The sequence below is a fragment of the Anomaloglossus baeobatrachus genome, chromosome 4, assembly GCF_048569485.1.
Source record: "Anomaloglossus baeobatrachus isolate aAnoBae1 chromosome 4, aAnoBae1.hap1, whole genome shotgun sequence".
NCBI lineage: Eukaryota > Metazoa > Chordata > Amphibia > Anura > Aromobatidae > Anomaloglossus > Anomaloglossus baeobatrachus.
In genome coordinates this window covers 658,070,349-658,214,527 of record NC_134356.1, presented here as the reverse complement: position 1 = coordinate 658,214,527, position 144,179 = coordinate 658,070,349, and the positions used below count along the sequence as shown (strand labels likewise).

At 50.0% G+C, this 144,179-nt stretch overlaps 1 protein-coding gene across 1 annotated transcript; it reads left to right on the top strand.

The window, feature by feature from the left end:
• The first annotated feature begins 48,007 nt into the window (after positions 1-48,007).
• Positions 48,008-88,239, top strand: LOC142302031 (beta-1,3-galactosyltransferase 1-like). The gene is made up of 2 exons (XM_075343105.1): positions 48,008-48,265; positions 86,858-88,239. The coding sequence occupies exons 1-2, from the start codon at positions 48,181-48,183 to the stop codon at positions 87,910-87,912; spliced, it is 1,140 nt and encodes a 379-aa protein (XP_075199220.1). The 5' UTR covers positions 48,008-48,180; the 3' UTR covers positions 87,913-88,239.
• Positions 88,240-144,179: the final 55,940 nt, after the last annotated feature.

Here is a 144,179-nt window from a genome sequence, read left to right as displayed (position 1 = left end):
GTTCAGTTTGGAGAGGAGTGTGGGCTGGAGCTAAGGGTAGCTCCAGCGGTAGAGTTCAAGTTGAACAGTACCAGGGTAGGAGCCCTGGTGCCACTGGCTGGGAGGCGGACGGTGGTCTCCATCAGCAGGGGACGGGAAGACGGCTCGGTGGAGCCGATGTGGACCGGGACAGGGTTGTAGCCCGCCGGTGCCGACGCGGGGAACCGACCCGGAGGCCGTAGCACAGAGGGGGTGCTCGGACCCTGAGGTCAGGACCAGAGCCAACTGGAGCTGGTTGATTGGCCGATTGAGGCCAGGACTAGTGGTCCTTTCCCACCTGAGGTCCCTCATAGAAGACAGCAGCCCACCGATTAGGGATAAGAGGTCACCGCCAGGGCCCATGGATCCCACGGGCCAGCGTCTATGGGCACGGCTCCTTAGGCCACATCCAGCCGGGAGCAGACTCCTGAGTTTCACACCAGGAAAGTCCACCTTACACAAAGCAGTGCAGGAAATGGATAGAGACCACCAGCCGAGTGGGGGACCCGAACGCAACCGGCCGAGGCACCGGCCACCATCACCTTGGTTTACCAGAGACTTGTGTGTTTTACTAACAGTGAGTAAACCAGCACCCTCTGTGGTCTCCATCCCCTGCACCGAGCCACCGGGTCCCGGGGCCACCATCCCTACCCACGGAGGGGTTAACAATTTGCTGCACAACATCTCCCCCGGGTGCCCCATAACAGCAGCGGTGGTGTCCCACCTCACCACACACCGTGGGTGGCGTCACGAACTTATTATGGCCTAGCCCGTACATCTACGTCCCCCCATTTATTCGGCGTGTCCGCGAGACCCCCGAGTCCGGAGACCCTTGAGCAACCACCCACAGAAGGCTCGGACCTGAGCAGCACCGGCTGCTGGCACGGGGGTGGCACACCCCGAAACTTGGTGTCACAAACAGGATACTTACCCATCCACTTACCTTGTAGAAGTGTGCCTCTTATTGGACAGTCAGTGGTGATCCGTTGCAAAATTTTCAGAGGTCGCCATCTTGCCACCATTTTGGGCGCGAAAACTACAGCCCAGCGTCTTCTTCCCCGAGAAAAGGGGGCGAAAGCCGAAGCTCCGCCCACTGGGAACGCGGCCGGAGAGCGAGGCCGGAAGTCGCAAAACAAAACTAACAGACCACAAAAAGAAGTGCCGGCAAAAGACCAAGGGGGGGCAGGTGAAGATTCTGCGACATGTGACCGAGCAGATAAAGGGCAGGGACTCCAGGACCATGCCGCCCTTCTTGTTCCTGGACACCATCGGAGCAACATGGCCGACCCGTCTGGCAAGCCCGGAGTGCAGGAGCCCGAGACCGGAACAGCGGCCTAGGTAGAAGCCCAGATGGAACGCATGTGCCGCCGGATCCAGGCGCAAGCGCGCTTTATCTTGGAGCGATGGACGGCTGAGATGGCGGAGCTGGCTGCAGCCTTGCGGGCTCGTGAAGTGGAGGCAACCTTGGAGGAGCAGATAAGCGACCCACGCCCCTATGTCCCTCAGGGACCGGCCGACCAAGCTAAGGGGCCCGGCCTGCCCCTGCTCGCCATGCTGCCTCCCTCACCACCTGCACCTGCCGCTGACACCCCACTCGGTCCGCTGCCACCAGCACCAGCAGCGGTGTCCGTCCCACCGGCCTGCGAGGACCGGCCAGAGGAAGCCACTAGCAGCCAGCCAGTTACCGCTCCGGCACCAACACCGGGTCCACGCAAGACCAGCGCCCGGAAGGTGCCCCGTCCAGCCTTGGACCCGACAGCGATCCCGGAAGAGGTTGCGCCCGATATGACAACGGCCCCGGCAGTCCGCCCGGCCAAAGTGGAGGCCGGAAGCCAGCACGATGCGCCTCGCTGGCCGCTCCCAGATTCCTGGCCTCGGCTGAGGTGCAGCGGGGTTGCAGCTGCCAAGCAGCAGACCAGGCCACGTCACAGCGGGGTCTCCCGTTGCCAAAGGTGCCAGTCGTAGTCGGCACGGAGGGACTCCGGCTGGGCCCAGACCCCGCGCAGGATGAACTGGAGCAGGCCGCAGACGCTCCGTACTGGGAGCGGCAGCGGCGCCAGCTGGGGAAGGAAATCGCCGCCTGGGAGAATAGGAAGGCGGAGGTCCTGTCTCGGACCTACGCGGAATAAGACAATCTAAGGAACGCCACTTTCCGGGTGAGGGGCCCGACGTATGAAGGCCAGGTCCGGCACTTTAACCCCCAAAAGGGGTGGGGCTTCATATATGACCTGGGTCTGGAGGCTGAAATATTTGTATCCCAGAGGGACGTGGCCCTCATCTGCCTGTTGGTCAACCAGACCGGGACCTGGAACCCGGAAAGCTTGTAACCTACACCTGGCACTGCGGAGAGAGGGGGTGGTTTGCTCTCGATGTCAGAAGGAGGGTGAGAATGGGCGCCCTGCTACACGTCCACACCTCTCCGCCATTTTCCGGTCCCGAATTTGATGAAGATGCAAATTAGGATGTTAGGTAGTAGTTCCTGAGTTTACCAAAAAGTTGAAGTCCCCATTGGGACCGTCTGATGTTGTCCCACAGTCCCGTTTTAAAGTTTAAAAAGACAATGGCTTAGAACTTGCAAGCCAGCCCATAAATGTTTGGGTCTTGTAAATACTCCCTGACCAACCTTCTCACCAAGCCGCAGTCTCTGGAGAGGCTGATTGGAGGACGGGCCTGCAGTAGCGTCAGCCGAGGCCCTGTCTCCAGCAAAACCGGTGACTACCCTCCGGGTCAGGGGTCCACTGGACGCGGGGGCCCTTGAAAAGGACTGCCGGGTAAGGAACTTTTTACCCGGCCTGTTTGGGCAACACCCGGACCTATCCTGGACTTGGGCAAGGGGTGCCAACCTGTGTTTTAGTGGTGGTGTGACGCCCTGGGCAAGCCAGGGGTCACAGGTCATTACACCACCACACCCTACACCCCAGTTAGGCACATCAGCTAACCCAAAAATCCTTGTTGCCTTCCTCCAGAGGCTGATGTCCACACCAGGGGGTGGGCCAGGCGGTTGGCTCCGCCCACCGAGGAGTTCACAGCTCTGGAGGCGGGAAAACCAGGCAGTTTAGCTCAGGCAGAGCTTGAGTGAGGAGTAAACAGTTGCAGATAGAGTTTGGAGTTTGAAGAGAGTCAGCTCGGGGAAGAGCTTGAGATCAGTTAGGGAAGTGAAGTGGTAGAGGAGCTTAAGAGAGAAGCTGAAGTAAGGTGCAAAGGGACAGTTTGAAAAGCCTGAAGTGAGTCCGGGTGTGTACCCCGGGCTAAGTGACAGCAAGGTCAGCAGACGGCGGTGATTGTCCGCAGAGGTGACTGCTCGGAGGTCACTGGAAGGACCGCGGACGGGTGGTGACCCGGCGGTTTGGAGCAGTGTACAAGGAGCAGTCAGCCCCAGGGCAGGGGCCTCTCGGATCCCGGCAAGGCTAGGAGTCGCCATAATTTGCCAAATCCATCAGTGAAGGGGACGACCATCTCCAAACAACCAAGTCCCGATTGAAGGCAACAGTCCAACCAGTAACGGAGAGACACCGCCACCGCCAGGGCACCAGTTTCTCAGGGCCAGCGCCTGCGGGCAAAGAGTAGGGCTCCTCCGGCCTATATCCAAGCCGGGGAGCGGGTTACCGGTGGGAACCCATCGCAACCACAACCATCATAGGTGCAGGACAAAGGGACCGTCACCGTCAACTACTGGGGAAAAGCAAGTGCAGCCGTCCGTGGGAACCGTCTTTCCAGTCGTGTGTTTTACCGAGAACTGTGTCATCGTCTCAGGCTGAGTGAGTACCACAGTGCCGCAAGGCACAGCGCTGCCCCCGCGTCCCTGCGCCCACCAGGCCCTGCATCTCCCATCTCATCCCTGGGCCCCGGGATCACCAACCCCTACCCACGGAGTGGCAACACAACAACTTGCTGCTCCACACCATCACTCCCGGGATCCCCATACAGAGCAGCGGTGGTGTCAACAAATCACCACAACCGTGGGTGGCGTCACGGACAATAAACTATATCCCAAAACCCAATCCCCTTTCACTCACGGGCGAGGAGCGCCGCTCGAGAACCCCCGGGATCCGGCCCACCGCTCGAGCCACCACTGAGCAGCAGCAGCCGGACCCGAGCAGAGGGGTGAGCGCAGTGCTGACACCCTCCTCCCCGCCCGCGACAGTGGCATCAGGGATAGGTTGTTTGGGTGGGTGAGGTGAGAAGGACCCGGTCCATCCCATCCCGGTTGTTTATATGTGCAACGTATAAGCAAAATGCCTCCCGTAAGGGAAGAAAACACAATCTACCTAAATGTAAATATGTTATTATAATTGTAAGATGTTTTACCCGTTTTATCTCCCTTTTTTCTAGTTCAATAAACGGTGGTGGTCGGACATCCCGTGGACAGTCTGTGTTTAACCAAGGGGAAGTGTGACGCCCTGGCAAAACCAAGTAGTCACAGTTAGGCCCCTGCACAACACCATTCCCTCACTAGGAAACACACAACCAATCAGAAACCCTAGTCACCCCCATTAGGGAAATATAGACACACCAGTGGGCGTGACCAGGCGGTTGGAACACGCCCACCCAGGGGTCTAGACAGCCCGGGGCGGAAAAAACAGCAGATCAGTTTAGATCAGTCTGAAGTTCAGTTTGGAGATGAGTGTGGGCTGGAGCTAAGGGTAGCTCCAGCGTTAGAGTTCAAGTTGAACGGTACCAGGGTAGCAGCCCTGGTGCCACTGGCTGGCAGGCGGACGGTGGTCTCTGTCAGCAGGGGACGGGAAGACGGCTCGGTGGAGCGGATGTGGACTGGGACAGGGTTGTAGCCCGCCGGTGCCGACGCAGGGAACCGACCCGGAGGCCGTAGCACAGAGAGGGGGGCTCAAACCCTGAGGCCAGGACTGGAGCCAACTGGAGCTGGTTGATTTGCTGATTGAGGCCAGGACTAGAGGACCTGTCCCACCCGAGGTCCCTCAGAGTAGACAGCAGCCCACTGATTAGGGATAAGAGGTCACCGCCAGGGCCCATGGATCCCACGGCCCTGCGTCTGCGGGCACGGCTCCTTAGGCCACATCCTGCCGGGAGCGGACTACTGAGTTTCACACCCGGAAAGTCCACCTTACACAAAGCAGTGCAGGTAAAGGTTAGAGACCACCAGCCGAGTGGGGGACCCGAACGCAACCGGCCGCCATCACCTTGGTTTACCAGAGACTTGTGTGTTATACTAACAGTGATTACACCAGCACCCTCTGTGGTCGCCATCCCCTGCACCGAGCCAACGAGTCCCGGGGCCACCATCCCTTCCCACGGAGGGGTTAACAATTTGCTGCACAACATCTCCCCCGGGTGCCCCATAACAGCAGCGGTGGTGTCCCACCTCACCACACACCATGGGTGGCGTCACGAACTTATTACAGCCTAGCTCATACATCTATGTCCCCCCATTTATTTGGCATGTCCGCGAGACCCCCGGGTCCGGAGACCCTCGAGTCACCACCCCCAGAAGGCTTGGACCCAAGCAGCGCCGGCTGCTGGCATGGGGGTGGCACATCTCCATATGGAAAACACGGAGGTGTGAAGATCAACAGAGATTTTAATTACTATTAGTAATGAGTAAGCACTAAAATGAGTGCTCGATACTCAAATCGAGCAGGTTGGACTATCGGACAGGCTCAACTCAAGAAACAAGTAAAATGGAAGTCAATGGAGAACGCAAGCAATTTCTGGAACCCCCACCCCCAGGAGGGCTGCCGGGGCAAGAAAATTGTTGAAATCAATGGAAACAGCACTCAAATGGAATCGGAATAGGATGGGGAAGATGCCTGGATGCATCTCTGGCTCCCACATCGCGGCTGGGAACAATGTTTTCACACTATTAAGCTATGTGCCCACGTGGTTTTTTTTATGTGTTGAGTTTTGAGTGCAGATTGCAGGTTTGTCACAAAAAACGGAAGGGAATCCTGTTGTCAGCAAAGTCAATGAGGATCCTGAAGTGTTGTGCACAAGTTGCTTTTTTGTGACTTTGCAGATTTGGTGCAGAAAATGATCTGCAGCATGGCCATTCTTTCAGCAGTTTTGCAACATATTTTCACCTATTGACTTCAAGGAATTCTGTCAAAGACACTATAAAAGTGCAGATGAAAGACGCATGCAAAAAAGCATAGAAAACGCAGCCAAAGCGCACTTTTTCTGGCTACATTTTTTTTGTCAAGAGATGTAAAAATTCCTGCAATCAGAGAGTTAGGAAGTGTTGAATGTTAAGATAACTAACATGATAAACCCCTCCTTGCCTCCAGGCATAGCATCACTGATAGCTAGCATCATTGAAGAGGGCAACACTACGGTGGCTCCCGGACCCTGGGGTGCCACACAAGCAACACCACCAACCAAATTCGATTCTCTGTCCCAGTTGCCAAGAAGGCATGTTGTTAAGTCAGCAAAACAAGAGGATCAGAGTGTGGAAATGAAAAAATAGGTGATAGACCATGGAGTCACTGACCCAACCTGGGAACGTGAAGACAGTAGTGCAGAGCGGGAGGGATCCACAGCACCACAACAGGCAGAAGGAGGCAGTGAGGTGGCCAGAGGGAGAAGGCAGGCAAATATTCCCCATAGCACTCACAGACGGCATGTTCCCAGGCCAAGGGTTGGTTGTTCCCCAGGCTGGCACTTTTTTAAAGGATGTATAGTATATGAAACGCCCACGCCGGGTCTTGCAGGGCTCGCACGGTCACCGGGCCGGTGGTATTCGGGGTCAGGCTGTGAGTTGCCTGACCCGGCTTCCGTGACCCCCGGCGAGTTTCAATAAAAAGGAAAGTCCGACCGTCAGTCCGGTGTTACAAGGGGGACGGAAGGAGGGTAACGGGGTCCCTGAGGGGGGCTTGCCATCGCTCTCCCCCAGAAAACGGTACGGGACGGGGACGGGGGATGCTTGCAGCGCCACCCGTGGTTTGCGGCTAGGTGTTCAGCCGCCGCTGCGCGGTCTCTCTCCGGGGCAGGTGTTACAGGCAGCCGGATGGAATCGCTCCCCACGGGTGGAGAGGGGGAGCCCCGGGAGGTTAATGAGACCCAGGGCAACAGTCCTCAGGGACACCGGGGGCACAGTGCGGCGGCATTACTCACAGCAGTCACGGTGTGCGGTTCCAGTTGTTCTTTATTTAAAGTCCGTTTCACATCGCACCCGGGTGCTGGTCCTCGCCGCCTGTAGCCTTTGGTCGGTCCCGGGCAGGTAGGAGGAAGGGGTGTCCGGTGAGGTGTTCTGGGGGTCTCTCCCTTTCGGTGCGTTAGTGCCGTCCCCGTGGCATAGAGCATCTTGGGAACTCGCCGCCTGTCTGTCTCTCTCATCCCCGGTAGCGGACCAACACAACCGCCACCGGGTACAACCTTCTCCAGTGAACCCCAGTCCTCAGCTCCATTCCCCTCCTCTAGGTGTTATCAGCCCTGGTCTCGTGGCATCTCCTCAACAGGAGCTGTTCTCTGGACGTCTGCACTCCCTTGCAGCCCCTGACGTTCTGCTTAAAACTTCTTTGTGCTCTGCACTAAACTCACTCCTTCAGGCCCCCCTCCCCTTGGTTGTCATGGGGACCTGCCTGTGTCCAGCCACCTGCTCATTAAGGAGACAGGATGAGTCATGGACTCAGTACAAACTTCATGCTGCAAATGCAGTTAACTCCTTCCTGCCAGTGTGATGTTAGTGTGTGTTGTGGGGACCCTTCCTCCTCCTGCCCGGGAAAAATGGGGTAACATTTAATACCCTGTAACGACCCGTTTACAGGGGCGTTACACTCCTCCAGACCAAAAACGCAACACTCCGGGGTTGCGACAACAAACAACACCGCAAAAAAAAACTTTTCATAGATAAACAAATTAACACGTCCCTTTTACCGGGACCCAATAAAGGATATGAAGAGGCAGGAGGAAAAAGAAGAAGAAAGAGAAGAAAAGCATGGAAAAAGAAACCTTTGCATATGTCAAAACATTTAAACTTTCGGGAACAGGCCTCCTTATGACGCTCCAGGTACCCCGGTTTAGGGGGGAAAACTCGGTAGTCCAAATCCCGGTACGGGCTGCGGTGCTGGGCTCACCCCTCCGGCCACCACTTGCCAAAGCTCGCACCCGGGCAGTCCATATCATCTCCCCATCTTCTCCTGGGTCTGGGGAGGCAGGGTTCCTGGCTCCTAGTAAGTGTCCAACAAAGGGGCGGGCACGGATTTTCGCGCCCCGCTGCAGCCCCACCCACGAAGGGCGGGCAAGTCCAGTCCTTGTTGGTACGCATGGCGCCCATCCCATTCTCAATGGACGCCATTGTACAGTCCAAGTCCATTTGTCGCATACCCGCAGTCGCGGGCACCAAAATAAATGTTAGACAATCCAATTCTGCAGATGGTAAAAACAAGGCACGCGTCACCCGGCGTTACCGGGTCTTGTCCGGACCCTGCTCGCAGCGCCAAGTTGAAACGCCCACGCCGGGGCTTGCAGGGCTCGCACGGTCACCGGGCCGGTGGTATTCGGGGTCAGGCTGTGAGTTGCCCGACCCGGCTTCCGTGACCCCCGGCGGGTTTCAATAAAAAGGAAAGTCCGACCGTCAGTCCGGTGTTACAAGAGGGACGGAAGGAGGGTAACGGGGTCCCTGGGGGGAGGGCTTGCCATCGCTCTCCCCCAGGAAACGGTACGGGACGGGGACGGGGGATGCTTGCAGCGCCACCCGTGGTTTGCGGCCAGGAGTTCAGCCGCCGCTGCGCGGTCTCTCTCCGGGGCAGGTGTTACGGGCAGCCGGATGGAATCGCTCCCCACGGGTGGAGCGGGGGAGCCCTGGGAGGTTAATGAGACCCAGGGCAACAGTCCTCAGGGACACCGGGGGCACAGTGCGGCGGCATTACTCACAGCAGTCACGGTGTGCGGTTCCAGTTGTTCTTTATTTAAAGTCCGTTTCACATCGCACCCGGGTGCTGGTCCTCGCCGCCTGTAGCCTTTGGTCGGTCCCGGGCAGGTAGGAGGAAGGGGTGTCCGGTGAGGTGTTCTGGGGGTCTCTCCCTTTCGGTGCGTTAGTGCCGTCCCCGTGGCATAGAGCATCTTGGGAACTCGCCCCCTGTCTGTCTCTCTCATCCCCGGTAGCGGACCAACACAACCGCCACCGGGTACAACCTTCTCCAGGGAACCCCAGTCGTCAGCTCCATTTCCCTCCTCTAGGTGTTATCAGCCCTGGTCTCGTGGCATCTCCTCAACAGGAGCTGTTCTCTGGACGTCTGCACTCCCTTGCAGCCCCTGACGTTCTGCTTAAAACTTCTTTGTGCTCTGCACTAAACTCACTTCTTCAGGCCCCCCTCTCCTTGGTTGTCATGGGAACGATGCCTGTGTCCAGCCACCTGCTCATTAAGGAGACAGGATGAGTCATGGACTCAGTACAAACTTCATGCTGCAAATGCTGTTAACTCCTTCCTGCCAGTGTGATGTTAGTGTGTGTTGTGGGGACCCTTCCTCCTCCTGCCCGGGAAAAATGGGGTAACATTTAATACCCTGTAACGACCCGTTTACAGGGGCGTTACATATAGACACCACTGCCTCCTTCCCTGTGCTATGTGCTTGGCAATCCACTGTCCAGGACGCAGGTATGGATGCCTCCTGCCCTGTAGCTATCATTGCATATTCAAAAGCACCATCAGCAACCTTGTCCAATTCCTTGTGCAACTGCAGCTTTCAGCTGTCAATATCCCAGGGCTTGGGAAGCCGCAACAAGAACCAAAGCAGGAGCCGGAGGAACATGTGCACGGCTGCAGCAGTAATTCCACTGGTGTCCCTGCCATGAAGGACACGCAAGGTAGCGCAAGGGATGTCAGCATTGTAATATCAAGAGGGTCATCATGTGGCCCTCGCTTCAGATTTTTACAGGGACATTAGGCCGTCCTCGCTCCAGATTCTTGGAGGCTTTTAAGGCTGCCTTCACTCAAAATTTTTAGAGGCTCATCAGGCTGCCCTCACTCTTAAGTTTTATAGGGTCATCAAGCAGCCATCGATCTCAATTTTTAAAGGCCTTTCTGGAGACACGGGGGTCATTGGGTGCTCTCGTCCGCTGGCCAGGCCGCCTTTAGAAAGACAGCATGGCCCAGGGCTCATCGCAACTGAACGCCCGACCTCCTTAACCGTGGGTGGAACACTACTCAGACAACACAGGGTGAGGGAATCATAATATTAAGACTGTATTGGATCCCCAAACAATTAACGGCACATAGCACATAACCAGCAAAACCACAAAATGTAACTGGCAACAGTTTCTCACCCTTCCGCTGGCTCACCAGGGATTAGAATGTCCGTGCCTCAGAGCTTCCAGGGTTACTTACTCCAAACCAGCAGCACCCCACTTTCGGCGGGCACCCACCGAGAATGGAATAACGCCAGATTTAGGAAGCTGGCTGTGGACCGCAAAGCCTGTAGTCAGGTGACTGGATTGCCCCAAGCTGGATTACTTCCTTAGATAGTCTTTGATATATCAGCTGAATCCTTGCATTCGATGCTGAAGTCCATGTAGTATTATAATCCAGGTTCGGTTATGGCTTGCCAATTGGATCCACAGGTCCTAGATTGGTAGAATGTAGCAAGAGTCTAGCCGAGCAATGGACAGTCCTCCTTCTTATAGCTTTGAGCTCTCCATTCAGACCATTGGGGTCTTCACGATTGGTGGATAAAACTGGGCTCTTATTGGCTAGATTTCAAGTAGTATACAAAATATCCAGAGACGAGGGAGAGACAGCTAAGTGACATCACATTTAGCAATTCACATAGTAATACAATGGGAGGTTTGCATAATTGATTTGTCTTGGTGTCTGACCTTCACTGGCCAAGGCAATTACATGAGTCAACAAGAACTTTAAAAGGTACTGTCACAAATAACGAGATCGCTAGCGAGATCGCAGCTGAGTCACCGTTTGGTGACGCAGTAGCGATCCCGTTAGCAATCTCGTTATGTGTGACACTTACCAGCGATCTGGCCCCTGCTGTGAGATCGCTAGTCGTTGCTGAATGGTCCAGGTCATTTTCTTCAAAGGCGACGTCCTGCTGGGAAGGACATATCGCTGTGTTTGACACTATGTGACAGGGTCACAGTGACTGCTGAGATCGTTATACAGGTCGCTACTGCGACCTGTATTGTTCCTGCATCGCTGGTAAGATCTGACTGTGTGACATCTCACCTGCGACCTCCCAGCGACTTACCTGCGATCCCTATCAGGTCGCATCGTTTTCGGGATCGCTGGTAAGTCGTTGTGTGTGACTGGGCCTTAACACTAGTGTCGCGGGCGGGGAGGAGGGTGTCAGCACACTACGCTCACCCCTTCTTGTCGGTTCCGGCGGCAGCCGCTGTTCAGTGGTGGCTCGAGCTGTGGGCCGGATCCCGGGGGTTCTTGAGCGGCGCTCCTCGCCCGTGAGTGAAAGGGGGTTTGGGTGTTGGGGTATTGTCCGTGACGCCACCCACGGTTGTGGTGATTTGTAGCACCACCGCTGCTCAATACGGGAATCCCGGGAGTGGTGATATGGAGCAGCTAGGTGTTGTGTTGCCCCTCCGTGGGTAGGGGTTGGTGATCCCGGGGCCCGGTGATGAGATGTAGGATGCAGGGCCTGGTGGGCACAGGGACGCGGGGGCAGCGCTTGCGGCACTGTGGTACTCACTCAGCCTGAGACGGTGACACAGTTCTCGGTAAACAGACGGCTGGTTGGTCAAACGGACGGCTGCACTTGCTCTCCCAGTAGGTAGCGGTGATGTCCCTTTTCCCTGCATCTAATGTTCGTGTGTTGGTAGCGATGGGTTCCCACCGGTAACCCGCTCCCCGGCTTCAAGCTGGACCGGAGGAGCTCTACTCTTTGCCCGCAGGCGCTGGCCCTCAGAAACTGGTGCCCTGGCGGTGGCGGTGTCTCTGCTTTAATGGTTGGGCTGTTGCCTTCAATCGGGACTTGGTTGTTGGGGGATCTACGTCCCCTTCACTGACGGATTTGGCAAATTATGGCGACTCCTAGCCTTGCCGGGGTCCGAGAGGCCCCTGCCCTGGTGCTGACTGTCCTTTGGTACGCTGCTCCAGACCGCCGGGCCACTACCCGTCCGCGGTCCTTCCAGGAACTTCCAAACGGTCACCACTCCAGACAATCACCACCGTTGCTGACCTTGCTGACTCCGTCCTGCACACAGCTGGACTCACTTCAAGCTTTCTTTCTGTCACCTTTCTTACTTTCCTCCTTTACCACTTTACTTCCTTAGCTAAGATTAGCTGTTTACTCCTTTCCGTCCCTAGCTTAACTGCCCACACAAGCCCTCCTGGGCTACTCTTCCACTCCTTCCACTTCCTCCTCAAAACCCTATCTGCTTGGTTTCTTCCCGCCTCCAGAGCTGTGAACTCCTCGGTGGGCGGAGCCAACCGCCTGGCCCGCCCCCTGGTGTGAACATCAGCCTCTGGAGGAAGGCAACAAGGATTTCTGTGTAGCTTTGGTGTTCCTAACTGGGATGTAGGGTGTGATGGTGCAATGACCTGTGACCCCTGGCTTGCCCAGGGCGTCACACTAGACTCTTAAAAGTCTTGTAGAAACAATGAGAGACTTATCTCCCCATTTATAAACAAGATATCATCATATCTGGCTGAATTTTAAGAAAATTAACCCATGCTAGGCACTGACAGAGTCCATGTCATCACAGTCTTCACGTCACCCTCACTCTTAATTTTTATAGGGTCATCAGGCAGCCCTGTTCTTAATTTTTAGTTGCTCATCAGGCTGCCCTTGATCTTAATTTTTAGAGGTCATCATGCGAACCTCGCTCTTAATTTTTCAGGGTATGTATGATTTCCTCCTTTATAATTTTTTTCAGGATGTATGTGAGGCCTACCTCTACAATTCTCTTACATATATAGATGTATACGCCCCAAGGATAAATGTTTTTCAATCCTTGCACTTAGTGCATAGGCTTTACCAGTAAAGGAGTCCCACTCCTTAAAAATGGCAATTTTTTTTTTCCCTGAGGTCGTCCTCCTTGACTGTCTCGTTTTGGCCATCTACCAGGAGATGTTGTAAGATTATAAATGCAAGAATAAAAATATTTGCATCGTTAACCTACCTAGGGTTTAATATAATCCACAACCTCAGATCTTCACAGCAGGAAACAGTGGTTTTACTAAAATACAGGACAGTAATTAGCCCTGAAATGGACTTTTGGTTCTAGGTTGCAAAAGCAGTACAAGTATAGAAGGACTGTAATGGAATAAACCCTGCCTATATGCCTGCTCTAATCCAAAACTATACCTCCTCCACTAGCTATCCCTACACTCAATGCAGGTAACAGTAGTTTTACTAGCATAAAGTACAGTAATTAGCCCTGATAAAGACTTTTGATTTTAGGCTGTAACAGCAGTATAATTATAGCAGGACTGTACTATAAGGCAATAAAGCCTGCCTATATGTCTCAAATCCTAAACTACCTCATCCACCAGCTATCCCTACATTGAAGGACGGTAACAGCTGTTTACTAAAATAAAGGACACTATGTAGCCCTGAGAAATACTTTTGTTTTTATATTGCAGCAGACGTATAGAAGAACTGTAAGGCAAGAAATCCTGCCTATATGCATGCTCTAATCTAAAACTATCCATCCTACACCAGATATCCCTACACTCAATGCAGGTAACAGAGGTTTTACTAAAGAAAGGACAGTATGTCACCCTGAAAAATACTTTTGGTTTTAGTTTGCAGCAGTATTAATATTGAAGGACTGTAAGGCAATAAACCCTGCCTATATGCCTGCTATAATTTAAACTCTCTCTTCTGGATCAACTCTGCCTGAACTGTAGTGTGCTGAGAATCATGCCCCACATGTTGATTGGCTGTCAAAAGCCATTTTGGACTGATATTATCAGACTGGGAAGACCCACGGTATTTGGCCTTCCCAGCCTAAAAGTAGCAGCTCTCAGCAGCAGTATTGGCACATCCATTAATTGAGCCAATTTTGGCACTTCACCATAGCTCTTGGTGCATTGGCAATTGGGTTAATAGGTTAATGGGGTTGATCTCATGTGCATAGTGTTGTATGGCATGAAGTCCAGAAGTAAGTAATGCTCATGTGTCTCTCAGTGTTGTGAGTTTAATTCCCAGGAGGCCAGACTAGAGGAGATATGTTGATTTTGTTCATACACTGCAGAGAGATGCCAGCCACGCCCATGAGGAGGAGTAGCTACAGAGTCGGCAGTGGGAGAAAGTCGGGACAATAGCACTGAATAGTAGAAGTGAGCCCTCAAATCATTACAGTCCCACTGAATTCAGGATGGTTGGGAGCTATGACATTACTGCTCGTCCAGGTCATAGAATCATGAACAGCGCAGCGTCACCCGGTGACACAGATGAGCAATAACGTTACTGATGTCACCGTTCTTCAGAAGCACCAGCCCTCCACAACACTGCGAGAGCCAGGAGTGCCTGTAGGTGTATGGACTGTCAGATTCTCTCTGGACTATGTCGGATCTAAGTGGGATTTTTTATTTTGTTTTTTTTTAACAACATGGTGAATGAGCTTATTATGTATCTTGTTTTATTATCTAGTTATTTATTTATCTATCTTTGCAGATATTTAACACATAAAAACCATTCATTTCACTGTCATGCATTTTTTTTCCCAATACATGTCCCATGTACGGTACAGACATGTACACACAGACGGCCACACCAATAGATTAAACGGATTGTCCTGCATAAAAAACGCATGTGTGAACATGGCTTCACAGACACAAAAAAATGTAGCTGTTATATACTCAAGCTACATACAGATTGCTGATACAAATGTGAGGAATATGGCATATCAATGCATGCAAGTCAATTGCCAATCATACTTTTTTCCACCCATTCTAACCTGCATCTAGAGGTCACCGTATTCCAGATAGAAATCATCTTCCTCCATTGTGGAACAAATGGTAAGGGGTGAAAGGTAATTATTAGTAAGGAAGTAGCCTGACTACACCAAGACCCTCTGGTGACAAAAGTAATTCAGCTAGGGAAGTGGATGGCAGTTTGCTAGTTTCAGAGATGCTTCAAAGGGAACCTGACAGAAAGACTGGCTCTTAGGTAAAAAGTATAAAATTGGGGAGTGCGTAGCTCCCACAAATATGGCAGGCATATCTCTGTCCTTCTGGAAAGCAAGATGCACTTAATACATATTTCCCCTTAATTGTGGGACATGCATATCAGCACATCATTAATAACCAGCTGCTGGAGGACAAACAACACATCATGTTTCCTAGCTATGGGAAGATAAAATCACAATTGGAAACAATGGGTAGCACAGTGGCTCAGTGGTTAGCACTGCAGTCTTGCAGCTCTGGGGCTCTAGACATGCAGATAGGGAGTTTAGATTGTAAGTCCCAATGGGCACAGTGTTGCTGATGTATGTAAAGCTCTGCGGAATATCTTAGCGCTATATAAAAAAATACCGATTTATTTATTTTATTATTTTACTACATGATGGTAATATATTCAACATGAGATGCTCAGAGGCAGAGATATGAGGAAAACTACAATTTCATAATTCTCTTGAACCTGAAGGCATATCCCATGTCCCGCCCTGTCATAGGTCACCAGATTGAGAGTTACATGGGTTATTAAAAACCAAAGCGGACATTTTGGAGGTGGTTCTTCTCAGGGAAGTCACGTCCAGTAAATGTGTAGGGAGTCCCAAGGAGACCATTGACTCCAAAGCACCTTCCCTATGCTGAGCCAGTGTGGTGCCCTGGACTAGCCAGGGGCCACAGGTAACAACACACACACACACCCACCCCCAGCAGTTCACAGCAGTCATCCCCAGTGAGACCTGATTTCTTCCCTCGGGTTCAGACAGACACACCAGGTGTGCAGAGTCAAGCAGATAGGCACGCCCACCGAGGAGTTTAGCTGGCCTGAGGCAAAAACCAGCTCAGACAAGTCCAGGCAGAGCAAGAGAGAGGAGGTCTGCAGAGAGGCAGACGCAGACTGGGGCCTAGGTTGGAGCCTAGGTCCCTCGTGTAGCAAGTGAGGCAGACGGTAGTGGCCGTCTGCAGGAGCCGGGAAGACAGTCTTGGTGGAACCGTAGGTAGCCGGGACAGGGTAGTAGCCCGTCCGGTACGGAACCGGGGAGCCAGCTGGAAACCGGAGTGCAGGAGGAGCGTACACGAAGGTGAAGGAAAGGACTTACACTACCAACCTGGGGTCAGGGGAAAAACACCGCAGCCGTCTGTGGGACCCGTCCATCCAGCCGTTTGTTTGACCAGAGACTCCGTGTAAATTACTGGCTGAGTGAGTACCACCGTGCCGTGCGGCACCGCGCTGCCCCCGCGACCCTGCACCTCACCAGGCCCCGTAGCCCGCCTGCCATCCCTAAAACCCTCACCGGGCCCCGGGACAACCAACCCCCCTACCCACGGAGGGGAGAAACAACATCCAAGCTGCTCCCTGTCACCGCTCCCGGGATCCTCGTCCAGAGCAGCGGTGGTGTCACAACCTCACCACAACCGTGGGTGGCGTCACGGACAATAAATCCCCAAAACCATTCCCCTTTTCACTCACGGGCGAGGAGCGCCGCTCGAGTCCCTGGATCCGGCCCACCGCTCGAGCCATCGAGCAGCAAGCAAAGCAGCAGCAGTGCCGGACCCGAGTGTGGTGAGCGCAGCGTCCCCTCCCCGCCCGCGACAACTTGGCGTCACGAACAGGATCTTACCGCTCTGCCGTCTGGTAGAGGTGCGCCTTGTGACTGCCGGAGGGGTCCGGCCGAAAATCTCGAGAAGCCGCCATTTTGGGCGCGAAAAGTCCCTGCTCGAGCGTCTTCCCGAGTAGTGGAGGCGCGAAAGCTGAAACCCCGTCCCTGTAGAGGAGGAGCCGGAAAAAGACTAAGGGGCACGGATGGCGTCCGGCCGCATGTGAACCGCGGCTGTGGAAGCAGGGACGCCAGGACTCTGCAAGTATTTGGTTCCTGGAGCACCACTGCACGAGATGTCCCGTCCGTCCGGCACTGCTGAAACCTCAGTGCCCGTGCCCGCGGCCAACGCCCCGACCGACCCGTTACCCCTGTCACCGGTAGCGGAGCTCGCAGCGTCTGTGAGGGAGGGCCCAGACCTGGGGTCCCCAGGCCTTACCTTCGTCACCGCCCTGCCACCGGTCCCAGCAGTCCACCCGGCCGCGATGGAGATGACGACGGCTCCGGCAGTCCGCCCGGCCGCAACGGCAGCGAAGTACCCGTCCTGTTAACAAATCTGGGCCCGTTCCTGGACTGGGGTCAAGGGGTGCTGCCCACTTCTTAGGGGCAGCATCAGGGCCAGGTTGTTTGGGTGGGTGACTGAAGGACCCGTTCCGTTGTTATTATTAAAAGTGTTTTATTGTTGTTGCAACGGTTGAAGTGATATGCCTCCCGTAAGGGAAGTTGTATGAAAAAAAAAAAAATGTGTTTTATTCTTTTTCAGTTTGTGAAAATAAAACCGGTGATGGACGGGCAGCCCGCGGACGGTCTGCATTTTACTAAGGGGGAATGTGGCGCCCTAGACTAGCCAGGGGCCACAGGTAACAACACACACACACCCCCACCCCCAGCAGTTCACAGCAGTCATCCCCAGTGAGACCTGATTTCTTCCCTCGGGTTCAGACAGACACACCAGGTGGGCGGAGTCAAGCAGATAGGCACGCCCACCTAGGAGTCTAGCTGGCCTGAGGCAAAAACCAGCTCAGACAAGTCCAGGCAGAGGAAGAGAGAGGAGGTCTGCAGAGAGGCAGACGCAGACTGGGGCCTAGGTTGGAGCCTAGGTCCCTCGTGTAGCCAGTGAGGCATACGGTAGTGGCCGTCTGCAGGAGCCGGGAAGACAGTCTTGGTGGAACCGTAGGTAGCCGGGACAGGGTAGTGGCCCGTCCGCTACCGAACCGGGGAGCCAGCTGGAAACCGGCGCGCAGGAGGAGCGTACACGAAGGTGAAGGAAAGGACTTACACTACCAACCTGGGGTCAGGGGAAAAACACCGCAGCCGTCTGTGGGACCCGTCCATCCAGCAGTTTGTTTGACCAGAGACTCTGTGTAAATTACTGGCTGAGTGAGTACCACCGTGCCGTGCGGCACCGCGCTGCCCCCGCGACCCTGCACCTCACCAGGCCCCGAAGCCTGCCTGCCATCCCTAACACCGTCACCGGGCCCCGGGACAACCAACCCCCCTACCCACGGAGGGGAGAAACAACATCCAAGCTGCTCCCTGTCACTGCTCCCGGGATCCCCGTCCAGAGCATTGGTGGTGTCACAACCTCACCACAACCGTGGGTGGCGTCACAGACAATAAATCCCCAAAACCATTCCCCTTTTCACTCACGGGCGAGGAGCGCCGCTCGAGTCCCCGGATCCGGCCCACCGCTTGAGCCACCGAGCAGCAAGCGAAGCAGCAGCAGTGCCGGACCCGAGCGTGGTGAGCGCAGCGTCCCCTCCCCGCCCGCGACACCAGCACCAGGCCTAATCACAAAAAAAAGTAACTGATTCATATGTACAACTGCTTTCACCTATATCTCACTTGTAACTGCATTTTTGACCATAATCTTTGTAAATTTCTCATGTATATATCGTTTTATCTAGTGTGCTCTTAAGGCGAATAAATATATAATTTAATCCTGGGTTCTTCTTTTATCTCTGTAACGCTCGCCGCAGGGATGGTACTCCGTGAAAGTGGACCCATTGGACCACAGTGAGACCCCGGACCTACTCTTACATGGGGTAGGGGACCAGGACTGTGGCAGCTGACCCTCAGGACAGGAGCGGACACAAGAGCAGACAGGACAGAGTCAAAGTGTAGACAGGGACCACCAGGGTGGCTCCAGGTAGACAACACAGGCAGCATGGACAGGCAGAGTCTCTAGCACCAGCGGGGCAGGACAAACAGGCAAAGTCACTAGCAAGGAAGATGGCATGGCCAGAATGGACAGACAGACTCTCTAGCATCAGCGGGGCAGGACAAACAGGCAAAGTCACTAGCAAGGAAGATGGCATGGCCAGGACAGACAGGCAGAGTCTATAGCACCTGCGGGGCAGGATGGACAGGCAAAGTCACAAGTATGAACAAGGCAGGACTGGCAAGCAGTAGGAATGGGCAGGACAGGATTGGAACCAGGTAACAACAGGCAGGACGGGCTGGTAGCCAGGTGTGACACCCTGGCAAAACCAGGTTGTCCCAGGAGACTGCATCCATCCTAAAGATGCAGGACTCTCTCCTCCTTGCCCTACCATCACAGCCCACACACAGATACATACACCAGCCACAAAAGCCTAGTCACCCCCCTAGGATAATAGGGACACACCAGTGGTCGGGGCCAGGCAGATGGTGACGCCCACCTAGGGGTTCTGAGGTGTCAGGCGAGGGAACAGAGACAGTGTAGTTTGGACAGTGGTACTCAGGGGTTGTAGCTCCCGGACTACCGGGCTAGTTGAGCTGACTAGGTGGCAGACGGCAGAGCAGGGCCACAGGCGACGGAGATCCGGTCGTGGGAGACCTTATGTGGACCGGGCAGGGTTGTAGCCCGCCGGTGCCGACAGCGGGGATCCGATCCGAAGGCCGTGCACAGTCGCGGTACCTGGACCCTAGGGCAAGGACTACTTCACGCACCTTTCCAATTGACCAGCGGGGACAAGATTCCAAGTCTTGTCCCACTAGCAGCCCAGATAGAGCGAGACGGAAGCCCAACGCAGGGGATAGGGCGTCTGCAAGTGCCTGTAAAGATCCCAAGGGTCAGATCTCGCAGGCCACAGCTCCCACAGCAAACATACCGGGAGTGGACTTTTCCCGTTTTATGCAGGACTAGTCAACACACAAGACAATACAAAAGTGCAGGAGGAAGGGCCCCAGTTCTGTTCACTGGTATGTGGGACCCGAGAACACCCCTCCGGAGGCTACTGGTATCCGGCACTTGATTTACTTCTTGGACTTGGTGTGACTTATTTACAAACTGTCAGTACACCGGTATCATCCGGTCCAGCCCTGCAGACTGCACCCCAGCACCCCACCAACACCTGGGCCCCGGGACTACACCTCGCCTACCCGTGGCGGGGATACCATCCTGCTGCCCCACTCCATCAGCCCCGGGCACCCCATACCAAGGCAGCGGCGGTGTCACCAACCATCACCGCAACCTACGGGTGGCGTCACTGACACAAACTCTCCCCTGTAAATACCCCCTTATTCAGTAGTGAGGACGGACGGCTGCACGAGCCCTGGTCCGGCTGCCACTCGAGTCACAGCAACGACCCCGGATCCGAGCATCCCGAGCAGCCCGTGGTGTGGTCTGTCCCCAGTCCGCAACACAGGTACAGGCAGGACAGGTGAAACAGGCAGAATGGCCTGGTAAGAAAAAAGGTTATTTTAGTTCACCCGTATATTTGCTCTCTCAGTTCCAGCGGGGTGCACGTAATATACCAGACAGGCAGGTCCGTAGGTAGAGTTGAAGAGGAGATGGAGTAGGGACTCGGCACCGATGCCAAAGGAAAAATATTTTTCAAGTATATAAAAAATAGAAACTTTATTAGATCATATTTAAAAATTCAAATATGCTAACTATGTATGACTTCATTATACAATTGTCCAGATAGGTTGCCTCTCAGTTTGTGAGTTTTCACTCAATTTTAAATGGTTTTATGATGTCTTTTTGCCACTATTTGTTAATAAAATGATTTTCATGCACTTTACCTGCTATGGTCCACTGACTAATTGTGACGTCCTGGCAAAACCAGGTAGTCACAAACACATAGGCCCCCCGCATAACACCTTCCCTCACAGGGTTACATACAGCCGACCTGAAACCCTAGTCACCCCCCAGGGAAAGGCAGGCACACCAGTGGGCGGGACCAGGCGGATGAAGAACGCCCACCTAGGGGTCTGGAGAGCCCGTGGCGGGAAAAAGCAGTAGTTGAAGTTGAGAGGTTGAAGTGGAAGGAGGTAGTTCAAGTGCAGTGAGCAGAGGCGCCGGGGTTGGAGCCCTGGTGCATTGGCTAGGAGGCAGACGGTGGTCCGTGTCTAGTAGGAGACAGGGAAATGACAGCTGGAGATCCGAGGTGGATCGGGGCAGGGTTGGTGTGGCGCCCCAGGACCTGGTCACCAGAACAGCATTGCCCCTCCAAAGGGTTAATGCTGAGCCTGGAGGTAATTGGGAGGTCTATTGGCCAGAAAGTTTAACATCCAACGCAGTTTCTCCCTCAGGCCAGCAGGGGGAGCTCTGAACCTGGAGTTCCAGGGAGCATTCCTTAAGTCTGACCTGAGGGAGGAGTTAGTGTTCAGTCTGGAGAGAGAAAGCAGAGAGAGCAGACGCAGAGTAGTGCTGTCCTGTGGACTGGGGCCTGGAGCTGGAGTAGCTTGGCCCAGTGAAGCAGGAGGAGCAGAGAGGCACAGAAGAGACTCGGACATCGGAGTCTGTGGTTGCCAGGGTGTAAAATCCTTCCCTGGTAGCCGAATCCGGAGGGCAGGAGAGCTGCAAGCACCTGGCCCAGAAGCAATCTGAACGTACAGCTGCATCCCAAGGGCCCGGTGTGGACTCCAGCAGAGAAGCATCAGAGAGGGCCTGCGCAGCCTACCACACAGAAAAAGGGACGAACCACCGGTCCCAGCAGCAAGAGGGCCATTGCCAATCCAGAGAACAGGGTCCTATAACAGTAAGGAAAGAACAGGAGTAGGCCTCATACTCATCTAGCCAAAAAGATACCTCAGTTACTTCCAGGCCGGCCGGAGCCCTCTACCACCTGTAACGGTCTCCCAGGACTAACCGTTTGCAAAGTAAAAGAGGAGAAGGTAAAGAAACTGTTGTTTGTGTCCGGTCCTTTCACCGCCTGACGGCCCTGCACTACACCTTACACCATAGACTCTCACGAGCACCAACAGTGTCCCCGGGGCACCGCTCCACCTGTGTGGAGCAGTACCACTATTGCTGCCATTCCATCACCCCGGAGGCCTCATACAGCAGCGGCGGCTTAATAGCTGCAAACCACAGGTGGCGTCACGACAAATATACACTTTAATTGACACCCACCAGGGTCACGGAGTCGGGCTCCGCCACCACTGACGACCCCCGGACTAGTCCGGCCCGGCACCGGGTGTCCCATAGCCCTGGGGTGGGCGAGTCATTGGAACCCACCGGTACTGACACCAGAGAATTGACCCGGAAACCGTGCACAGAGGGGTTACTTGGACCAGACTTGAAGCCAGGACGGAACCAACGGCCTAGCTAATTAACCAATTGAGGGCAGGATTATAGGTCCTGTCCCAACCAAAGTCCCAAAAGCAGACAACCACCCACCGAGAGGGATAGGGTATCTGCAAACACCCATTGAGATCCCACGGGTCAGCGTCAGCGGGCAGGGCTCCCAACAATAGTACCGGGAGCGGACTCCCGCGTTTCACACTGGGAATTCCACCACAACACAACACAGTGCAGAGGAAAGTGACACAGACCACCAACCCTGGTGGGGGACCAGCGTACACCTGGCCGTGGCGGCTGGCCACCAGCACCTTGGTTAATCACTGGACTTGTCTGATTTCTTTAACCGTGAGTAAGCTGAGACTCCCTGGTGTGACCAGGCGCACCGGGCCCTGCCATCACCGTCCCCTGCACCAAGTCACCGGGTCCCAGCTGCCATCCCATCACCCCAGGGGTCCCACAACAGCAGCGGTGGTGCCATAATTCAGCACACACCGTGGGTGGCGTCACAGACAGACTACGGCAAATCCTGTACAAATACGTCCCTTTTTGATTTGGAGTGTCCGCGTGACCCCCGGGTCCGGATCATCCCTTGAGCCACACTGCGGGTCCTGATCCGAGCAGCCCGGCTGCTACTGACTGGGGGCGGCACATAATCATTACAATTAATTATTGAGGGTTTATTTGGTGCCTCATATGGGCAGTTTCTTTGTTGTATGCACATGTAGGAGGTGGTCTTGTTGCCCCACTCATACTGAGTTTTATACTGTTTTATATGTATTATGTCAAATGTGTATTATATGGACTGTGCTGCTGCGGAAGAATATGGTTCTGTGACGCCCTGGACTAGTCAGGTCGTCCCAGGTAATCCCATGCACACATACCCCCTCCCTAAAAAGGTGACAGCAGCCAAACTTCAAAACCCTTGTCACCTCCCTCCAGGTTTGATGTCCACACCAGGGGGGTGGAGCCAGGCAGTTGGCTCCGCCCACCGAGGAGTACACAGGCCTGGAGGCGGGACAACAGAGCAGTTTCCCGTGGGGAGCAGAGAGAGTAGTTCTAGAGAGCAGCTTTGACAGTGGAGGAGAGAAGTCGAGTTCAAGGGCAGACCTGTGACGAGGCCTGTCAATAGTCTACTCAGGTGGCTGAGTTGGAGCACTGTCACCTCTGGCAAGGAGGCAGATGGTGGTGGCCGCCTGCAGGAGCTAGGATTACAGCTGGTGGAACCATAGGGACCGGAGTCGGGCGGTGGAACGCCGGTACCGAACCGGGGAACCGATTGGAATCCGGAGCACCAGGAGGGGTACTCAGACCCAGTACGAAGCCCAGAAACCACTACGCTAAGTCGAATCAACTGATTGAGGACTGGACTTTAGGACCTTTCCCACACAAGACCCGACTGAAGACAACAGCCGAACCTTTTAGGGTAAAGCCACCGCCAAGGCATAGAGACCCAAAGGGTCAGCGTCTGCGGGCAAACAGGGCTCTCCCGACACTCAGCAAGCCGGGGAGCGGACTACCGTTGCTTAGGCATAGAAGTCAGAACATTCACATTAAGGAGGTGCAGGAGAAAGGCGGAAACCACCAACCTGTTAAGGGAGAAGCTGCAGCCGGCTGCGGGCCCCGTTCATCATCCCGTTTGGTTTACCAGAGACTCCGGTGTGTTGTGTCATAGTGAGTACACCAGTGCCTTCGGGCTGTGCACCGCGCTGCACCGCACCGACACCCCAACACGCATCCAATCCCCCCTGCCTCAGCACCTCCCTCGGGCCCACGGGACCAACACTCCCCTACCCACGGAGGGGTGTACACCAAGCTGCGCAACACCGTCCCCGGGAGGCCTAGTCAACGGCAGCGGTGGTGTCCATCCATTCACCACAACCCGTGGGTGGCGTCACAAACTTAAAAATCCCTTACAAACCACTGCGGCCCCGGTCGTGGAACTCCCCACCAAAGTCCCCGCGTGTAGCGCCAATCCCCCCTTACGGAGCGACGTGACCCCCGGGTCCGTGAGGAGCTCGAGCCATCCACTGTATGAGCACGGATCCGAGCGGCTCGGCAGCAGGCCGAGCTCGCGGGGCGGTACACGTACCCTCCTTCTGGCGTCAGCGAACAGGATTGAACCCATCCACTTACCGGTGGAAGTGCGCCTTGAAGTTGTTGTTAGTGGCGTCCCGCTGAAAAATTGCAGAATCCGCCAACTTGTCACTATCCAGTGGCGTGAAGTTTCCCGCCCAAGCCGTCTCTCCAAGTAGAAAGGGTGCAAAAAGTGAAGCCCCGCCCCCTGAGAGCAGAGCGGTGCAGAAAGCAAGTGAAGTGCCCCGAAAAGACCAAGAGGGGGGCAGGTGAAGATCCAGCCTCATGTAACTGAGGAGATAAAGGGCAGGGACTCCAGGACTCTGCCACCCGTTGTGTTCCTGGATCCCGAGAGTGCAACATGTCTACCCCGTCCGGAGAGCCAGAGTTTCCCGAGCCCGCGCCCGGAACAGCGGCGTGGGTAGAAGCCCAGACGTCCATGATGTGCTGCCGCCTCCAAGCCCAGGTACGCTACCTTATGGAGCAATGGGCGGCCGAGATGGAGGGGATAGCCGCCGCTGTGCGGGCATGTGAAGTGGCGACAGTGTTGGAGGAAAGGGTACGCGGCCCACGCCCCTATGTCCGAGAGGGACTGGCCACTGCGGCTGAGGGACCTGGTCTGCTCCTGCCCTCCATACTGCCTCCCCCACCGCCTGTAGTGGTTGCCGCTGCCTCTCCGCCCGTCCCAGACGCTAAGGAGCCACCTGTAGCCGCAGCACGCGGAAGGCCGTGTGCTCGGCCTGAACCGACCCAGTTACCCTGGAATGTACCTGTCCCGGACAAAGACGGAGAAAGAGACGCCCCGACAGACGCCGGCCTGGGCAGTCCGCCCGGCCAAGAGAGAGGCTATTGCACCCCGGAGACTCGCCCAGCAAGGAAAGCTAGCCGCTTCCCGACCCCAGGCCTCGGCAGAGGCAGCGCAGGGTTGTTGCTGCAAGGCATTGCCTCAAGCCGCGACACAGCGGGGTTCCCCAGAGAAGGGGCAGGTTGTGGACAGCACAGGGGAGCTCCGGCTGGGCCCAACCTGTGCGCAAGAAGGGCAACGGAACGCCCCGTATTGGGAGCGGCGGCCAAACCAGTTGGGCCGAGAGATCGAGGCCTGTGAGAGGCGAAAGGCAGAAGTCCTGGCCCACACAATCCGGGAGAAGGAGAACCTAAGGAATGCTACCTTTCGGGTGCAGGGCCCGACCTTCCAAGGCCAGGTCCACCGGTTTGACCCCCAGCGTGGATGGGGGTTTATCGTTCAACAGGGCCTGGAGGCCGAAGTTTTTGTTTCCCGACGGGATGTCAACTCCCACCTCATGTTGGGTCATCCGGATCGGGATCTGGTTCCAGGAGATCTCGTGACCTACACGGCATTGCGGGGAGAGGGGCTGGTTTGCCCTCGGTGTTAAAAGGAAGGGGTGTTCCCAGTCCCCTCCCCCACCGTACAGCCCTGAGGATGCCGTCGAAGAGGAGTATGATGAAGATGCGGAGTAAAGGCAGCGGAACCCGGCTGCCAAAGTTGAACAGTCCCCGTTGGGACCATACTGCCCCGTTTTCATAAAGATACGGCTGAGGCCACCCAAAAACTATTGGGCATGTAAATAACCCCCCTAACCGGCCTTCCGGTTTCACAGTCTCCGGACGGGGCAGACAGGAGGATGGGCCTGCGGGAAACAGATGGCCGAGGCCCGTCACCATTGCAACCGGTGGCCATCCTCCGGGTCCAGGGGCTCCCTGGACATTGGGCCCCCGAGAGACAAGCAGATGTGAAACTTGCACCCATCCCGTTAAACACCACCTGGGCCCGTCACCGGACTGGGGAAAAGGGGTGCTGCCCACTTCTTAGGGACAGCATCAAGGTTCAGGTTGTTTGGGTGGGTGAGTGAAGGACCTGTTCCCGTTTCCCGTATTAATAAACATGTTACAGTTTGAAACGTTTAAGTATGTGCCTCCCGTAAGGGAAGATTAAAAAAAAAAAAATGCATAATGTTTAAATTTTTTTTATCTTTTTACAGTTACAAAATAAACCAGTGATGGACGGGCAGCCCGCGGACGGTCTGCATTAAACCAAGGGGGAATGTGATGCCCTGTACTAGTCAGGTCGTCCCAGGTAGTCCCATGCACACAAACAACCTCCCTAAAAAGGTGACAGCAGCCAAACTTCAAAACCCTTGTCACCTCCCTTCAGGTTTGATGTCCACACCAGGGGGGTGGAGCCCTTATGGGGCGACGTGACCCCCGGGTCCGTGAGGAGCTCTAGCCACCCACCGTACGAGCACGGATCCAAGCAGCTCGGCAGCGGGCCGAGCCCGCGGGGCGGTACAGTTCCCCGATGTAACAGCCGAGACGGTGTAGCGGATGCTGAAGCCTGGTAAAGTCAATTGTAAGGGTATTGTGTTGTAATAAGTTGTATATGGTAGTGTAAAGTGTAGTTTGTTATTGTGACGCCCTGGCCTATCAGGTCGTCACAGGGTATTGTGCAATCTGCCCTTCTGCATGATATCCATCTCCTCCTTGGTTACGGGTCCCTGGCCTTCGGTGTTGCTAAGAACAAGCTAATCAAGACCCTAGGAACACTCTGCACCACACCCACCAGACACACCACTGGACAGCCTGAAGGGAATAGGGCTGGCCACTAGGGGGGTTGGTAAAGGGTAGGTCAGGAGTGTCAGGAGACAGGGAGTGTTGTGTTGGAGGTGAAAGTGAGAAGAGGTTAGGAGCTGGGCTCCTCGTATACTAGGTGGCAGACATTGGTCTGGGACTGGTAGGAGCTGGAATCCCGGTCTCAGGGGATCGTGACAAGGGGCACGGAACTGCCGAGGAGGGCAGCCGGCGGCCTAGTGCCATCTCCGGGCAGGGGCCAGGGCACGACAGGGTACATGGACCCTAGGCCGGGAAGTAGCTCAAGCGTCCTGGTAATTCACCCAACGAGGACGGAGCCTTAAAGATCCGTTCTCCACCCGCTTCAAAATCGGGGTACTAGCACAACGAGGGTGATAGGACTTTCCCAATCCGGAGTCCAGAAAATCCCAAGCATGAACCCTGAGAGCAAGCTCACCCAGTTAGCCATACTGGTGAGCATGACCCGACTAGTTTTACACTACAGGGACCAATCAGTATAAAGGTGCCAAGGAAAAGGTCACAAGCTAACAAGGAACACCAAAAGGCACAGGATCCAGGCGTGCTCCCTCCCTGCTGCAGCGGTGCTCAGAACTTTGGTTTACAAGTTGTCGGTATCAGCGTTATTGGACTGAATAAGTACGCAGTGACCCTTACCTCCCTACGGTATCCTCCGCCAGCATCACCGAGCCCCGGGGCATCCCTCTTACCCACAAAGGGGTTAAACACCTGGTTGCCATCCCATCGCCACTGGGTGCTCCCAATGGCAGCGGTGGTATCCCACCTTACCACACACTGTGGGTGGCATCACGAACTTTAAACGTACAGTGCCCTGTAAATACCCCCCTTTTTGTTTCGAGTGGTTGTGTGAAGCTCCACATGTGTTGTGTCGGTGCATTACCTTCAGGGACTCCACGTGGGATGGTCTGGTCACAGGTAGGTTGTTTCCTTAGGATTTTCGTGACGCCACTCTCGGTATTGCGGTCAGGAGTCCGCCACTGCAGATTAGTGGACGCCTGGGGCTGATGTTGGATGCAGCTAGATGTAGTGGCCTCCCGAGAGTGAGGTGGGCCCCAGGGCCCTGTGTAGGTGTGTGGAGCCACAGGTCGCAGAATGACTCAGGCACAGTCCAGACAGTCTTTCAGGGTTTTTACTCACAGTAGATGGCAGAGCGAGTACCCGGGCATAGCTGGGATGAACCAGGCTGGAACCAGGAATTCCGTCAGGCTGACTGTGAGGGTGACTACCGACTCGCCTTCTCTAGCCCTGATGTTTTTGGGGGTGACTCCGACTTGAAGTCCCTACAGGGGTCACCCAGGGAAGTTGCTGCTGCCTGTTCTCCCCTCTTTTCGTCCCGTTTGCTTGTAGCCTGGACCAGGTCACTCCGGCTGCTTGCCTCTTGTGAGCTATGGGCCCTCTCATTGCTACGTGGCTGCGGACTCTGTGGTGTTGTGGTGGGGGTCTGAAGTGCCCCCTCCGGCAGGTTTGGCAGGAGAAAATTGAATAAATCTCTGCACTCGGACCTGTTACCCTTTGGGCCTGGTACCTTCCTGGCAGTCCCCTTACTCAGCCACCACTTGCCTCCAGCCTTGGGTGGTTTTCGGGTGGCACTCCCAGGTGACCATTCTCCCCGGTCGGTAGCCACTGCATGTGCGCTGTCAGATTGTGACAGACTCCAGGGTCTGCTGCATGCGTCTGCTCTCCCTGAGCTGCACTCACTAACTGGCTCACTACTCCCTCCCCACTGTGCCTACTTAAGCAACCTAGCAACCAGGCTCTCTGCCACACCCCTTGAGTGGAGATGGAGGCCACGCCCTCTCCTGGATTCCCCAGGGGTCCACCAAAGGTCCATGTGGGAGACCTGATTACTATGCGCCTGTGTAATCACACCTCGGTCAGCCTTCTGGATTACCTGTGTTGTACTGCCCCCAGCATGGGTGCAGTACTCAGTGGTGCCTGAACAGGTCAGGGGCGCCACAGTTGCATGACCCCCGGATCCGGAGAACCCCTCGAAGCACCGCGGATCCGGATCCGAGCAGTTCCGGCTGCTGACACGGGGGCGGCACATTATGTGTTATAAATGTGTTAGCAATGTGTGGTAAAGTGTATTAGGCAGATAAACTTTAGGGGAGAGCATAGGTTGTAATAGAAGTAGCAGAATGGTAGGATGTAGTATAAGGTAAAGTATAGGTATTATGTAGATAGACTTATTAATAGCTATAGCAGTAGCAGATCCTTCCTGGTTACAAAGGGAGCTGAGAGTAAAGGTGAGAGGAGCAACAAATGGCCAGAGGGTTGACTAGAAAGATGGGTTTCTAGAGAGTCAGTTCTGAAGAGGGCTTCCTGGAGTAAAGATGTGACCTTATGACTTGGGTCCATCGGGGAAACCGGAGGTATCTTCCAAGGGTTCGGGGCCTACAACTCACTTCAGGACAGGTTTAGAAAACCCCAGTGATTAAATGGACTTCCAGAGTGAGAGTTCTTTGGGTCGGGCCTAAGGAAGTCAAGTAACTAGAAGACGTTCACAGCAGTGAGTGGACCAGCACAGAGTAGAAAGTGGGAAACTGAGGTATAGGCCCGGCAGCTGGAGGACTAGGTGCCAGTCAGCATGATAGGCCAGACAGAGTACCAGAGGAAACAGTGGCAGCAGAACCGTAAAAGTGTGGCCATATTGTTCATGAAGGTGGAAGAAGTAATAAAAGGTTTACAGTTATCTTGCTAAGAGTTCTCCAGTATCCTGTGTGTATCTGCCACATCGATGATGGCAACCGGCTGTGGTGTGGTGGATGCTGCTCTGAAGAGTACAGTAAGTGTGGCGCCCTGGACTAGCCAGGTAGCCACAGACAAAACACACACACACACCTACCCCCCAGACAGTTACATTAGTCAGACAAAAACCCTTGTTGCCTCCCTCCAGGGTCTGATGTCCACACCAGGTGGGGTGGAGCCAAGCGGTTGGCGCCACCCACCGAGGAGTTCACAGGCCTGGAGGCGGGAAAAGCAGTTAGATAGAGTTTGGAGGTGAAAGTGAGAGGTCACGTACTGCGAGTGTGTAACGGGGCGCCAGGGGCGCCTCGGGGATTGTAGTCGTGGCCCCTTCTGTTAGGCTTACCCCTGGTGCCGCCGTCACTGTTGGGACGGGAGGTGACTTGGTGGGGCAGAGTGTGGTGGTGCAGACGCTGTCGTCAGTTGTACAGAGACTCTGCAGACATGGATCAATTGAACCAGCAGGCATTTTTATTACGCGCTTTTCTTCACAGAGGCACAACACACAACAAGATATCTTCACACTTTTTGGCTGAGGGGAAAAAACCTGTGCCTGACGTCTCCTCCAGTGGGGATGTGCCCGGCTAATCCGCTTCACCTGGCTCCCACTACGGCTACCCACAGACCGGACCCACACCAGTACTGCTTCACACTTGAGGTTACGCCTTCTCCTTTTCTCTCCGGCTTTCCCAGTTACCCAGCTCCCACACTCTGCCCCTTCTCTGCTTCTTCTCTCCCGTCCCGGACACAACTCCCTGCTAGTTCTAACTTTTTCCCTTCACAACTCAACTTCTCCCTCCCCTTTCTGCTGCCGGCTCCTCCTCTCCTCTGCCCTGTTTCTGTGGAGACAGCCGTCCCACCCGGCCACTAGGGGAACCCCTAAAAACAGTGCATATGAATATAAAACATTTTTATTAAACAACATTAACATTCCGGGGGGAAAACTGTACCTCTTTGTAAGGGGTCTGCCCACCCCTTACATACCTCCCCTCTTTAAGCCTAAGCCTCCCGGCAAGGCACAAACCTAAAAACACATTTATATGATAAAGTCATTGCAATAAAACTATAAATATGTCCACCTTAGGGCACACGCAAGGGGCGCACCAGTCCGGCGCCCGGAGTCCCTCCTGGGAGCTCCCGGTCTTAGCAGGTAACGTGCCCGGAGGCCTTCAGTAAGCACTCCCGGTCTTTGTAGATTTTCTGCCCAGAGGCTTTTGCAGCACTCCCGGTCTTAGACGGCAGGAACACAAAAATAGCAGAGTTTCCTTTAACCACACGGAGGAACCCCTGGCTCAGTCCAGCGTCGGGCTCCTTCCGGGCTCAGTAGCTTGAACAAATTACAACAGCAGAACTTCTTCGGCACTGAACAACGCCGGTATTTAAACATAAACAGGTCCACTTCTTCCGGTCTTGACAGTTCACTCTTGGTGATAGGCACGTTGCCATTCGGCCCGTTGAGCCTTCACGTAGTCCGACAAGGACTGTCCAGGCAACCGGCGCAGCCTCCGGAAGGGCTCATAATTGACGGTTGGCTCCGGTGTCTCAGTCTCCGGTCTTGTCTCCTCCACCCCCGACGGGGGTGACGGGGTCGCTGCACGGGACGGCTGGGGGCTGCCCATGACGATTACCGGGTGAGTAACCAGGCTCTGTTGTATAGCCAGCACCGCCGGGGTCCCCTTCTCTGGGTCAACGCTCGGTCCGGTCATGATTTCAGGTGCCACTGCCAGTGTGCTTTTCGGGTGGGAGATCACAGCTAGTACCGGTCTTTGCTGTGCACGTCGCCGGTATTGGCATTCCTCCCACTCGATTTCTTGCTGCCATTGGGCAGCCTCTTGGGTAGTGGGCATCCGGGTCACTCCTACCGCAAAGAGGCCTCGGCATCCCACCTCTCTCATGAACCGCACCTTCTCTCCCGGGTATAAAGTGTGGAGGCGTTGTGGTAGGCCCTCGGTGTTAAGGTTCACCCGGTTGTAAAAGTAGTGATCGCCGGTCTCTTCATCCTCGATGAAACCGTAGCCTTCTTTCTGGTTAAACTTCACCACAGTCCCGACGGTACACTGGCGTTCGAATTCCTCACTCCGGGGACCGGCCATCATTTCTCGGGCTATGGTCTCGGCCAGTAGTCTCTCCTGTACCGGGTCGGGTTCTGGTGATGGGGACTTCCGCCGAGTCTGGGACGATGGCTGTACTGGATCCCAGAAGAAACCCCACTCGTCCTTTTCTAGCTCCCGGGCGTATGGTTCTTCCGGGGCCGGAACGGTTACGTGGGTTGAAGATCCCACCGCGACTGGCAGGGGTATCTCCGGGCACGGGTATGGGGTTCCCAGGAGCCTGTTTCCCGACGGCAGCTGTGCGGTGTAAGTCGCTCGGACCTCGGTCGTGGTCTCTCCGGTCGCGGCGTCCCAGGTCGTAACCCAGGTAACTTTCGTGGGCCGCTCCGGTCCTCCGGGTACAGCCGGTAGGTTGAGAGGAAGTCCTTCCGCAGCTACAGCCTGCTTCGGGCGTCCCCTGCCCAGATTAGTTGCTGCTAGCGCGGCCACCACATCTTGCTGCTTTCCTGCGGTCTCCATCTTGCTTGCAGTCAGCGTCTCTGGTAATGGCGGCGGGGTCAGTGGAGGTGCTGGAGGAAGTGGAGGCGGGTCTACTTTTCCCGCTCTTGGGTATACTCCACCCCCAGTCTCCCACATCAGATCGACCCCTCCGCGGCGGTTCTTCTTTTTTTCTGGAACACCGCCCACTTCACATGTTTTTCTCAGCATCCTGGGGCCAGCACCTCCCCTCTTTGGGCGGAGTACTCCGTACTTCTTTTTCTTGACCGGCCAGCCCCAGGCTCTTCTTTTGGCGCCAATTTTTCGCGCACCCACTGTGTCCATGAAGACGACGGCCATCTTGCCGCCATCTTGTGCCCGGTCCAACGCCTCAGGCACTACTTCTTCTTCCCACCAAGGGATCGGGACTCTTCTCCAATAATCCGGATCCTGTGCCCTAGGCACCACTTGGTCTCCGTCTTCTTGGGTCGGGACCCCTTGCATACAATCCGGATCCTGCCGACTACGCCACATGCAACGGGGCGCCAGGGGCGCCTCGGGGATTGTAGTCGTGGCCCCTTCTGTTAGGCTTACCCCTGGTGCCGCCGTCACTGTTGGGACGGGAGGTGACTTGGTGGGGCAGAGTGTGGTGGTGCAGACGCCGTCGTCAGTTGTACAGAGACTCTGCAGACATGGATCAATTGAACCAGCAGGCATTTTTATTACGCGCTTTTCTTCACAGAGGCACAACACACAACAAGATGTCTTCACACTTTTTGGCTGAGGGGAAAAAACCTGTGCCTGACGTCTCCTCCAGTGGGGATGTGCCCGGCTATTCCGCTTCACCTGGCTCCCACTACGGCTACCCACAGACCGGACCCACACCAGTACTGCTTCACACTTGAGGTTACGCCTTCTCCTTTTCTCTCCGGCTTTCCCAGTTACCCAGCTCCCACACTCTGCCCCTTCTCTGCTTCTTCTCTCCCGTCCCGGACACAACTCCCTGCTAGTTCTAACTTTTTCCCTTCACAACTCAACTTCTCCCTCCTCTTTCTGCTGCCGGCTCCTCCTCTCCTCTGCCCTGTTTCTGTGGAGACAGCCGTCCCACCCGGCCACTAGGGGAACCCCTAAAAACAGTGCATATGAATATAAAACATTTTTATTAAACAACATTAACATTCCGGGGGGGAAACTGTACCTCTTTGTAAGGGGTCTGCCCACCCCTTACAAGTGTCTGGGTTGGAGCCCAGGCACTGAGAGCAAGGTTGGCAGACGGTGGTGGCCGTCTGCAGGAGTTGGTGGAACTCCGCAGAGCCGTAAGGACCGGGGATGGGTGGTGGCCCACCGGTACCGGACCGGGGAACGGAGTGAAGCTAAGCTCCCACAGGCAGGGCCATCGGACCCCGACCAGGCTTGGAGCCGCCGTCAATAGTCAAATCCGAATGTGACAGGAACCCCCGGGGTTCCCTAACAACCAAGTCCCGATTGAAAGCAACCGCTCACACCGTGAGGATATACAGCCACCGCCACCGGCTAGAAATCCAAGGGCCAGCGCCTGCGGGCAAAACGGGCTCCTCCGGTATCTATACACCGGGGAGCGGACTACTGTTGGGAAGCCATTGGAGTCAACACAGTACACAAAGGTGCAGGGAGAGACAGCCACCATCACCTGTCCGGGGAGAGGCACTGCAGCCGGCTGCGGGACCCGTCCATCTAGCCGTTTGGTTTACCGGAGACTTTGTGCATCTATTGCTGAGTGAGTACACCCGTGCCATCCGGCACTGCGCCGCGCTGTCCCTGCAACCCTGCACCTCACTGACCCTGCCTCCCCATCACACCACCGGGCCCCGGGACCACCAACCCCTACCCACGGAGGGGGAAAACAACATCCCAGCTGCTCCCTACCATCGCTCCCGGGATCCCCGTCTCCAGCAGCGGTGGTGCCCATCTTCACCACAACCCGTGGGTGGAGTCACGGACTAAATCCCCAAACAAACCACCCCCTTTTCACTCACGGGCGAGGAGCACCGCTCGAGTCCCTGGATCCGGCCCACCGCTTGAGCCACCGAGCAGCAGCAGCGCCGGACCCGAGCGTTAGCGAGCGCAGCGCCCCGCCGCCCGCGACAACTTGGCGTCACGAACAGGATAGAATTGATCTACTTACCAGTAGAAGAAGTGCGCCTTGTGATCTCCGCCGACGGTGTCCGGCCGAAAAATTTGAAGCGCCGCCATCTTTGGCACGAAGATTTCCCACTCGAGCATCTTCCCCGAGCAGGGAAGGCGCGAAAGCGAAGCCCCGCCCCCAACAAGTGGAAGTGCTAAAGAGAACCAAGGGGGGACGGGAAAAAGATGTCTGCACCCGACGGAGCCGTTGGAGGAGCGGCGGTCGCAGCCGCGGCGGCATGTAACTAGCGCTGCAGCATGCAGGAACGCCAGGACTCTGCTGAAACACGTTCCTGGATCCAGCCGCAAGATGTGCCAGGAGCTCCAGACCCAAGTCCACTTCATGATGGCGGAGTGGACGTCGGAGGAGAAGGGCCTGGTCGCAACCGTGCGGGCATCTGGAGTGGAGGTGGTCATAGAGGAGAGGGTAAGCGACCCATGCCCCTCTGTCCCCGAAGGAACGGCCGCTGCGTTTGAGGGGCCCGGCCTGCTGTCATCCACTGCGCCACCTTCCTCACTGCCCACGCCCGCGGTCACTGCCCTGACCGACCTGTTACCCGTCACCGGTAGCGGAGCCCGCAGCATCTGTGGGAGAAGGCCCGGACCCTACCATTATCACCGCCCTGGCACCCGTCCCGGCTTTCATCCTGGCTGCAACGGAGGCGATCCTCGATCAGACGCCAGCACCGCATGTCACGCTGACCGTTCCCAGACACCCAGCCTCGGCCGAGGCACCGCGAGGATGTAGCTGCCAAGCGGCAGAGCAGGCCATGTCACAGCGGGGCCCCTCCCTTCTGAAGGTGCCGGTCGTAGCCGGTACGGAGGGACTCCGGCTGGGCCCATCCCCCACACCAACTGACCCGGAGCGGCAGCAACGGCAGCTGTGCCATAAGACTGCTGCTTGGAGAAAAAGGATGCTGATGCGGTAGCGGTTCCCGGCTACCTTGCTGTCGGTCCCCGTCGGGACCCTGTTGATGTTCCAGTTGGCCCTCAAGATTAAAGAGTCCGGTCGGAGGAGCAGTCGTACCCGCACCGCCGGCAACTGAAAATGGAGTCCTGTGGGACAGTGTCACCCCTGAGTGAGGGTGGCATTGGGGGCTCGTGCTGTCCGGTGGTGGACTGTGGGAAAGCTGCAGGAGGAAGCTGTACCGGAGTCAGGTGTTGTGGATAGTCCCTGGGACCCAACTGACAGTCCCCGTTGGGACCCAACAGCAAGTCTCCGTTGGGACCCTACCGTTTTGTTTGTGGTAGCCTGTTGGCTATGAAGAGCACCGTCCCCGTTGGGACCACTGTTGCCCCGTTCCCTGTTGCGTGAGTGGCCGCTAAGAAACATGGCCGAGAACTAGCAGGCCTCCCACGAACTTCTGGGCCTGTAAATAATGCTGTGGGATGGATGCCGTTGCCGCCTCCGGAGAGGAAGATTGGAGGAAGGGCCCGCAGCAGAGCAGGCTGGGGCCCGGCCACCACCAGGACCGGTAGCCATCCTCCGGGGGTCAGGGGTCCCCCTTGGACGTGGGGTCCCCTGAAGTGACAGTCGGGTGCGAGTTACCGTACCCGTTCCCGCTCGGGCACCCTGAACCTGGACTGGGGTAAAGGGGTGCTGCCCACTTCTTAGGGGCAGCATCAGGGCTAGGTTGCTTGGGTGGGAGAGCGGAAGACATCCGTCCGTCAGTATTAAAAATGTATATGTGTTGTAACGTTTAAGAAGACCTAACATATGCTTATGTTTTACCGTTTTCCCATGTTATTTATCTTTTTCAGTTTGAAAAATAAAACCGGCGATCGACGGGCAGCCCGTGGACGGTCTGCATTTTACCAAGGGGGAATGTGGTGCCCTTGATTAGCCAGGTAGCCACAGACAAAACACACACACACTCCCACCCCCCAGACAGTTACATTAGTCAGAAAAAAAACCCTTGTTGCCTCCCTCCAGGGTCTGATGTTCACACCAGGTGGGGTGGAGCTAGGTGGTTGGCCCCACCCACCGAGGAGTTCACAGGCCTGAAGCGGGAAAAGCAGTTAGATAGAGTTTGGAGGTGAAAGTGAGAGGTCACATACTGCGAGTGTCTGGGTTGGAGCCCAGGCCCTGGAGCAAGGTTGGCAGACGGTGGTGGCCGTCTGCAGGAGTTGGTGGAACTCCGCAGAGCCGTAAGGACCGGGGCTGGGCGGTGGCCCACCGGTACCGGACCGGGGAACGGAGTGAAGCTAAGCACACGCAGGTAGGGCCATCGGAGCCCGACCAGGCTTGGAGCCGCCGTCAATAGTCAAATCCGAATGTGACAGGAACCCCCGGGGTTCCCTAACAACCAAGTCCCGATTGAAAGCAGCCGCTCACACCGTGAGGATATACAGCCACCGCCACCGGCTAGAAATCCAAGGGCCAGCGCCTGCGGGCAACCCGTGGGTGGCGTCACAGACTAAATCCCAAAACAAACCACCCCCTTTTCACTCACGGGCGAGGAGCGCCGCTCGAGTCCCCGGATCCGGCCCACCGTTCGAGCCACCGAGCAGGAGCGCGGGACCAGAGCGTTAGCGAGCGCAGTGCCCCGCCGCCCGTGACATAAGTGTCGCACACCACACCCAAAGCAGTCTACAAGCACTGGATCTCTCTGGCAAAAAGTGTGGTGCCCTCACAGCCCGGCATCTGCACCTTCCTTCACACAGATAATGTTGCAGCAGTCTTGAATAATAAAACACTGCACCAGTGATGCTGGAAGGTAAGAGATTTGTAGTCTCCCGTCCAACCACTGGGTACCACTGGCCTGGACCAGGGTCACGTAAATGGATCCGTATGTGGAGTCAGGAAGGAATTTTTTTCCCCATTGGAACTTGTTTGCCACATTGTTTTTTGGGTTTTTTTTGCCTTCCTCTGGATCAACATGTTAGGCTACGGGTTGAACTAGATGGACTGAGGCGGGCTTTGCACACTACGACATCGCAGGTGCGATGTCGGTGGGGTCAAATTCAAAATTACGTACTTCCGGCATCGCATGCGACATCGTAGTGTGTAAAGGCTGATGATACGATTAACGAGCGCAAAATCCATGATTACGCTGATGCGACGGTCCGATGTTGTTCCTCGTTCCTGCGGCAGCACACATCGCTGTGTGTGAAGTCGCAGTGTGACGCCCTGGACAAGCCAGGAGTCCCAGGTAATGACATCACCACACCCTACACCCCGGTTAGGTACATCAAAGCTAGACCCAAAAACCCTTGTTGCCTTCCTCCAGGGGCTGATGTCCACACCAGGGGGTGGAGCCAGGCGGTTGGTCTCCACCCACCAAGGAGTTCACAGTCCTGGAGGAGGGGAAAACAGGCAGTTAGAGTTTGGAGGAGGAAGTGAGAGGAGTTAAGCTAGGGAAGTGAAAGTGGAAGGAAGCAAAGTGGCAAGAGAGCAACTGACTGAGAGCGTCCGGGTGTGTGCCCTGGACAGAGACAGCAAGGTTAGCAGACGGCGGTGACCATCTGCAGGAGTGGCCTATCGGAGTTGCCGTAAGGACCGTGGACGGGCGGTGGCCCGGCGGTACCGGACCGGTACACAAGGAGAAGCCAGCACCATTGGCAGGGGCCTTTCGGATCCCGGCAAGGCTTGGAGTCGCCGTGAATTTGCCAAATCCGTCAGTGAAGGGGACCTCCGGGTTTCCAAACAACTAAGTCCCGATTGAAGGCAACCGCTCAACCGTATGAGAGAGACACCGCCACCGCCAAGGCACCAGTTTCTCAGGGCCAGCGCCTGCGGGCAAAGAGGGGCTCCTCCGGCCCATATCCAAGCCGGGGAGCGGGTTACCGGTGGGAACCCATCGGAACCAACAGAAGTACTAGGTGCAGGGAAAGAGACAGTCACCGTTAACTACCGGGGAAAAGCAACAGCAGCCGTCCGTGGGAGCCGTCTTTCCAGCCGTGTGTTTTACCGAGAACTGTGTCATCGTCTCAGGCTGAGTGAGTACCACCGTGCCGTGCGGCACAGCGCTGCCCCCGCGACCCTGCACCTCGCCAGGCCCCGTAGCCCACCTGCACCAACCATCCCTACCCTCATCACCGGGCCCCGGGACAACCAACCCCCTACCCACGGAGGGGAGACATAACAACCAAGCTGCTCCCAGTCACCGTTCCCGGGATCCCCGTCTAGAGCAGCGATGGTGTCCCCATTATCACCACAGCCGTGGGTGGCGTCACAGACAATAAATCCCCAATACCAAACCCCTTTTCACTCACGGGCGAGGAGCGCCGCTCGAGTCCCCGGGATCCGGCACACCGCTCGAGCCACCACCGAGCAGCTGCAGCAGCAAGCCGGACCCGAGCAGTGGGAGAGCGCAGCGTCCCCTCCTCCGCCCGCGACAGCAGGAGCGAGGAACATCTCCTACCGGCGTCACTGCGGCTTCCGTAGGATATGCGGAAGGAAGGAGGTGGGCGGGATGTTTACATCCCGCTCATCTCCGCCCCTCCGCTCCTATTGGCCGCCTGCCGTGTGACGTCGCAGTGACGCCATACGACCCGCCCCCTTAATAAGGAGGCGGGTCGCCGGCCAGAGCAATGGTCGCAGGACAGGTGAGTCCATGTGAAGCTGCCGTAGCGATAATGTTCGCTACGGCAGTTATCACAAGGATATCGCCGCTGCGACGGGGGCGGGGACTATCGCGCTTGGCATCGCAGCATCGGCCTGCGATGTCGCAGCGTGCAAAGTGCCCCTTAGAGTGTCCCTTCAACCTTAAAAACTATATGATACTATGATATGATCCGCTCATCTCTAGTCTCAACCATCCTGGATACAGAGAACAGTCCTGGATTTAGGCCCACACCCTCCAGTCCTAGCGTCTTCTGAAAGTCCATCACTGCTATGTGGGTGTGGCTTGGCGTGTGGTTAGTGGTGTGGCTACGGGTGTGGTATAAATGTGCTATGCAAGCGCCGCAAGCTTTGTCTCTGTTTATATCAAACGTTGGCAGCTAGGGTCCAGGGATTGTACACAGTAATGCCACAGCATTAGACTAATTAAAGCAAACAAAATGCACAAAAAATGCAATGATATAAATGTGCACAAAGTAACTCATGGAAATATTTAACAGGAAATGTGAGAAAGGATCCAGCTGTCTCCAAGGATTAAATAAAACTTAGACTTTTATTTCATCTTGTTAAAATATGTATCCAAATAGGTATTATGGCACACGTTTGATTACACTGACAGATGGCAGATATATAACACACAACGCGTTTCGTCGGGACACCTTCAGGTCTTAGTCATAATAACTACTGCTATACATACAGTCATATGAAAAAGTTTAAGCACCCCTATTAATGTTAACCTTTTTTCTTTATAACAATTTGGGTTTTTGCTACAGCTATTTCAGTTTCATATATCTAATAACTGATGGCCTGAGTAATATTTCTGAATTGAAATGAGGTTTATTGTACTAACAGAAAATGTGCAATCCGCATTTAAACAAATTTGACCGGTGCAAAAGTATGGGCACCCTTATCAATTTCTTGATTTGAACACTCCTAACTACTTTTTACTGACTTACTAAAGCACTAAATTGGTTTTGTAACCTCATTGAGCTTTGATCTTCATAGGCAGGTGTATCCAATCATGAGAAAAGGTATTTAAGGTGGCCACTTGCAAGTTGTTCCCCTATGAAGCGTGGCATCATGGGCTCCTCAAAACAACTCTGAAATGATCTGAAAACAAAGATTATTCAACATAATTGTTCAGGGGAAGGTACAAAAAGTTGTCTCAGAGATTTAAACTGTCAGTTTCCACTGTGAGGAACATAGTAAGGAAATGGAAGAACACAGGTACAGTTCTTGTTAAGCCCAGAAGTGGCAGGCCAAGAAAAATATCAGAAAGGCAGAGAAGAAAAATGGTGAGAACAGTCAAGCACAATCCACAGACCACCTCCAAAGACCTGCAGCATCATCTTGCTGCAGATGGTGTCAATGTGCATCGGTCAACAGTACAGTGCATGTTGCACAAGGAGAAGCTGTATGGGACAGTGATGCGAAAGAAGCCTTTTCTGCAAGCACGCCGCAAACAGAGTCGCCTGAGGTATGCAAAAGCACATTTGGACAAACCAGTTACATTTTGGAAGAAGGTCCTGTGGACTGATAAAATAAAGATTGAGTTGTTTGGTCATACAAAAAGGCGTTATGCATGGAGGCAAAACAACACGGCATTCCAAGAAAAGCACTTGCTACCCACAGTAGAATTTGGTGGAGGTTCCATCATGCTTTGGGGCTGTGTGGCCAATGCCGGCACCGGGAATCTTGTTAAAGTTGAGGGTCGCATGGATTCAACTCAGTATAAGTAGATTCTTGACAATAATGTGCAAAAATCAGTGATGAAGTTGAAGTTACGCAGGGGATGGATATTTCAGCAAGACAATGGTCCAAAACACCGCTCTGTGTGTCTCAATGTTCTGGAATGGCCATCCCAGTCCCCAGACCTGAATATCATTGAATATCTGTGGGATGATGTGAAGCGGCTGTCCATGCTCGGCAACCATCAAACTTAACTGAACTGGAATTGTTTTGTAAACAGGAATGGTCAAATATACCTTCATCCAGGATCCAGGAACTCGTTAAAAGCTACAGGAAGCGACTAGAGGCTGTTATTTTTGCAAAAGGAGGATCTACAAAATATTAATGTCACTTTTATGTTGAGGTGCCCATACTTTTGCGCCGGTCAAATTTTGTTTAAATGCGGATTGCACATTTTCTGTTAGTACAATAAACCTCATTTCAATCCAGAAATATTACTCAGTTCATCAGTTATTAGATATATGAAATGGAAATAGCTGCTGCAAAAACCCAAATTGTTATAAAGAAAAAAGGTTAACATTAATAGGGGTGTCCAAACTTTTTCATATGACTGTATTTCCCTCAGCACCCAGCTTTCCCATATCAGAGCATGGGGAAGCTGGGTGCTGAGAGAAGATGTATAGCAGAGCATGGGAAAGCTGGGTGCTGAGGGAAAGAGCCTTTTTTCCCTCGTTCCCATCCCATGCTTGTATCTTTGTCCCCCCTTGTATATAGTTCTCCAAATACTATAATGGCACCCACATAGCCTTCCATATAGTATAAAGGGTCCCACATAACCCTTCATATATTAGAATGTACTTCCATAGTCCTCCATGTATTATAATGCATTTCCCATAGTTCTCCATGTATTATAATACACCCCATAGTCCTCCATATATTATACTGCACCACATAGTCCTCCATATATTATAATGCAGCCCCATAATCCTCTATGTATAAAGTAGCCCTCATAGCCCTCCAATTATAATGAATTTCCATGTATTATAATTCACCCCATAGTACTCCATATATTATACTGCACCACATAGTCCTCCATGTTTTATAATGCACCCCCATAGTCCATGTATAAGGTAGGCTCCATAGTCCTCCATATATTACAATGTAGCCCCCAGAGTCCTACATGTATTATAACGCAACCCCATAAAATTTCATATTTTATTATGCTGCCCCATACTCCTCCATGTATAATGCACCCCTATATTCCATGTATAAGGTGTCCTTGATATTGTATAATGCATCCGCATAGACCTCCATGTATAATGCAGCCACATAGACCTCCATGTATAATACAGCCCCATAGACCTCCATGTATAATACACTCCTATAGTCCATGTATAAGGTGTATTTCATGTTTATTATGCAGCCCCCCAGACCTCCATGTATAATAATGTAGCTAGCCTCCCCAGGCCTCCATGTATAATATATCAGCCAGCCTCTCCAGGCCTCCATGTATAATAATGCAGCCAGCCTCCCCATGCCTCCATCTATAATTCAGCCAGCCTCCCAAGGCCTCCATGTATAATATATCAGCCAGCCTCTCCAGGCCTCCATGTATAATAATGCAGCCAGCCTCCCCATGCCTCCATCTATAATTCAGCCAGCCTCCCAAGGCCTCTATGTATAATATAGCAGCCAGCCTCTCCAGGCCTCCATGTATAATAATTCAGCCAGCCCCCCATGCCTCTATGTATAATATAGCAGCTAGCCTCCCCAGGCCTCCATTTATAATAAAGCAGCCAGCCTCTCCAGGCCTCCATGTGTAATATATCAGCCAGCCTCTCCAGGCCTCCATGTATAATAATGTAGCCAGCCTCCCCAGGCCTCCATATATAATAATGCAGCCAGCCTCCCCAAGCCTCCATGTATAATATAGCAGCTAGCCTCTCCACCAGGCCTCTATGTATAATTATGCAGCTAGCCTCCCCAGGCCTACATCTATAATAATGCAACCAGCCTCCCCATGCCGCCATGTATAATATAGCAGCCAGCCTCCCCTGTCCTCCATGTATAATAATGCAGCCAGCCTCCCCATGTCGCCATGTATAATATAGCAGCTAGCCTCCCCAGGCCCCCATGTATAATAAAGCAGCCAGCCTCCCCTGGCCTTCATGTATAATAATGCACCCAGCCTCCCCAGGCCTCAAAGTATAATAATGCAGCTAGCCTCCCTAGGCCTCCATGTATAATAAAGCAGCCAGCCTCTCCAGGCCTTCATGTATAATAATGCAGCTAGCCTCTCCAGGCCTCCATCTATAATAATGCACCCAGCCTCCCCAGGCCTCAAAGTATAATAATGAAGCTAGCCTCCCTAGGCCTCCATGTATAATAAAGCAGCCAGCCTCTCCAGGCCTTCATGTATAATATAGCAGCTAGCCTCTCCAGGCCTCCATGTATAATATAGCAGCCAGCCTCCCCAGGCCCCCATGTATAATAAAGCAGCCAGCCTCCCCAGGCCTCCAAGTATAATAATGCAGCTAGCCTCCTCAGGCCTCCAAGTATAATAAAGCAGCCAGCCTCTCCAGGCCTCCATGTATAATATAGCAGCCAGCCTCTCCAGGTCTCCATGTATAATAATGCACCCAGCCTCTCCAGGCCTCCATCTATAATAATGCAGCCAGCCTCGCAAGGCCTCTTATGTGTAATATAGTAGTCAGCCTCCACAGGCCTCCATGTATAATATAGCAGTCAGCCTCTCCAGGCCTCCATGTATAATATAGTAGCTAGCCTCTCCAGGCCTCCATGTATAATAATGCACCCAACCTCTCCAGGCCTCCATGTACAGCATAATGCAGCCCCCCAGGCCTCTGGCACCACGTACTCACTAATTTATGTTAAAAAAAAACAACAAGTACTCACCTCTCTCTTCCACCGCTGCTCTGTCCTCACGTCTCCTCGTTTCACCCCTGCTGTCCTCACCGCGCTCCTCTTCCACCACTACGGCTTGTCCTCATCTCACCTCTGTCCTCCATTCCCCCGGTGCTCTGGTCGGCGTCCTCCCGTCCTGCGCTCTGTGCACTCAGCACAGCAGTCGCACAGGAGTGACGTCACCGCGCAAGCACAGAGGGAGAATGATGATACATAGAGTGGCGCCGGATGCTCTATGCATCATTATTACTGTGCGTGGTGATGGGGGAGGGGGCCCAGGTGCCACCGCCGCTGACATCGGGCAGGTGGACCCGGTGTCGGCAGCGGTAGCGGGTCATATAGTGGCCGCGTGGTCTGTTACAGATCAGCGCAGCTTCTCTCTCACTGACAGGAGTTGGCTGCTGATCTGCCGGGCGGCCGCGGGCCCCTAACCTCCCGGGCCCGGTCGCACTGGCGACCCCTGCGACCACGGTAGTTACGCCCCTGCTTGCCATCCCAAACATGTTTTAAAAAACATTCCTGTTGAGGAACTAATTCGTACCAAGGGGAATAGTTCTTGTCCATTGACATACAAAAAAGAAGCTTATAGGGTTAAAGAAAGACTCAGAGCACGGGTGTTACGGGGGAACCGGCAGATTAGGACCAGGAGGTATATATCCCAATCGCCAGTCGGGGCCCACCGTGCTCCAGATGGCAATGGAGCTGCTGGCACCCTGTGGGTTAGGTGGAGACTGTAGGACTGATGACTCATAACCCAGGAGACCTGGGAACCGGTCATGTGTGTAGAGACACGTCAGACCGGACGACAACCCAGTTAGCGTTTCGGTGGAATTGGCGCAACCCCGACCACGTGTGCAGGGAACACGTCAGGCCGGATGGTAACCAGGTAGCGTTGACCGAGAAGACCGCTGCGACAGCGGCCTGTCGGCCACGTGTGTCAGACACGGCAGGCCGAGCGGTCACTACATTTCTGGTCACTACACGAAGGGCCACGTGTGTAGAGGACACGTGAGGCCAAGGGATCACCCCAGTAGCGTTGACTGGGAAGCCAAGGAGGATAATAGGTTCACACACCCAATCCAGGAACATCCTGTTAACTCCACAAGGGTCCTGGGGTATGCTGTCCATGTGCGTAGGAGGCACAACCGGACAGGTGACGCAGCAGGTATGCTGTCCGTGTGCGTAGGAGGCACAACTGGACAGGTGACGCAGCAGCCGCAGCCCAGTTAACGCCACTGGACTACTATGCACAACAGGAATGGTAGCAAGGAAGCACGGCGCCTCACCCTCATGTGCTGAGCCACGAATCTTGGCGTGACAAGCACCGCTCGCCTAGCCCTACCTACCGCTTCCAACAAGGCTTATGCCACCATGAATTCTAAGTGAAGACTGTGCGCCTCCATGTTGTCTCCAGCCATTTTTATAACCTGGGTCCGCCCCAAACCCAGGGTGGAACCACCAAGGTCCAATAGCAGAGTGCCATGTCATCAGTGACGTCACCAGCGATCTATCCAGAACCGCCACGTCATTGATGACCTCAGGGCAGCCACGCCCCAAACACTTCACCAGTCATCGTCTGACGACCAATGGTGAGGTGCCAGATCATAGGGTCGGGCATCTGCGAGCCAGTCCGGAGTGGCCACGTCATCAGGACACCTGACATCCTTTGCCCTATCAGGGCCTGCCACCTCACGGATATGCTCAGTGTGGTCCTTACCGGACCTAGCCTCTGATGCACTAAGTGCCTGAGCATGCTCAGTAGCCTGAACAACAGACTCAGAAATCAGACTATCTGCCTGAGCATGCTCAGTAGGCACATCCCAGAACTTAGACACAGCACGAAGTCCAAGTACCTGTGCAAAGAGGCTGTTAGGTTTAATTGCTCACTAGGCAAAACAACGGGCTTAGACTCTGGCTGGGGTAAATCAGCGCACACATGCGCACTAGCCGCCTCTCCACACTTAGACCTGGTGGAAGGAGCAGCCAACTGGACGACCCGAGGCACGGCCAAGAACGGCAGCCGGCGCCTTAGCGCAAAAGGAACTGCAGCCGGCCTCCTGCGGCTATGGCGCCGCCGGTTCGTAACAACGGGATTATCCTAAATGGGTGTTAGGCCTAAGACACACGGCATGAAAATCAGTGTGAGTGGAATGCGATAAAACATCGCATTCCACTCGAACCAATATTATTTTATGTGCCAGCACCCATGAGCGATTATTTTCTCAGCCCTAATCAGACCGAGAAAACAGGCTCAGCATGCTGCGGGTGCAATGTGTTCCTGATTTCTCTTGCCCCCATTCAAGTCTATGGGGCGAGAAGAAAATCCCTCCTCAGGGCTGGCCCTCCCCTCCTCAGTGCCGGCCCACCCCTCCTCAGTGTCAGCCCTCCCCTCCTCAGTGCCGGCATGCCCCCTGCAGCTGTGATCCGATCACATGATCGGACCACAGTTGCAGTGACACTCGCATGACACTCGGCTCCCGCTGTGCTGCCAGCGTGAGCCAAGTGTCATGCGAGGATCGCGGTAGTCCCCCGTGTGGCCCCGGCCTTAGACAGAGCCGAACATATAGTGTAGGGATTGGACAGAGCAGATCTCCTTAAAGATAAGGTTAAACAAATTGACAAAAGTAATTCCTTTATTACCTTTTCCACACAATATAGTGACCAGTTTAGTATAATTAACAATATTTTGAAGAAATACCTTCCTTTGTTGAACCAAGATACAAGATTGTGAAAAATTCTGAGCAGGAATCAAGTCAGATTTGTAGCAAGAAAAGACCCCACCTAGCAAAACATTCTATCTCTGAGTGCGTTTTTTTTCTACACAACCCGTAAGGTCTGGCACATGGTTAGAGCTCAAAGATTTTTTTAAGTGCAGAGCCGCTAGATGCAAATGTTGCAATTTTGCTTGTAAAGCAGAACTTTTACATCTATATACAATGGCAGCACTTTTAACATCAACACTTTATAAATTGTAGCACTGACAATGTGGTATACCTGATAGTATGTGAACAATGTCATATTCAATATGTGGGCTGCATATATGCAATGTCATATTCAATATGTGGGCTGCATATATGCAATGTCATATTCAATATGTGGGCTGCATATATGCAATGTCATATTCAATATGTGGGCTGCACATATGCAATGTCATATTCAATATGTGGGCTGCATATATGCAATGTCATATTCAATATGTGGGCTGCACATACAGTTAGGTCCAGAAATATTTGGACAGTGACACAATTTTCGCGAGTTGGGCTCTGCATGCCACCACATTGGATTTGAAATGAAACCTCTACAACAGAATTCAAGTGCAGATTGTAACGTTTAATTTGAAGGTTTGAACAAATATATCTGATAGAAATTGTAGGAATTGTACACATTTCTTTACAAACACTCCACATTTTAGGAGGTCAAAAGTAATTGGACAAATAAACCAAACCCAAACAAAATATTTTTATTTTCAATATTTTGTTGCAAATCCTTTGGAGGCAATCACTGCCTTAAGTCTGGAACCCATGGACATCACCAAACGCTGGGTTTCCTCCTTCTTAATGCTTTGCCAGGCCTTTACAGCCGCAGCCTTCAGGTCTTGCTTGTTTGTGGGTCTTTCTGTCTTAAGTCTGGATTTGAGTCAATTCCTTTTTTCTCAGAATGTACCCGACTGTTGATTTTGCTACTCCAAGCATGTCTGCTATCTTTGGATGTGAAAACTCTCATATTGCAGCTGGGAGTGTGCACTTTCAGCCCATATTATATATATAATTGTATTTCTGAACAAATATATGAGCTAATATATGAGCTAATATAACAAAACTTGTGTCACTGTCCAAATATTTCTGGACCTAACTGTATGCAATGTCATATTCAATATGTGGGCTGCAATAAAGAAACGTATTTGGAAACATATGTCAGATTTGACTAGTACTCATACTGTTTGTATCTCTGCAATATCTAAGCATTTTGCCACAGTTCACATGGGCGATTTAACAACATTTAAATTCACTGGCATAGAAAAAGTTTTTAGACCAGAACGAGGAGAAGACTATAGGAGAAAACTATTAATTCATGAGAGCAGATGGATTTTTATGCTGGACACTCGCGCTCTTAAGGGGCTTAATAACAGACTTGTGATTGCATACTCAGAGTTTTTCTTAATATTTAACTGCTATGAAATGATCTATACATGAGTTTGGACTATTTATTCAGAGAGGCGAAGTTTATGGGATGTTATATATTTTTTAAAGTTGAGATAAGCTTTTCTATACATGGAATATCAATACATGTAATTGTTTTTCTAGAACTTTGTATTGTATTTTTGGATGGATAGCTTTTGTAATAGAACATGGCTAGATGGGCACCTTATGGTATTTTTAGGTTTTTTTATTCTGTGATTTTGCCTGAGCAGAGTATACTCCCCTATTTAATTAATTGAGAACAAGTGGGAACAAGTTTTCTGCTCATGGTTAACGCTTATAAATATCCTCTTTAGTGTTATTATCACTACGACTTGAAGAAGGTGTCGCGACGAAATGCGTTGTGTGCTATACATCTGCCATCTGTCAGTGTGATCAAGCCGAGGCCGTAATACCTACTTGAATACATATTTTAACAAGATGATATAAAAGTGTAAGTTTTATTTAATCCTTGGAGTCTGAGCTGGATCCTTCTTCACATTTCCTGTTTCATGTTACCGTACGGCTGGCTGCCGAGAACCGTGCTGGGACCCAGGATATTCGTTTGGAGGACTCACACAGGCTTGTGCTGCAGCGGTAAGCAATTTTTTCTCTTTTCTCATGGAAATATTGTCTCAGACAAATTAACATTTTATTAATATATTATATTAAAATACATGCATTAAAATTGTGGATGGCCAGCAGATACAGGAGATACAACAGGAGGTCACACGAGACTTTCTCCAATAGAATATTGCAGATACAGAAAGAATTCCACAAAGGAAATATATGAGGTAAAAAGGTTTTACATCCCAGTCCTCCGTCAGTGGATATATATATATATATATATATATATATATATATATATATACATACTGTATATATGTATACATCTATATATATATATAATTGCCTTATTCTGTCTGTCTGTCTTGCTCCAAAATTGTGTCACCGTGACAGTGTCGTTACAGTGACAACTGTCGGATTGGCCGCTGGGCTCGGCCTGGCCCCACCCCCCACGGATTGGCTGCTCGCCTCGGCCTGGCCCCGCCACCCGCATGGATTAGCCGCCCGCCCCGGCCCTCCGCACGCATCGCCCGCTTCAGCGTACATCGGCTCCCAGTACACATGTGCAGGGAGCCGGCATACACTGACGCCTCGCCCGCTCGCCCCCGCCACACATTGGCACACTCGGCCCCGCCCCCGGCGGACATAACCTTGCGATGCTGGGATCGTGACGGAGCCGGTGTACACTGGTAACCATGATACACATCGCGTAACTATAGGAAGCGCTTCCCTTAGTTACCCGATGTGTATCATGGTTACCAGCGTACACCGGCTCCCGGTACACATGTGCAGGGAGCCGTCATACGCTGATGCCTCGCCCGCTCAGCCCCGCCCCCGGAACACGTTGCCACGCTCCGACCCGCCCCCGGCGGCCCCAGCATGGGGGATAGAGCACGATGGGGGGTGCGCAGCATGGGGGATGGAGCACGATGGGGGGTGTGCAGCATGGGAGATGGAGCACGATGGGGGGGTGCGCAGCATGGGGGATGGAGCATGATGGGGGGTGTGCAGCATGTCGGATGGAGCATGATGGGGGGTGCGCAGCATGTCAGATGGAGCACGATGGGGGGTGCGCAGCATGTCGGATGGAGCACGATGGGGGGTGCGCAGTATGGGGGTTGGAGTACAATAGGGGGTGCGCAGCATGGGGGATGGAGCACGATGGGGGGTGCACAGCATGGGGCATGAAGCACGATGGGGGGTGCGCAGCATGGGGGATGGAGCACGATGGGGGGTGCGTAGCATGGGGGATGGAACACGATGGGAGGTGCGCAGCATGGGGGATGGAGCACAATGAGGGGTGCGCAGCATGGAGGATGGAGCACGATGGGGGGTGTGCAGCATGGGGGATGGAGCATGATGGGGGTGCGTAGCATGGGGGATGGAGCACGATGGGGGGTGCACAGCATGTCGGATGGAGCACAATGGGGGGTGCGCAGCATGTCGGATGGAGCACGATGGGGGGTGCGCAGCATGGGGGATGGAGCATGATAGGGGGTGCGCAGCATGGGGGTTGGAGTACAATAGTGGGTGCGCAGCATGGGGGTTGGAGTACAATAGTGGGTGCGCAGCATGGGGGATGGAGCACGACGGGGGGTGCACATGTGCAGGGAGCCGTCATACGCTGATGCCTCGCCCGCTCAGCCCCGCCCCCGGAACACGTTGCCACGCTCCGACCCGCCCCCGGCGGCCCCAGCATGGGGGATAGAGCACGATGGGGGGTGCGCAGCATGGGGGATGGAGCACGATGGGGGGTGTGCAGCATGGGAGATGGAGCACGATGGGGGGGTGCGCAGCATGGGGGATGGAGCATGATGGGGGGTGTGCAGCATGTCGGATGGAGCATGATGGGGGGTGCGCAGCATGTCAGATGGAGCACGATGGGGGGTGCGCAGCATGTCGGATGGAGCACGATGGGGGGTGCGCAGTATGAGGGTTGGAGTACAATAGGGGGTGCGCAGCATGGGGGATGGAGCACGATGGGGGGTGCACAGCATGGGGCATGAAGCACGATGGGGGGTGCGCAGCATGGGGGATGGAGCAGGATGGGGGGTGTGCAGCATGGGGGATGGAGCATGATGGGGGTGCGTAGCATGGGGGATGGAGCACGATGGGGGGTGCACAGCATGTCGGATGGAGCACAATGGGGGGTGCGCAGCATGTCGGATGGAGCACGATGGGGGGTGCGCAGCATGGGGGATGGAGCATGATAGGGGGTGCGCAGCATGGGGGTTGGAGTACAATAGTGGGTGCGCAGCATGGGGGTTGGAGTACAATAGTGGGTGCGCAGCATGGGGGATGGAGCACGACGGGGGGTGCGCAGCATGGGGGATGGAGCACGATGGGGGGTGCGCAGCATGGGGGATGGAGCATGATGGGGGGTGCGCTGCATGGGGGATGGAACACGATGGGAGGTGCGCAGCATGGGGGATGGAGCACAATGAGGGGTGCGCAGCATGGGGGATGGAGCACGATGAGGGGTGCGCAGCATGGAGGATGGAGCACGATGGGGGGTGCGCAGCATGGGGGATGGAGCACGATGGGGGGTGCGTAGCATGGGGGATGGAGCACGATGGGGGGTGCGCAGCATGTCGGATGGAGCACAATGGGGGGTGCGCAGCATGTCGGATGGAGCACGATGGGGGTTGCGCAGCATGGGGGATGGAGCATGATAGGGGGTGCGCAGCATGGGGGTTGGAGTACAATAGGGGGTGCGCAGCATGGGGGATGGAGCACGATGGGGGGTGCGCAGCATGGGGGATGGAGCACGATGGGGGGTGCGCAGCATGGGGGATGGAGCACGATGGGGGGTGCGCAGCATGGGGGATGGAACACGATGAGGGGTGCGCAGCATGGGGGATGGAGCACGATGAGGGGTGCGCAGCATGGGGGAAGGAGCACGATGGGGGGTGCGCAGCATGGGGGATGGAGCACGATGGGGGTGCACACCTCCCCCCAAAACACACACACACCGCCACACGCGCACCGCACAACACACCACACACACACTGGGAACCACAAACACCGCCCTACACAGACACCCACACACACACAAACAACGCTGCACACACACAACACCCAACACACAAACACAGCGGCATACATAAATATACGCACATACCGCGCAACACACACACTGCACAAAACATACCTCCCCCCAAAACACACACACACGTACTCCACACCCACACAAACCGCGCAACACACACATCACCACACACACAGAACGCTGCAGACACACAGCGCTCCACAAACAACGCAACACACACAACGCAACACACAAACAACACCGCTCTCACACACCCCCCACCCAGACAACACCCAGAACATTTACAGCGCCCTACACAAACACTTGGTAACTACACACAACATCTATATATATATATATATATATATATATATATATAACAAAAATCATACATTAACTACACAATACGTAAATTCTAGAATACACGATGCGTTAGAATCGGGCCACCTTCTAGTGTATATATATATATATATATACAGTATATATACACACAGGTACACATGAGCAAGTGCTGGTGTCCCAGACAGCCAGGGGGTCTACTCCTTGTCAGCAGGAGCAGCTCGGTCACTTTTTTTCCTGTGGCCCGGGCAGATTTCTGGGGACTGCAGACAGTGCTCTGGCCGGCAGCCTCACTTTGCTGGCACTTTAAACTGTCCGAGCACGAGATCGCAGCGTCCATTGCTGCAGGCCAGGGTTCATCGCAATGTGCTCCTGTTCCACAGATGAAGCAGAGCGGCTGCCAGCTCCCAGCGTCCTCCGGTGGTGCTGTGGCGTCCCTGACCTAGTCAGGCACCACTGAGTACTGCACTCATGCTGGGGGCAGTGCAATACAGGTAATCCAGAAGGCTGACCGAGGTGTGACTACACAGGCGCATAGTAATCAGGTCTCCCACATGTACCTTTGGGAGGACTCCTGAGAGATTCCAGGAGGGGGTGTGGCCTCCATGTCCACTCAAGGGGTGTGGTGGTGAGCCTGGTTGCTAGACGGCATAGGCAGGCACAGTGAGAAAAGAGGAAGAGAAGGAGGAACAAGCAGTCTGAAGCAGAGGAGAGAGGAGTGAGGAGTTGGGAAGTGGAGCTCAGAGAGAGCAGACGTGCAGAACCCACGAGTGAGCCAGTTTTAGTGTGCAGCTCAGGGAGAGCAGACATGAGGAGCAGACCCTGGAGTTGCTGCAAGCTAACAGCATCCGCGCAGTGACTACAGACGGGGAAGATCAGTCACCCAGTAGTGCCAACCGAAATCCACCCAAGGCTAAAGAGAGAGCAAACAGGTGGCAGAGTAAGGGGACTGCTGGGGAGGTACCAGGCCCGCAAAGGGTAACAGGTCCCGGTGCAGAGATAGATTCATCTTTCTTCTGTCAAACCTGCCTGAGGGGCACTTCAGACCCTCAAGACAACACCACAGAGTCCGCAGCCACGTAGCAAAGAGAGGGCCCATAGTTCACAGGAGGCAAGCAGCCGGAGTGACCTGGTCCAGGCTACAAGCAAACGGGCCGAAACGAGGGGAGCAGCAACTTCCCTGGGTGACCCCCGTAGGGACTGCAAGTCGGGGTCATCACAAACAACAGAAGGGCTAGAGAAGGCGAGTCAGTAGCCACCCTCACAAGTCAGCCTGAAGGACGCCTGGTTCCAGCCTGGTTCATCCCAGCTACGCCCGGGTTACTCACCCTGCCACCATCAGTGAGTAAAATCCCTGAAAGACTGTTTGGACTGTGCCTGAGTCATTCTGCGCCTTGTGGTTCCACACACCTACACAGGGTCCTGGGGCTTGCCTCACTCTCGGGAGGCCACTATAACTGACTGCACCTACCATCAGCCCCAGGAATCCCTTAATCTGCAGGAGGCACGGGAGGAATCTTGTACGCGATTGTGGGAAGAGAAGATAAGAGAGGAGTAGAGAAGGAGATCTTGTGAGAATGTGAGGTTGCGTGCATGTAGGTACCGGGAGACTAGGTCACAGATGTAAGGAGGAGACAGGTTGTGGATGGCTTTGTATGTCATGGTTAATGTTTTGAACTGGAGTCGTTGGGCGATGGGAAGCCAGTGAAGGGATTGGCAGAGTGGCGAGGCTGGGGAATAGCGGGGGGAGAGGTGGATTAAGCGGGCCACAGAGTTTAGGATAGATTGGAAGGGGTGCAAGAGTGTTGGAAGGGAGGCCAGAGAGCAGGAGGTTGCAGTAGTCGAGGCGGGAGATGATCAGGGCATGCACTAGTGTTTTTGCTGCTTCTTGGTTAAGGAAAGCACGGATCTGGGAGATATTTTTGAGTTGTAGTCTGCATGAGGTGAAGAGGGCTTGGATGTGTGGCTTTAAGGATAGAGCAGAGTCGAGGGTTACTCCAAGGCAACGAGCTTGTGAGACTGTATGTGACCCCTTTGGTACCCGACCCTAGCCCAACCCTTGTATGTATGTGGTTGTGTATGGTGAAACCGGCACCGATCCTCCCCGGATCCATGATCAGTACTACACCCCTGTTGGAGTGCAGTACCATGTGGCGACCAGAGCCTCAGGGGCGCCACAACACCACCCCTCTTAGAGCATTGGTGTGACGCGTCGTGGTGAAAAACACGTTGGCCGATGGCGACACTGACACTTTATGGGGTGGTCTTTCAGGGCGGCGTCACATGCCAAAAGTCCTTTTAGCTCCGATGCACTCTCCCTCCAGCACACATGCGGTCAGAAGAATAGGTGCAGGAGCGCCCAGGACCAACAACCACAAGGTACTATTCTCCCCTTCCCTACCTGTACAGTATATCACCATTGCTTTACATATATTAACTAGGGGGAAATGAATATTGATATTTCATGAGTCACAACACCTCCTTTACCCCATATACAGAGGACTCAACATGGGTGACGTTCTACACAGGAGGTACTATACCAAATTGCTAGTCTTACCATACCATTATACTACCATTGTTCTCTATGTATCCTATTTATACAATACCTTACAACAGCTACAGCTCCTCCTTTCCTCCAGGTATATAGAGGACCCTGTGCCCATCATAAGTATATATGAGGTAAATATCATGACCCCCACCATACGGGCATCTGTCTACACTGCACATTTAACTTAACAACATGTCTCTTTTACAGAACATATGTACCGCCCCGCACTCGGCTGCTGCCGAGCCGCTCGGATCCGAGCTCGTTGGTGGGTGGCTCGATCGCCTCCGGACCCGGGGTCACTTCGCTCTGAAAGGGGATACTGGTGCTTTTGGTGGGGGTTAGGTAGGTGCACAGCCAGAGCCGTGCTTGAGTTCGTGACGCCACCCACGGGATGTGGTGAAGGTAGACACCACTGCTGCAGTTACGTGGCACCCGGGGGAGATGGTAGTGCAGCAAGATGTTAACCCGTCCATGGGCAGGGATGGTGGCCCCGGGGCCTGTTGGGGATATCTGGGCAGTGCAGGGCGGTGCGCGGCCGGATGGCACTGTTGTGCTCACTGTTATTGACACACACAAGTCTCTTGTAAACCAAGTTGATGGTGGTCGGTGCCTGCAGCCGGCTGCGTCTGGTCCCCCACCCGGTTCGGTGGTCTTGGCCTTTCTCCTGCACCATGTTGTGTATTTGGGCTGCCTGCGCTTCAGTGACGGGAGTCCGCTCCCCGGCTTTGTGAATGTCGGGAGAGCCATTTTGCCCGCAGACGCTGGCCCGTGGGATCTCTCTGCCTGTGCGGTGGCTTTCTATCCCCCTCAGTGGGCTGTTGTCTTCAGTCGGGACTTGGATGGGAAAAGACCTATAGTCCAGACCGCAATCAGTTAATTAACTCAGTCCAGTTGATTCTGGACCTCGTTTCAGGGTCTGAGTACTCCCCTGTGTGCTCCGGTTTCCAAGTCGGTTCCCCGGGTCGGTACCGGCGGGCCACTACCCTGTCCCGGTCCACCACGGTTCCGCCGAGCCGTCTTCCCGGCTCCTGCAGGCTAAGGCCACCGTTTGCCTCCTAGCCAAAGGTGCCCGGGCTCCAACCCGGAACCTGTCAGACTGCTGCAGACCTGGGAACAGGCCTGCTTCCACACTGACTACTAACTACTCAACTACTCCTCAACTGACTGTTTCCTGCCTCAGGCCCTCTGAACTCTTCGGTGGGCGTGGCCAACCGCCTGGCTCGCCCCCTGGTGTGTTCATCAAGCACTGAGGGAGGTGACTAGGTTTTAATGGTTGGCTGATGACACCTTTTTGGGGGACAGGTGTAGTGCGGGGTTCTATCTGTGACTACCTAGCTAGTCCAGGGCGTCACACATACACCGGTATACATACCCTTATTCTATACAAATTTCTAATATAACCAGGTACATTCCTATTTTTACACCAGTGAGCATCTTCTTCCTCTTCTTTTCAGCTTGCTATCTTCCCCTCACCCCATTCTGTCTCCTATATTTTAATTTATCCTCCTTTTCCTCTATGTGACCCTAGTGAATTAGTATTATTTGACTAATGCATATCCACCTATTAAAGAGTATCCTTGCCTATTGTTTATTGCCTATTAATAACATCGCTCATGCTTCTGCTAATTTTCAAAGCATGTTTTATCATGTACTATTTTTTTTCAGACGGTTTGGCGTCTCCATTTAATTATTATGTTGTCTTTGTAATTAGTTGATTATCTGTGCCATGTCTGTAAATATGTAACACATCATGTTGGATATAGATTTCTTTTTGTGTTTTGTATATATACAGAGATACTGTTAGGCCTAAGACACACACCATGAAAATCGGAGCGAGTGGAATGTGATAAAACATCGCATTCCACTCGGACCAATATTAGCCTATGTGCCATCACCCATGAGCGATTATTTTCTCAGCCCTAATCGGACCGAGAAAACAATCGCAGCATGCTGCGGGTGTAATGTGATCGTTGTTTCTCTCGCACCCATTCAAGTCTATGGGGCGAGAGAAACATCGCACTGCACTCGCATTACACCGCTGTACTGCGAGTACAGGGCGAGAATGGCAATAGTCGGCTACGGAGGAGAGAGGGAGATAAATCTCTCCCTCCACTCCGCAGTGCCGCCCCTCCTCAGTACCGGCCCGCCCCCCGCAGCTGAGGTCCGATCGCATCATCGGACCGCACTCGCAGTGACACTCGCATGACGTGCTGGCAGCGTGTGCCGAGTGTCATGCGAGGATCGCAGTAGATCTCTGTGTGGCCCCGGCTTTAGGAAGACCTTCACGGGTCAAAACATCAACTATATTGCATTTCCCATTGCACTTGTCCTCGCCTGTGTGATTCTCCACTTTGTACAATAAATTTCACTGTTTTGACCCAAACCTTTGAGAGTGTGGTGAAACTTTATAACAAGTCTTCATGGACACATACAGTTAGGTCCAGAAATATTTGGACAGTGACACAAGTTTTGTTATTTTAGCTGTTTACAAAAACATGTTCATAAATACAATTATATATATAATATGGGCTGAAAGTGCACACTCCCAGCTGCAATATGAGAGTTTTCACATCCAAATCGGAGAAAGGGTTTAGGAATCATAGCTCTGTAATGCATAGCCTCCTCTTTTTCAAGGGACCAAAAGTAATTGGACAATGGACTCTAAGGGCTGCAATTAACTCTGAAGGCGTCTCCCTCGTTAACCTGTAATCAATGAAGTAGTTAAAAGGTCTGGGGTTGATTTCAGGTGTGTGGTTTTGCATTTGGAAGCTGTTGCTGTGACCAGACAACATGCGGTCTGAGGAACTCTCAATTGAGGTGAAGCAGAACATCCTGAGGCTGAAAAAAAAGAAAAAATCCATCAGAGAGATAGCAGACATGCTTGGAGTAGCAAAATCAACAGTCGGGTACATTCTGAGAAAAAAGGAATTGACTGGTAAGCTTGGGAACTCAAAAAGGCCTGGGCGTCCACGGATGACAACAGTGGTGGATGATCGCCGCATACTTTCTTTGGTGAAGAAGAACCCGTTCACAATATCAACTGAAGTCCAGAACACTCTCAGTGAAGTAGGTGTATCTGTCTCTAAGTCAACAGTAAAGAGAAGACTCCATGAAAGTAAATACAAAGGGTTCACATCTAGATGCAAACCATTCATCAATTCCAAAAATAGACAGGCCAGAGTTAAATTTGCTGAAAAACACCTCATGAAGCCAGCTCAGTTCTGGAAATGTATTCTATGGACAGATGAGACAAAGATCAACCTGTACCAGAATGATGGGAAGAAAAAAGTTTGGAGAAGAAAGGGAACGGCACATGATCCAAGGCACACCACATCCTCTGTAAAACATGGTGGAGGCAACGTGATGGCATGGGCATGCATGGCTTTCAATGGCACTGGGTCACATGTGTTTATTGATGACATAACAGCAGACAAGAGTAGCCGGATGAATTCTGAAATGTACCGGGATATACTTTCATCCCAGATTCAGCCAAATGCCGCAAAGTTGATCGGACGGCGCTTCATAGTACAGATGGACAATGACCCCAAGCATACAGCCAAAGCTACCCAGGAGTTCATGAGTGCAAAAAAGTGGAACATTCTGCAATGGCCAAGTCAATCACCAGATCTTAACCCAATTGAGCATGCATTTCACTTGCTCAAATCCAGACTTAAGACGGAAAGACCCACAAACAAGCAAGACCTGAAGGCTGCGGCTGTAAAGGCCTGGCAAAGCATTAAGAAGGAGGAAACCCAGCGTTTGGTGATGTCCATGGGTTCCAGACTTAAGGCAGTGATTGCCTCCAAAGGATTCGCAACAAAATATTGAAAATAAAAATATTTTGTTTGGGTTTGGTTTATTTGTCCAATTACTTTTGACCTCCTAAAATGTGGAGTGTTTGTAAAGAAATGTGTACAATTCCTACAATTTCTATCAGATATTTTTATTCAAACCTTCAAATTAAACGTTACAATCTGCACTTGAATTCTGTTGTAGAGGTTTCATTTCAAATCCATTGTGGTGGCATGCAGAGCCCAACTCGCGAAAATTGTGTCACTGTCCAAATATTTCTGGACCTAACTGTATTTCAAGTTAACCTTGAAAGCAGTAATGGATATGGAAATCGGTGACCAAATTCTGTCCTTCTGCCAGGTGTGCCATATTCTTTATCCAGAATAACCAGTTAATATAATAGTTCACAGAAGCTGTACTTACCATAAACCTTTCAGGAGTATGGCTCAGAAGTGCAATTTACTAAATTAAATCTACCCAACCTATTGTTATTGTCCTAGATATGTCTGGCTGTTGTTATGCTAGTGGGTGTGGTAAGTGACTACCTAACTCTTTAAAAGAGCCACTGGGCTGCAGGTAGCCAACACATACAGGGGTGCGAAATACAGGTTTGGACTGAAAGTATCACACCGTACAGCTGGAACAGACTGGATGGCTGATACAACCTGGATGGCTGGCACAGACACGTCGGCTGGAACAGACTGGTGCACTGGACAGGTACTGGTTCAGGATCTTGGGTTCGAGTTCATAGGACAGGCTCTGGTTTCTAGACCACAGGTTTGGGTACACAGGATGAGTACTTGACAACAGGGATCTGACAACTAGCAACCTTACCGGTAAGCTGAAATTAGACATTGCTCAGGCACCTCCCTAAGGAGGAGGATGTCTTAATACCCTAACTACCACCAATACACATAAATGGCGGTCATTTAGGGGCCTTATTCCTTTACTGAAATTCCCAAGGGTAACAGCTGTATATGACATCTGACACCGGCAAAAATAAGCTCCAACCGGTTTGGGTTGATTAACCCCTTAAATACTGCTGTCATTTGTGACAGTGCTTTTTAAATGGTTAAAGGGAATCTATCACCAGGTTTTTGCTACTTCATCTGAGAGCCCCATAACGTAGGCAAAGAGATTCTGAAAGTTACCACGTCTATCTTACTGTGTGCAGTTGTTCAGACTTTATCTCAGAATTGAGCTTAGCAGAGCTGTGAGCTGTCTCTGTCCACATCAAGCTCTCAATACAGATTGTGCATTGAGTTTGAGGTGTCAATCACAGCAGGGGGCATGCCCATCTGCTCTGCACATGCAGAGGAGTTACATCAATGTTATTCACAGAGCAATAACCCTTTAGTATGAGTTAACAATAGCTTGCACACAAATACGAGAAGTACAGATGTTTTTACTTTTTTAACCCTCGCAGCATGCTGTCCTCAGCTTACATTGCAAAATCCTGGTCACAGATTCCCTTCAAAAGGGGGCTAAACGACCACCTTTGGCAGGATCTCCTCCCTCCCTGGAATGGTAATTGTGGGTGATGATTGTTTTCCTGGTGCAATAGAGTCATCTGATGACCCCAAAGTATGGTGGCCTGCAACATCCAGCTATAAGCAGGGTCTCACAGGGTTTTACAGGCACAGTGAGTGAATTATTAACAGGTCTCATGAACTGATGTACATGACTACAGCAGTGCATGAGATCAGTGATCAAAGTAAAAAATATTCATGTCTCACAGAGTGACTAAGTGAAAAAATAAAAACAATTACCGTAGATGAAATGTGTAAAAAAAATAGTTAAAAAAAAGCTCACAAAAATTACGAAAACCCATTTGGCCACTAAAAACACTGCATTTGAGTTAATACAAAAATAAACAAACAAAAAAGTACACAATTTTTTTTATATCTTCCATATCTGGAAGGACATGATCTATAAAGCTGTCACATTATTACTACCGTAAGGTTAAGAAATAATGAAAAAAACAAAAATGTCGCTTTTTCATCTTTCTGACACAAAAAGTTGAATAAAAAGTGATCAAAGAGTCATACATAAAAAAATGGCAGAAATGAAAATGCCAAAAGGTACACCCAAAATACAAGCCCTAACATCGATCATTCAGAAATTAAAAAAAAAAATGCAGTGCAAAAGCAAATATATTTTTGTCAAAAATTGTTTTTAGTGTATAAAAGCAGCCTAATTTTTTATTTTTCACATCTAAATGTTGAGTTTCCTGAATCACCTGTAGTTTAAAAATGATCTGTAAGCCACCAGATGAACTCCTTGATTGGTCTAGTTTTCAAAATGGGGTCACTTGTGGGGGTTTTCTGATGCTTTATAAGGTCAGGTATTTTAAAAATGCAACATGGCATCTGCAATCTATTCCAATGGTGCGCCAAAATGTATCTAGAGCTCCTTCCCTTCCAAGCCCTGCAACGTGCCCAAACAGCAGTTTTTCCCCACAGCATCTTCAAGAAAAAAAAATTAAATTCCCAATGTGATGATCTAATGTTATCACTTTCAGTGTAGTCCCTGTGGGTTAAAAAAATGTTCACAATAGCCCTGGATAAAATACTTGACAGGTGTAGTTTCCAAAATGGGGTCACTTGAGGATTTTTTCTGCTGTTTAGGCATGTTAGGGACCCTGCAAATGTGATATGGTGCCAGCAATCTATTTCAGCCAAATTTTCCAAAATTCAAATATTGTTCCTTCTGTTCCGAGCCCTCCCATTTGTCCAAACAGAAGTTTTTGACTACATGTGGGGTATTACAGCATTCAAAAGAAAGTGGGTAACAAACTGTAGGGTCCACTTTTTCTGTTATTGTGTCGCCCACCTGTAGCGGTCGCCTCAGGGACGTCACTCCACCTTCTGGGATGCCACAGGGACTCCACTTGATTACCACTGGCAACAGGTATGTCAGGTTTATTTACATGGGAGTTGTGACGCCACTCACAGTTTGCGGTCAGGGTTATGGGTGGTCCGCCACTGCAGGTTTAACGAGCGTCTGGGGCTGATGGAGTCTGCAGGCTGGTGGTGTGGCCTCCCGTGAGTGAGGCTGGCCCCAGGGGCTCGTGTGTGTAGAACAACAGGTCACAGAATAACTCAGTCGCAGTCCAGAAAGTCTTTCAACTTGTTTACTCACTTTCAGATGTTTTTGTGAGGTAACCTGGGCGACACTGAGATAAACCAGGAGGAACCAGGTATCCTTTAGGCCGGTATAAGGGTAACCATTAACTCGCCTTCCTAGCACTTCTTGTTTCGGATAACCCCTGACTTGAAGTACCGTGGGATTCATCCAGGGAAGTCGCTACTGCCTTTTCTCCCCTTTTTGGCCCGTTTGCTGGCAGCGTGGACCAAGAAAGATGGCCCCAGGCTCGATCCTCCTTATGGGCCCCCTCGTTGCTGCTGATGCTCAGACTCTAGATGGTTTGTTAGACTAAAGAAATCCATACAAACAAGGAAATGGGGTGGGTCATGCACAATCACCACACCACTTCAGAGCTACTCTTAGAGCACATCAAAACCAGGAGAACAGAGTAAATTAGCTTCAAAAATATCAAATAGTTTATTGACAAATTAATAAACATGCAAAGTCAGATTAGATAAAACGGGCACAAGAGGAAAAGATGATATAAAAGGCAATAACACCTGGGGGCTGCACGACCGTCACTAGGGGGAAATCAAATCTCCATCCACCAGGCCATATGTATCCAACAAGGCAAAAAAAGGCCCAAGTGGGCTCATTTATCAAAGGCACAGCCAAAAATGTTTTTGATAGATACCCTGGCCAAAAAGTGGAGAATAAACAACAGGCAAGCAGTAGTCATACTAAGGGAACACCTGCATCGGGCGGCCCCTATTATATAGATAGACCCATAAGGGTTCAGTATAGAAAAAAAAATTACCTGGACAAGCCAAATGCATGTGGACCTAGACCACAAGTACCGCAAACCTGTAAGGAGGGGTGGAAATACCAAAGGACGTGCAGCCAACCAGGGGTGACAGGGAGGGTGAGCCCCCTGTACAGACTCCAACGTACGTTTCACGATGGTGAAGTGTTCGCTTCGTCAGGGAGTGGGTACGTAGCACAGAGGGGCTACTATAAATAGCCCTAAACACAGCTGGGGCGCCGCACTGATAAATCTCGGCGCGTGCGCACATCGCGCCATACAGACCCGGGGCCTCCCATCGGCCGTCACGATCCAGCGCATGCGCGGGAGCTGGGACGCGTCTCCATAGCTCCCGCGCATGCGCACCGATCGGTCAAAGACGGCTGCGGCAGGCAGAGTCGGCGGCGAGAAATACGCAAGCGCACATCAGTGCGGGACAGAGCTCAAAAGAACCAGGGACACAAGCTGTGGTAATACCATGAGTCATAAATAGATACAGAAAGTCGTAGTGAAGTAACAAGACAGCTGCATAATCCGGTTCCAGGGATCCGTGTGTAGGTGGAGAATTGAGATATGTCGCAAAAGATCATATTTAGAGACCCAGCTGGGAAATCTGTGCTAAATAGAAATAGAGGAAAACACAATAAGAGAAAATGTTAAAACGCGAATAGCAGAAAAAAACATAAACATTGGGCCAAAAGAATAATAGGCCACAGTATTAAGTATATAAAAAGCAGTAAAAAACCCCTAAAAAAAGGGGGGGCAGACCCAAAGTGGTGTCAAAGAAAAGAGGCAAAGCTCAAGGCCTCATTGAGGCCGGATGGGGCGACTGTTCCAAGAGTCATCATCCATCTAGTCTCACGCTGGGCCAGCTTCCGCTTGATGTTGCCACCACGAATGCCACTATGAATAACTTCAATGCCGCGAACCAATAGAGATTTGGGATCACAACCATGGTGTGATTTAAAATGGCGCGGCAACGTCTTCAAAGTGGCAAGATCATCCACTGCCCGAGACGCCGCAATGTCTCGCACATGTTCCCTTACGCGGATGCGGAGCTCACGGGATGTCAACCCAATGTAAATTAGTGAGCACCCGCATACCGCGTAATAGATCACATTGGATGTACCACAAGAGATGTAGTCTCTGATGTGAAACTCACGCTTCCCATCAGCAGATGTAAACACAAAACTGCGCGAGACGTTGCGGCAAGCCAGGCAGTGGCCACAAGGGAAGCAACCAACTCGGGGTTGGGTAGAGCCAAGAAAACCAGACGGAGGCGGAACATAATGGCTCTAGACAAGCTTATCCCTTAGATTTAAAGACCTTCTAGCAGTCATCAGGGGATAATCAAATAGTGAGTCCCTGAAAGCAGGATCAGTCCTCAGGATGGGCCAGTGTCGATTAAGGATGGCCCTCATATGCTGCCATTCACTATTATAGGTGGTAATAAATCTCACACTGGAACAATCCTGAGGAGGTTTTTGTCTAGAAAGAAGGAGCTGGGAACGAGAGGTGTTCTTAGCCCTGAGGTACCCACGTTTTATACTGCGATTGCTATAACCCCTCTCACGGAAGCGGGACATCAGATCAGCGGCCTGCTCCTCGAACTTGGCATCCGAGGAGCAGATCCTCCTCATCCTCAGGAACTGTCCGGTAGGGACAGAGCGAATTGTGGATGCGTGATGGGCAGACGAGGCATGAATCAGTGCATTGACAGATGTTGACTTACGAAATACATCAGTTTGGATCAAATTTCTATCACCAACATCAATAAGTATATCTAAAAAATCAATGCACTTGGTGTTATATTTGTAAGTCAATTTGATGTTAAAAGAATTCATGCCAAGTCTGCCCATAAATAGGTCCAGCTGCTCCACCGTACCCCTCCAAAAAAACAACAAATCATCAATATACCTAAGCCAGCACTGCACATGGGACACGGCCACGTCACCCTCGTCGCCAAAAATCATTCTCTCCCAGAAGCCCAGGAAGAGATTAGCATACGAGGGCGCACAGGCCGCGCCCATCGCAGTGCCGTGCTTCTGTAGGTAAAAAGAGTTCTTAAAAGTAAAAAAATTATGGGTAAGGATAAAGTGGAGCAGCTGGAGTATCAAATCACACATCTCACTGTCCCGAACGGAGGTCCCGAGGAAGAAGCGGACTGCCGCCAATCCGTCCTCATGGCGGATGCAGGTATATAGCGATTCAACATCCGCCGTGACTATTAACATGTCCGCTTCCATAAAGATGCCGTCAATCCTATTAAGCACGTCCGTTGTGTCCTTGAGGTAGGAGGGAAGTGTCTCGACCAGGGGTTTCAGATAATAGTCAATAAATTTACACACCGGGTCGCACATTCCCTCCAAACCAGACACAATCGGACGGCCCGGCGGATTGACGGCATCTTTATGAATCTTGGGGAGCAGATAAAACGTGGGCACCTTGGGAAATTTGACCAAAAGTCCTTCCAGAACCTTCTTAGTAATAAGACCGCTGTCAAAAGCCTGCTCAAGGATCAACAGAAGGTCTCTGGAAAAGGAATTAATGGGATTGAAATCAAGCTTTTTGTAAGTATCCTTGTCCCTCAGCTGGCGGAAGGCCTCTTTCTCATATTTTGTAATGGGCCAGATTACAATGTTTCCCCCCTTGTCAGCAGGTTTAAAAAGTACGTCCCTCCATTCTTCCAATTGTTTGAGGGCCGACCTCTGTTGACAAGTAAGGTTATCATTATGCCGTCTAGATGACAAGTGCGTAAATTCATCTACAACCAATTTGGTAAAAATATCAACAGAGGGACACAATGGCAAGGGGGGAAACTTAACTGACCTAGGCATGATACAAGATGGAAACCTACCAATACTGTCAGGGGGTTGTTGTTCGGATTGGAGCTCCTCCAGAATTGCTAGAGCCTCTCTCTCTGCCCGACTATCCAGGTCGAAAGTTGGCACGTCACGACTGTGAAGTTTTTTTAAAACCAACTTACGGGAAAACAAAAATAAGTCCTTCATAGCTGTAAAAAAATCAAAAGAATTAGTCGGGGAGAAAGAGAGGCCCATGGAGAGGACCTCAACCTGAGCCTCTGACAGTGTATGTGTAGAAAGATTAATTACTTGTAATGCCCTGCTAACCTTTTTGGATGTTTTGTGTGGGGCATGCATGGAGGACTTCAATCTTGTTATCACGCCAGATGGTATTGGGTCAGGTGTTGTATTTAAATTAGAACGCCCAGAGGATCCACCCTCGTCAGCGGAGAGATCAGATGCTATAGAAGTTGAACGAGAACGTGATCCAGACTTTGATCGATATTTAGATCGAGATCTAAAAGAGGGTTGCTGCCATCTATAGACCTGATTAAGTTGCTGGTCACGTACATCTCTTTGAAACTTTTTGAGTTTGAATGATTGTAACTCCTTCTCCAACTTACCAAGTTCTGCATCAATATCATTATTAAATTTAGCTAATGCTTCTGCAGTTAGTTTTGACCTGATAAGTTGGAGAAGTTGCTCCATTTCCTTTTCCATCTCATTAATAGATGAGGAGTTATATTCACTGAGAAGTTGCAAATGGCCCCTCGAGCAAGCACTAGACAGCTCCTCCCACTTGGCTCTAAAAGAGTCACTCTCAACAGGAAAAGAGGGGAACACTTGTATTCAAAGACCCCTTGGGATTAGATGTTTCGATATATATTTATCCAGGAACGCCCTGTTCCACCACGTCTTAGTTCTACGTCTTAATAGTTCCCTATATCGGGAAACCGCCTCTCTTGTATCAACATCACCGGAGGCCTCGTCACTAGAGATGAGCGAACCGGTCCCGGTTCGGCTCGAGGTCGGCTCGCCGAACGGGGGTCCCGTTCGAGTTCGGTTCGTCGAACGTTCGACGAACCGAACTCGAACGTATAGGCTAGAATGGGAGGCAATCACAAACACATAAAAATGCATGATAAATGTACACAAACAGTTAATAAACATTGCCATAACACTTACCGGTCCTCGCGATCCCTTCTGCACTCTGTCTCCTGCCGCTATTCCATCCGATGATCGCTGAATCCTCCCGTGACCGGCACTGCCAGCAGAGATGCAGGACCTGTCGTGATGTCAGAATAGCCATGTGACCAGTCACGTGGCTATTATCTCATTGGCTACAGACTGGTCACATGACTATGACACGTCATGTAGGACCTGCGAGTGCATCTCTCCGGTACACGGTGCACATATGTGTATCGCCGTGTACCGGCGACATGCTCTAGCACACGGTCGACTCCCCGTTCCGTTAGGGACCGGCTGTCACAGCCGGTCATTAACGGAGATCACCGTTGCCATAGCAATGCAGTTAGCGGTGATGTCACCGCTAACCGCGGCTCCGAGAGCACCGTTGCTATGGTAACGCGTCTGTCAGCGTTACCGCTGTTACCGCTGACAGCCAGCACTGATCACTCACGGAGTGAAGGCTGCACGATTGTAGTGAGCATTGTAGTGAGGATGGAGGTTCCCCAGCCCCAAGTGATGAGCTGGTGAACCTTATCCTCACTACAATCGTCACTACTACTACACTAGTGAGGATTGTAGTGAGCATTGTAGTGAGGATGGAGGTTCCCCAGCCCCAAGTGATGAGCTGGTGAATCTCATCCTCACTACAATCGTCACTACTACTACACTAGTGAGGATTGTAGTGAGCATTGTAGTGAGGATGGAGGTTCCCCAGCCCCAAGTGATGAGCTGGTGAATCTCATCCTCACTACAATCGTCACTACTACTACACTAGAAAGAAAGAAGACAGAAGAGCAGGATCGTGGAGGGCTGACAGGGGGTAATAAAGATGGAGTCTCTAATGTGTCTGTGTATTTATTTCTATTAAAGTATTTTTTCTCTGTGTGGTGTTTTTTTTAACCCTTTATTGGAGATTCTTAATGGCCGGGTCAAATGTGCCTGACATTAAGAATCTCTGGCTTAATACTGGCTAGTAAAACAAAGCCAGTATTAACTCATGATTACCCAACAAGCCACCCGGCTCCAGGGCTGTTGGAAGAGTTGGATACAGCGCCAGATGATGGCGCTTCTATGAGAGCGCCATTTTCTGGGGCGGCTGCGGACTGAAATCCGCAGTAGAGGGGCCCAGAAACCTCGGGCTAACCTGTGCTGCGGATTCCAATCCCCAGCTGCCTAGTTGTACCCGGCTGGACACAAAAATGGGGCGAAGCCCACGTCATTTGTTTTTTAATTATTTCATGAAATAAGTGAAATAATTAAAAAAAAACGGGCTTCCCTATATTTTTGGTTCCCAGCCGGGTACAAATAGGCAACTGGGGGTTGGAGGCAGCCCGTGGCTGCCTGCTGTACCTGGCTAGCATACAAAAATATGGCGAAGCTCACGTCCTTTTTTTTGTAGTTTTTTGGCAAAAAAAATAAAAAATGCTTCCCTGGATTTTCCATTGCCAGTGAAGGTAACACCAAGCAGTGGGGGTTAGCCGCCAGTAGCTGCTTGGATTACCCTTAGCTAACAATACAAAAAATGCAGCGGGAGCCCATATATATTTTTTTTAATTATTTATTTAAATAACTAAAAATAAAATGGGCTTCCCTGTATTTTGATTGCTAGACATCACAGTGCTGTAAAAATAAATCTTTAAAAAAATGACGTAGCGCTCCGCGGTATTTTTGATTCTCAGCGCAGATAAAGCAGACAGCTATGGGTTGCCACCCCCATCTGCCTGCCGTTACCTTGGTTGGCAATCAAAATACAGGGAAGCCCATTAATTTTTTCTATTTAAAAAATGGTTAAAAAAAAAAATGACGTTGGGTCCCCCCATTTTTGATAGCCAGCTAGGGTAAAGCAGACGGCTGTAGCCTGAAAACCACAGCTGGCAGCTTTACCGTGGTTGGGGATCCAATGTGGAGGTCCCCTCAGGCTCTTTTTTATAATTATTTTATAAATATTAATAATTACACAATAAAAGTAGGGTCCCCCCCAAATTGGATCACCAGCCAAGGTAAAGCGGACAGCTGTGGTCTGGTATTCTCAGGGTGGGAAGGTCCATAGTTATTGGGCCTTCACAGCCTAAAAATAGCAGGCCGCAGGCACCCCAGACGTGGCGCATCCACTAGATGCGCCAATCCTGGCGCTTCACCCCAGCTCATCCCGTGCCCTGGTGCAGTGGAAAACGGGGTAATAAATCGGGTTGATACTAGCTGTAAAGTCACCTGAGATCAAGCCCAGCAGTTTGTGATGTCATGGCATCTATTAGATTCCCAACATCATAAACTGTCAGTACTAACAAAAAAAAAAAAAATCGACAAAAGAAATTTATTTGAAAAAACAGTCCCCAAAACATTTCCTCTTTCACCAATTTATTGTAAGAAAAAAAATAAAGTGGTCCCACGACGACTCTGGACCGTCTAGAATATGGGGGGGAGACACTCAGGGAACGTATCCCCCATTTTCTAGGAGTGCGGACCCTTCATGTGAGGAGTGTGGGTGCAATGAATCTGCACTCACTCTCCCCGGGTCCACAGCAGCAGAGTCCATGTCGTAATGGTTGCTACCAAAGGTGCAATGCCCTGCTCATGAGGTAAGGGCATGCCTAATCAGGAGAACTACTGTAGAGGAAGCTCTGCTCACTGGTATATAGGTGCTCAGAGGTAATAATAGATAAAATTAGTGAGTAACCTCGGCACTCTAAATCTCCCAGACTAAGTCAGTAAGTCACAACGGATAGTAATGCAAAATCACTCTTTATTGGTCCGTATTAAGAAAAAAAATTTTTTCATAAGCATATATGTTTTTGTCCAAAACAAGTTACAAATGACGTTTCAGCCTGAGCCTTCGTCAGATTGGACTTATCTGCATGTAATCATGAAAAATGACAATAATCAGTATCACATAAGAGTGCGAGAACAATAACATAAACTCGAACAATGTAGAGGTACAATTGGGATGCAGCAAAAAAATTGCAACACAGCAAGAAATGAAACACATGATACAAATGTCATAATACAGTACAAGGACAATATAGTAATGACAAATATGGGGTCAGAGTAGACTTAGACAGCTCTGGTACGAAAGAGATGTCAATCATAAAGTAACATGTGCAGTAGGTGTAGAGCTACAGTATGCATGGCAGAGCTAATGGGTAGACCGACCATAGAAAAAGAACGGAGAAAAAGTGGAGAAAAAGTGGAGAAAAAAATGGAGAAAAAGTGGAGAAAAAAATGGAGAAAAAGTGGAGAAAAAGTGGAGAATAAGTGGAGAATAAGTTGAGAAAAAGTGGAGAAAAAGTGGAGAAAAAGTGGAGAATAAGTGGAGAAAAAGTGGAGAAAAAGTGGAGAAAAAGTGGAGAAAAAGTGGAGAAAAAGTGGAGAAAAAGTGGAGTAAAAATGGAGAAAAAGTGGAGAAAAAGTGGAGTAAAAATGGAGAAAAAGTGGAGAAAAAGTGGAGAATAAGTGGAGAATAAGTGGAGAAAAAGTGGAGAAAAAGTGGAGAAAAAGTGGAGAAAAAGTGGAGAAAAAATGGAGAAAAAGTGGAGAATAAGTGGAGAAAAAAGTGGAGAAAAAAGTGGAGAAAAAATGGAGAAAAAGTGGAGAAAAAGTGGAGAATAAGTGGAGAAAAAGTGGAGAATAAGTGGAGGAAAAAAAGGAGAAAAAGTGGAGAAAAAGTGGAGAAAAAGTGGAGAAAAAGTGGAGAAAAAAGTGGAGAAAAAAGTGGAGAATAAGTGGAGAAAAAGTGGAGAAAAAGTGGATAAAAAGTGGATAAAAAGTGGATAAAAACTGGAGAATAAGTGGAGAAAAAGTGGAAAATAAGTGGAGAAAAAGTGGAGAAAAAGTGGAGAAAAAGTGGAGAAAAAGTGGAGAATAAGTGGAGAATAAGTGGAGAATAAGTGGAGAAAAAAATGGAGAAAAAGTGGAGAAAAAGTGGAGAAAAAAATGGAGAAAAAGTGGAGAAAAAGTGGAGTAAAAATGGAGAAAAAGTGGAGAAAAAAGTGGAGAAAAAGTGGAGAAAAAAATGGAGAAAAAGTGGAGAAAAAGTGGAGAAAAAGTGGAGAAAAAGTGGAGAAAAAGTGGAGAAAAAGTGGAGTAAAAATGGAGAAAAAGTGGAGAAAAAGTGGAGAAAAAAATGTAGAAAAAGTGGAGAAAAAAATGGGGAAAAAGTGGAGAAAAAATGGAGAAAAAATGGAGAAAAAGTGGAGAAAAAGTGGAGAAAAAGTGGAGAAAAAATGGAGAAAAAGTGGAGAAAAAGTGGAGAAAAAGTAGAGAAAAAGTAGAGAAAAAAATGGAGAAAAAGTGGAGAAAAAGTGGAGTAAAAATGGAGAAAAAGTGGAGAAAAAATGGAGAAAAAAATGTAGAAAAAGTGGAGAAAAAAATGGAGAAAAAGTGGAGAAAAAATGGAGAAAAAGTGGAGAAAAAGTAGAGAAAAAAATGGAGAAAAAGTGGAGAAAAAGTGGAGTAAAAATGGAGAAAAAGTGGAGAAAAAATTGAGAAAAAAATGGATAAAAAGTGGAGAAAAAGTGGAGAAAAAGTGGAGAAAAAAATGGAGAAAAAGTGGAGAAAAAGTGGAGAAAAAGTGGAGAAAAAGTGGAGAAAAAAATGGAGAAAAAGTGGAGAAAAAGTGGAGAAAATGTGGAGAAAAAAATGGAGAAAAAGTGGAGAAAAAGTGGAGAAAAAGTAGAGAAAAAAATGGAGAAAAAGTGGAGAAAAAGTGGAGTAAAAATGGAGAAAAAGTGGAGAAAAAATGGAGAAAAAAATGGAGAAAAAGTGGAGAAAAAGTGGAGAAAAAGTGGAGAAAAAGTGGAGAAAAAATGGATAAAAAGTGGAGAAAAAGTGAAGAAAAAGTGGAGAAAAAATGGAGAAAAAAAGGAGAAAAAAAATGTAGAAAAAGTGGAGAAAAAGTGGAGAAAAAAATGGAGAAAAAGTGGAGAAAAAGTGGAGCACCCTTTGGTGCCTTTCATGTGGCACTAAGGGGTGCTTAGCTTTGTATTTAGCCAAAAAAATGAAAAAAAAAATGACGTAGGGTTCCCCCTAGTTTTGTAGCCAGCTAGGGTAAAGCAGACGGCTGCAGCCTGCAGACCACAGCTGGCAACCTCACCTTGGCTGGTAATCCAAAACTGAGGGCACCCCACGCTGTTATTTTAAATTAAATAAATAATTAAAAAAAAAAACACGTAGGGGTCCCCCAAAATTGGATCACCAGCCAAGGTAAAGCAGACAGCTGGGGCCTGATATTCTCAGACTAGGGAGGTCCATGGTTATTGGACTCTCCCCAGCCTAAAAATAGCAGGCCGCAGCCGCCCCAGAAGTGGCGCATCCATTAGATGCGCCAATCCTGGTGCTTCGCCCCAGCTCATCCCGCGCCCTGGTGCGGTGGCAAACGGGGTAATATATGGGGTTAATACCAGGTGTGTAATGTCACCTGGCATCAAGCCCTGGGGTTGGTGAGGTCAGGCGTCTATCAGATACCCGACATCACCAACCCAGTCAGTAATAAAAAAAATAGACGACAAACACATTTTTATTTGAAAAAACACTCCCCAAAACATTCCCTCTTTAACCAATTTATTAGAATGAAAAACAAATCCAGGTCTGGTGTAATCCAAGGGGTTGCCATGACGATCCACACTGTCCCAGTCAATGAAGAGCAGGATGTTCCCCATTGGCTGGGAGAGCAATGCAGTGACCTGAGCTAACATCAATGGGTCAGCCCAGGTCACTGCAGGGCATGACAAGTGCTGCTGTCAGCGAGGTACATTACCTGCGCTGATCTCCAGCACACTGACAGCACCTGTCACTAAGTTCAATGACCGCCGCCTTCACACCAAGTATCGCGAGAGGCCCGTGACGTCACCGCTAGTCAGTCTCGGGTCGGAAGCGAGAGAAGGTGATGTGACAAGCGGCGGCCATGGAGGACAGTGACAGTGCTGAGGTCGGGATGGCGGGACTTCATCACCGCAGGCAGGGCCGGCTCCAGGTTTTTGTGGGCCCCGGGCGGAAGAGTCTCAGTGGGTCCCATACACACGCAGACACACACACATACACAGATACATACACGTACATATACATATTTAAAGACAAACTCACAAAAATACATATAAACAGACAAATCTATACAGTCATATACACTGACATACATAGATACACATCATACATGCATACATACAGAGACACACACTGCTATGCTGCATACATACATACAGACACACACATACTGCTCTGCATGCATACATACATATAGACAGACACACACACACTGCTCTGCTACATACATACATATAGACAGACACACACATACTGCTCTGCTGCATACATACAGACACACACACACACTGCTCTGCTGCATACATACATACAGACAGACACGCATACTGCTCTGCTGCATACATACATACAGACACACACACACACTGCTCTGCTGCATACATACATACAGACACGCATACTGCTCTGCTGCATACATACATGCATACATACATACAGACAGACACGCATACTGCTCTTCTGCATACATACATACATACATACAGACAGACAGACACGCATACTGCTCTGCATGCATACATACAGACACGCATACTGCTCTGCTGCATACATACATGCATACATACAGACACGCATACTGCTCTGCTGCATACATACATGCATACATACAGACACGCATACTGCTCTGCTGCATACATACATGCATACATACAGACACGCATACTGCTCTGCTGCATACATACATGCATACATACAGACACGCATACTGCTCTGCTGCATATATACATACATACATACAGACACGCATACTGCTCTGCTGCATATATACATACATACAGACATGCATACTGCTCTGCTGCATATATACATACAGACACATATACTGCTCTGCTGCATACATACATGCATACATACAGACACGCATACTGCTCTGCTGCATATATACATACATACATACAGACACGCATACTGCTCTGCTGCATACATACATGCATACATACAGACAGACACGCATATTGCTCTGCTGCATACATACATACATACATACAGACACGCACACTGCTCTGCTGCATATATACATACATACACGCATACTGCTCTGCTGCATATATACATACATACATACAGACACGCATACTGCTCTGCTGCATATATACATACATACAGACACACATACTGCTCTGCTGCATATATACATACATACATACACGTATACTGCTCTGCTGCATACATACATGCATACATACAGACAGACACGCATATTGCTCTGCTGCATATATATATACAGACAGACACGCATACTACTCTGCTACATATATACATACATACAGACACGTATACTGCTCTGCTGCATACATACATGCATACATACATACAGACACGCATATTGCTCTGCTACATATATACATACAGACACGCATACTGCTCTGCTGCATATATACATACATACATACAGACATGCATACTGCTCTGCTGCATATATACATACATACATACAGACACGCATACTGCTCTGCTGCATATATACATACATACAGACATGAAAAAAAACAAGGAGAAAATTGTAGAAAAAATACCCTGACTATAAATAAATAAATTGCAAGTGCTTAATAAACAGGGTACTTAGTATATACATTTTTGCAAAAAGGTAAGAAGCTGTCTCACCTCGTCACGGTGTACCCATCTGAGACAGTCCCTAACCTACTAAAGTTAAAAACATATTCTGTACCTGACTAGTGTCATGTCAAAACTTCAATATGGATGGTAAAGTGGTTAGCTGGGTCCCAGATTAAATACACAGCAAAAAGTGAGAAGCAGGTGATTGTTCAGCCTCAGTATCAGGAGGGCTGCACCCCCAACTTGCATTAAAGCAAGATAACAGACAAAAAAAAAACCCAAAAAACTGAGCTGTGACAAATGTTCAATAAACATGCAACATTACAAGCATGTGAATTGCAGCCTCAAGACTAGAAAAAAACCTGATACTGAGGCTGAACAATCACCTGCTTCTCACTTTTTGCTGTGTATTTAATCTGGGACCCAGCTAACCACTTTACCATCCATATTGAAGTTTTGACATGACACTAGTCAGGTACAGAATATGTTTTTAACTTTAGTAGGTTAGGGACTGTCTCAGATGGGTACACCGTGACGAGGTGAGACAGCTTCTTACCTTTTTGCAAAAATGTATATACTAAGTACCCTGTTTATTAAGCACTTGCAATTTATTTATTTATAGTCAGGGTATTTTTTCTACAATTTTCTCCTTGGTTTTTTTCTAGTCTTGAGGCTGCAATTCACATGCTTGTAATGTTGCATGTTTATTGAACATTTGTCACAGCTCAGTTTTTTGGGTTTTTTTTTATACATACAGACATGCATACTGCTCTGCTGCATATATACATACATACATACAGACACATATACTGCTCTGCTGCATACATACATGCATACATACACGCATACTGCTCTGCTGCATATATACATGCATACATACAGACACGCATACTGCTCTGCTGCATACATACATGCATACATACAGACAGACACGCATATTGCTCTGCTGCATACATACATACATACATACAGACACGCACACTGCTCTGCTGCATATATACATACATACATACATACACGCATACTGCTCTGCTGCATATATACATACATACATACAGACACGCATACTGCTCTGCTGCATATATACATACATACAGACACGCATACTGCTCTGCTGCATATATACATACATACAGACACGCATACTGCTCTGCTGCATATATACATACATACATACAGACATGCATACTGCTCTGCTGCATATATACATACATACATACAGACACGCATACTGCTCTGCTGCATACATACATACATATAGACACGCATACTGCTCTGCTGCATATATACATACATACATACAGACACGCATACTGCTCTGCTGCATATATACATACATACAGACACGTATACTGCTCTGCTGCATACATACATGCATACATACAGACAGACACGCATATTGCTCTGCTGCATATATATATACAGACAGACACGCATACTACTCTGCTACATATATACATACATACAGACACGTATACTGCTCTGCTGCATACATACATGCATACATACATACAGACACACATACTGCTCTGCTGCATATATATATACATACATACAGACATGCATACTACTTTGCTACATATATACATACATACATACAGACACGCATACTGCTCTGCTGCATATATACATACATACAGACACGCATACTGCTCTGCTGCATATATACATACATACAGACACGCATACTGCTCTGCTGCATATATACATACATACATACAGACATGCATACTGCTCTGCTGCATATATACATACATACATACAGACACGCATACTGCTCTGCTGCATATATACATACATACAGACACGCATACTGCTCTGCTGCATATATACATACATACAGACACGCATACTGCTCTGCTGCATATATACATACATACAGACACGCATACTGCTCTGCTGCATATATACATACATACATACAGACACGCATACTGCTCTGCTGCATATATACATACATACATACAGACACGCATACAGCTCTGCTGCATATATACATACATACATACAGACACGCATACTGCTCTGCTGCATATATACATACATACATACAGACACGTATACTACTCTGCTGCATACATACATGCATACATACAGACACGCATACTACTCTGCTGCATATATACATACATACAGACACGCATACTGCTCTGCTGCATATATACATGCATACATACAGACAGACACGCATATTGCTCTGCTGCATATATATATACAGACAGACACGCATACTACTCTGCTACATATATACATACATACAGACACGTATACTGCTCTGCTGCATACATACATGCATACATACATACAGACACGCATATTGCTCTGCTGCATATATACATACATACAGACACGCATACTACTTTGCTACATATATACATACATACATAGACACGCATACTGCTCTGCTGCATATATACATACATACAGACACGTATACTGCTCTGCTGCATATATACATACATACAGACACGCATACTACTTTGCTACATATATACATACATACATAGACACGCATACTGCTCTGCTGCATATATACATACATACAGACACGCATACTGCTCTGCTGCATATATACATACATACAGACACGCATACTGCTCTGCTGCATATATACATACATACAGACACGCATACTGCTCTGCTGCATATATACATACATACAGACACGCATACTGCTCTGCTGCATATATACATACATACATACAGACACGCATACTGCTCTGCTGCATACATACATATAGACACGCATACTGCTCTGCTGCATATATACATACATACAGACACGCATACTGCTCTGCTGCATACATACATACATATAGACACGCATACTGCTCTGCTGCATATATACATACTTACAGACACGCATACTGCTCTGCTGCATATATACATACATACATACATACAGACACGCATACTGCTCTGCTGCATATATACATACATACATACAGACACGTATACTGCTCTGCTGCATATATACATACATACATATAGACACGCATACTGCTCTGCTGCATACATACATACATATAGACACGCATACTGCTCTGCTGCATACATACATACATATAGACACGCATACTGCTCTGCTGCATGCATACATACAAACAGACACGCATACTGCTCTGCTGCATATATACATACATACATACAGACACGCATACTGCTCTGCTGCATATATACATACATACATATAGACACGCATACTGCTCTGCTGCATACATACATACATATAGACACGCATACTGCTCTGCTGCATACATACATACATATAGACACGCATACTGCTCTGCTGCATATATACATACATACATACAGACATGCATACTACTTTGCTGCATATATACATACATACAGACACGCATACTGCTCTGCTGCATATATACATACATATAGACACGCATACTGCTCTGCTGCATGCATACATACAAACACACACCTTGCTCTGCGGGGCCCACACACGCGGCTCCGGGGGCCACACACACGGCTCTGCGGGGCCCACACACGCACGGGGGGACAGGGAGGGGCGGGGAGGGAGTGATGTCCCACATACTGATCAGGTCACGGTGCAGATGGGGCCCACACAGCGCCGGAGGGAAGCGATGTGCTGGGGGTCGCTGGCTGGCACTGTGACTCCTTCATCTGTGCGACCGAGCAGGACGCCGGGCGGTAGCTCCGCCCACAGATGATGCTCAATGCAGGAGAACACAGTGGCCTTAAAGGGCCGGCAGGCACAGTTTCCAGTGCCAAGGACTGCTGCCCCCGGGCGACCGCAGGTAAGCCGAGCGGGACCATGTGTGTGTGTGTGTGTGTGTGTGTGTGTGTGTGTGTATGTATGTATGTGTACATGCTGCGGGCAGGAGGGGGCGGAGCGAGCTGAGCGGGAAAGTGTGGGCTTCCTGCACGTAACTAAGATAAACATCGGGTTACTAACCAAAGCGTTTTGCTTGGATACCCGATGTTTATCTTGGTTACCAGCTTCTGGCAGGCTGCCAGCGATGGCTCCTGCACACTCTAGCTGTAAAAAGCCCTGCTTTTTGCTGCTAGAACCGTTCTCGAACGTATCTAGAACTATCGAGCTTTTGCAAAAAGCTCGAGTTCTAGTTCGATCTCGAACAGCCCCCAAAATCACTCGAGCCCCGAACTGGAGAACCTCGAACCACGAACCGCGCTCAACTCTACTCGTCACCCATATTGCCAGTCGCTTCAAGTGCCATATTCAATTGAGAGAGCCAAGCATCATCGCGGGCCCTGAAATCCATAATGATAAGGACAGAAACTGTGGAAACCACAGAAAATATGATTAGACTAAAGAAATCCATACAAACAAGGAAATGGGGTGGGTCATGCACAATCACCACACCACTTCAGAGCTACTCTTAGAGCACATCAAAACCAGGAGAACAGAGTAAATTAGCTTCAAAAATATCAAATAGTTTATTGACAAATTAATAAACATGCAAAGTCAGATTAGATAAAACAGGCACAAGAGGAAAAGATGATATAAAAGGCAATAACACCTGGGGGCTGCACGACCGTCACTAGGGGGAAATCAAATCTCCATCCACCAGGCCATATGTATCCAACAAGGCAAAAAAAGGCCCAAGTGGGCACATTTATCAAAGGCACAGCCAAAAATTTTTTTGATAGATACCCTGGCCAAAAAGTGGAGAATAAACAACAGGCAAGCAGTAGTCAAGTTGGTTGGTGTGGGACTTGCGGTCCCCCCCACCGTCAGGTTTAGCAAATCAGTAAATGGATGTCTACTCTAGGGCCCTGTTCCCCATGCGTGCCTAGTCACCAGAATTCTCCGTACATGACCAGCTGACTTCCTCAGCGTCTTTCTGTCCAACTTGCTGGTGACCATTCTCCCCCGCCAACGGCTACTACACATGCAGGGTCTGACTAGCGTGTCAGCGCGCGTCTCTCCTTCTCCTTTCTGCACCTTCTGCTCTCAGACTAACTCCTACTACTTTCCTTATAGCCACTGCCACCTTAGCTTCCAGCCCCTCCCCTGCACCCCTAGATGAGATGTGGAGGAACAACCCCTCTTGGGTCTGCCCAAGGGTCCCCTCTAAGGTGTGGGAGACCTAGTTGCTGTTTCTGTGCATACACACCCTATTCCAGCCTTTGGATTTACCTGGAAGCACTGTCCCAGCATGGGTGCAGTACTCTGTGGTGCCTGACCAGGTCAGGGGCGCCACATTATCTCTTGCAAAAGCAAAAAATGTGAGGCTAAAGCCACATTTTTCATGAAAAAAAATTAAAATTATCAATACAACAACATAATGTTATCAAGTTCTGTAAAATACCTGTGGGTTCAAAATCTCACTATGTCCCTGGATAAACTCCATGATTGGTGTAGTTTCAAAAAAATGGGATCACCAGGGGGTTTCTGCTGTTTAGATACCTTAGAAGCCCTGCAGATGCTACGTGGTACCCGCAATTAATGATAAGCGAGTTTCGAAATACTAGGAATCGCGATACTCGTAACAAGTACTGACTAATACTCACGAATTCATTCCGAATAGTGTGTAATGCAAGTCAATGGGGAAAACTCACAAAGTAACAAGTAACCCGAATTCCGCACTATTTGCTACTCGCACAAATAGTATGGCATTGGGGTTACTCATTACATTGTGAGTATTCCTCATTGACTTGCATTGCACACACTATTTAGAATGCATATGCAAGTATTAGACAGTACTCGTTACAAGTATCGCAAATCCGAGTATTTCGAAGCTCGCTCATCATTACCAGCAATCTATGTCAGCCAAATTATCTTCCAAAATTCAAATGGTGCTCCTTCCCTTTCAAGCCTGTGGTTTCTGACCACATATGTGTTATCAGTGCGCTCAGAAGAAACTAGGTAACATATTGTGCAAACAATGCAACATTTTATAGGTAAAGTAAAAAATTATTTTCATTCCACTTTCCATTAATTCCTGTGTAGCACCTGAAAGGTTAAAAACGTTCCTGACAGCAGTTCTGAAGTGTGGCGCCCCTGAGGCTTCAGTCGCCACAGAGGTACTGCACCTCATCCAGAGGTATGGTATTCCATCCTGGGTAAGAGGAGGTTATCCATCGGTTCACACAAAACACAACACTCTCACTCAGCAACACCTCATCAGACATGGCAAGGGCATGTTAAACCTGAAGCTAGGCTGGGGGGTGGAGTCTTAAGAGTGGGTATACACTGTAGTGGATTGTGGAGAAAGTCAGGGAGTTGGAAGGAGCGGTGGAGGAGGAAAGACCTGTGAGCTGGAGCTGGCATAGCTCAATTAAGGTGCAAGACAGAAGGAGTCCTAGAGACTACGGGAAGTACAACACCCTCCCGTGGCCTTGTTTCACATACAATCTTCACTTGGAAGGACTTGGCCGCAAATCGAGGACTGGTCCCTAGGCTAGAGGAGAAGAACCTACGTAGTCCACTAGTAAAACCAGAGGCTGAGGTGACTGCAAGCACAGAGGCCACATACACATACAAATTCGCTGGAAGGTGACCCCAAAGGACCAAGGGAGAGAGCTTCACGTCACCCAAAAAAACGGGCACCGACCCAGGCCTCTGTGTGTGAGGGCACAAAGCAGGAAGGAGAAGCAAGCGCAGGAAGACGACTAGGGAAGGTACACATAAGAAAGGTGCACCGAACTCGACCTCCGAACTACCCAGGATTGGCTGGAGCCGTTCACAGTGGAACCCCGCACTCCAAAGGCGGTCACTGACATGTTTTGTTACCTTGGAACCTGCTACAGTAAGTAAACATCTTGAGACTGCATCCCTGTGTCCAGAGCCACCATCATGGCAATACTACTGAGACTCCTGTACTGGGCCCGGTCAGCAGCAGGCAGGAGGGGGGGCCTGGACATGCTGACAGGCCCCTCCCCATTCATTCCTCTGCTCACCGGGCCCCAGGGGCAGGGAGCGTTGACAGTACATTTCGCAGGGCGGGCTGGTCGTGCAGTGAGCAGGAGGTGGGGCCCGGACACGCTGACAGCCAGGACCCCTCCCCTTTCATTTCTCTGCTCACTGGGCCCCATGGGCACGGGGCGGGGACGTTGCACTGACAGCACCTGCAGTCGCACAGGGGCCCCAAGCGGGAGCAGGCCCCTAGAGCCTGAAAACGTGTTAACCCCTTAGCGACCTATGACGTAACCCCTTAGCGACCTATGACGTACTGGGTACGTCATGGCTCCCTAGCACTTAAGGACGCATGACATACCCAGTACGTCATGGCGAGATCGCGGCCCCGGAGGCTGCGATCGCTGCAAATATCTTAGATTGAGGGAGGAGGGGCCCTCTGTCTGACCTCAGGAGGGGTGGTGTCTCCTCCCCGGACCTAAGGAGGCTGTGATTGGCTGACGAACGCCGCTCAACCAATCACAGCCACTGTAATATTTCAGCCATTGAAAATGGCTGAAACATTAAAATCCAGCCATGTTCAGTGCAGCTGTAGCACCGATCATTGGCTGGAGCTGGGTGACCTCAGTTTCACCCGCCCCAGCTCTGATTGGAGAGACCGGCCTTGTGACCGATCTGTCCAATCATTGTGGATCTGGGGCCGGTGACCGCTCCCTCAGCTTCACTCCGGCGTCTGTGGAAGGTGAAGGGAGCGATCGGTGAGTTTAAAGACACTGTCTCCTTTCAAACGCTGCCATTGCCCCAGCCCTCACCCATCAGCCGCCGGCTGCAGCAGTCACTGCCCCTGATCCAGAGGAACTGAACTCATCTGCTGCGTCCCCTCCATCTGCCACCGCCTCCCCCATCAGCCACTACCCCCTCCCCCATCTGCTTCCCCTTCTCCCACCTCTCACCTTCCTCCATCTGCTGTGATCTCCCCACCTGCTATGATCCCCCCCACCTGCGGTGATCCCTCCCACCTGCTGTGATCCCCCCACCATCCATCCGTCTCTCTGTCTATCCGTCCCTCTGTCTATCCGTCCCTCTGTCTATCCGTCCCTCTGTCCATCCGTCCCTCTGTCCATCCGTCCCTCTGTCCATCCGTCCCTCTGGCTATCCGTCCCTCTGTCCATCTGTCCCTCTGGCTATCCGTCTCTCATCTATCTGTAGCACCCACAGGGCAGGGGTTAAATATTACTCATCGCCGGGCCGGTGATGTCGGGTCAGGGGGATGTCAAAGGCAGGTGGCCCCGAGGTGTACAATAAAAGGGGATTTGGATGATGGTGGGGAATGATGAGAATGATAGTCTTGTGACGCCACCTGTGGTACGTGGCCAGGGATTAGCCGCCGCTGCTATCGCTGTCCTCCGGGGCAGATGGTGTTGCAGCAAGAATGGTTCTGCTCCCCACAGGTGGAGCGGGGCCCCGGGGAGGATGATGAGGAGAGTAGTGGCCGTTGGCGCTGAAGCGCGGGGCGATGGCAATCAAAAGGCTGAATCAGCTGCTGTGGTTCCAGCCGTGATGGGCCCCAGCCGATCCCAGATCCGTTGGAGGTTACAACCGGTACGGTGGTCGATGGGCTCTTCCTTCTTGCGCCTTTAAAGATGGATCCCCGTGGCCTGAAGCTGCTTGGGGACCCCGGTTTGTGTAGTGTTAGCTCCTGTCCTATGTGTAGGTGACGCGGGGCCGCTGTGGGGCTTGACTGTAATCATGACTCCGGACCCTATGTGGCACTGTGCTCCGGGATCTCGTGGTGGTCAGAGGGACATCCAGTCCCCCTGTCCTGCAGATTTTGGTGATACAACGTGAATTCTGTTCCACCCTAATGCTCTGCACCCTGAATCGCACCGGTCCCGCTCCTGTTCTCTCCTGCTGGAGAACACCCTAACTGTTGTGTAAGCTCCTAACTCCCCCTGATGGCTGCTCCTCCCCCGGTTCCCTGTCACTAGTGGGTGGATGTGTGATGCCCTGAACTAGCCAGGTAGTCACAAACATACCAACATACACACCCCCCACCCTAGACAGTAACAACAGTCAATCAAAACCCTTGTTGCCTCCCTCCAGGGTCTGATGTCCTCACCAGGTGGGGCTGAGCCAGGCGGTTGGCCCCACCCACCGAGGAGTTCACAGGCCTGGAGGCGGGAAAAGTGTCAGTTTAGTCTTGGAGGTGAAAGGAAGAGGACACGAACTGCAAGTGTCTGGGTCGGAGCCCAGGCACTGACAGTAAGGTTGGCAGACGGTGGTGGCCGTCTGCAGGAGTTAGCGGAACTCTGCAGAGCCGTAGGACCAGGGTTGGGTGTTGGCCCGCCGGTACCGAACCGGGGAGCGGAGTGAAGCTAAGTGTGGCGCCCTGGACAAGCCAGGGGCCACAGAGCACAACACCCTACACACCCCACACTCCCAGCAGGCACACCGAAGTCAGACAAAAACCCTTGTTGCCTTCCTCCAGGGGCTGATCATCACACCAGGGGGTGGGCCAGGCGGTTGGTCCCGCCCACCGAGGAGTTCACAGTCCTGGAGGCGGGAAAAGAGTTCAGTTTAGTTTGAGAGGAGTTGAGGAGTGGAGAGAGATTAGATTTGGAAGTGAAAGTGGTAGGAGGAAAGTGGTAAAGGAGCAACTGACTGACAGCGTCCGGGTGTGTGGCCCGGGCGAGACAGCAAGGTTGGCAGACGGTGGTGACCGTCTGCAGGAGTGGCCTATCGGAGTTACCGTGAGGACCGTGGACGGGCGGTGGCCCGGCGGTACCGGACCGGTACACGAAGAGAAGTCAGCACCATCTGGCAGGGGCTTGCGGACCCCGGCAAGGCTAGGAGTTGCCGTGAATTTGCCGAATCCGTTAGTGAAGGGGACCTCCTGGGTCTCCAAACAGCCAAGTCCCGACAGAAGGCGACAGTCCAACCAGAATAGGGAAACACCACCACCGCCAAGGCAACAGTTTCTCAGGGCCAGAGCCTGCGGGCAAGAATAGGGCTCCTCCAGCCCACATCCAAGCTGGGGAGCGGGTTACCGGTGGGGACCCATCGAACCAACAACCGTACACAGGTGCAGGGAAAGGCAGTCACCATCAACCTGCAGGGAGTAACAACACCGCAGCCGTCTGTGGGACCCGTCCATCCAGCCGAGTGTTTTACCGAGAACTGTGTCTTCATCATTGGGCTGAGTACCACCGTGCCGTGCGGCACAGCGCTGCCCCTGCGACCCTGCACCTCTCCAGGCCCCGTAACCCGCCTGCCATCCACCCCTACCCCATCACCGGGCCCCGGGACCACCAGCCCCCTACCCACGGAGGGGAGAAATAACATCAAAGCTGCTCCCTGTCACCGCTCCCGGGATCCCCATCCAGAGCAGCGGTGGTGTCACCAATATCACCACAACCGTGGGTGGCGTCACGGACAATATCAAATCCCCACAATCAATCCCACCCTTTTCACTCACGGGCGAGGAGCGCCGCTCGAGTCCCCGGGATCCGGCCCACCGCTCGAGCCACCGCCGAGCAGCAGCAGCCGGACCCGAGCAGTGGGAGAGCGCAGCGTCCCCTCCTCCGCCCGCGACACTAAGCACACACAGGCAGGGCCATCGGACCCCGACCAGGCTTGGAGCCGCCGTCAATAGTCAAATCCGAGTGTGACAGGAACCCCAGGGGTTTTCCAACAACCAAGTCCCGACAGAAGGCAACCGCTCACACCGTGAGGATATACAGCCACCGCCACAGGCTAGAGATCCAAGGGCCAGCGCCTGCGGGCAAAACGGGCTCCTACGGCACCTATACGCCAGGGAGCGGACTACCAGTGGGCAACCACAGGAGTCAGAACATTCTAAAAGGTGCAGGGAAAGACAGCCACCATCAGCCATCCGGGGAGTGCACAACAACAACACTGCAGCCGGCTGCGGGACCCGTCCATCCGGCTGTTTTGGTTTATCAGAGACTCTGTCAGTGATTGTCTGAGTGAGTACACTAGTGCCGTCCGGCACCGCGCCGCGCAGTCCCTGCACCCCAGCCATCCAGCCTCCCCGTTACACCACCGGGCCCCGGGATCACCAACCCCCTACCCACGGAGGGGACAACATCCCACCTGCTCCCTACCATCTCTCCCGGGATCCCCGTCACCAGCAGCGGTGGTGTCATCATCACCACGTCCCGTGGGTGGCGTCACGAACAATCTCCCTAACCAAACTATCCCTTTTCACTGACGGGTGAGGAGCACTGCTCAAGTCCCCGGGTCCGGCCCACCGCTCGAGCCACCGAGCAGCAGCAGCAGAAGCCCCGGACCCGAGCGTGGCGAGCGCGTCCCCTCCGCCCGCGACAGATGCCCCCCATGTTTGGTGACTACCTTAAGACCCGACCCTAGCCTGGTCCCCAATGGGGAGGGCAACCTGGTTGTGTATATGAGTTTGTGTTGTGGAACTGGCACCGACCTCCTCTGGATCCAGGATGAGTACTGCACCTTAAGTGAGGTGCAGTCCCTGTGGTGACTGAAGCCTCAGGGGCGCCACATATCCATCTATCTATCTATGATTCTATCTATCTAGCCATCTATGTATGATTCTATGTATCTGCTGAAAGAGCCTTAAAGTGAATCTGTCAGCAGGTTTTTGCTCCCCCATATGAGAGCAGCATAAAGTAGAAACAGATATCCTGATTCCAGCGATGTGTCAATTACTGGGCTGTTTGTTTTCATTGTGATAAAATCAATGTTTTCTCTTCTGCAGATCTAGCAGTTATACAGAGCTCATGAATATGCTGGACTACCTGCAGCATGACGAGTAGCCCTGTAATGATAATCTCCTGCTGATTAACCAGTGATGTTATCAAAACTATACTAGGCAGCCCAATAAGTGACAATTGCTGGAATCAGGATCTCTTCGCCTATGTTATTCTGCGCTCAGATTAGGTGTTAAAAACCTGGTGACAGATTCCCTTTGAAGGGGTTGTTAGGTCTAAATCCACAAGTCTGCATTATCACAATTTGGTTTCAATTACTTTAAAAACTGTATGTGACACATTCCCTTAAAGAAAAAAAATAGATATACCAAAAATAAATATAGACCAAAGAAGTTAGATTTAAAAAGAAAAAAAAAAAGTTAGAGTAAAGTAGGGTCCTGTCAAAAGAGTCCACCTTGTCGTGGTAACAGGCCTAAAAAAATCTTTTGGCCAAAACAAAATCTGATGGCTACTTGTGTGACACGGTGTTCAGTGTAAAGGGTTAATGTGTGATTGGTGAGGTTTTAGTGCAGAAGTGAAGTTTTCTAAGAGTGGCGGTGAGACTGTGGAAGATTCGCGGAGCTGGGGCGGAGGCGGGGCTGGGGCGAGGTGAAGCTGGGGTGGAGGTGGGGCTGGGGCGGAGCCTCAAGGGAGCCCCGAACTTTTGCCAGTATGGGGCCCTGAAATTCCTAGTGGCAGCCCTGCCTGTGTCACTCAGTTATTCACCTGGGCCTCCTGCCCTGCAACCCCTGCCATTGCCTACTACTACTCCCATCCGCCCTGGGACCCAGGTCTACCTGTGGAGAGTTATACCAACCAAACTGTGTCACCATCTGCCCCAGAGGTCCCCATCCTGCAACGGCGACACCTAATTTGCCGCATACCACAGGTGGTGTCACGAATAAACTGTTATCATCCCCTTCCTATTTCCTAAATGACAACGCCGGGGTCACGGAGCCGGGACTCATCACTGCGGCGTCCCACGAGCTGAACCGCAGCCCCGGTGCGGGCGTGTCAGAAGCATTTCTGGGGTGTAGTTTTTAAAATGGTATCACTTTTGGGGAGTTTCCAATATATTGGCACCTCAAATTGCATTCAAATCGGAATAAGACCCTAAAAGAAGAAAAAAGGTTTTGTAAATTTCTTGAAACAATATTGTTGTTAAACTTTTATCCATTCTCGCATCCTAACAAAATAAAATGATGTCCGATACAGATGTAAAGTAGACATGTGGGAAATGTTATGTATTAATTATTTTGTGTGACTTAACTCTTTTATTTAAGGGTGTAAAAATTGAAAGTTTGAAAACTGTCACAAAGAAACAGTCACAGAAACACTGGGATTTGTTGACGTATTCCAGATTTATTACCATAATGTGACACTGGTCAGATTTTCAAAAATTTGCCTGTTTATGAAAGTCAAAATTGGGGTTAAGAACCCAGTGCCTTAGAGCCACAGGTTGGAGGCACTTCCGGAAAAAAAGTGTTGCTTCTTTAAGCGATGAGGAGTGCACAAGTGCCCTAAGCGCGCTCCCAAGACACCTGTGCGGTGTGCCCTGTCCCAAGGAGCAGGAAGCTGTGGCAGGAGGAAAGTAAACAACAGCGCAGCTGGGATGGGAACCACATCGGTGTCCATGCCGGTAGAAGGGTTAGAGAGTTTGCCTGAGGTACAGCTGACATGGCAAAAAAAAACAGGCTAAGGCTCGTATAGAGTTTGAAATTGACGAACCTTTATCGAACAAGTTTGCTCATCTCTAGTTAGGAATGTAAATAATGTAGACCGTTATGATCAAAGTTTTATATACTTTGTGTTGATTTTTTTACATTTTTTCTCTTTTGTACAGACACTTTGGTGAGGTCCTATTCTTCGGAGGACAAAATGAAAAGACAAATCTTCTTCCGGAAACGTTTTTTCTCATGTTTCTTGATCTTCATATTCTTGTTCTGGTATTTCTTCAACTACGAAAGCCCAATAAAAATAATCAACAAGCTTACTGAAGATTCTGTAAAATTAAAGGACAGAAATATAACTGTGAATAATATGACTTACCCGGTGGTCACGCACCCCCTGGCTCTTCGGTACCCATTTCCATACAAGTTCCTCATTAACGAGCCTGACAAGTGCAAGAACCGGAAGCCTTTCCTTGTTATAATGGTGCTTGTTCGATGTCAGGACTTGGAGACTAGACGTACAATACGAGAAACCTGGGGTAATGAAAGTATTTATGATGTTGAGGTGGTCAAGGTTTTTCTGGTGGGTCTACCTCAGATTGCTCCTGAGAAAACCAGGCATGTGTTGGAAGAGGAAAGTGCAACCTTTGGCGACATCATACAACAAGACTTCATAGACACCTATTACAATTTGACTCTAAAATCCTTAATGGGTATGGAGTGGGTGACCAAATTCTGTCCTACTGCCAGCTATGCCTTGAAGGTAGACAGTGACATGTTTCTTAATGTAGACTACCTGATTCATAATGTTCTTTATCCAGACGTACCCATTCGTACAAATTACTTTACTGGAGCCATAGTTAAGGGATTTAGACCTGTGAGGTACAAGGCTTCTAAGTGGTATGTACCTATAGAAATTTATCCAAATGATACCTACCCAACCTATTGCTCTGGTGCTGGATATGTTTTTTCACTTGACATGGCAAAAAAAATATATGATGTTGCCCAAAAGATTTGGGTCATCCCCATGGAAGATGCTTTCATGGGAATTTGCTTGTATAAACTCCACATTCCAATTAGTGAATCCCCTAAAGGTGCATTTATCACCTACAGGCTTAATTATGATCACTGCAAATTTAGGAAAGTTGTCAGGGTGCAGGATTATTCTGGAAAAGAACTCCGAAATGTATGGGCCGACTTTCAAGCTAAGAAGTCTCAGAGTTGCTAAGAAAATAGGAACATATAGAATTTCTGTAAAAATCCAGTATTTTGACTACTAAAAGTCATGTTGATAGTAAAATTAAGACCCTGAGTTCAACAGATTTCACTGAAATATATCTTATTTTCATGGTGCCTCTCCACTTTTGGACAGCACAGTTCTTGAGATCATTGCTGATCACATTTATCTCTTTAGTGACCCACTCCTCTAAGCTTTATTGTCCGATGGTCTTTCATACACTCTTGACGGGCACTCTAGACAATGTCCTGAAACTTTCCATAAGTGTTTAATTAACTAACTAGTCTGAAAGAAGGAAAAGAAGAGGAGAGCACTCACCTGGCTGCTGTACACAAAAAGTCTGTTTATTTCAGCTTCAGGTAAAATATAAAAACAGCGGGGGGAGGGGCAAAAGCATGGCACAGCAGACGACGGCCGTTTCGTGCTTAACAAGCACTTCAACAGGTCTACAGATTAAGCTTGTTAAGCACGAAACGGCCGTCGTCTTCTGTGCCGTGCTTTTCCCCCTCCCCCCCCTTGCTGTTTTTATATTTTACCTGATGCTGAAATAAACAGACTTTTTGTATACAGCAGCCCGGTGAGTGCCATCCTCTTCTTTTGCTTCTTATGGATGGGACCTATGCTTGGAAGAAGCACCAGTGCCCGGAGCAGAGCTGTTACTATGCCTGAGTGAGCTGTACTGGACTTTGAGGGGAAAGGTGAATTTGCTTGGAGGTCGGTCGGGGAGCTGATTGGTGCCCGGTGTTCCTTTTCTTGGATTCTTCTAACTTCTAGTCTGGTTTAACACACACTCTGAATCCAGTTTGCAATAAAAACATTAGGAAGTGACTCAACTTAAAAGAAAATAAATCGAAAAAGGAGTTGAGAATTAGTCAGAAATGCATTTCGAAGATTTTATTGCATCCCTCTGAACAGCAGAAATGCTAATCTCATGTGAGTGGCAACGCTCTGCTAGGACTCACAGGAAGTGTCACGATAGTGACAGGGGTTATCAGTAGTCCCCAAGCTGTCATGGCAACCCATTGGCCCCTATGATAGCGTCACTGGGCCACTGATGGCGGCAGAAAATTGTATGATCCCCTCCAGAGAGCATTAGATGGCGCTGTCAGAACTTGAAAGCATAATCTAAGGAGTTAACAGACATGGGTGGATCAGAGATCCACATTCACCTGTTAGCCGCACAAGTCTGCTGTTCAGATCACCCGACACGTGCAGGGAATAATGTGGGCTCACCTTCTGAGCCCACATTAAAATGACAGACATGACTCAGAATGTTTAGGTATATGGTTAACTAACCCCTTAGCAACCACGGGTGGTAATATTAAGTCCTAGTGGTTATAGTGTTAATAGTGTTAATCCCCGCGGGCTGCTGCAAGCAGCCTGTGGTTATCAGTGCACATGTCAGCTGATTTGTACAGCTGATATGTGTGACTGCCAAGCATGAGTGGAATCGCGTTCCACCCGTGCCTTTTAACCCCTTAAATGACGCCATCAATATGTGACAGCGCCATTATATTCGCGATCGAGCTAAAACTTTACTTACCGGCCGATACTCAAAGTCACATGGCGTGATCTCGTGGATCCGGTGATTGTCATGATAGCACAGGGTTATATGATGACTCCTGTGCTCACATGACTCAGGACCTGTAAAAAATAGCTACTGGCTGCTACAAGAGATGATCATTTCTCCCGGTCTGAGCGGTTCTGCTCTGATCAGGAGAAATGAATGAGCAATCAGACTGCTGATCCATATATTCCCTTAGGGGAACTAGTAAAATAAAACAAAAAAGTTTAAAGAAAAGTTTTAAAAAATTAAAAAAACCTAAAAGTTCAAATCAACCCCTTTTCGCCCCATTGAAAATTAAAGGGTTAAAAAAATAAAAATATGCACACATTTGGTATTGCCACGCTCAAAAATGCCTGATTAAAATATATAATCAATTAATCTGATCGGTAAGCGGCGTAGCAACAAAAAAATTCCAAATGCAAAAATTCCGTTTTTTGGTCACCACAAATTTTGCGCAAAATGCAATAACAGGCGATCAAAACGTAGCATCTGTGCAAAAATGGAAAACGTTAAAAACGTCAGCTTTAAAAATGTGTTGTCGCTGAACAATAGATCCCGAAAAATGAAAACGCTACGTATTGCGGAATATGGTGCAAAACATACTCCACTTTTTTCGGACAAACTTCTGATTTTTTTAACCCCTTAGATAACAGTAAACCTATACATGTTTGGTGTCTACAAACTCACTCCAACCTCAGGCATCATACCCACACATCAGTTTTATCATATAGTGAACACAGTGAATAAAATATCTCAAAAACAATAGTGCAACTGCACTTTGTAATTTTTCCGCATTTGGAATTTTTTTGCCATTTTCCAGTACACTCCATGGTAAAACTCATTTCATTTAAAAGTACAGCTCGTTCTGCAATAAACGAGCTCTCCCGTTACCATATTGACTGAAAAATAAAAAAGTTACGTCTATCAAAAAAAGAATGGCGGAAAAAAAGACGGAAAGTGCAAAATTGGCCGGTCGAGAAGGGGTTAATACTTAGGAGACTTGAAACTGCAGTCGTCCAAGTGCCTTTGCTATACAGAGTAGTGTATCAGCCATGGGCCGACATTCACAGGAGAATAGTGATGACGGGCTTGGGGGTCTTCAGTGGACCCCCAGCTGCCATGACTAGATATGAGCAAACCCGAGAATGTTCAATTGGGCAGCTGCAGCCAGACCATACCTTCACTGGTTCAGACTTGGAAGTCACTGGTTGGCAGTTTGAGTTTCCATCCACATACAGCCAGCCAGCCATAAGCAGAATACTTCTGGGGGAGGGTGGACAGGGTGTTACATTTTTTTTTTTTTTTGGTTGGACACTGCATCATGCTGTTGTTACCCCCAGTGTGAGCCATTCAAACACTGCAAGCGGCTCGCACCGAGCTAACTAGTAAGCGTACTTGAGCACAGTAATGCTCGCGCCAGTGCTCATCATACGTAAAGCACCTGAACTCCAAGCCCAAACTCTGTTTTTGTATTTTTAAAGCCGGTGTTCAGCCCGAAAACTGATCACCAAAAATTGGGTTCGCTCATTTCTAGTCATGACAACCAATCAGTGCCCCGATATCACGTGATGGTTGGGATCAACGACATGCTTCCTGTCTGCGAGTGTTAAATATCGCTGTCAGTAATTGGCAGCAGCATTTAACAGGTTAACAAGGCATGGGTGTATCTGGGATCCATCTGCGGCTGTTAGAGGCACTTGATGGCTGATTAGATTAATCATCAAGAGAGGGGAAAGATGTGTGCTCGGCTTGTGAGCCTACATCAAAGGCCAGAGTCACACTTGTGTATGAATCGGCGAGTCTCGCAACGGCATTACCCAGCACGGCCGCACACCCTCGGACAGGAGCGGGTCAGCTGCATAGAAATACATGCAGCCGACTCGCTCCTGTCCGAGAGTGTGCGGCCGTGTTGGGTGATGCCGATGCGAGACTCGCCGAGTCATACGCAAGTGTGACTCTGGCCAAAGGCAGGGACACGGTCAATGATGTCAATACACATTATTGGTTGTGAAGGGGTTAATTCAAAATGTTCTGTGAAATATAGTCAATGAAAAATGTAAAAACGAACTTTATAAAAATATGAAAAGAAAAAGCTCAAATCACCCCCCACATTGAAATTAAAACACTAAAAAAAAACAATCAAAAACACATTTTGGATCACCAGGCTCAGCAATGTCCTACCTATCAAAATATAAAATCAATTAATCAGGCGATCAAAATATCACATCTACCCAAAAAATGGTATAATTAAAAACGTTACCTTAAGAAGAAAAAAATAAGCCGTCACTGAACCCCAGATCCCGAAAAATGAGAACGCAATGGGTCTCACAATATGGAGACGAAAGTGCAATTGTTATCTTTTATGTTTTCACCATTTAGATGACAGTAAAACTATACATGTTTGGTATCAACGAATTTGTACTGCCCTGGGGAAACATAATGCCAGGTCAGATTTACCATATATAGTGAACATGAGAAATAAAAAGCCCAAAAACAATTGTGAAATTGCACTTTTCTTGCAATTTTACCGCACTTGGATTTTTTTTCCCCCCATTTTCCAGTACAGTATGGGTCATAATGAATAGTGTCATTTAAAAGTACAACTCGTCCTGCAAAAAAACAAGCCCTCCTATGGCTCTATTAATGAAAAATAAAGGTTTTGGCTGTTTGAAGAAGGGGAGGAAAAAAATGAAAAATCGCCAGGTTGTAAACGTCCGTGTCTCCAGTACGCGTTTGGTCTGTTTCTCACGTACTGGAGACACGGGCACACGTAGACCCATTAAAATTAATGGGTCTGCACTCACGTGCGTGTTCTGCCATGGACCATGTGTACGTGTGGAGCATACGTGTGTCCGTGTGCTCCACATGTAGACATGTCCGTTTTTGTTCAGCATCACAGGTGTCACACGGACTGCACACGGACCGCATGGATGTGATCCATGTGACACGCACCGGAGAAAACACACGTGCCTGTGAAATAAAAAGAATTTCTATACTCACCTTCTCCAGTCCTGCTGTCTCTGCCGCTGCTGTCACTTGCTTCCGACCCCGGCTCATTATGCTCTTTGCATATTCACTCCACTGCAGCCGGAAGCAGCAGCAGCGGGGAGTCGTCAGGACCAGAGACTGAAGATCAGCACCACGGACAGCGACACCTGGGACAGGTGAGCAGAAAGTTCCCGTTCTCCGTGTGTTATCACGGATAACATACGGAGAACACACGTGTGCCACAAACACGGCACACAGAGGGCAATACGCACCTTTCACACGTCCGTGAAAAACGTGCATGATTTTCACAGATGTGCGAAGGAGGCCTAATACAGTAAAAAGTAAAAGGTAAAAAAAAGGTTTAAAATATATATATAAAAAAAAAAAGAAAAAAAAGAAACTTTGAATCCCCTCCCTTTTACCCCATTTATTAAAAATAAAACACTTTAACAAGAAAAAAGTACATCAGAAATATCTAATCTTTCAAAAAGAAATAATTATTTTGATCGGTAAATGGTGTAACAAAAAAAAAATCAAAATGCAAAAATTATTTATTTTGGTCGCTGCAACATTGCAATAGAATGGAATTAGAGGAGATGAAAACATCGTATCTACCCAAAAATAGTGTCAGTAAAAACATCAGCTCAGGGCACAAAAAATATCACACAGCCCCGCTCCCTGAAAAATGAGAATGTTACGGTTCTCGGAAATGGTGACAAAAGTGGAAAAAAAACCTGTTAAATAAAAAGCATATACAGTGGTACCTCGCTTAACGAGTAACCCACTTAACGAGAATTTCTCTTAACAAGCAAAGCTTTCTGTAAATTTGTAACCCGCTTTACGAGAAAGCTTTGCTGTACGAGCGAAATCCTCACCGCACACACTTCCAGTTTCGTCCATCCACCGCGCTCTAACCCGCACTTGCAGTCCACACAAACACACACAAACACACGCAAACACACACGCGCACACACACACATACAGTATTATGCTCACCTTACCTTCCGTTCCACCGCCAGTCTCATGGTTCCTGTAGTTCCCGGGTACATCGCGACGTGCTCGCGGCGAGCTACAAGACCCAGGAGGCCGGCGGTGGAACGGAAGTTAAGGTGAGCATATAATATGTATACCTTCCGTTTCATCACCGGTCTCCTGGGTCCTGTAGTGCGCCACTCCGCTCCGCTCCATTCCAGGCATCTGCATCCATAGCGACGAAGCAGGAACTTCCTGGTTCCTGTCACCGCTACTCAAAGGCAGCGCGCTGCGCGCTGGCCAATCAGAGGCAAGCGGCTCTGCCTTTGACGTCAGCGCTCTGGCAGGAAGTTCCTCCCTCGTCGTTATGGTAACCCTATACACGGCCCGCACTGGAGAACAGCAAGTCCCAGGAGACCGGCGATGGAACGGAAGGTAAGGTGAGCATATAATATGTGCGTTTGCGTGCGTGCTTGTGTGTTTATGTGTCGCGGGCGGGGAGGGGACGCTGCGCTCACCACGCTCGGGTCCGGCGCTGCTGCTACTGCTGCTCGGTGGCTCGAGCGGTGGGCCGGATCCGGGGACTCGAGCGGCGCTCCTTGCCCGTGAGTGAAAGGGGAATAGTTTTTGGGGTTTGGGAAGTTGGTCCGTGACGCCACCCACGGTTTGTGGTGAGGTTGGGGACACCAACGCTGCTCTGGACGGGGATCCCGGGAGCGATGACAGAGAGCAGCCGAGATGTTTCTCTCCGTTCCGTGGGTAGGGGATTTTGGTGGTCCCAGGGCCCGGTGATGGTGACTGAAAGGTGGATGGCGGGGTTTGGCGAGGTGCAGGGTCGTGGGGGCAGCGCGGTGCCAGACGGCACGGTGGTACTCACTCAGCCAATAACGTAGACGGAGTCTCTGGTAAAACAAACGGCTGGATGGACGGGTCCCGCAGCCGGCTGCGGTGGTCACTCCCGATAGGTTGGCGGTGACTGTCTCTCCCTGCAACTGTGATGTGTTTTCGGCTCCAATGGCTTCCCACCGGTAACCCGCTCCCCAGCGGTGTATTTGCCAGAGGAGCCCCCTTTTGCCCGCAGACTCTGGCCCTGGGAACTCTAGCTGTGGCGGTAGCTGTATTTCCCTTCACGGTTGAGCGGTTGCCTTCAGTCGGGTCTTTGCTGCTGGGAAACCCCGGAGATTCCCATCGCTGACGGATTTGACCGGTTTAACGGCGACTCCAAGCCTGGTCGGGGTTCGTAGGCCCTGCCGAATGGTGCTGGCTTCTCTTCGCTCCCCAGTTCGGTACCGGCGGGCCATCGCCCGTCCCCGGTCCTTACGGTTATGCGCCAATCGGCCTCTCCTGCAGACGGTCACCACCGTCTGCCAACCTTGCTCTTGGGTGCCCGGGCCACGTACCCGGACATGGTCAGTCTGCTCTTGCTCCTCAGCTACCACTTCACTCAACTCCCTCCACTCCACTTCAAAACTACTCTCTCCCTGACTTCCTTTCCTGCCTCCAGGACTGTGAACTCCTCAGTGGGTGGGGCCAACCGCCTGGCTCCACCCCACCTGGTGTGGACATCAGCCCCTGGAGGGAGGCATCAAGGATTTGCGTGTGTGACTGATGTGCCTAACCGGGGTGTGGGGTGTGTTGTTCCAGTACCTGTGACGTCCTGGCTTGTCCAGGGCGCCACATGTGCGTGTGTGGAATGACAGAATAGGGGACCAGGATGGGACATTTAACTAGTTGTGGAACGAATTGTCAGCATTGCAATGATTTCCTATGGGAAATCTTGCTCTGCTGAACGAGTAACTTGGTCAATAAGCACAGTCCCAGAACGGATAGTTCTCGTTAAGCAAGGTTCCACTGTATATACAGTATATATATATACATATATATATATATATATATATATATATATATACATATATATATATATATATATATATAAATATATATATATGGGTCAGAGTAAATGGTGTCATTCAAAAGTACAACTCGTCCCGCAAAAAAACAAGTTCTCATGGCTATATTGACGGAAAAATAAAAGTTTTGGCTCTTGGAAGAAAGGGAGGAAAAAACCGAGTGATTCATCAGACTCAGCTGGGCTAGAGAGTTGATTATAGAAGGTCCCTCAATAAGTGACATTTTATTCTTTCAATACTTTAGACTTTATTTATATTCTTTTATATTGGGTTTTTATCGTTTTTTTTTTTCCATATGCTTTGTATTTATGTGTCTTCTATTTAATATAAAGTGGCTTTGATTACTAGTCCTTTGAACTTAATTTTCAATTGTTATTGCAAACTCAAATATTAAACTCTTTGCGGACAATTCTTTACGAGTCGGAATATACTTTTAGTTTTTTGCTTTTTTTAATTTAGGTAAATTTTCACATTGAAAATATGCTGGATAGACTTTTAAGCTGTTAAAGTAATAGGAACATTATTATAGAAACTAAAAATAAATTGAAGAAGAAAATAAATGTGACGAGAACTGTTAATAATGAAGAGATTATTTTCTGAATGCAATTTATACATATGTGGTGACTTAGCTTGGTAGTGTGTGTATATATTTTTATATATGTATATATATATATATGTTACTTGTTTGTATATGATCCTCCTGAATTGTAAAGCGCTGCAGAATATGTTGGCGCTATAGAAATAAAGATTATATATATATATACATATATATATATATATATATATATATATATATATATATACAGTATATATATATATATATATATATTTAAATGATATATATCTTTTAGTTATTTAATTACTTTTTGAATTACTATTTTATTTGCATAAGTTCACAATGATGGAACTTTCAAAGTAATTTATATGCAAATCTAAAAATAAGAAGCGCTGATAGTGTAACACCAGATGGACAAGTGCAGTATATAGGAAATATACACTCACCTAATTTGGTTGTGAGAGTCACAACCACTGATAAGCATGAGATAATGGCCCCACGTGGATGAGCATTCAAAATAGAGTAGAGAAGGGGTTACCGTAGCGCATTAGCCAAATGAAACTGTAGGGATGTTGATGAATAATAACTTTCTTTTATTTCATCGGTCTACGCATTTCGAGGTCGAAACCTCTTCCTCAGGACCAGTACATCAACAAAACCCCTTTTTGTTGAGAAAGAGGTTTCGACCTCGAAACGCGTAGACCGATGAAATAAAATAAAGTTATTATTCACTAACATCCCTACAGTTTCATTTGGCTGATGCGTGGCGTTAACCCCTTCTCTACTCCATTTTGAAAGTAATTTATATAGTAGCAATTCTGCCACGCAGACAAATAATGCTTTAAGTCCTGAGTTGAACTTACCAAAGCAAGGACTAAAATATAACCTTTAATTTATTACTTTAAAACCATTCAATAAAGTGCAGTGCAAAATATTGCAAAAAACCCCACAAAAATATGTATACACAATCAGCATAGATCTCACCTGATTCTTCACCACGAGCAGACCAAACACCACCGTAAAGATGCGATTACAGGTGGATTAAAGGGTTAACTAGATGAGGTCCAGGATGAATCACATATATTCCTAAACCCCTGTTGTCCTGCAACGCGTTCCACTGGCCATTTAGCACATCGGAACATTGCGGTGTGCATCTATACATACCTGCCACTGCTGGGTGTATGTATTTAATCTCCCCTGATGAACTCTCAGGATATACCTTGAGAGAGAAACGCGTTGGGAGGGCTCCTTATAACTAAGGTAGCTTATAATACTACCTTATTTAGGCCAGGCTCTAACAAGTAACAATACCAATAACTGTGTTTGCTGTCGAGCCCCAGGCGGTTGCTTTCGACCTTACAAAGGGCAGCACCAAACACATTTTTTGTACACATTTATGGAATCCCAAAGGTGTCGGCCACGTATTTTCAGATTAATTAAATTTTGGACGAAGCAAACTAGGAGACAAAAAAATCAGATAAAGTGGGAGGTTGTTTTGTAGAAAATAAACATCCATCACATATAATTTCACCAAGAACCAGGTCACTTCGCAACATAGGTATATAGTTATTCATAATGTGCTTTATTTGAGGAAATTCTTTACTAAAGGTAGTCACAAAAATAGGCTTTTTCAATTTTTGTCTTCCACGATTTTTATGAATTACTATCCACAATACATTTTGCTCGCTCTAAAGCCCATTTTCTGTAGCCGTGTATAGTCAGTCTATTACATATCTCCAATTTCTCCCTCCTAATTCGATTTTTCTCTGTACAATTTCTCTTTGCTTTCATAGTTTCTCCCACTGGGACATGTTTTGAGTGATATAAATCTGCCCTCCAGATTGTATCGCCTGCTGAGGGTTTCCGATATGTATGAGTTTTAACTTTCATGACGTCAAAATTGTAACGCCTGCCTGGAACCACAGGCTCAGACTGGCTGTAACGGACAGGCTAGGGGAAAGCCGCTCACAAAGCAGAACCCCCAGAACCTGAAACCCTTTAACCTCTATACAGGGTTTTGGAATTACACAGGGCCCCGGAGATCACTACCTGTAATAGGCTGCAGTCTAATGAGAGTAGTAGTCCGGCAGGTTCAAACCAGGAAATGCAGAACAGGGACAAAATCAGGCAGGCAAGGACGTAATCAGAAAACAAAGTAGAGGTCAAATCTGGATAGGGCAGCGAAGTACCAATATGGCAGGCAGGAGAGTAGTCAGAGAGCAGGCCGGGGTCAAAGCAGGAATCAAATAATCAGAGCAGGAATAAAGTCTATAACTGGCATTGGACAGCAGCCAGAAGAGGGGATTAAAAGGGTGTGGTGTCTTCCCACTGGCTGTAGCTGAATTGTGGCAACCTCAGCTGCAAGACACACACCACCTACACTCAGCCAGTGGTACTGTAGGCACCAGGAAAACCCACCCTAGTGGATGAGCGGAGCCTGCGCCCACCATAGCCACCGGCACTGACTCCTCCCCCATCACCAGCACAGTCCATAGCAGGAGTATGGCGGCGCCTGGTGACTGAAGCAGAAGTCGCAGGAGCGGACTCTGGTGAGGACGTGACAAAAATCCACTGAAATAACCACATTGAGGAAACATAACTTTGTATGATCAAAGCCATAAGTGAAAAACAAATTACAAGGATTACAGTTAAAAAAAAATCCATAAGAGGTGGTATACTAGACACATCAGATTGCCAAACTATAAGGATATCGTCCATGTATCTGGTATACCACCTCAGGGAGCGCAAATAGGGATTCAAATCAGAAAAAAAATAAAACCATCCTCCCACCACGCAACAAAAAAATTTGCAAAAGAAGGGGGAAACTTAGCCCAAATTGAAGATTCATGGCATTGGGAAAAAAACGGGTTTTCAAACATAAAAAAATTATGTTTGAGGAGATAATCCAAGGATAGAATAATAAAATATCACAATTCTTCACTATAAGTGGTGTATTTAATTAACATATCTGTTATAGCCTGGAGACCTAGATGATGTGGGATGCAAGTATAAAAAGACTCTATGTCACAAGTGACAAAGGTATACCTATCATCCCACACAATCTGGTCTACAGAAGCCTGCAGGTGACATACATCTTTTAAATACCAGGGACATTTGACAACCACAGGTTGTAGCAGGGAATCGACCCACTTGCAGAGATGTTCCTTGAGTGAGCTGATCCCAGCCACAATAAGCCTTAGGCCATGTGCCCATGAGAGAAAGTACCTGCGGACCTTTCTTCAGGTATTTTCGCATGTTCCCCCCGGAATCTGCAGCTATCCATTGATGCGGTATTTCTGCAGAATTGTTGCTGTAAACCTGCGGATTACGTGCAGAATTCCTGCGGATTTCCTGCCATGTATCTCCATAGTGGAAAGGTGGGAATTCCGAAGATAATTCTGCATGAATATTTGACATGCAGTTACGTGCGGCTGCGGGAAATCCGCTGCATTTTCCACAGCCGTAAATACCGCAGCATTGATACAGCACTCCCCATGTCCCATAGCATAACATGTGTTACGCTCACCGGGGAGCGGCGAGCGTCCGGAGGTGGACCCACTGGACCATGCACCGGACTCCCCTGAGAAGACGACCAACAGCGAACCCCTGTACAGGGATTGTGCGGCGCCTCCCCAGAAGGCCTAAATACACGGCAGCCAGGAACCTGTGGTAGGAGTCTCTGTACGACCAGGCGTAGCTCGGGTACGATGTCTACAGCAGGAAGAACACGGGTGTGGTACCGGAGATGTTCACTGCGGGTATGGCTGGTGACGTCCACTGCGGGTATGGCTGGTGACGTCCACTGCGGGTATGGCCGGTGACGTCCACTGTGGGTATGGCCGTTGACGTCCACTGCGGGTATGGCTGGTGACGTCCACTGCGGGTATGGCTGGTGACGTCCACTGCGGGTATGGCTGGTGACGTCCACTGCGGGTATGGCTGGTGACGTCCACTGCGGGTATGGCCGGAAGGTACAGACGGCACTACGGTGAGCTAGAGTATTAGTAACGGGCAGATAACAAAGGTAACAGAAGTACAAAGGGGCCTGAACACTAGCAGAGCTCAAGTAGAAGCATTGCTCGGGCGCCTGCTGCCGGGGGAGGTGAACCTAAATACCTATTAGGTAACAAGTGACCTCTGAGGTCACTTCCAGAAAACGGGGCATACCACTTTAAGAAAGGGGGCGTGGCCTCACGCGCAGCCAAGAGTCACTTACTGCAATTCTGTGTGAGGAAGGGAGACAGGAAGAGGCTGCAGCAGGCCTGGGAGTGGGAGCAGCGTCTGCAGAGCCATGGGACCGGTAAGAGGAAGGCCTTCGCTGCCTGGGACTGGGACCAGGAGTGCACGTGGGAGCCATGCTGGGACTGGGCAGATGTGAGGGAGCGCTCCCCCCCGGGGTCTGGTGGGACCAGGCGTTACAACATGGGGAGTGTCTCTACTTGTGCAAACCTGGAAAATCTAGAAAATCTGCAGGTTTTCCGCGGCAAATTAGGCAGGTATTTTTTCCTGTGGGCACATGGCCTAAGGGGGAGGAAATTTATTGTTATGAAGCTTTGGTAAAGATTGAAAAATTGGAGTTATAGAATTTTCAATCAAAATATAATCATATTCTTTCTTTGACAATACATTTAGCGATATCCCAACATCCAAAATTTCCTGAAGGTCTTTCTTAAATTTACTAGTGGGGTTTTCAGGCAGTTTCCTAAAAACAGAATGATGATTCGATAATTCAAAACTTAGTGAAACATATAGCGATCTATTCATAAGGACCATGCCCACCCCCCTTTATCAATAGTATGTTTAATATCGAAATAAGGGTCTACATTTCTGTTACTGGCATGTTTCATGATATCCAATCTACCTCAAGATCGATTAGGAGTCTTAATAATATAAATCCAAAAACAAATACTCCCACATCATGAACAAAACTATTTTTTTCTTTATTACATAATACTCATAAAAAAACATTAAAATCAATAGGGGATATGGAAATTAATACAAAAAAAAAAACACCAGGGCAGTAAATATAAACAATTGTTATCACATGCTAATAAATTAACGGGATTATACATGGCATGTAAAATTGTACAAAAACTTACCGTACCGAAACGTACCGAAACACCGTGTCTGCAAATTGGGATTCTGATCTGGCTTATATATCCTGAGTCATATTGCAAAGGATTGTCAAAAATCCACTTGTGACTTTTAGGATCGCTACTTCCAATAGGTGGCGCTGTGCTAGAGTTTGTCTCCTTTACTGGAGAGACAATTTGAATATTTCCCAGAGGGGCATTGCAGCTATAAGTCCCCTTACCTGGCAGCCAGACTGGCTTGCAAAGTCTCCTTAAGGAGAATAGTGTTCCCCCGTGGAATTTTAGGGGCATTGCAGCTATAAGTCCCCTTACCTGGCAGCCAGACTGGCTTGCAAAGTCTCCTTAAGGAGAATAGTGTTCCCCCGTGGTCCCCACATAGCTTTCTCATGAGCCAGATCAGACACCCCCATACTTTGCACTGACGAGGGGCAAGCACCCCGAAACACCGTGTCTGCAAATTGGGATTCTGATCTGGCTTATATATCCTGAGTCATATTGCAAAGGATTGTCAAAAATCCACTTGTGACTTTTAGGATCGCTACTTCCAATAGGTGGCGCTGTGCTAGAGTTTGTCTCCTTTACTGGAGAGACAATTTGAATATTTCCCAGAGGGGCATTGCAGCTATAAGTCCCCTTACCTGGCAGCCAGACTGGCTTGCAAAGTCTCCTTAAGGAGAATAGTGTTCCCCCGTGGAATTTTAGGGGCATTGCAGCTATAAGTCCCCTTACCTGGCAGCCAGACTGGCTTGCAAAGTCTCCTTAAGGAGAATAGTGTTCCCCCGTGGTCCCCACATAGCTTTCTCATGAGCCAGATCAGACACCCCCATACTTTGCACTGACGAGGGGCAAGCACCCCGAAACACCGTGTCTGCAAATTGGGATTCTGATCTGGCTTATATATCCTGAGTCATATTGCAAAGGATTGTCAAAAATCCACTTGTGACTTTTAGGATCGCTACTTCCAATAGGTGGCGCTGTGCTAGAGTTTGTCTCCTTTACTGGAGAGACAATTTGAATATTTCCCAGAGGGGCATTGCAGCTATAAGTCCCCTTACCTGGCAGCCAGACTGGCTTGCAAAGTCTCCTTAAGGAGAATAGTGTTCCCCCGTGGAATTTTAGGGGCATTGCAGCTATAAGTCCCCTTACCTGGCAGCCAGACTGGCTTGCAAAGTCTCCTTAAGGAGAATAGTGTTCCCCCGTGGTCCCCACATAGCTTTCTCATGAGCCAGATCAGACACCCCCATACTTTGCACTGACGAGGGGCAAGCACCCCGAAACACCGTGTCTGCAAATTGGGATTCTGATCTGGCTTATATATCCTGAGTCATATTGCAAAGGATTGTCAAAAATCCACTTGTGACTTTTAGGATCGCTACTTCCAATAGGTGGCGCTGTGCTAGAGTTTGTCTCCTTTACTGGAGAGACAATTTGAATATTTCCCAGAGGGGCATTGCAGCTATAAGTCCCCTTACCTGGCAGCCAGACTGGCTTGCAAAGTCTCCTTAAGGAGAATAGTGTTCCCCCGTGGAATTTTAGGGGCATTGCAGCTATAAGTCCCCTTACCTGGCAGCCAGACTGGCTTGCAAAGTCTCCTTAAGGAGAATAGTGTTCCCCCGTGGTCCCCACATAGCTTTCTCATGAGCCAGATCAGACACCCCCATACTTTGCACTGACGAGGGGCAAGCACCCCGAAACACCGTGTCTGCAAATTGGGATTCTGATCTGGCTTATATATCCTGAGTCATATTGCAAAGGATTGTCAAAAATCCACTTGTGACTTTTAGGATCGCTACTTCCAATAGGTGGCGCTGTGCTAGAGTTTGTCTCCTTTACTGGAGAGACAATTTGAATATTTCCCAGAGGGGCATTGCAGCTATAAGTCCCCTTACCTGGCAGCCAGACTGGCTTGCAAAGTCTCCTTAAGGAGAATAGTGTTCCCCCGTGGAATTTTAGGGGCATTGCAGCTATAAGTCCCCTTACCTGGCAGCCAGACTGGCTTGCAAAGTCTCCTTAAGGAGAATAGTGTTCCCCCGTGGTCCCCACATAGCTTTCTCATGAGCCAGATCAGACACCCCCATACTTTGCACTGACGAGGGGCAAGCACCCCGAAACACCGTGTCTGCAAATTGGGATTCTGATCTGGCTTATATATCCTGAGTCATATTGCAAAGGATTGTCAAAAATCCACTTGTGACTTTTAGGATCGCTACTTCCAATAGGTGGCGCTGTGCTAGAGTTTGTCTCCTTTACTGGAGAGACAATTTGAATATTTCCCAGAGGGGCATTGCAGCTATAAGTCCCCTTACCTGGCAGCCAGACTGGCTTGCAAAGTCTCCTTAAGGAGAATAGTGTTCCCCCGTGGAATTTTAGGGGCATTGCAGCTATAAGTCCCCTTACCTGGCAGCCAGACTGGCTTGCAAAGTCTCCTTAAGGAGAATAGTGTTCCCCCGTGGTCCCCACATAGCTTTCTCATGAGCCAGATCAGACACCCCCATACTTTGCACTGACGAGGGGCAAGCACCCCGAAACACCGTGTCTGCAAATTGGGATTCTGATCTGGCTTATATATCCTGAGTCATATTGCAAAGGATTGTCAAAAATCCACTTGTGACTTTTAGGATCGCTACTTCCAATAGGTGGCGCTGTGCTAGAGTTTGTCTCCTTTACTGGAGAGACAATTTGAATATTTCCCAGAGGGGCATTGCAGCTATAAGTCCACTTACCTGGCAGCCAGACTGGCTTGCAAAGTCTCCTTAAGGAGAATAGTGTTCCCCCGTGGAATTTTAGGGGCATTGCAGCTATAAGTCCCCTTACCTGGCAGCCAGACTGGCTTGCAAAGTCTCCTTAAGGAGAATAGTGTTCCCCCGTGGTCCCCACATAGCTTTCTCATGAGCCAGATCAGACACCCCCATACTTTGCACTGACGAGGGGCAAGCACCCCGAAACACCGTGTCTGCAAATTGGGATTCTGATCTGGCTTATATATCCTGAGTCATATTGCAAAGGATTGTCAAAAATCCACTTGTGACTTTTAGGATCGCTACTTCCAATAGGTGGCGCTGTGCTAGAGTTTGTCTCCTTTACTGGAGAGACAATTTGAATATTTCCCAGAGGGGCATTGCAGCTATAAGTCCCCTTACCTGGCAGCCAGACTGGCTTGCAAAGTCTCCTTAAGGAGAATAGTGTTCCCCCGTGGAATTTTAGGGGCATTGCAGCTATAAGTCCCCTTACCTGGCAGCCAGACTGGCTTGCAAAGTCTCCTTAAGGAGAATAGTGTTCCCCCGTGGTCCCCACATAGCTTTCTCATGAGCCAGATCAGACACCCCCATACTTTGCACTGACGAGGGGCAAGCACCCCGAAACACCGTGTCTGCAAATTGGGATTCTGATCTGGCTTATATATCCTGAGTCATATTGCAAAGGATTGTCAAAAATCCACTTGTGACTTTTAGGATCGCTACTTCCAATAGGTGGCGCTGTGCTAGAGTTTGTCTCCTTTACTGGAGAGACAATTTGAATATTTCCCAGAGGGGCATTGCAGCTATAAGTCCCCTTACCTGGCAGCCAGACTGGCTTGCAAAGTCTCCTTAAGGAGAATAGTGTTCCCCCGTGGAATTTTAGGGGCATTGCAGCTATAAGTCCCCTTACCTGGCAGCCAGACTGGCTTGCAAAGTCTCCTTAAGGAGAATAGTGTTCCCCCGTGGTCCCCACATAGCTTTCTCATGAGCCAGATCAGACACCCCCATACTTTGCACTGACGAGGGGCAAGCACCCCGAAACACCGTGTCTGCAAATTGGGATTCTGATCTGGCTTATATATCCTGAGTCATATTGCAAAGGATTGTCAAAAATCCACTTGTGACTTTTAGGATCGCTACTTCCAATAGGTGGCGCTGTGCTAGAGTTTGTCTCCTTTACTGGAGAGACAATTTGAATATTTCCCAGAGGGGCATTGCAGCTATAAGTCCCCTTACCTGGCAGCCAGACTGGCTTGCAAAGTCTCCTTAAGGAGAATAGTGTTCCCCCGTGGAATTTTAGGGGCATTGCAGCTATAAGTCCCCTTACCTGGCAGCCAGACTGGCTTGCAAAGTCTCCTTAAGGAGAATAGTGTTCCCCCGTGGTCCCCACATAGCTTTCTCATGAGCCAGATCAGACACCCCCATACTTTGCACTGACGAGGGGCAAGCACCCCGAAACACCGTGTCTGCAAATTGGGATTCTGATCTGGCTTATATATCCTGAGTCATATTGCAAAGGATTGTCAAAAATCCACTTGTGACTTTTAGGATCGCTACTTCCAATAGGTGGCGCTGTGCTAGAGTTTGTCTCCTTTACTGGAGAGACAATTTGAATATTTCCCAGAGGGGCATTGCAGCTATAAGTCCCCTTACCTGGCAGCCAGACTGGCTTGCAAAGTCTCCTTAAGGAGAATAGTGTTCCCCCGTGGAATTTTAGGGGCATTGCAGCTATAAGTCCCCTTACCTGGCAGCCAGACTGGCTTGCAAAGTCTCCTTAAGGAGAATAGTGTTCCCCCGTGGTCCCCACATAGCTTTCTCATGAGCCAGATCAGACACCCCCATACTTTGCACTGACGAGGGGCAAGCACCCCGAAACACCGTGTCTGCAAATTGGGATTCTGATCTGGCTTATATATCCTGAGTCATATTGCAAAGGATTGTCAAAAATCCACTTGTGACTTTTAGGATCGCTACTTCCAATAGGTGGCGCTGTGCTAGAGTTTGTCTCCTTTACTGGAGAGACAATTTGAATATTTCCCAGAGGGGCATTGCAGCTATAAGTCCCCTTACCTGGCAGCCAGACTGGCTTGCAAAGTCTCCTTAAGGAGAATAGTGTTCCCCCGTGGAATTTTAGGGGCATTGCAGCTATAAGTCCCCTTACCTGGCAGCCAGACTGGCTTGCAAAGTCTCCTTAAGGAGAATAGTGTTCCCCCGTGGTCCCCACATAGCTTTCTCATGAGCCAGATCAGACACCCCCATACTTTGCACTGACGAGGGGCAAGCACCCCGAAACACCGTGTCTGCAAATTGGGATTCTGATCTGGCTTATATATCCTGAGTCATATTGCAAAGGATTGTCAAAAATCCACTTGTGACTTTTAGGATCGCTACTTCCAATAGGTGGCGCTGTGCTAGAGTTTGTCTCCTTTACTGGAGAGACAATTTGAATATTTCCCAGAGGGGCATTGCAGCTATAAGTCCCCTTACCTGGCAGCCAGACTGGCTTGCAAAGTCTCCTTAAGGAGAATAGTGTTCCCCCGTGGAATTTTAGGGGCATTGCAGCTATAAGTCCCCTTACCTGGCAGCCAGACTGGCTTGCAAAGTCTCCTTAAGGAGAATAGTGTTCCCCCGTGGTCCCCACATAGCTTTCTCATGAGCCAGATCAGACACCCCCATACTTTGCACTGACGAGGGGCAAGCACCCCGAAACACCGTGTCTGCAAATTGGGATTCTGATCTGGCTTATATATCCTGAGTCATATTGCAAAGGATTGTCAAAAATCCACTTGTGACTTTTAGGATCGCTACTTCCAATAGGTGGCGCTGTGCTAGAGTTTGTCTCCTTTACTGGAGAGACAATTTGAATATTTCCCAGAGGGGCATTGCAGCTATAAGTCCCCTTACCTGGCAGCCAGACTGGCTTGCAAAGTCTCCTTAAGGAGAATAGTGTTCCCCCGTGGAATTTTAGGGGCATTGCAGCTATAAGTCCCCTTACCTGGCAGCCAGACTGGCTTGCAAAGTCTCCTTAAGGAGAATAGTGTTCCCCCGTGGTCCCCACATAGCTTTCTCATGAGCCAGATCAGACACCCCCATACTTTGCACTGACGAGGGGCAAGCACCCCGAAACACCGTGTCTGCAAATTGGGATTCTGATCTGGCTTATATATCCTGAGTCATATTGCAAAGGATTGTCAAAAATCCACTTGTGACTTTTAGGATCGCTACTTCCAATAGGTGGCGCTGTGCTAGAGTTTGTCTCCTTTACTGGAGAGACAATTTGAATATTTCCCAGAGGGGCATTGCAGCTATAAGTCCCCTTACCTGGCAGCCAGACTGGCTTGCAAAGTCTCCTTAAGGAGAATAGTGTTCCCCCGTGGAATTTTAGGGGCATTGCAGCTATAAGTCCCCTTACCTGGCAGCCAGACTGGCTTGCAAAGTCTCCTTAAGGAGAATAGTGTTCCCCCGTGGTCCCCACATAGCTTTCTCATGAGCCAGATCAGACACCCCCATACTTTGCACTGACGAGGGGCAAGCACCCCGAAACACCGTGTCTGCAAATTGGGATTCTGATCTGGCTTATATATCCTGAGTCATATTGCAAAGGATTGTCAAAAATCCACTTGTGACTTTTAGGATCGCTACTTCCAATAGGTGGCGCTGTGCTAGAGTTTGTCTCCTTTACTGGAGAGACAATTTGAATATTTCCCAGAGGGGCATTGCAGCTATAAGTCCCCTTACCTGGCAGCCAGACTGGCTTGCAAAGTCTCCTTAAGGAGAATAGTGTTCCCCCGTGGAATTTTAGGGGCATTGCAGCTATAAGTCCCCTTACCTGGCAGCCAGACTGGCTTGCAAAGTCTCCTTAAGGAGAATAGTGTTCCCCCGTGGTCCCCACATAGCTTTCTCATGAGCCAGATCAGACACCCCCATACTTTGCACTGACGAGGGGCAAGCACCCCGAAACACCGTGTCTGCAAATTGGGATTCTGATCTGGCTTATATATCCTGAGTCATATTGCAAAGGATTGTCAAAAATCCACTTGTGACTTTTAGGATCGCTACTTCCAATAGGTGGCGCTGTGCTAGAGTTTGTCTCCTTTACTGGAGAGACAATTTACAAAAACTTAGCAAGAGATATATGGTTGGGTTGGTCTCCTAATGAAACAATATAAATATGCCTATTTCACAATACAATCAATTCTGTCAAAGAATGCATATAAAAATATATATTGATTCATATAGAAAATACACCAATAAAAATTCAATAAGTATATGTCTTAAATAGTATCAATATAAATAATCATATAAAAAAATTGTGAATGCAATAAATTATATCACTTTAAATAAAATTAGTGTATATCTAATAAATATCATGTAGTACAAAAGAAAACCTAAAACACAATGTAAGCTAAAAGGAGTAAATTATACTATATAATTATATTATATTATAATTGCACCTAATTTATCAATATGTTCTAGGGATTTTTTTAGGGTGCTACTTTTACTGCTCTGAATTTTTGTGAATTTTTTTCACATACAAATTTCCATTTACTCCTTTTAGCTTACATTGGGTTTTAGGTTTTCTTTTGTACTACACAATATTTATTAGATTTACACTAATTTTATTTAAAGTGATATAAGTTATTGCATTCACAATTTTTTTATATGATTATTTATATTGATACTATTTAAGACATATCCTTATTGAATTTTTATTGGTGTATTTTCTATATGAATCAATATATATTTTTATATGCATTCTTTGACAGAATTGATTGTATTATGAAATACGCATATTTATATTGTTTCATTAGGAGACCAACCCAACCATATTAAAGATCTCTTGCTACGTTTTTGTACAAATTTTACATGCCACGTATAAGTCCGTTAATTTATTAGCATGTAATAACAATTGTTTATATTTACTGCCCTGGTGTCTTTTTTTGTATCAATTTCCATATCCTCTATTGATTTTAATGTTTTTTTGTGAGTATTATATAATAAAGAAAAAATTTGTTTTATTCATGATGTGAAGTCTTTGTCTTTGGATTTATGTTTCATGATATAAAGATTTTAATTCTACCTGGACCAGTTCTTGGAAACGATCCAACACAGGAACTCGCAACTGCACCGGATGGAAAAATGGATTACGAGTAACAAAATTAACAGCATTATTAACAACATTGTCATTCTGACTAGATTCAATGTGTAACTGTTGTAAATCCTTGTACGCAACGAGTTCATTTGCAGGTGCAAGACATTCTCCTGGTGGCTTAACAAGTGGATCGTTCAATTCCTGTTGTTCAGACGCACTATGCGAAAAATGTCTTTTAATAGTCAAGGAACAGGCAAATCTATTAGTATCCAAAATCTGAAAAAAACTAAGTGAAAGTTAGGGGCAAAACCCAAGCTCTTTGACAGACAATTTTGTTGTTTATGACCCCACAATAAATGAGGATAGATTGACAATATTTAAAATCTCCAATTTCTCTTGGACTGTCGCAGGTTTCTTCTTAGGGCAATTTTGTCCATTTTTTTGCACCATAGAGTTATTTGAGTTATTTGAATTATTTTAATTTTTGCCTCTACTAAGTTGTTGTTTGTAATATTGGCAGATAACGATAGTTGGGTCCTCCTTTGAGGTCTCAAAAAAGGTTCAGGCTAGGCAACCCTTCCTGCGAACGGCAGACCCGTGACCACTGCTGTCCACAGCCAGAGTTGTGGCTGATGATGCAGTGCTCCTCATGATTGCATCACTACATGTTTGTATGGGAATTGCCAATGTAACCTCCTGGACTTCCTCCTCCCCCTCCTCCCCATTGCTGAGCTACTCAGCTGCATGCCTCTGGGTTCACACCAAGTGGTATCTACAACTTCATCACAGTACATGACATTACAGTAGGCATGCGCTTCAGATATCTGAGTCTCATCATCATCACCTCCATCCCCAGGGGTTAACGTAAGTTGACGATGGTCGAGAACCTGCTCAGACCCCACTTCATGGGGGTCCAACGGACAAAGATTTTGAACATCGGTGCAGATGCTTTCCTCCTCTTGAGTCTGGGAATCATTGGAGCAGGGATAGAATGTGTGTACAGCTTTGCAAACTCGCACATGTGTGGTTCCCCACAGTCAGGTTGCCAGTTGGAGATTTGTGACATGGTCGGAAAACAAGTGTAATTGGGGTGGCACCTCTGAGGAATGAACTGTGTGTGATGTTGAGATGCAGGAAGAGGAGGAGAGGCCACTTGATGCAGTGCTTGCCATCCACTCTAGTACATGATGTTTATCAGCCTCTTTTGGAAGTTGAAATGATGTGTGGCTGCCAAAGAAATATAATGAAGTAGGCTGTCCAGTATCGGAAGTTGTGCTAATTTTTCTTGGGATAGGATGATCCAGTATTTGCTTGCTAGAGCTAACAGAACTTCCCACACATACACCTACAACACCCCGCCTATTCACTCTTACACCACAACCTCGATGTGATTTATCACTCATGGTTGATGTACCTTTCCCCTTTCAAAAAGATGTTCAACAACCAATAGCCACACATGTCAGACACCTGAAACAAAAGAAATTATTTCCAGCCTGAGTTGGCAATATTGTGAAGGCACTAAAAAGTACCAATAACTACAAATTTGGTTGAGTGCAGAATTTTGAGCAAGCAATGAAAAGTGCCAAGAACTTTTTAGCTAGTTCACTAGCAAATTTACAACATGCAGTACTAACTAACAATACCTAGAAATGTGTTTCACTGGCTAATTGGGAGCATGCCGTAATACGTAGAAATAACTAAAAATGGTATCACTGGCTAATTGGGAGCATGCCGTAGTACGTAGCAATACCTAGAAATTTGTTTCACTGGCCAATCGGGAGTAGAGATGAGCAAATCTCTCAAGGTTCGGTTCGCTGAGCTCAACCAAACAAACGGTACGTTCGCTGAACCGTTTGTCGAACCGAATCCGAATTCTTATCAAACCTTACCGGACCCCATTGGATTGAATGGGAGGCCAAACATAAGGCAGTGAAAACACTTCTGCGGGGGTCAAAAAACTTTCAAAAGAGCAGAAATACATTTTAAAGTGCAGTACCACTTCTTTTGCATAGCCATTAGCTTTCTAGACTATTGACATAAGAAATATAGAGGGGGATGAGAACAGGTGTAGGACTAGTGCTCTCATACCCCTGCCAGTACAGACAAGACACAACTTTGAGACCCATCTTGGAGTCTCGATATTTAAAAATCTTTTAGGCAGACAGCAGTACAATAGCATCAATTGCCCACTCCCCATATTGTCTTTGCACAGCAGGAAGGTATGCTCCATGGAACAGACAGAGTGTGGCCCAGCATTTCAATTTTAAAAAGTGAGCACACAGAAACCGTGCCTTCTGCAGCATCGCATGCAGGACATAATAGTGCCCTACAAATTTTTGTAGAACCAGGTTAATCCATGCAGTGTATATGTGATGTCGCCCAGGCATAGTGCTGCCACTAGGTTTGAACCATTGTCGCACATGGCCTTCCATGGCTCCAGGTTCAGTGGAGACAGCCATTTATCAAACTGAGCCTGGATAGTGTTCCACAACTTTGCAGCTGTGTCACTGCATTTTCTGATGCATATTAATTTAAGGACTGCCTAATTGCATTGACTCACACACAGGATGTGGCCTGCCATTTACATTTTAAAATTCAACAGATGCATGAGTGGTAGCTGTAGGCCTCTTGCTCCCGGAAGACTGGCAGTATAGACAAAAGCCAACTCGGAAACTCTACCTAGAGTCTCCACATATCCAAACACAGAGAACTGTGGAAAGAAAGCGCAAAATAGGGTCTTATCTGAGAAATACGTGGGGTAATTAAAGAAATTCACTCACCCCGTAAGTTGTGAGAGTCACAACCACTGAGCAGGCAATAAACACGGCCAACGGCAGCAGCACCCAAAACGGCTGATAACAGAGAATGGTGAAGTAGGGCTTGCAAGGCTGCGCCAAATGACCACTCTGAATATGGAGAGTTAATGTTCCTTTATTTCATCTTTAGGTCGACGCGTTTCCGGAGTCTCAGCTCCCTTCCTCAGGACACACAGGACAAAAGTACATCAACTAAGTTGATGTACTTTTGTCCTGTGTGTCCTGAGGAAGGGAGCTGAGACTCCGGAAACGCGTCGACCTAAAGATGAAATAAAGGAACATTAACTCTCCATATTCAGAGTGGTCATTTGGCGCAGCCTTGCAAGCCCTACTTCACCATTCTCTGTTCACATATCCAAACATTAAGGTCAGGCAACAGGAAAAGTGGCAACAATTGTCACACACTACAAATAGACCAACAAAGCAACATGGCTCTGTGGAACCGGCCCTGGAACAAGGACTGAACCAGCATTTCTACCTTCACCAGACTACAGCAAGATGACAGGCATAGGCCTCTTCCTCCCAAACCACTGGCACTACAGAAAAAATGCAAACATGGCTCCAGGTTAAGTGGAGACAGTAATTTATCAAACTTTGTATGAAAAATGTAATTCCAGCTCACCTGTCACCCAATGCTGCAGAATCTCAGGGATGCACGAAGTCCGCTGCTAAGTCCAAACCAGCCTGTAGTGAACAGCGAGGAAGAAAGGGAGTTGGACCCAGCACCGATTCCAAAAATAGGATAAAAAATTACTTTTCTTTATTGGTACATTATAAAAATTCTCATATGAAGACCGTGGATGTCAGTACATAGGTAAGCTTAACGCGTTTCGGACTTCATAATAATAAAAACAAAACAGAGTCCTTATGATTAAGGACTCTCTTTTGTTTTTATTATTATGAAGTCCGAAACGCGTTAAGCTTACCTATGTACTGACATCCATGGTCTTCATATGAGAATTTTGTATAATGTACCAATAAATAAAAGTAATTTTTTATCCTATTTTTGGAATCGGTGCTGGGTCCAATTCCCTTTCTTCCTCACTGTTCATTTATCAAACTTGGCCTGGATAGTGCTCCACAATTTTGCAGCTGTATTACTGCTTTTTCTGATGCATATTAATTTAAGCACTGCCTAATTGCGTTGACTGAGGATCAGATAATATCTGGGGGCTATTCAGAGATATCCCATCACCCTGTTAGAATTAGCATATGTATTCTACAATTGATTTACTTTGACTTGGAGGACCTGTGGTGAGGTCATACCCATGTGACCAGAAGGGGCATGGCCTCAGCCAACAAAGACGATACAAGGAAGCAACATTTTTCTGTTAGCTGAGGCCTTTACTTTCTTGGATTTCAAATCCTATACATCCGAGGTGACCACTAATGGTATATATAGAATCAGCCTGATAGTGCCAGTATAGCACTGGCTTTAGGTTACAGTGCCTACAAGTAGTATTCAACCCCCTGCAGATTTAGCAGGTTTGATAAGATGCAAATAAGTTAGAGCCTGCAAACTTCAAACAACAGCAGGATTTATTAACAGATGCATAAATCTTACAAACCAACAAGTTATGTTGCTCAGTTAAATTTTAATACATTTTCAACATAAAAGTGTGGGTCAATTATTATTCAACACCTAGGTTTAATATTTTGTGGAATAACCCTTGTTTGCAATTACAGCTATTAATCGTCTTTTATAAGACCTGATCAGGCCGGCACAGGTCTCTGGAGTTAGCTTGGCCCACTCCTCCATGCAGATCTTCTCCAAGTTATCTAGGTTCTTTGGGTGTCTCATGTGGACTTTAATCTTGAGCTCCTTCCACAAGTTTTCAATTGGGTTAAGGTCAGGAGACTGACTAGGCCACTGCAACACCTTGATTTTTTCCCTCTTGAACCAGGCCTTGGTTTTCTTGGCTGTGTGCTTTGGGTCGTTGTCTTGTTGGAAGATGAAATGACGACCCATCTTAAGATCCTTGATGGAGGAGCGGAGGTTCTTGGCCAAAATCTCCAGGTAGGCCGTGATATCCATCTTCCCATGGATGCGGACCAGATGGCCAGGCCCCTTGGCTGAGAAACAGCCCCACAGTATGATGCTGCCACCACCATGCTTGACTGTAGGGATGGTATTCTTGGGGTCGTATGCAGTGCCATCCAGTCTCCAAACGTCACGTGTGTGGTTGGCACCAAAGATCTCGATCTTGGTCTCATCAGACCAGAGAACCTTGAACCAGTCTGTCTCAGAGTCCTCCAAGTGATCATGAGCAAACTGTAGAAGAGCCTTGACATGACGCTTTGAAAGTAAAGGTACCTTACGGGCTCGTCTGGAACGGAGACCATTGCGGTGGAGTACGTTACTTATGGTATTGACTGAAACCAATGTCCCCACTGCCATGAGATCTTCCCGGAGCTCCTTCCTTGTTGTCCTTGGGTTAGCCTCGACTCTTCAGACAAGCCTGGCCTCGGCACGAGTGGAAACTTTCAAAGGCTGTCCAGGCCGTGGAAGGCTAACAGTAGTTCCATAAGCCTTCCACTTCCGGATTATGCTCCCAACAGTGGAGACAGGTAGGCCCAACTCTTTGGAAAGGGTTTTGTACCCCTTGCCAGCCTTGTGACCCTCCACGATCTTGTCTCTGATGGCCTTGGAATGCTCCTTTGTCTTTCCCATGTTGACCAAGTATGAGTGCTGTTCACAAGTTTGGGGAGGGTCTTAATTAGTCAGAAAAGGCTGGAAAAAGAGATAATTAATCCAAACCTGTGAAGCTCATTGTTCTTTGTGCCTGAAATACTTCTTAATACTTTAGGAGAACCAAACAGAATTCTGGTGGTTTCAAGGGTTGAATAATAAATGACCCTCTGAATAAACTTTTCACAATTTAAAAAAAAAAAAAAAAAAAAGAAATAACATTCTTTTTTGCTGCAGTGCATTTCACACTTCCAGGCTGATCTACAGTCCAAATGTCACAATGCCCAGTTAATTCCGAATGTGTAAACCTGCTAAATCTGCAGGGGGTTGAATACTACTTGTAGGCACTGTATATTCGAAAATCCTAGTGATTGGTTCCCTTTTACAAAAACATAACTTTTGTTTGAACCAATCAAAATCTGTTTAGTAGCCTCCACACCTTGTTCCTGAGGGATCCTGGTGTAGAGGATCTCATCATCAACAGAAGCTAAGGAAAAACCTTTTTGCCATGAAATAGTTTTTATTGATTGCAAAAAAATCGCCTCTGTCCTTTAAATGTGAAGGACCATCTAAAAGAAAAGAACGCATCAAATAATCTACATATTTGGTAAGTGGCTCCGTCAGCGCAACAATACCTGCCATGACAGGGCAGCCAGGTGGAGCAATTACCGACTTGTGAACTTTGGGAATATGATACCAATATGGAATTCAGGTAAGAGCTTTTCTGATTTCTTTTTGTTCAAGAATCCTAACTTCACATATTTCCGTAACAATGATTGTACTTTACTCTTTCGTTTCATAGTTGGGTCTGATGGTAAGGGAATATACGTTGTGAGGTCCGATAACTGTCTGAAAGCCTCCTTCATATAGAAACACTTAGAAAGTAAAACAACGTTACCCCCTTTATCGGCTTTACGCACTATAGTATCACCCCATGATTGTATTCATTTCAAAGCTTTTCATTCATTTGAGGGAATATTCTGTTTAGCCTTCGGATATAATGCTGCATGTATATCACTAACCACCCGATCATAGAATAGATCAATACCAGTGGGCATATTCGGGGCATATACGAAGATTTTACTCCCCCTGTAAAAGGTGCAACAGAATCACAAACAGATCTATCACTTAAAGGGAACCAATCATCAGGATTTTCGTATATAAGCTAAAGCCAGTGCTATACTGGCACTATCAGGCTGATTCTATACATGCCTGTAATGGTCAGCTTGGATGTTTAGGTTTTGAAACCCAATAAAGTAAAGTTTCTAAAATCGGCGGCTTCTCGAGTGACAGCAGCTGAGGATCAGATAATATCTGGGGGAGTATTCATAGTTATCCCCTCCCCCTGTTAGAATTAGCATAAGTATGATACAAACAATTCACTTTTTGCTTTGCAGGACCTGTGTGAGGTCATAGCCATGTGAGCAGAAGGGGCGGGGCCTCAGCCAACAAACCTGATACCATGAAGCAACATTTTTCTGTTTGCTGAGGTCCCGCCCCTTCTGGTCACATGGTTATGACCTCACACAGGTCCTGCAAGGGAAAAAGTGAATTGTTTGTATAATACTTATGCTAATTCTAACAGAGGGAGGGAATACTATGAATACCCCCAGAAATGATCTGCTCCTCAGCTGCTGTCACTCAAGAAGCTGCTGATTTTGTAAACTTTACTTTCTTGGATTTCAAAACCTATACATTCGAGCTGACCACAGGTATGTAGAGAATCAGCCTTATAGTGCAAGTATAGCACTGGCTTTAGCTTATATACAAAAAACTTGGTGACTGGTGCGCTTTAATACTGAAGATTCCTGCTCAGCAATGTGATAAAAGTGAGCCTACATTGTTATCTGCAAAAACACCAATTTATTAGAATCATTGCCATTGTCATTAGCAACCACTTTTCCTTTGAATTCATATTACCACTGAAAGCTTTACACAAATGCATCTTACGTGTAGCCGTGCCCACGATCAGTGTTTGCAGCATTTTCGATACACCGTGTTTTCGCTGCGTTGTACAGTACAGGCACAGTGGATGGATTTCAAGAAATCCCATGCCCACTGTGCTTATTTTTTCCGCAGCAAAAACTGACCTGCGGTGTGGCTTTCCAGACCGCAGCATGTCATTTGTTTGCTGCTGAGTCGAATGTGTCCTACATAGGGAGAACACAAGCGAGAGACCGCAGCGCACGGAACCCTGATCATGGGTACGAGCAGCTGCTGTCTCCTGTGTCCTCCTGCGGAGAAGACTCACGGCCCCACAGGTCAGGACTTGCTGTGCCTAGGACGCAGAGAGTCCTGATCGTGGGCACATACTCTTAAATAGATCAATTCTAATGTCCACGAAACTAAAGTCCTCAGCCAGACAAAAATGAAGTCCCTTGGAGAACACGTAGGTCATATCATCATTTAGTACATGAGTAGACAGGTTAATCACTGAGTTATCTGATGCAATGACTGCACCTAAATCCTCCATAAAACCTGTTTGCGCTTCCTTCCTCTGTTTGTCCTCCCACCTCTCTTGGTGCTTTTTCTAAAGGGGCAGGATAAGAAGACAATATTCCAGAAGTGCCAGGAGTAGGATTCCCATTAGGCTCCTCTGAAAGGCTTGGATATATTATAGTTTCTCCTGCGATTGTCAGTGTAGGAATTCGGACTCCAATTGAATATATGGCACGACTCACAATCTCACTTATCTCTGAGGAACTTATATTTTTTCCCTCAAATTTCCATTGGGAGTCATTTAACAACACCTGTTAGAGTACAGATAACTCCAACACAAACACAGTGAGTTATAGTTTAATTTTTTTTATATTGAAAAATTCTAAAAACAATTCAATTTTTTTTTTTTTTTTAAATAATGTATAGTGGTGCTTCAATGCGGAAGAACAGAATTACAGTCTATAATTTAGTATAAATAGTAGTATAAATACACAAGCACAAGTTGTTAGACATAAAAATTATATGAATGTCAAAATATTTTTGCTAAAAATGTATATGGTCAGTATTAGACCTATGTTATACAAATAGCAATAAGTAGTGAAACAACATTTTTTTTTTAGTGATCTAGCATACATAATAGCAATCTACCCACCTGCAATTAAATAGACACATAGTCTATTTGAAATGTACGTCGGGGTGGTGGGACAATAAAGTGACATTACAGCAGGTAAATAACTAAGCAAGCACAGGAGCACTTTATCACCAATGTACACTTTGTTCTTAGGAACGTTTCTTTATGAATTTCACTTTACCACTCTGATCTAGATTGCGAGTTTATCTCAGTAACCAATATACCATAGGACTCTGTGTCTATTTCATTGCACGTGGGTAGATTGCTATTATGTATGCTAGATCAGTTAAAGAAAAAATTCTTGGTTTCACTACTTTTTGCTATTTGTAAATATAGGTCTAAAGGGTGCTTTACATGCTGCGACATCACTAACGTTACATCGTCAGGGTCACGCCGTTAGCGACATCGCAGGGCGTGACACCAAGGAACGACGATCAACGAGCTCAAAAACGTGAAAAATCGTTTCTCGTTGACACGTCGCTCCTTTTCAAAATATCGTTGCTGCTACAGATACGATGTTGTTCGTCGTTCCTGCGACAGCACACATCGCTATGTGTGACACCGTGAGAACGATTGACATCTCCTTACCTGCCTCCACCGGCAATGAGGAAGGAAGGAGGTGGGCAGCATGTTCCGGCCGCTCATCTCCTCCCCTCCTCTGCTATTGAATGTCTGCTGTGTGACGTCGCTGTGACGCCGCATGAACCGCCTCCTTAGAAAGGAGGCGGATCGCCGGCCAGAGCGACGTCGCAGGGAAGGTAAGTCCGTGTGACGGGTGTTAGTGATGTTGTGCGCCACGGGCAGCGATTTGCCCGTGTCGCACAACCGACGGGGCGGGTACACTCGCTAGCGATATCGGTACCGATATCGCAACGTGTAAAGTACCCTTAACACTGACCACATACATTTTTAAGAAAAAATATTTTTATATTCATATAACTTTTATGACTAACAACTTGTGCTTATGTATTGAATATTAAGTGATAAAAATATAAAATAATAATAATTATAATTTAGTTTGGCCATTTGATTAGGCTCGCTACAGCAATCAGGAAATCTCATTTGATCCCTTGGGAAATTTAATTGGCCATTCCTGTGCTAACTAGAGATGAGCGAACCGGTCGCGGTTCGGCTCGAGTTCGGTTCGCCGAACGGAGGTCTCGTTCGAGTTCGGTTCGGCGAACGTTCGACGAACCACTCGAACCGCATAGGAAACAATGGCAGGCAATCACAAACACATAAAAACACCTAGAAAACACCCTCAAAGGTGTCCAAAAGGTGACAAACAACTCACAACACAACACAAACACATGGGAAAGTGACAAGGACATATACTCATGCAAAAACAAAAGAGCTGGACAAGGAAAAAGAGAAGGAGACACAGATATAGGCATGGCACGCCCTTCTAAAATCATGTAAAACACCGCAAGGTTACTCCAAGCGGAGTCTCCCTTTTTTCCAAAAATTGGGCCACACACACACCCCCCCCTTTCAGTGGCAGCAGTTGTGCCCCAGTTGTACACTTCAAAGCTAGATTTGCATCAAGCACATTCAAAAATACGCCATACTTAACCGTCCCCAGCATGACCCCGGGGTAGGTAGCAAAGTCTTTCCTGATCCCAGCGCTGTGCATCTTGGATCATTTTTAAAAACAATGTAAGCAAGGGTTACTCCAAGCGGAGTCTCCCTTTTTTCCAAAAATTGGGCCCCACACACACCACCCCTTCAGTGGCAGCAGTTGTGCCCCCGTTGTACACTTCACAGCTAGATTTGCATCAAGCATATTCAAAATCCACAAGCATTTACTCTCCCCAGGATTACACAGGGGTAGTAAATTCCTTGTGGATCCATGACTTGTTCATTTTGATGAACGTCAGTCTGTCCACATTGTCACTGGACAGACGCGTGCGCTTATCTGTCAGCACACACCCAGCAGCACTGAAGACACGTTCTGAGACAACGCTGGCAGCTGGACACGACAAAATCTCCAAGGCGTAAGTTGAGAGCTCTGGCCATTTTTCTAGATTTGAAGCCCAAAATGAGCAAGGCTCCATTTGCAAAGTCATGGCATCGATGTTCATTTGGAGATACTCCTGTATCATCCTCTCCAGCCGTTGACTATGTGTCAGACTTGATGTCTCTGGTGGCCTTGCAAAGGAGGGTCTAAAAAAATTATGAAAAGATTCAATAAAATTGCTGTTACCAGCACCAGATACGGTCCTACTGGTACGGGTAGACTGTTGAAGATGACGAGACCGTCCCATGTTTGTCAAGTTACAACTGGGAGATTCACTCCCTGCACCTGCACGGTTGTTTGGTGGAAAAGCTGAGCTAAGATCGAGTAACAGCTTCTGCTGATACTCCTGCATACGTCCGTCCCTTTCTATGGCTGGAATTATGTCACAAAATTTGGACTTGTACCAGGGATCGAATAGTGTGGCAAGCCAGTAGTCATCATCACTTCTAATTTTGACAATACGAGGGTCATGTTGGAGGTAGTGCAGCAAGAAGGCACTCATGTGTCTTGCACAGCCATGCGGACCAAGTCCACGCTGTGTTTGTGGCATAGAGGTGCTAACCGTTCTTTCTTCCTCTGACATCTCCCCCCAACCTCTTTCAACTGAAATTTGACCAAGGTCTCCCTCATCCGCTGAGTCTTCCATGTCCATGGACAGTTCGTCCTCCATTTCTTCATGTTCTCCTGCACCTTCCTCAACATTTCGCCTGCTACCATGCGCCCTTGTTGATCCCTGTCCCCCATGGTCCCATGCCTGCCGCGTTGGTGATAATGAACGTCTGGACCTTGGTGATGTTGTTGTGTCTTGCGCATATGAATCCTCCTGTAGTTCCTCCCCTTCCTGTTGTCCCACCCCCTGACTCCGAATAGTGTTTAGCGTGTGCTCCAGCATGTAAATGACTGGAATTGTCATGCTGATAATGGCATTGTCAGCGCTAAACATGTTCGTCGCCATGTCGAAACTGTGCAGAAGGGTGCATAGGTCCTTGATCTGAGACCACTCCATCAGGATGATCTGCCCCACCTCTGCATCTCGTTGGCCCAGGCTATACGTCATGACGTATTGCACCAGGGGTCGGCGGTGCTGCCACAGTCGCTGTAACATGTGGAGAGTCGAATTCCAGCGTGTCACCACATCGCATTTCAAGCGATGAACCGGCAGGCCGAAAGACGTCTGGAGCGATGCAAGTCGCTCAGCAGCGGTGGTTGAACGACGGAAGTGAGCAGACAGTTTTCGTGCCCTGTTCAGAAGGCCATCTAGGCCGGGATAGTGTGTTAAAAATTGCTGGACAACAAGGTTCAACACGTGAGCCATAAAAGACACGTGTGTCACCTTGGCCAGGCAAAGGGCCGCACCCAGGTTTGCAGCATTGTCGCATACGGCCTTACCAGGCTGCAGGTTGAGTGGAGACAACCATTTATTAAACTCAGTCTCCAGAGCTGCCCACAACTCAGCCGCTGTGTGACTCCTATTTCCAAGACATGTCAAGCTAAAGACCGCCTGATGCCGTTGCGCTCTGCTGCCAGCATAGTAATGAGGGGTGCGTGATTCCTTCTGCGCAGTGAGAACGCTGGTGGCCTGACCAGGCAGGCTTGGGGTGGAGGTGGAGGACCCAGATGAGGTGGAGGAGGCAGAAGCAGTGGCAGAACTTAGACAGACTGAGGATTGACACACAAGTCGTGGGGACGGCAAGACTTCTGCAGCAGACCCTTCACCATCTATCACCATAGTTACCCAGTGCCCAGTCAGCGACATGTAACGTCCCTGTCCATGCTTACTGGTCCAAGTATCGGTGTTGAAATGCACCCGTTCACACACAGAGTTTCTCAAGGAAGCAGTGATGTTGTGTGCGACATGCTGGTGTAGCGCGGGCACACCTTTCTTAGAGAAGTAGTGGCGACTGGGCATCTGGTACTGGGGCACAACGACAGACATAAGGTCTCTAAACTCCTGTGTGTCCACCAGGCGGAAAGGCAGCATTTCGGTAGCCAAGAGCTTACAGAGGGATAAAGTCAACCTCTTAGCTTTGTCATGGGTCGCAGGAAATGGCCTTTTACTTGTCCACATCTGAGGGACAGAGATCTGGCTGCTGTGTGTAGACGGTGTTGAGTAGGGTGTCCCTGGAAAAATGCAGGTTTGTGAGGAAAGTTCAGGCGTAGACATGATGTTGCCTTCATCCAACGTTGGTGCTATCGATGTCTGAAAGAGCTGTACACACGCACTTGTTTCCCCTTCCAAACCAACTGACGACCTACCAAGCAAACTGCCTGTTGTGGTTACAGTGGTGGAAGTTGTGCGTGGAACACCAGGTGTGACAGCTGTCCCCACAGTCCTAGAAGATGAAGAGCGCGCGGATGCACTGGAAGGGGCAGGCGGTGGATGGTTCGCTCCGCTAGGCCGCATTGCAGCACGGTGAGCTTCCCACTGGGACATATGATATTTATTCATGTGACGATTCATGGAAGAAGTTGTCAAACTGCTGAGGTTTTGCCCTCTACTAACAGAATCACGACAAATTTTACAGATCACATAATTTGGGCGATCTTTTGCTATGTCAAAAAAGGACCAGGCTAGGCAAGGCTTAGAGGGCATGCGACCTGCTGAGCCCCCCTGACTAGTGCTCAGAGGCAGAGTGGTGGCTGAGGATGCAGTTGTAGACGTGCTACCAGTACTCCGACTCTCTCCAGGAAGGCACAAGGTAACTTCGTCGTCAGTTGCATCCTCCTCCACCGTCTCTGTTGACCTCCTCGAGGGCCTGACTGTGGGTTGACAGTAGGTGGGATCTAGAACTTCCTCATCAATTGTTGTGTTTGCACTCCCCTCACCCTCAGACCGAGCCTCTTCTTGCCCTGACCGAATATTTAAGTTGTCATCCCAATCTGGTATCTGCGTCTCATCGTCATCAGTATGTTCCTCATTGTCTATTACAACAGGTGTTTCAGTTTGTGAATAAGGGTCAACTTTATGCTCAGAAACTTGGTCATCACGGCCTGAATCTGAGTCACAAAGGTTCTGGGCATCACTGCAGACAATTTCCTGGTCTGTACTCACTGTAGCTTGGGAGCAGACCTCTGATTCCCAGGCTATAGTGTGACTGAACAGCTCTGCAGACTCAGCCATCTCAGTTCCACCATACTGTGCAGGGCGGATGGAGACTTCAGAGCTGGGAGAAAGCAAGTGTGATTGGGATGACAACTCAGAGGACTGGTGTTTATTGGATGCGGTAGTTGAGGTGGAGGAGAGGGCACTTGTTGGACCACTTGAGATCCATTCAAGCATTTTCCTTTTTTGGCCATCATCTACCTTTGTTCCAGTTGTTCGTGTCCGTAAAAAAAGGAGCACATCGGATTGTCCACGGTAAGTAGTAGACATCTTACTTTTGCTGGAAAATGGTCTATCTTCAGCAGATGTTAATGGAGCTTTGCCACCTTCCCCACGGACAAACCCTTTTTTTCCTTTTCCAACACGCCTCTTCCCCTTTCCACCAGCATCTGTCATTTTGCCACTCATTTTGATTGCGACAAGATTGTGCACTTAAAATGTGGTAGTAAAAATTGAGAGGTGGTGTAGATTGCAGCGGTGGTCTAGCTTTATTAACAGCAGAATAAACAACAATAACTATCCCTGACAATGCAACTACGGCCCTTAAACTGGCAGCATAAATTGCTAGTATAATGGCTTAGTAACAATGAGTTTGAGTGTGCAATGCAGAGGTGCTGCACATAGGTTTGCACCAGTGGGACACTAATGGAAGTCCAACAGCCACTTTTAGGATGCCACTAAGTTTACTCAGTGTTTGCTAGTATAATGGCTTAGTAACAATGAGTTTGAGTGTGCAATGGAGAGATGCTGCACATAGGTTTGCACCAGTGGGACACTAATGGAAGTCCAACAGACACTTTTAGGATGCCACTAAGTTTACTCAGTGTTTGCTAGTATAATGGCTTAGTAACAATGAGTTTGAGTGTGCAAAGGGCAGGAGGGTACAGTGGCAGGGTTGTGGGTCTGGGTAGAGGAAAGGAAGCCTCCCTTTCTATCCCTCCTAATGGAGAAATGCAGCGAGGAAATCCCTGACCTTAGCTACACAGACGCTGTCATCTTGTGTAGCTGTTAAAATCTGTTTCCACGGACCTGACTGTCACCTATGGCTCTGACCCTGCCGGTATTAGCCCTTACAAGGACTAATAGAAACTTCTATCCCTATTCTGTATAGCGCTGTGTATAGAGCGTACACAGCAGTATCGGAGACAGGAGCTACGCCAGCGGTGACTGACACCAAGACGCAGAAGGCAGATAATGGCGTGCTGGAGGAAAATGTCCGTTTTTATAATGCATGGGCATGTGACATGGACATCCTATCACACATGCCGTTGCTTCTCTGGCTAAAAGTCCACTTAGCTGTGTGTGTGTCTGGGATTGGCTGACATGCTGGCCCGCCCCACTACACGCGCGCGCTTAGGGAAGGAAGACAAGGAAAAAAAAAAAAAATGGCAGTCGCCAATATCCAAACAGCAGTGATCTGAATGCGCTGTTCCTGCACACTATACACTGAAATGTCATAATAGTGTGAGTCACAGAGTGACTTACACTATTACAGTGGAAAGCCAGCTAGGAATTAGCTTGTCTTTTTGCTGCTAGAACCGTTCTCGAACGTATCTAGAACTATCGAGCTTTAGCAAAAAGCTCGAGTTCTAGTTCGATCTAGAACAGCCCCCAAAATCACTCGAGCCACGAACTGGAGAACCTCGAACCGCGAACCGCGCTCAACTCTAGTGCTAACCTCATTGGATTATTGGATTGTTTTCGTGTGACAGAATTAGGTTCCTTCTTTAAACAAGTCAGACATGATTCTAATTCTTGTAATTGTAAATATGCAAAAATGTTCATAAATTAGGCACATAATGGTGGAGAATGATTCACGGTTGGGTCCCACCCAGAACCTGCTTTTTTCCTCTTTAATTGCTATTCTGGCATCATAGTTACCAGCATATAAAACTGTTTGGCCTGAACCCAACAAAGGCAAAAGACACACCAGAGAAGGTATAATAGTAAATTGCCAATGAAATACCTACTAAAAATAAAAGAAGCTACAGTATATGAAAAAGAGGATCAATTTTATATTTCCTCTAATCCAAAGGTATTTCCACTTATTTGGATCTTGGACTGCGGGATGTGTAATCTCTATTGGATTATATTTTGAGAAACCTGCTGTCTTATGTTGTATTGTATTATCTCCTACAATTATCCCCTAAAATTGTGAAACACAGAGTTTTGCACAGACAGTCATGGCGGCATTGGGCTTTGTTCAGATTGCAGATTCTGATAACCCGCCTGATGGCTTCTCTAGTGTCTGGGATCAACATAGGCAGACTCTGGCGTCGACCTGCTGTGGGCTGACTCATAGGCAGATGTCACGCTTCCCGGTCCCCGTGCCCCGTTCTCCGGTCCCCGTGGCCCGCTCCCCGCTTCCCGGCAGCGTCTCCGACTCACCACTCCGGTCCCGGTCTCCTCTTCCTCGCCTGCGCCCTCCATGCGTCCAGCTCCCCGCTCCCGGCGCTCCTCAGCGACGTGGGACACCCTGCCGGGCACCCCTGCTTCCTCTGCACTGCTCCCTGGACTGGCTTCTGGCACACGGGCCTCGCGCATGCGCATTAGGGCGCGCGCGCGGTCATTGACCCTTTCTTAAAGGGCCAGCACCTTCAAACAGGAAATTGCATAGACAGGTACAGGGTATATTAGGATTCTCCTTCCTGGTGGGCGGGGCCTGTTCTACGTGTTTAGTAAGCTAGGAGTTCAGGTCCCCGTGTTGGTTTACGCTGTATTAACCCTGTCTGTCTCGCAGAGCCTGTCCTGCCACGCCAGCCGCTCCGAACCACGTCCGTGCCAGTACCCTGACGGTGACTTCGGCGGATGTTCCACCACCTCTGCAGCTCTGCCAGTCTCCAGTCCCTGGCTCCGTTGGGTGACCCGTCCCATCGCTCAGCAGGTTCCGGATCCCGCCTGGCCCTTCAACCCGGCCTTGGACCCTGAGCCTCGTCACCCGGACTACCGTCCAGAACTCCGTGTGCTCAGCAACATCCACCTTTCCAGCTCCCCTACGGACTGTCTGGCTACCAATAGTGCTTCGGCTGCCGTGCATCAAGACCCTCTGGCGGGGTGACCGGCCTGGCTGCCTCCTCAGGGGAAACTGGTGTACGGTCCAGAGTTTCCACCACCCAGACGTAACAGCTAGAACAGGCCATGGATCCCGCCGAAGCACTAGCGGCCTTGCAGCAGGAACTCGTACGCCAGCGCGAGACCCAGACACGCATGCTGACCTTCATGTCTTCTGTGAATACCCGCCTGAACACGCTACAAGCAATGGCCACGTCCTTGGCATCTCAGGTTTCCACTGTACAATCCACGGCCGCAGCTCCCTTGTCAGCCTCCTCGGATGCTTCCAAACTTCGTTTGGCCTCACCACCCCGGTACGCCGGAGATCCCAAGACCTGCAGGGGATTCATAAATCAATGCTCCCTCCATTTCAAGCTGCTGCCACACCTTTTTGCCTCTGACCAAGCCAAGGTCGCGTTCATGATGTCCCATCTAGAGGGAGAGGCACTGGCCTGGATGAACCCCTTGTGGGAGAAGGAGGATCCAGTAACCACCGACATCCAGGAATTCCTGCAGGCTTTTCGTAGCACCTTTGACGAGCCCGGACACGCCTCCGCGTCTGCCTCATCCCTCCTCCGGCTACGTCAGGGGACTCTGACGGTGGGCCAATATGCTATTCGTTTTCGCACCTTGGCCTCGGAACTAGGGTGGAACAATGAGGCCCTAACCGCCGCCTTCTGGGAGGGACTCTCGGGTCGTATTAAAGATGAGCTGGTTGGTCGTGACGTGCCTTCCACCCTGGATGCCCTGATTGCTCTAGCGACTCGAGTGGATCTTCGCTTCCAGGAACGATCCAAAGAGGTGTCCCGCGAGAGGCGTCCGATAAGGCACTCCTCCCCACCACAGAAGTCCATCGCTCCCCAGTTGGCGTCACCTGGCGCGTTTACCTACGAGCCCATGCAGATTGACCGCCTGAGGCAGTCTGAGCAACGCAGAGCAGAACGACTAGCAAAGGGTCTCTGCTTCTACTGCGGTGATGGCACACACCTGCTACGCTCTTGTCCCGAGAAGCCGGGAAACTCCAAAGCCTAGGCTTGGTAGGAGAGGCCACCCTAGGTGCTGGGACGCTCTCAGACTCCATTACATGGACTATTCAAGTCACTACAGAAGAGACCCGGTTCACGGCAGAGGCGTATCTCGATTCCGGAGCAGCAGGCAACTTCATCCAGCAGGCCACGGTGGATAAGTACCAGGTGCCTGTCCTCCAACTAGAAAAACCGCTGGTGATCGCCTCTGTAGATGGGAGACCCCTCTCTGACACCGTCTCACTGATCACCAAGCCTGTGGAAGTACGGATCGGTGCTCTGCACACCGAGAAGATCACCTTCTACGTCCTCCCGCGCATGTCTCATCAGATCCTGCTGGGACTCCCATGGTTACGGGCACACGAACCGTCGGTCAGCTGGAGTACAGGTGAAATTACCCGATGGGGCTCCTCGTGTCATGAGAGATGTCTGAAATCCATACAGCCCATCCAACGACCTCCGGTTCCAGAGTCTCTACCAGGACTGCCTTCTGCCTACTGGTCCTTCTCGGACGTCTTTGATAAAAAGGAGTCAGAGGTACTACCGCCTCATCGTCCCTACGACTGTGCCATCGATTTAATGCCAGGAACTACGCCTCCTAGAGGAAGGATCTACCCCTTGTCCCCTGCTGAAACACGGGCCATGTCTGCCTATATCACCGAGAGCCTGGCTAAGGGGTTCATTCGGAGATCTTCGTCCCCTGCCGGAGCAGAGTTTTTCTTCGTCAAAAAGAAGGAAGGTGATCTGCGCCCTTGCATTGACTACCGGGGATTAAACCAGATCACCGTAAAAAACAAATACCCTCTGCCACTTATCCCCGAACTATTCGATCGGCTCCGAGGAGCTCGTGTGTTCACCAAGTTGGACCTCCGTGGGGCCTATAACCTGGTTCGCATTCGCTCTGGAGACGAATGGAAGACCGCATTCAACACTCGGGATGGGCACTACGAGTATTGTGTCATGCCCTTTGGTCTGTGTAATGCTCCGGCAGTCTTCCAAGAACTGGTGAACGACGTGTTCAGAGATCTCCTCTATGTCTGTGTCGTGGTATATCTGGATGACATCCTGGTCTTCTCTCCGGACCTACAGACCCACAGAGAGAACGTGCAGCTAGTTCTCCAGAGGCTTAGAGAGAACCGTCTGTACGCCAAGTACGAGAAGTGCGTCTTTGAAAAGTCGTCTCTTCCCTTCCTGGGTTATGTAATCTCGGACACTGGCCTGCAGATGGACCCAGAGAAAGTGTCTGCCATCATCAACTGGCCTCCTCCTTCCGGACTGAAGGCTATCCAACGCTTTCTCGGCTTTGCGAACTATTATCGCCAATTCATCCCGCACTTCTCTGCCTTGACTGCGCCTCTCTCTGCCTTGACTAAGAAAGGAGCTAATCCTAAGGACTGGCCACCGGCGGCCGATGCCGCGTTCTGCTCCTTGAAACAGGCATTTGCTTCTTCCCAGGTTCTCCATCGCCCTGAATTGAACCGACAGTTCACCTTAGAGGTGGATGCCTCCTCCTCAGGAGCCGGGGCAGTGTTGATGCAGAACTCCTCCTCCGGAAAGATGGTCACTTGTGGATTCTTCTCCAAGAGCTTCTCGGCACCCGAACGCAACTACACCATCGGGGATCGGGAGCTACTGGCTGTTAAGCTGGCCTTGGAGGAATGGCGCTACCTCTTGGAGGGAGCAGTATACCCTGTGATCATATACACGGACCACAAGAATCTGGAGTACCTGCGGTCAGCCCAAAGACTGATCCCGCGACAAGCCCGCTGGTCCTTGTTTTTTGCTCGATTTGATTTCCAGCTCCATTTTCGGCCTGCGGATAAGAACGTGCGGGCAGACGCTTTGTCCAGGTCCTTTGTGCCCGTGGAGTTGGAGGAGGAGACGTTCCAGCCCATCATCAACCCCAGTAAAGTCATTCCGGTGACTCCTGTCGCTCTAACTCAGATACCCCCTGGGAAAACCTATGTCTCAGATACTGACAGACAGAGAGTCCTGCACTGGGGCCATGCCTCGAAGATCGCCGGCCATGCTGGTCAGAAGAAGACTTGGAGTTCGATTGTCCGTCACTACTGGTGGCCGTCCCTCCATAAAGACGTCGCAACCTTCGTCTCAGCCTGTCCATCCTGTGCCCGGAACAAGACACCCAAGCACCTGCCATATGGACGTCTTCTGCCTCTGCCCATTCCTTCCGTTCCGTGGCAACATATTGCAATGGACTTCATTACGGACTTACCCTTATCCTCCGGACACACGGTCATATGGGTTGTGGTGGATCGCTTCTCCAAGATGGCTCACTTTGTTCCCATGGCCGGGCTGCCCTCTGCCCAGGAGCTAGCTGACTCCTTCATACAGCACATATTCCGATTGCATGGCTTCCCGCACACATTGTGTCCGACAGAGGAACTCAGTTTACCTCGCGCTTCTGGAGGGCTCTCTGCAAACGTCTGGGAGTATCCTTGGACTTTTCTTCGGCCTACCATCCTCAGTCGAATGGCCAAGTGGAACGGGTCAATCAGATCCTGACCTCCTTCCTGCGCCATTACGTCAACATCCATCATGACGATTGGTCCACGCTCCTACCTTGGGCTGAATTCTCCCACAACCAACACATCAGCGAGTCCACCTCCAACTCTCCCTTCCAGGTCGTTTACGGACTTCGGCCTTCTGTCCCGTTGCCAGTATCCTCGGCTTCCGATGTCCCCGCGGCAGATGCTCTGGTTCGGGACTTCTCAGCTATATGGAGCTCTGTCAAGACTTCCCTAGAGCGTGCTTCTTTGCGGATGAAGAGACATGCGGACAAGAAGCGCCTGGATCCCCCGTGTTTCTCCCCAGGTGATCTGGTCTGGCTTGCATGCAGATATGTCCGATTGAAGTTGCCTTCGTACAAGTTGGGTCCTCGTTACATCGGGCCGTTTAAAGTCATCAGGAAGATTAATGCTGTCTCCTACAAGCTGCAGCTCCCGGCCACGATGCGGATACCCAACTCCTTCCATGTCTCCTTGCTCAAGCCTGTCGTCCTCGGTCCCTTCTCCGCTGCTGCCAGTCCTGCTCCTCCTATCGCTGACGATGACATCTATGCGGTAAGGGATATCGTGGCCATGAAGACCGTGAGAGGCCGGCAATACTTCCTGGTGGACTGGGCGGGTTATGGTCCCGAGGATAGGTCCTGGGAGCCTCGGGAGAATGTTGGCACTTCTCTGATTCGTGCCTTCCTGTCCCAATTGCGGGGAGGGGGGCGTGGGGGAGGGGGTACTGTCACGCTTCCCGGTCCCCGTGCCCCGTTCTCTGGTCCCCGTGGCCCGCTCCCCGCTTCCCGGCAGCGTCTCCGACTCACCACTCCGGTCCCGGTCTCCTCTTCCTCGCCTGCGCCCTCCATGCGTCCAGCTGCTCCCGGCGCTCCTCAGCGACGTGGGACACCCTGCGGGGCACCCCTGCTTCCTCTGCACCGCTCCCTGGACTGGCTTCTGGCACACGGGCCTCGCGCATGCGCATTAGGGCGCGCAGTCATTGACCCTTTCTTAAAGGGCCAGCACCTTCAAACAGGAAATTGCATAGACAGGTACAGGGTATATTAGGATTCTCCTTCCTGGTGGGCGGGGCCTGTTCTACGTGTTTAGTAAGCTAGGAGTTCAGGTCCCCGTGTTGGTTTACCCTGTATTAACCCTGTCTGTCTCGCAGAGCCTGTCCTGCCACGCCAGCCGCTCCGAACCACGTCCGTGCCAGTACCCTGACGGTGACTTCGGCGGATGTTCCACCACCTCTGCAGCTCCGCCAGTCTCCAGTCCCTGGCTCCGTTGGGTGACCCGTCCCATCGCTCAGCAGGTTCCGGATCCCACCTGGCCCTTCAACCCGGCCTTGGACCCTGAGCCTCGTCACCCAGACTACCGTCCAGAACTCCGTGTGCTCAGCAACATCCACCTTTCCAGCTCCCCTACGGACTGTCTGGCTACCAATAGTGCTTCAGCTGCCGTGCATCAAGACCCTCTGGCGGGGTGACCGGCCTGGCTGCCTCCTCAGGGGAAACCGGTGTACGGTCCAGAGTTTCCACCACCCAGACGTAACAGCAGACTAGCAAGAGTTAATCTCTGCTAGTCTGCTTGCTTCTCTAATCATATGTTGTTTGGAGACCTATCATATCTGCTCCCCTCCTATTTATGCTGGTGGAATCCTTCTACCCATGGCAGCTATAGTTTACTCTATATTCGTCTGTGAGGTGTGGTGTCCCAGACTCTCTAGCAAAAGTTGTTCTTAAGTTGTGCTTATTGCTTAGAGCAGTTGTGAAGTTTACCTCTGTTGTTTTATACCTGAATCTCCTTCTCCTCCTGAATCTCTTATTGTCTTTATCTTTGTATGTGTGGGTTGTGTGACAGAGTTTTGTTTTTTCCCTTGTCTGTCTTTATCTGTGGTTTCTACACACTCCTGACGCATCTCGCCCTGGGGGAAGGGGAAATTAGATCAGGACTGGCCAGAAGCAGGGCCAGAAAGGAGACTCCAGTAACTCCACCATTAGGAGTATCCCTGAGGTTAGGGAGTAGGACAGCATAGGACCACCTAAGGGACAGCTTAGGAGCCCCGGTTCCCCGCTATCCCAAAGCCATTGGGACAAACTGAAGAACTTTAAAAACATTAAATATACTTCCATGCCCATTTTTTTTTTTTCAAAAACCTCAAGGGTTCTTTGCTTTAACTCCTCCTTTTTTATCCTACTTTGTATCATATTACAATTAAAACTTACAAATATATAAATAAAGTCTTTGGTTACAAGACAACTAGCTGCAGCAGGAGCCTCTCCCTACTGCCATGTGTGCAGTAAGACAAAACATTGCTGTGTCCTGCAGCTTTTGCCAAGAGGATGTGGTTTCATTTTCCCAATAGGGGAAGATGGGGCTGATTAACACCTTTATTTGTCTAATGCTGGTTATTGGCATGCAGTGTATTTATGCTGTTCTCCTATAATAAGTGTGGAATATTTATTAATATTTATTACATTTTTGAAGTTTTACAGTTAGAGTAATCACACTATGAATTGTTCTAGCACGATAGATTATAATGGCAGACACTATATCAATATTTATACAAAGACTTGGAGGCTTTTCTCACAAAAAACTGCATTGTGGGTTACAAATAATCCAGCAATAGTTAACATATAACTGGTCAAGAAAGGTTGAATTTGGTGGACCTATCTCTTATTTTTAGACAATGTATGTATGCTTGCTAACAATCCTGATTTTGCTTGGAAAATTCCATGAATTGGAACACAATGGATGGGATTTAATAAACCATACCTCAAAGCAGACATTATGAATGCATGTCTGGGTGTTCCTTTTGGGGCACCCCATGGGGCCGGGGTTTTACTCATCGCCAGGCCGAGGGTCAGTGATGTCATGGATGGCCCTGCTCGGTTCTGTGGACCCGAGGTGTCCAATAAAAAGGGAGTGGATGGAGGATGGAGATGATGGAGATGGGATGAGGATGGGTGACGATGCAGGGGTTGAGGATCTTGGGAGTAATAGTTGTCTCGTGACGCCACCTGTGGAGTGCGGCCAGGGATTAGCCGCTGCGGGTGCTGTCCTCTGGGGTGGCTGGTGTCGCTGCTTGGATGGTTCAGCTTCCCACAGGTGAAGCCAGGCCCCAGGGGAGACTGATGGTGGTGGTAGTAGCCGTTGTCGCCGGCAAAGAAGGGCGGACACAGTAGTTGCAGTTCAAGGTCTTTACTCAATGTCCGTTGGTTGCCCGGAGGTGCCGGTTTCTGCAGTGATGGGCCCCAGCCGATCCCGGATAAGTTAGAGGTAGCCACCGGTATTTGAAAGTGTCCTTTCTCAAGGGTTGCCCCTGTAGAAGTGAGGAACCCAGGCTGAGCTCCCTGTTCCAAGCCTCAGGCTCCATGAAGAAGAAAGAAAGAAAGAAAGAAGGGGTGTCGTGTTGCCAGAACTGTAGTCTCGACTTGACTGAAGATTGTGTAAAGGTTGCTCCTACTTCTAACCCAAGTGGTACCCGCGACCCAGGTGGTTGTCCTAGTGACCGGGAAAGTCCCTTGCCTTGTGATGGCCACCCCCCAGCCTACCTTAGTCCAGCCCACAGTGAGAAGGTACCTAAGCTGTATGTAAAGTGAAATGTGGAAACACCTGTGATTAACTCCCTCCTAAGCCGAGATAAATACTTCAAGTTAAATGAGATGCAGTACCCTGTGGCGACCAGAGTCTCAGGGGTGCCACATTCCCCCATGGCAAATCGCAGCACTCTTGGGCTGCAATAAAATAACATTGGTATACCGCATTTTTTGTTATGCAATAAAACAGTTAAACAATCTTCCCTTTATGGGAGGCATTTTCAATCAAACATTTCAAATGTTAAACAATTACCGATCAGCAGTGTTCAAATGCTACAAAAGAAAATATCAACATTTGCATATGAAAACATTTACTCTTTCTTGGCTGGTGGTGGTGCCAGAGGGCTGGTCCCAGCCCTCTGGCTCTGGATACTCAAAGGACATCCTTGGGCAAAGTGTCCAGCCTGCTTACAACAGCGAAAAACTGGTATTAGGATGTCCATGGCGTCAGGAGCGGGTATATCCTTGGGAGCAGCTCAGGAGAACCCTTCCGTGAAAACTCTCTTCAGAGGCTGGATCGCAATTACCTCAGTCTTTCCTCCATCGCGGGACTCCAGGTGTTGATATTGCCAACATTGGACTCCCCAGGGACCCAGGTGGGTCATAGGGGGTCACGGGGAAGTCCGGTTGGGGGGCATACTTTGGTCAGATCAGAGTCCGTCCCCACCGACACTCAGTATGGGTGCTTCCTCTGAGCACCACAGTGCCCACTCCTCTACCGAAGTACAAGGCCTGGGGTCCACCATCTCTGGTGTCACGGGTGCGGTGCCGGGATCATCCTGGTCTTCTGTCTTCATCGACAGGATCTTTCCTTCCGGTTCCACCTGGTTGGTAGCACTCGCCTCCAGCAGAGGGGCCTCTATTCGTGGGCTTTTCGGGGTGCCGCCCACGAAAGCACGCCCCCTTTTCTTCCAGCGCAGAATGGTCAATGGCGACTGTCCTTTGTAAAAAATACGGTTTAACACAGTTCTGTACAAATAATTATGCATTTTATGTCCTCTGTGCAAGTGCACGACCTTACAATTATCCATATTAAATGTCAATTGCCATTTCTCAGCTCAAACCTTCAGTTTACAAAACTCCAACTGTAATATTAAATTATCCTCGTCTGTATTGATTACCTTGCAGAGTTTAGTATCATCCGCAAATAATAAAATTCTACTCTGTATGCCCCTTACAAGGTCATTAAATATTTTTTTAAAAAGAAGGTCCACTACCAACCCCTGTGGTACCCCACTTGTTGTGAATTTCAGTTATGCTTTTGCTGCTGTGAGACTCCCTCTTGTGGCCAGGAATGGTTTGGACAGAGACCAGGTGTGTTGAGCAATGGGCATTTCCATTGCTAACTCTCTGCCTATTTAAACCCTGGTCTGCTAGCAGGCTATGCCAGATGTCAGTTGTTCTGTGTTCACCAGCCTGCTTCATCCTGCTCCAGACCACATCTACCCCAGATAAGTGCTTGGCTCTTTATTTGTTGTTTGGTTCTTTTTGCTCTTATCTGAGTTTGTCATTTGCTGTGGTTGTTTTCAGTTTATTTGCATGCAGGGATCTTCCCTCTCAGTTGCTTTGCTGGGAAGCTCCCTGCAGCTATGTTTGGAGTATTGCTCCTATAAGTCCATGTGTTTGTTGCTTCTTGTATTTGTAATGGTTCCTGCCTTCTGTTCATTGGTATGACAAGAGCGCCTGGTATAGGACCGAGTTCAGATCTAGTGATCTGAGGGCTTTTTGTACTATCAGGTTTTTGGAATTTTGTAGGCTTTTTCTCTGGCTAACATCAGTCTCTTTCCTATCTTGTCCTATTTAGTCAGTAGGGCCTCACCTTTTGCTAATCCTATCATCTATCTGTGTATTGTGTTTTCCTATATCACCGCAGTCTTTGAATGTGGGGGGCTTGCTATTCTTTATCTATTTTCTGAGGCAGAGAGTTATTCATCTTTCCTTCCTTTAGGATAGCTAGTTCTCCGGCTGGGTTCGCGGTGCACAGGATGTTAGTTCACCCCTCGGCTACTTCTAGTGTTGATGGTTAGTAAGGAGATGGCGGCCAGATTAGTTGCCAATGCTCTTGTCACCTTTTACCAATGATTTATGGTGGTCTTCCATGGTTCCGGATCATAACACCCACTGTTAACTGTGACGCAGTCAGAATGCATTCTATTAATAACCACCCATTTGTTTCCTATCACTGAGCCAACTCTTAACCCATTTATACGTATTTTCCCCTATTCCCATTATTCTCACTTTATGTTCCAACCCTTTGTGTGGCACTGTATCAAACGCCATATACAGAACATCCACTGAATTTCCTTGGTCCAGTCTGGAACTTACCTCATCATAGAAGCTAATCAGATTAGTTTGACAGGACCGATCCCTCGTAGAGCCATGTTGATACTGGGTCATGAGGATATTTTTCTTGAGATACTCTAGTATAGCACATTTTACGAACCCATCAAGGATTTTACCAACAGTAGAGGTTAAATTTATTCTCCCATAATTTCCAGGTTCAGATTTTTTCCACTTTTTGAATATTATCATTACATTTGCTATGTGCCATAACTCTGCATTAGTCCATGTTAATATGGAATCTGTGAAGATTAAATATAATGGTCTATCACCGTACTTAATTCCTGCATTACGCGGGCTGTATGTGTGGCGCCCTTGATCTGGTCAGGCGCCACTGAGTACTGCACCCATGCTGGGTCAGTACAATACAGGTAATCCCGAAGGCTGACTAGGGTGTGGACACACAGACACTTAGTAACCAGGAACACACACACAGCTTAGAGGGGACCCCTGAGCAGACTCAGGGAAGGGCGGAGCCCTCGCATCCCAGCTAGTGGTGGGTGGTGGGACTGGAGACAGGGAGTTGTGCAGTGGCAACCAAAGGAGAAGCAGTGGAGCAGCCGCGTCTGAAGGGTAGAGTGGAGGAGCAGGACCCTGTCAGACCCTGCACCTGTAGTGGCTGCTGGCGGGGGAGAGTGGCTACCCAGGGTGCCACCTGAAAACCACCTAGGCAGTAGCAAGAGGTGGCTGAGTGGGGACTACCGGTAGACCTAGTCCGCACGGGGAAACAGGTCCCCAGATCAGGAACCCATCTACTCGGCCTGCTAAACCTGCTGGTGAGGGTGCTGCATGTACCTCACCAAACCACACAGAACCCGCAGCATCAACAGCAACGAGGGGGCCCAAAAGGAGGATTTAGCCTGGAGCCATCTTATCCTTGGTCCACACTGCCAGCAAACGGGCCAGAAAGGGGAAAACAGCAGTTGCGACTTCCCTGGGTGATCCTTGCAATACTACAAGTAAGGAGTCACCGCAAACAAGAAAGGCTAGGAAGGCGAGTCAGCAGTCACCCCTACATCAGCCGAAGGGATACCTGGTTCCACCTGTTTCATCATATCATCGCCCGGGTTGACTCACAGCTACCATCTGAAAGTGAGTAAAAGCCCTGAAAGACATTGCTGTTTGTGTGTGAGTTCTTCTGCGACCTGTGGTTCTACACACTTACAGTGGGCCCTGGGCCAGCCTCACTTTCGGAAGGCCACAACAACTGACTGCATCTACCATCAGCCCCAGGCGTTCCCTAAACTGCAGTGGTGGTCACCTCCTGACCGCAATTACCGAGAGAGGCGTCACGATTCCCATTGAAGTTAACCTGACCTACCGGTGGCAAGAAGATTCCTATCACGTGAAGTCTCTGAAGACCCGGAGACGACCTGAAGGTTGTGGGGCAACACATATGCCATCCGGGCCTGGGGATTTGTGGCACCCCAGTGGTCCGGTTGCAAAAGCAACATTGCCCTCCTCACAGGGGGTGATGCTATGCCTGGAGGCAATAGGGGGGTCTCCCATGCTAGGCACACTAGCACTCAACACTTCCTACTCCAGTCCAGAAGGGGGAGCTCGAGAACCCGCTTTGAGGGGAGCTTTCCTAGGCATTCTGGCCTGGAGGAGAAGTTAGGAACACAGACACACACGAAAGTGAATCTAAGAGGGTAGAACAAGTCAGGAGTGGAGAGTAGACGGTCGCTGAGAAGAGAGCTGTAGCCATAGCTCCCTAAGGGACCAACGAATAGAACCAGACATCGGAGTCCAAGGCTGCGTGGGTACTAAAGTCCCTGTAGCAGAATCCGAAGGGCAGGAGTCTGCAGGTCTTCTGGCCCACAGAGTGCCCGGAGCACAGCAGCATATTAGAGCCAGGAGCCATGGTAGAAGAAGTGGCACCAGTAAAGGACTCGTGCTGCCTGCTATACAGGAGAGAACCAGAAACAACATAAGGAATAGGGTCTCAGTGTAGTTTCAAACCACAGGGACCCACAAATTACAGCGCAAGCAGGAAAGCCTACAACCCCACCTGGCTAGGTGGATCCACTCAATTGCTTCCAGGCTGACCGGACCTCCGTTACCTGCTAGACCAGTCTCCCGGGCCTGTACCATCAACTACCAAGTAACAGGTAAAGGAAACTACGGCCCCTGTGTTGTCCAGTTATTACCGGCCTCCTCATTTCTACACACCAACATTAAGTCCCTTCATCAATCACCTACTACTACCCCCATCTGCCCTCAGGCGCAGCTCTACCTGTGGAGAGCTACAGCAACCAAGCTGTGTCACCATCTGCCCCAGAAGTCCCCATCCAGCAGCGGTGGCACCTAAATTGCTGCATACCACAGGTGGCGTCACGGACTACCGTCCCCATCATCATCCTTACTTGTACTGACACTGCCAGGGTCACGGAACCAAACCTTGCTACTGCAGCGTCTCAGAAACAGAACTGCGGCCTGGTAACGAGTAACCCCCTCGGGAGCTCTTCCACTGGAACTAGGCTAGGGCAGGTGCTGGGATGGCCATCACGAGGTATGGGACCTCTTGCCCACTAGTTCAGGAACCCGGGAGGTGGGGCACCAACAGGGGAGTTAGAAGCCATCTCACACAGTAGTCAGTCAGCTCCAGGTGTAGCAAGCACCAGGTCACACTCAGGAGGAGATGAACAAAGACACAGACGGTTCGGGGCCCATGGTCTGGAGCTGGAAGCTTGACCCGGGTTGTTAGGAAAGAAGGGGGATCCCAGGGTTCATGAGGAGCGCAGAAGGTACCCGTGACCCGTTCCACAGGCCAGGAGCTGGGGTGGAGGGAAACCTTCGAAAGGTGACGCATAGAAGTGTGGCGCCCTGGACTAGCCAGGTCGTCACAGGTACTACAACACGACACCCCCACCCCGAGATAGGCACATCAGCCAGACACAAAATCCTTGTTGCCTCCCTCCAGGGGCTGATGTCCACACCAGGTGGGGTGGAGCCAGGCGGTTGGCCCCACCCACTGAGGAGTTCACAGTCCTGGAGGCGGGAAAAGGAAGTCAGACAGAGATCAGTTAGGGAAGTGGAAGAGTGGGGAGTAAAGTGGTAGTAGAGGAGCAAACTGACTGTGTCCGGGTACGTGGCCCGGGCACCCAGAGCAAGGTTGGCAGACGGTGATGGGGATGGGCGGTGGCCCGCCGGTACCGAACCGAGGAGCGAAGTGAAGCCAGCACAAACCGGCAGGGCCTGCGGACCCCGACCAGGCTTTGAGTCGCCGTTAAATAGGTCAAATCCGTCAGTCACCGGAACCCCAGGGGTTTCCTAACAGCCAGACCCGAGCGTGGTGAGCGCAGCGCCCCGCCGCCCGCGACAACTTGGCGTCACGAACAGGATCTTACCGTTCTACCGGCTGGTAGAAGTGCGCCTTGTGTCCCGCCGGCGGTGTCCGGCCGAAAAATTTCAAAATCCGCCATCTTGGGCACGAAGATTTTCCCGCTCGAGCGTCTTCTCGAGCAGTGGAGGCGCGAAAGCCGAAGCCCCGCCCCTGAAGAGGAGGTGCTGAGAAAAGACCAAGGGGGGGTGGATGGCGGCCCGCGCCCGACACCACAGCGTGGGTGGAGGTCCGGACCGTTCAGCTGAGCAGCCGCCTGCAGGTCCGAATGCACCTCCTCCTGGAGGAGTGGGAGGCCAACATGGCGGATGTGGTGGCGGCCATACGGAGACGCGAGGTAGAGGAAGTCTTGGAGGAGCGGGTAAGCGACCCACGCCCCTGTGTTCCTGCAGGATCGGTCGTCGCGGCTGAGGGGCCCGGTCTGCGCCCGGTCACCCTGCTGCCTCCCCGGCTACCCGTGTTGGCTGCTGCCGCCCCGCCACATGACCGCTACCTGCACAACCGGTAGCGGAACCTTGCCCGTCCGCCCAAGCGGACCAACCTGCAGCTGAAGTCCACAGACGCCCCGAACCGCTTCCCTGGAAGTACCCGAAGGCATCCTCCGTCTGCGAAGACTTACCGGTGGCGCCGGAAGTGACCGTGCCCAGTCCCGTCCCGGTGATCCGTCCTGTGCAGGAGGAGGCGGAGGTCAAGCGGGAGAGGACCCCTGTACCCATTCCCCACGCCTCGGCTGAGGCTGCGCCGGGTCGTTGCTGCAAGGCAGCGCCCCAGGCCATGTCACCGCGGGATCTTCCACCGAGGGCGTCAGTAGTGGGCAGTGTAGTGTAAGTCCCGCGGAGCCCGACCCGCGCGCAGGGGCAAGCAGCAGCCCCTTATTGGGACAGGGAACTCACCCCGCTGGGCCTAGAGATTGCGGAGAGGGAGAGGCGGAAGGCTGAGTTGATAGCCCGCACAATCCAAGAAAAGGAGAACCTCCGCAGAGCCACCTTCCGGGTATGGGGCCCGATCCACGAGAGGCAAGTAAGAAGATTTGACATCCGCCGGGGGTATGGATTTATTTTCGAGCCGGGCCTGGAGGCCGAGGTGTTTGTGGCCCGCTGGGACGTTAATGCCCATTTGCCAGAAGGCCACCCGGGCCGTAACTTGATCCCAGGCGATCTCGTAACGTACACGCGGCACTGTGAAGAGAGGGGCTGGTTTGCTCTGGATGCCAAGTTGAGAGGAGGCCAGGAGGCCCAAGAACCGGCCCAGTCCCCTTCTCCAGCCTGCGGTGTAGACCTGAAGTAAGGCAGCGGTCTCTCCGTTGAACCCGTTGGGACCACCAGTACCGTTACCTGTTAAATGAAAGTAATCAACCGAAGTTTTTATGAACTGAAGAAAAGAATGAAGGACCGCACTCCATCCACTGTGCAGGAATAGGATTTATTTAAACGTGCAGGGTAAAAAGCCGGGGACGCACTGTAGGCTGGCTCCCAAGCAACGTTTAAATAAATCCTATTCCTGCACAGTGGATGGAGTGCGGTCCTTCATTCTTTTCTTCAGATCATCGACACTTGGACTTTGTTTCTCTGGACGAGCACCCCCACCCAGGATATGGTAATTGACAGCCCTCCATGAGCACACATGCGTTACTACAAGGTGATATGCGGTGGTGCTGGATCACTTCTATTTTGTCAACCGAAGTTTTTACCTGATTGGCACTGTGATTGATGCGGCCGTTGCCGGCAAGTAGTCCCCGTAGGGACCCTTTGAACCGTTGCATAAGAAACTGCTTATGGACATGCCTGAGAACTTGCAGGGCACCCACAAACTGGTGGAAATGTAAATATGTTGGGCATGTTTCCGTTGCTGCCTCCAGAGAGGCTGACTTGGAGGATGGGCCTGGAGGAAAGTGATGGCCCAGGCCCGCCACTACCGCAACCGGTGGGGTCAGGGGTCCCCCATGGACGTGGGGTCCCCTGAAGTGACAGTTGGGTGCGAGACACCGTACCCGTTCCCGCTCGGGCAGCCTGGATCTGGACTGGGGTCAAGGGGTGCTGCCCACTTCTTAGGGGCAGCATCAGGGCCAGGTTGTTTGGGTGGGGGAGCGGAAGCCAACCGTTATTGATAAAAATGTGTTTGTAACGTTAAAGTACCGTGCCTCCCGTTAAGGGAAGATTTATAAATATGCTTTGTTGAATGTTTTCACATGTTTTTATATCTTTTACAGTTGAAAAATAAAACTGGTGATGGACGGGCAGCCTGCGGACGGTCTGCATCTGCATGTGGCGTCCTGGACTAGCCAGGTCGTCACAGGTACTACAACATGACACCCCCACCCCGAGATAGGCACATCAGCCAGACACAAAATCCTTGTTGCCTCCCTCCAGGGGCTGATGTCCACACCAGGTGGGGTGGAGCCAGGCGGTTGGCCCCACCCACTGAGATGTTCACAGTCCTGGAGGCGGGAAAAGGAAGTCAGACAGAGATCAGTTAGGGAAGTGGAAGAGTGAGGAGTAAAGTGGTAGTAGAGGAGCAAACTGACTGTGTCCTGGTACGTGGCCCGGGCACCCAGAGCAAGGTTGGCAGACGGTGATGGCCGTCTGCAGGAGAGGCAGATCAACGCGGAACCGTAGGACCGGGGACGGGCGGTGGCCCGCCGGTACCGAACCGAGGAGCGAAGTGAAACCAGCACAAACCGGCAGGGCCTGCGGACCCCAACCAGGCTTGGAGTCGCCGTTAAATAGGTCAAATCCGTCAGTCACCGGAACCCCAGGTGGTGGCACCCGTGGTCCCGTGTCGTGGGGGGGGGGGGGGTTGAGAGGGAGGAGAGGCACACTTCTGTCTATTTAAATACACGGCGGGCGCCAGGCATAGTGAGCTGATTAACCCCGGAAGTTCCAGCGCATGCACTTCCGGGGTCAGAGGCTCGCGGGCGCGCCAATCAGCTCACTGCCCCGTGCTGCAGCGTCCAATGCTGCAGATGACACATGCCGCGGAGGAGGACGCGACTGAAGCTGGAGCCAGCCAGAAAAGGATAATCACCAGAACAGTGCAGCGGGCACTGGAGCAGGTATGCGCCAAGGCAGAGCCTAGAATGTATGGCCACCTTACAGGTTAGTTGATGATCGTTGCAATGCCTCTTTTTGTCCACTATAATCATGCAAGGGGAGGCTGGGGGGAGAGAGGCTGAGGCTGGGGAGAGAGAGAGGCTGGGGGGGAGGCTGGGGAGAGAGAAAGGCTGGGGGGAGGCTGGGAAGAGAGAGAGGCTGGGGGGAGGCTGGGAAGAGAGAGAGGCTGGGGGAGGCTGGGAAGAGAAAGAGGCTGGGGAGGCTGGGAAGAGAGAGAGGCTGGGGGAGGCTGGGAAGAGAGAGAGGCTGGGGGAGGCTGGGAAGAAAGAGAGGCGGAGGCTGGGAAGAGAGAGAGGCTGGGGGAGGCTGGGAAGAGAGAGAGGCTGGGGGAGGCTGGGAAGAGAGAGAGGCTGAGGCTGGGAAAAGAGAGAGGCTGAGGCTGGGGGGAGGCTGGGAAGAGAGAGAGGCTGAGGCTGGGAAGAGAGAGAGGCTGAGGCTGGGGGGAGGCTGGGAAGAGAGAGAGGCTGAGGCTGGGAAGAGAGAGAGTCTGAGGCTGGGGGGAGGCTGGGAAGAGAGAGGCTGAGGCTGGGAAGAGAGAGAGGCTGAGGCTGGGGGGGGAGGCTGGGAAAAGAGAGAGGCTGAGGCTGGGAAGAGAGAGAGGCTGAGGCTGGGGGGAGGCTGGGAAGAGAGAGAGGCTGAGGCTGGGAAGAGAGAGAGGCTGAGGCTGGGAAGAGAGAGAGGCTGAGGCTGGGGGGGGAGGCTGGGAAGAGAGAGAGGCTGGGGGAGGCTGGGAAGAGAGAGAGGCTGGGGGAGGCTGGGAAGAGAGAGAGGCTGAGGCTGGGAAGAGAGAGAGGCTGAGGCTGGGGGGAGGCTGGGAAGAGAGAGAGGCTGAGGCTGGGAAGAGAGAGAGGCTGAGGCTGGGGGAGGCTGGGAAGAGAGAGAGGCTGAGGCTGGGAAGAGAGAGAGGCTGAGGCTGGGGGGAGGCTGGGAAGAGAGAGAGGCTGAGGCTGGGAAGAGAGAGAGGCTGAGGCTGGGGGGAGGCTGGGAAGAGAGAGAGGCTGAGGCTGGGAAGAGAGAGAGTCTGAGGCTGGGGGGAGGCTGGGAAGAGAGAGGCTGAGGCTGGGAAGAGAGAGAGGCTGAGGCTGGGGGGGGAGGCTGGGAAAAGAGAGAGGCTGAGGCTGGGAAGAGAGAGAGGCTGAGGCTGGGGGGAGGCTGGGAAGAGAGAGAGGCTGAGGCTGGGAAGAGAGAGAGGCTGAGGCTGGGAAGAGAGAGAGGCTGAGGCTGGGGGGGGAGGCTGGGAAGAGAGAGAGGCTGAGGCTGGGGGGAGGCTGGGAAGAGAGAGGCTGAGGCTGGGAAGAGAGAGAGACTGAGGCTGGGGGGGAGGCTGGGAAGAGAGAGAGGCTGAGGCTGGGAAGAGAGAGAGGCTGAGGCTGGGGGGGAGGCTGGGAAGAGAGAGAGGCTGAGGCTGGGGGGGAGGCTGGGAAGAGAGAGAGGCTGAGGCTGGGGGGGAGGCTGATGCTGGGGTCAGAGAGGCTGATGCTGGGGTCAGAGAGGCTGATGCTGGGGGAGGCTGGGGTCAGAGAGGCTGGTGCCGGGGTCAGAGAGGCTGGTGCCGGGGTCAGAGAGGCTGGTGCCGGGGGAGGCTGGGAGGAGAGAGGCTGGTGCTGGGGTCAGAGAGGCTGGTGCTGGGGTCAGAGAGGCTGGTGCTGGGGGAGGCTGGGGGAGAGAGGCTGATGCTGGGGAGGCTGGGGGAGAGAGAGGCTGATGCTGGGGGAGGCTGGGGGAGAGAGAGGCTGATCCTGGGGGAGGCGGGGGGAGAGAGGCTGCTGCTGGGGGAATGGGAGAGAGGGGCCAATGCTAGAGACAAGGGTTGAGGGATAGTGCAATGACAAAATCGATGGGGGGGAGTGTAAGGACTCAGAATAAGAGGGGGGCAGCATTGGGAGCTCATTATGGAGAAGGGGCAGCATGTGTGTGCTCAGTATGGAGTGGAGCAATGTAGGGGAGTCAATATCAAGAGTGGGGTAGTGTGTGTGTTTGTGTGTGTGGGCGGGGGGTCTCAGCATAAGTGCTAGTGTGGTGGTCTTAGTATGATGAGTGGGGCAGCATGGAGGTGTCATTATGGAAAAGAGTAAGGCAGCATTAGGAGCTCATGGAGAGGGGCAGTATGCATGGGACACTGTGAGGAGGGGGCAGCATGAATGGGACACTGTGAGGAGGAGGCAGCATGCATGGGACATTGTGAGGAGGGGGCAGCATGCATGGGACATTGTGAGGAGGGGGCAGCATGCATGTGATATTGTGAGGAGGGGGCAGCATGCATGTGATATTGCAAGGAGGGGGCAGCATGCATGTGACACTGTGAGGAGGGGCAGCATGCATGGGACACTGTGAGGAGGGGGCAGCAAGCATGGGACATTGTGAGGAGGGGGCAGCATGCATGGGACATTGTGAGGATGGAGCAGCATGCATTGGACACTGTGAGGAGGGATCAGCATGCATGGGACATTGTGAGGAGGGGGCAGCATGCATGGGACACTGTGAGGAGGGGGCAGCATGCATGGGACATTGTGAGGAGGGGGCAGCATGCATGGGACATTGTGAGGAGGGGGCAGCATGCATGGGACACTGTGAGGAGGGGGCAGCATGCATGGGACACTGTGAGGAGGGGGCAGCATGCATGGGACACTGTGAGGAGGGGGCAGCATGCATGGGACATTGTGAGGAGG

Coding starts and splice junctions, on each gene's coding strand:
- LOC142302031 (XM_075343105.1), top strand. CDS start 48,181: ATGTTACCGTACGGCTGGCTGCCGAGAACCGTGCTGGGACCCAGGATA. Junction 48,266..86,857: donor CACAGGCTTGTGCTGCAGCG/GTAAGCAATTTT, acceptor TCTTTTGTACAG/ACACTTTGGTGAGGTCCTAT.